This window comes from Aedes albopictus, chromosome 2 (genome assembly GCF_035046485.1).
Source record: "Aedes albopictus strain Foshan chromosome 2, AalbF5, whole genome shotgun sequence".
Classification (NCBI taxonomy): Eukaryota; Metazoa; Arthropoda; class Insecta; order Diptera; family Culicidae; genus Aedes; species Aedes albopictus.
In genome coordinates this window covers 496,736,466-496,861,274 of record NC_085137.1, presented here as the reverse complement: position 1 = coordinate 496,861,274, position 124,809 = coordinate 496,736,466, and the positions used below count along the sequence as shown (strand labels likewise).

Genomic DNA, 124,809 nt, shown 5'->3' with positions numbered 1-124,809 from the left:
TCCTTGTGCGAAGCATACAAACCAACTGGATCTAGTGAAACCTAAAACGGTTCTTTTCAATACATATAGGGTATCGGGATGCTTCGTTGGCATAGCCCCCTCGTTCGGCCTATCTCAACGTTAACCAAAAACTCGAACAAACACACATAACTGGATATCGGAAAAGCTATGTGGCAAACAACTGTAACATTTCGTTTCAATTTTAGCACTATTGAGCATTAAAAATGAATGAAAATGTCACTTTGTTTAGCTTTTGTAGACGCCATGATTTTTCGGCTTAGTGGGTAGTCTATACACATGATCATAAATGGTATGATTCTAAAACATTTCGAATTGACTTTTCAATAACTTAACATTTGATGCGACGGTCAAAGACGCCATTTTGAAATTGTGTATTTGTTTTCAACGAATATAAACTATTTTACAAATTGAATGTGGGCCGAATATTGAGGACATTTTTTTTACTATGTACCCAAATCTTGGCCTATCAGTAAAGTGACATTAAAAACACCGATAAAAAGACGTCAACAACATTTCTTCCGTAAGAACCAGAAAGAACGAACATGAAGAAAGATTTTGTGTACGGTGACTGTAAAAATAAAACACAATAATAGGGTTGCGTTGTTTTTGTTAATAAATTAAGAAAGAACTTAAGTTTAAGTAATTTATTTACAGTTTTTTGAAAATTTGGCTCCAAAAATGTAATGTACAAGTAAGATTGGTGAACAAACAGAGATAATACTTCAGCAGAAATATAGAAAAAATGAGATAATAAGTGGTTCTAGTGCATGGAAAGCAATAGGCCAACGTTGTATCCACTAATAGGCCAATTTATGTACCATAGACCAACGTTGCATACCATCGCATCGAGTCTTTTCAACTTAATAAAGTAAATTCTTGAATATTTACGTTAGTTTACTACCAATTGGGGAAACATGCATTACCTATAGTGTGTAATAGGGTCAACATATTATTTCTAGTGCTATTAATTCATGAGTTATGGTCAAAATTGTCAATGCGGCTTGCAAATTAGGCCAAGGAATGGTACATATACCCTATGTTATGGATCGATTTTTTAGAATTCTTTGTTCTGAACTTAATGTATGCGTATACTACAACACCGTAAACCGGGGTCAAATTGATCAGCGGGGTGAAATTGATCAATCGGGGACTAGATTGTAATTCCATTCTAGTAACTTCTATACGTCGTTATGACCATAAAGTTCTTATTTCATTCAGTTTATGCACGTCTAGAGATGCCTAGAGAAAAAAAATCTGTTCTTACACTACTATAAACAATCGATCGCAACGCGTGGCAACGCACTAGTATTACCTAGAGATGCCATATATACAGATTTATCTGTATCATACAGATTTTTGTGCATCCGTACAGATTTCGTTTATAATACAGAAATATTGGGGTCAGCCCAAGATGAACTAGCCAAGGGCTAAAAATCTCGTTAATACAGATAAAAAAAGAAATATTGATTTTTGAGCTAGAGTGGCTATTTTATTTTTGTATGGGATACAAATTTTTCTCCCAGATTTTGTATGGGATACAGCTTTTTGGAAATAGCGATACAGATTTTTCAAAAAATCATCTGGCATCCCTGATTACTTGTGAAGTTTCTAAGCTAACATTTTCATGGGACCTTCATTGTGATGTAATTTAGCTATTCTTGACAAGACACAGTTTTGTTAAAAGGTAATTTTATGTGGCTAAGCTCCCTTATTTCATAGGAAATTGCCTACCTTTAGGCGTTAAAGTATCAATTTTTAAAGTTAAAATGGCTTTTAACAGCCGAATTCACAAGTCGTGAGAGATTTGACGCGTTATTCGTGTTCAGAAGGTCAAAATTAAGTGGAAAACGCAATTTTGAATTTTAATTGATGTTTAATTTTCACTAAAGTGGTTTTTTTTTTTTTTTAAATTTGAAGTTACACCCGATTTTTAATTTTTTTTTGCACAGGTCAGATATTAACCGATTCTCGTAATAGAACTTATGGTGCCTACATGTACACATATAGGCACCATAAGTACTATCCGTGTACGAAAAATCAAATCAATTGGATTAAAATTGATTGAGTTATAGCAAAAAAAAACAACACGTGCGAAAAAGAATCGGGTGTATGTATTTGACTTTATGTTAAAATTTGTTGAACCAAAATTGTGTCACGTAGTTTTGTAGAGGTACATCCAGTACTGATTTTTCAGAAATTCTTTTGACAATATTTGAATTGGTACTGCTCACGTTATTAGCAAAAGTTGTTTTAAAGTGATCAATATACCCGCTTTACGGTACTGAAAATATAAACTACATAGATGAGTTATCATTTTGTTATCCGCCTTTACTCGGGAGGTTGGCCTCCTTGGTGAAATGGCAGGGCGCGTGGGTTAATTCCGCCAAAGGAAGATGAACCCACAGGTTGATTTCGATGGTAGATAGGGTGTTTCAAGTATTTTGGACAGACCGTTATGGGTATATATTTTTAACATTTACGGCAAAATAAAATGAAAATTGTGGAGCCTCGTAGCCGTGCGGTTAGGGTCACCAAGCTTCTAATCGCACCATGCTATGGGGTGAGGGTTCGATTCCCGCTCCAGGAGAAGAAACTTTTCGTGAGGATAGTTTCTTCTCCGTATCCACTGGTGCATGCTCCGTGTGTCCGTTGTCTAGTGTTAAGTTCTATTCAGTATGTACAGCCTCTGGCTGAAGACGGTGTCTGCGTCTTTCTTCTCTTAAAAAAATGTCCAAAATATATAACACCCTAGTTGGGTTAATATAGGCGCTATGGTCCACTGCACAAATTTATACTGGCCTGCTTACTCTCACTCAAAATTTGACGTTTGAGAGGTGTCGGCCGGGGTCCCCGGGAATGGCCGGGGCCGATGGAGGCCCCACTGCCAGCCACTCCTTCTGGTGCCAACAGAAAGGGCATTAGCCTTCAGCATATCCATTCAGTCAATTCGCGTTGCACGCAAGTATCAGTTCTTGATGCTTGCAGAACAGTTGGCCGCGGGCAAAGGAAGTGGTAAGGACCACTCAGAAAACTGGCTAAGCGCCAGAATGCTACCTTGGCGAAGTCCCCAAAGCGTGTCATCGATATTCGGTGCTGCAGGCTACACAGCTACCATAGAGAATGCGATGTGCACTAGCCCCCCTTCTTGGTGGTTCCGGAGATACGAAGGGTTTAGCGGCCATGGGAATGTTGTTTAGTGGGTCGGGGAAATTGTAGTCCTGGCTTCTACTGTTGTTGTAGAAGACGATCCTAACCCCACACCACCTGGACCTCCCTGTTCAGGTATCTGTTGAGAAGATCACCCCCATTGCTTAGAAGAAGAAAATATGACCCTCCTGGACGTCTATCTGGGTTTTCCTTCAGGAGATTCTCACAGGATTCTTATTCGGGATTTCCATCCAGGAATTTCATCTTTCGATTACTCCAAAAATACTGTAGGCAAACCTGTCTACGTGGACGGGAATTCACCGCCGAGAGGTCAAGGGCCCATATAGCCGAGGCGGTAAACGCTCGGGTATTCAGCATGACCATGCTGAGGGTGACGGGTTCGATTCCCGGTCGGTCCAGGATCTTTTCGTAAAGGAAATTTCCTTGACTTCCTTGGGCATAGAGTATCTTCGTGCCTGCCACACGATATACACATACAAAATGGTCATTGGCAGAGGAAGCTCTCAGTTAATAACTGTGGAAGTGCTCATAGAACACTAAGCTGAGAAGCAGGCTTTGTCCCAGTGAGGACGTTACGCCAAGAAGAGGAGAGGAGGAGGTCAATGGCCACCAGCCGCAGCAGGAACGACAGTTGAGCAGCAGCGACCACGTTTTTACCGGGGGACACGGGGGGAGACACCAATTTCGAAGAAAACTCTACGGTCTTTCTCTTACTCTCGAACAACCCAACTAACATTAACTAACATTTATTGTGAATGTAAACGTCAACAAAGCGTCCTTAATACGGCTTAATGCTGAGTTACTGTGTTGTACATATGGATGGAAGCTTCTATGCAAGCCCTATACCAATGAATCTGGCGAACTTAATCAGCTTGTACATGCTGTGCAATCAGTTTCTATGCCACCTAGTCATAGCTCTTTTCTCGGCTCCTATGTAACCACTAACTGAATAACATCTTGAGAAGGCGCTTTTTCAGCCTTTTCGCAGTTGTTAAATAATAGTTTTACTGCATCCCCAAATAAACGATTAAATATAATTAGGTTATGGATACCGTGACGCAATACATGTGGAACTGGAACTATCACTTTTAAAATTGAATAATTAAAGTACTTGTTGCTACTTGGAATCGAACTCCCGATCTCCGTATCCACTGGTCTCGATGGTGTCCTCGCTGCCACACTGCTATATATAAATAACATAGAAAATAACCCGTTTTGTTTTACTCCAGACAAGGCTTCATAATTGTGCCACAAGAAACCTTACCCAACTTCATCTTGCTGCAAAAGCTTGTGAAACGTCAAACGCAATAATGTAAACATTGAACAAGCTGTGTGGTTGCGCCAACAGATTCTTCTTCGCAGCTTCTGGCTGAAAGAGTGTTCTTTAAACGGCTACGAAGCGCTGCTGTTTTGTGTTTTGGCAACATTACAAAACGTATTGTATAAAAGCAGCTGTTGTAGTTGCTGGGACTCTCTTACTCGATTTGCACATCTTCCGGCAAATCTTCCGGCATTGAATTAAAGTGCAATAAAAGCAACCCAAATAATTTCACAGCACAGAGATGGATAGCTGTAAAGAATTTGTGTAGTAGCTATATATCCCGCTTGAAGTTTGTTTTGACAATAATGTTTACATCCGACAAGCCGTGTTGGTAAACCAACAGTTTCTTTATCACAGCTTCTAGCCGTAACGGCCTTTAAAGCGCTGCTGGTTTGGGGATTTGTCAGTATAACGAATTGTACTGTATAGTAGCAGCTGTTTTGTTAGTGGGGACTCCCTATTCGATGTGTTCAAGTTTTCACATCTTCCGGGAAATCTCCCGGAGTTGGAATAGAGTGGAGTAAAGGCAGCCCCAGTGACAAGCAATGGATTTCTGAAAACCGAGTTTGGTAGCTGTATGGTGCTTGTTTTGCAGTCGTGTATTAGCTTATGATTTATATTTGACTAGCTTTCCTTTTATTCAGCGTTGACTGCTTTTACTCGATGGTTACACAACAGAAAGCAAATGACTGAAGCTTATAGCGCTGAAAATGTTAGTTGGGTATAGCGCTGAAAATGTTAGTTGGGAAACGAAAACGGAATAAATTTGTTTGACCCGACTGTTTTTGACCGGTATCGAAATGAAACTGATTTGAACTGAGCTGAAATCTATCTACTTATCCTATTCTATGAACGCACTAACACGATCGGCACGCTGCCGATCAGATTATAAATTTACTCCCCTATAGGGGAGTTTAATCAATATATATTGATTAAGCCCAAATATGCTATTTTATCCAAACTTTTGATTGCTTGGGGCAACATCTTTCGGGCCCGAAATTGACGCATTTTCGCGGGTGCAGATTGGCAGTCCACATTAAGCATCACGTTCAGTTTATTTCTGTGTGGAATAGACTAAAGGTTTCTGCTCCCTAGTGGGGTGGGGACGCGCGATTGATTTTTTATTTGTTGCTGTAAGAAGCTGAAAGTTTGACTGATCACTATTAAAAGTTGGCTTGACAAAATGTCAAAATTTCAGCTTCAGAATATTGCGTTCCCGAGATATATTTTTGAGAAACATCAGAACCTGACTCCGGATAATCGAGTCCGACCTGTACCATGCATTTTACCCATCATAAAAAGTTCCTCAATCTGATGCTAATTTAAAACAATTTCCATAAAAAGATAGGAAATTTTATGAGAAAAAACATTGCCGAAGACAGCATGGCGTTTTTTTCTATTAGTTTTAGAGTTATTTACTATTTGGTGAAATTTGAATTTTTGAGTAATTTTCTTAAAATGTCACATAAGAACTACCCAAAAACACATACAAAGTGAAAAATCCTGTTAAGGAATTATGATGACATCATTTATTGATTTTTGGGTTTTGTTATTCAACCCCTTCTTACAGAAATTAACTAGCAAAGAATTCTAAAAAAGCTAGCTCTCTCGACATGCTTCGTACTACCTTTTGATTTTTTAAAGATATTCTCCACAAAACGTTGAGCCATATTTCCGCGTTTATCTAACTTTCCTATCGCTTTTCTCAATTATTTCTCCGCAAGAAGACGTATAAGTCCTAGATCAGTGAAACAGCCTAGGAAACAGTGGCAAAGTGAATAAAAGACGAATCCGTTGATCCATCTTAAATTCAAATCGTGGTTACAAACATCTTTCGTAAGAGTAGGCCAATTTTTAGATAATAAGAAGACATTCTAAAACCAGAACATGTTTTTCTTGACATTGAACTATTGCGGATTTTTAGAAAAATTTCCACTCTGCGGTAGCCGCCGAGTTCTACCGCAGCTGTCAAAGTCCTACCGCAGGTTTGAAAATCATCCTATCATTGAAACTGAAGGCCAAATCAAAGCATGCTTGCAAGGTGAATTGAACTGAAAACCAACAACAAACAATGATCATCGACGTCGTATCCAAGGCTATCGAAGGCATCGCTAGGGCTCGCTAAGGTAGATCGATGATACCTCAGTGAAAATCAGTGGTTTGACAGCTGCGGTAGCTTTTCGTTCTACCGTAAAACGAAAAGTTTTCTCTAATATCTTATTAACACCGAAATTGTGATGTTATCCAAGGTTAGACCAATTTGATTACCATAACACATACACGGCATACAATAAGACAAGGTAGGCTGTTATTGGTAAACAACAGTTTTGGATGTAAACATGTGACGTCATTTTTATCGTCCTATATGTTAATATAATTGATAGATCCAGGGCCGGATTTACAAATGTGGGGGCCCGGGGCCACAGTTTTGTGGGGACCCTCTTTTTAGAGGATATTTTTTTTCATTGTAGAAAAATCCAGAAAAAATGGAACATTTTTCCAAAAATTAGAGTTGTTATTGATGTAATTAGGCCGATACAAATATGTATTTCACTTTTTGTCAACCCACTGTTTGGCTGATTGGGGGGGGGGGGATAAAAATAATGAAGTATTTATTGCATCTTGCTTTGCTCTTTAGATTACCGTGCAAATGTTCAATTATTCAAAATATTTGTTCACACGTCAAACACCAAAGGAAGTAGCATGTAAACAAACCGATTATTCCATGCACCACCCAAAAAGTGTAACCGACGCTGACAAATTTTAGCAACGAAATGAACCAATGTATGCTAAAACTGGTGGGAACATATTGTGGTGGGACAAAACATATTTGTGGCCGGGCTGAAAGTCTCTCAAATAAAGATAAATCAATCAATCAAATATTTGTGGCCGGGGCCCGTGGCGTAGTTGGTCACACGTTCGCTTCCTATGCGGATGGTCATGGGTTTGATTCCCAGCCCCGGCACTTGCAATTTTTCGTCAGTTGCTCTTCACCGAGAGCGACCCTCTTCTGAGCCCCATGGCTCAAACGGACCCGGATACCTGGACATCGGCGAACTGCTACTCATAATGGATTCCTAATCGGACTGGAAAGGAACAACGGCCACCTATCATCCTTGTGCTCATCATTCTACCATGTAGAGTAGAAAAGTGAAAGCAGCAGAAAGGCAACCAGTTCGATAAAGTATAATAGAATACATCTAGGCTCTGTACAATACTGTAGGTACAGCTGTCAATTGAAATCGCTCACGTAGTGCCCTAGTGGACAATAGAGCTGTAAATTAGGTTAGGTGATTAAGAATAAAAAAAAACATATTTGCAGGGGGTCAAATACGGTGCAAAACGAGGTGCAAAAGATGCAATAATTTGAACAATATTTAAAACTCATCGGATTAGTTAAAGAATTTTTGACAAGACCCGATATTTTGTTAAATATTTTTCTTACTGCCCCCTCAAAATGCAACACCCTCGGCAACACCTATACTGCCAACAATTTTCGAATGGGGAGGGGGAACAAAAAGTCAAAATGAAATTTGTATATGCCTTAATCTAGCTTAATAAAAAAGGCATCCAGTATAAACTAAGCATAACAGAGATCCAGATACGTAAATCTAGTCTGAAGCGATTGTAAAAAAAATTTTATCAAGTAAATAACGCTTTATCCGAGAGTGTTCATAGTATTAGATTCCATTGATCAAGTCGAAATTCATGAGAAAGTCCTTTAAGAAATCTAAAAATAGATTTTATAGGAGACATTTTCGATAAATTTCAGATAAAATTTATAGCGCTATCTTTGGGGCCGTTATTGCAAAACCTCCAAATAGAATTTCTTGCGGAATCATTGATGAAATCTATAGAGTTGCTGACCGACTACCAGGTTTCTTTTTTAGTGGAACTTAAGCATACACATTCCTAATGCGACTTCGAGAGGAGTTTCTGGTGAACGCGCAGAATAATTGTTAAGAACCCCTTGTGAAACTTGAAGAGGCAAAAAATCAATAGTGGTATTTTTAGCAGAAATTCTACTAAAAGCTGCTGAAGAAATTTCATCGGAAATCCATAATGAGTTCCGGATGAGAAATTTCATCAGGAACTCATTATTTACTTTGAATAGAATTATAAGTAAAATTTCATAATAATCTTTTGCGGACGAATTGTTAGCCAATTTAAACAAAAATTGTTTGGAAAACTATAAATATTTCAGGATCTTTCAAAAATTTCTTCACAAATATCTACTGCAATTATCATAAGGAACCTATGGATTTGTTAAGAGTTCACCTTAAATTACACTTTCAAACCAGGAAGAAAAGTTCGTTATGGATTTAATCATATTGAAGAAATTCGGATCAGATCTCCGCCTAAATCCGACCTAAAATTCCTAAAATATTTCAACAATTCTGGGGCTCGATTTGAATAATTTATAAGTTTGGTAAGTGAAATCAAACTCTACAATTCTAAAAACTTTTCTTTATTCTGATAGAAATACTTGCAAATCTTCAAAGAACTATGTAGGAAATTTTTAAAAATAACGTCAATAATTTTCGACAGAAATAAATACGAACTTTCAGCAGAAACTTTTCGACTCTCTATTCCATGGCGTTTAAGATTTCATCCAGGATTCAGGTGAAGATTTTCTCATGTATCTTCGTTGAAATAACTTGTGCAATTCACAAGAGTGATCAGTTCAAACCTTAAAAATCTTAACAACTTTCTGGAGAAGTTTGAAATTTTATTAAAAGGTAGATATCTGCTTCTTTCTAATTTGAAGCACAATATTTCACACATCTTGAGAGTACTTGTAATAAAAATTAAATCAAGATGTTTCTAGCACTATTTTTTTTGGTTGTTGCGGGATGTCTATCACCTTCTAAATGTTATAGAAAATGTGCTGTGCGTTTGATTACGTATTATGCTCGTATAAAACTTTGTCAGTACATAACTATAGAGCTTGCTTACGTTTATTCACCTCTCTCTTTCAAGCATGCAGGCGGGATAGGATTTGTTTTCATCGGGAAACCTTTCCTGATGACAACAAATCCTATTCCGCCTGCATGTTTGAAAGAGAAAGGTGAATAAACGTCAGCAAGCTCTATTGAAAATGCTATGGCCTACTGAGTTTTCTCAAAATGGTACCTAACGATAAAGTTTCTCGCTAGTAGGTACTTTTCTATATCAAAGAAAATGGATTTGTCAACGGAAGCAAAAATTCAGGAGAAGATGTCATCATAATTCCTAAAGACATTCAAGATGAAAACTTGTTGAGCATAAGTGATTTTTTACTTTGTATGTGTTTTTGGGCAGTTCTTATGTGATATTTTTAGAAAAATACTCAAAAATCCTAATTTCACCAAAAAGTAAATCGCGAATAACTCTAAAATGGATAGAAAAAAACGCCATGCTGTTTTCGGCAAAGTGTTGCCTCATAAAATTTCCTATCTTTTAATGGACTTTGTTTTAAATTAGCATCAGGTTGAGATACTTTTTATGATGAAAATGCATAGTATATCAAAAAAAGACAAACTTTAGTAAATTCAAAAATTCAGTATCAAAAAGTTACCAGCAAAACATGTCGTTAATTATTTTTCCCAAGTAGTTTGGATCTACATCAAGCCGCAAAAAATATAAAAACGGTGGGTATTGTCAATTTTTGTACGGTAAAAAATATGTGTATGAAATTTATTACGAAAAATTGCAATTTTTCAAAAATTTCGTCGGGGCGACCTCTAAACGTCATTTCTGAAAGTTGCCGTCATACAAAAGTTTGTTTCTAATACCCTTAGCTATCATTTGCAGGGTGAGCCCTCAAGCTTTTCGACTATGTGCAATTTTGGGACAGCCTAATGCTCATGCTCATATTATTGCTTCCACCCCTATTAGACTGGGTCAACAAAGTCGATTTTTCGGAACAAAGCTTTTTCGATTCATTTTGGCGTCCAAAGCAACTGTGCAAAATTTGGGAGCGATTGGTTGCTTCCCCGTATTCCGCTTTGTGATTGAAATTTGTATGGAATTTAGTATGGGAAAACGTGCTTTTTTGCATTTTTCTCATAAATTAAATTTTTTTGTCTAAAACTATCTAACCAATGACGTAAAAGTATAGCCTAGGATATGCCGAAAAACTTTGCCGAAGACCGCAAAGTGATCCGACTCTTGTGAAAAAAGTTATAACGTACAGATTGCCCAGTGGTGCTTAACATTTAACATGTAAAGGAATAACATCAATAATAAAATCTCAATTTTTGGCCTAAGTTACCAAGCGAATAACTTTTTTCACAAGCATCGGATCACTTTGCGGTCTTCGGCAAAGTTTTTCGGCATATCCTAGGCTATACTTTAACGTCATTGGTTAGATCGTTTTAGACGAAAAATTTCAAATTATGAGAAAAATGCAAAAAAGCACGTTTTCTCATACTAACATCCATACAAATTTCAATCGCAATGCGGAATACGGGGACGTAACCAATCGCTCCCAAATTTTGCACAGTTGTTTTGGACGCTAACATAGGTTGAAAAAGCTTTGTTCCGGGTTGATACGATCAAATTGAGAGTTTCTCCATACAACGTTGACCCACTCTAACCCCTATTTATTTATTGGCAAATTTACTATCGAGCGTTTTATTGGCTGCCAAGAAATTCTGATAGAACCCGAGAAGAAACAACTGGAGCAAAATCAGAAGGAATTTCTGAAGAAATTAAAAAAAATCTTGGAAGAGTTTCTACAAGATTGTCGGGGATTGACTCACCTTCCCTCGTATCGTTTTAACTCTCAATTGGCCCCAGTTAACACGGTTTAATCAAACATATGGAACAACACTTTATTTACATGATTTACAATGTTTAAACAGCCTGTAGCTGCCGCCCATGGCGGTTCGGTATGAACTGAATTGCCTTATAATAAAACCTTATGAGTTCCTTGTACATACTATCGTACTCAGAATGCTACTCAGAACGTAAAATCTAAGCCAAATTAATAGTGTTAACTGGGGCCAATTGAGAGTTAAAACGATACGTGGGAAGGTGAGTCAATCCCCGACAAAGATGTCTTGGTTAAAATTCTTGATGAATTCCGATGTCTGGTGAAACTTCTAAACAATCCCCGAAGAAACTCAGAAGAAATTCAACATTATGCATTGTGATAAGGCTATAATTACTTCTGTAGATTTGAAGGACTGAATTTCATGACAGTTTGGAGCACCTATAACATGCTGGACAATTGCTTCATATTCATGAAGGTTTTACTTATGAATGCAAACCATATCTCAAATCAGCATTAGCATTAAATTGGATTGGTGTTCAAAATGTTCTAGACTAGACACCTTTATACTCCCAGATTTGACATTGATTTTTTTTCCAAATAAGTTCTTTTACAACTTTGTAGAACATTTTGTAAACATACATAAAACTATTAAAAAGCAGATGTTTGGATCAGCTAAACTAGAGGGACCACCCTAATTTCACAATAATGAGAAAAAAAGGTCGAAAAATAAGATGAAACTTTCCCAAAGACACCATGTATCTAAAACTTAAGGTTTAGGCACAAACATTTTTGTCTTCGTAAATACGGCTCTGGACCCATTGTGCATTGATGATCTTTGAAGACTGTGTTCTAGGATATCAATGAAGTCTTGAACAAATTAGGTAACTCATATTTTTTTCTTACTGGAGGAGTTACTATATGTGCAATAAAATTGCCGAAGACCTAGTTTACTGTAATCGAGTGGGTGACTTCATACAGCAATTTTTCCGGCTTCAACAGGTTAAACGTAGCTAATTGTATCCCAACAGGTAAGTTTGGCCACCACTGCCTGACTAAGCAACAGCAAGCAACCAGCGCACCGCAACATTCAAACGACACCCATCTTGGCTGTCGCTGAGTGTTGGTATTTAGTACTGCCTATTTGCACATTGCTTCGTTGGTTTAAGTTCCCACTGCCGCAAGTTTGTGGTCAGAGCAATTTTAACGGAACGCTGCGTTGCGTTGAGTCTCGCGCTAAGTTATAACTCACTTACCAATACAAGCCTATACCTGTGCTGGGTAAGGGTGGTGAATCAGCAAAGAACCCCCGCAGTAGCAGATCTTTCATCAGTGTGTTGTATGAGTTAAGTAGGTACGTTACTGTCTTTGCAACGTTTAACCGACACGCGTCCCTGGACTCGGGACGCATGGATTTGTTTTGATTTGGCCAAGCTCAGAGTCGTGTGTCACTTCACTTCACTTGACGATTCCACGGGCAGTTAACAGTGTCACGTTTCATGCATAGCCCCGTCCACGTCGGATCTTCATAACCACCCCTTCCCAACCAGGAAGGGAGAATACAATGAGTTCAAATATTTTTACTAAATATTAGAAATCTGAATCAACTTTGAATGGCTGTAGTTGTGTAGCAGGAATATGCTAAGTCTAAATGGTAACACAATTTATGATTGTCTCTTTATTTCGACATACAAAAAAAAAAAATAAAAATTTAACTATTTAGAAAGTTTTTGCCTTTCTCGTACACCAAAGTGTACTGAAAGGCTATATATTCACTCAAAAAACGAATTTTCGATAGAAGGCTCGGAGGGTTAAGTCACATATACCAATCAACTCAGTTCGACGAATTGAGATGATGTCTGTATGTGTGTATGTGTGTATGTGTGTATGTGTGTATGCATGTCTGTGTACAAAAAGTTCACTCACTTTTAAGACACTTCCCATTGGCCGATTTTTCGGATTATAGCTCGAATCAAACCGGAATTTTTTGCTATTAAAAATGGTCCGGATCGGTCAAGGCGTTCCGGAGTTATGGTCATTTGAGTGATCCGGACCAGCACCGGTAGAACTGGCCACATATAAAACTGAACCAAGTCCCCGACCAAGCCCCATCATGCGACACATCAAACTGCGGCGATTTTTGTAACCTTCAGCATGGTTGACAAATTTTGTGTGGATATTAACACAGGAGATCGAAAATTCTACGATGTCGATCCAAAATTCAAGATGGCGGTCCTAAACCCAAAATTGCGGCTATAAATTCAAGATGTTGGCTGTATAATGGAGTTTTAAGCCCTAAACCATGCAATATGGGTATATTTTGTATGGGGAAGATGTTTGGAGTCCAATAATGGTGACCATAATATCCAAAATGGCTGTCTAAAATCCAAGATGGCGCCTCCAATTCAAGATGGCGACTGTTTAATGGAGTTTTAGGCACTATAACCATGTAACATGGGTATATTTTGTATGGGGAAGATGTCTGGAGTCCATAAATGGCGATCTGAGTATCCAAGATGGTGGTCTAAAATTCAAGATGGCGGCTCCAAATTCAATATGGCGGCTGTATATCGGAGTTTTAGGCCCTAAACCGTGCAATAAGGGTACATTTTGTATGGGGTAGATGTCCGATGTCCAAAAAGGCGTCCTGAACATTCAAGATGGCGTTCTAAAATTCAAGATGGCGGCTTCAAATTCAAGATGGAGGCTGTTTAAAGGGGTTTTAGACCCTAAAACCATGCAATATGGGTACATTTGGTATGGCGGTCTAAAATCCAAGATGGCGGCTTCAAGTTCAAGAGTATATTTTGTATGGGCAAGATGTCTGGAGTCCAAAAATGGTGATCTGAATATCCAAGATGGTGGTTGTAAAGTGGAGATTTTGACTCTAAAACCATGCAATATGGTTATAATTTGTATGGAGAAGGTGTCCGGAGACCAAAAATGGCAACCTGAATATCCAAGATAGCGGTCTGAAATACTAAATGGTGGCTCTAAATTCAAGATGGCGGCTGTATAACGGAGTTTTAGGTCCTTAAACCATGCAAGAAGGGTATATTTTGTATGGGGAAAATGTCCGGAATCCAAAAATGGCCACCTGAATATCCAATATAGCGGTCTAAAATTCAAAATGGCGGTTTCAAATCAAGATGGAGGCTGTTTAATGGAGTTTTAGGCCCTAAAACAATGAAAAATGAGTATATTTGGTATAAGGAAGATATCCGGAGTCCAAAAATAGCGACCACAATTTCCAAGAGGGCGATCTAAAATCCAAAATGGCGGCTCCAAATTCAATATGGTGGCTGCTTAATGCAGTTTTAGACCCTAACTGAAAGTAATATGGGTATACCATGGGAAGATGTCTGGAGTCAAAAATGGCGACCGCAATATGCAAAATGGTGGCCCAAACACCAAGATGACGGCTCCAAATTCAAGATGGTAGTTGTTTAATGGCGTTCTAAGCTTTAAATCCATGTCATACGGGTTTATTTGATATAGGGACGAATTGTGGACTCCAAAAAATGGTGACCAGATGGTGGCTGTTCAATGGAGTTCTGGGCTCTAAAACCATACAATTTGGGTATATCCGGTATGGGGAAGAAATGTGGAGTCTAAAAATAAAGACCAGAATAGTCAAGATGGCGGACTTAAATCCAAAATTGCGGCTCAAAGTTCAAGATAGCGGCTTTTTGTTATGGTGAAATAGGAGAGCATCCAGGTGCATTTTTGACTTGCATTTTTGAGAGCACCGATCTCGTCATCCACAAAACGCCCGAAAACGAAAATGCTACTTCACGGGTTCCCAACCGGTGGTCCGCGGCCCCCTGGGGGGCCGTCGAGCCAGTCTAGGGGGGCCGCGATGTTACCAAAAAAATTGTAAAATTTTTATTTTATTGTGTGCAAATTATACCAATTTTTAATTTTAAATACCGCCACCCCCAAAAGCCACAATTTGAGGAACAAATTTTCAGTACAAAACGCCTTCAAAAGAAAAAATTTCCGGCTGCGCCACTATTTTTCAGCTACGACTCAAATTGAATGTTCATGACATAATTTTTACGAAATGTGAGTGTCGAATAAAAAAAAAGTATCATTGTTTGTCGAAAATCCCTTCCACAGTAAATTTTTGGCTACTCAAAAAACTCGGTTTCGTTCATTTAATTCATATTTTTTTCGTAAAAATGTTCATTGGGCCGCAGATGTTTTGACAATTCTTAAAGGGGGTCGCCACCTCAAAAAGGTTGGGAACCCCTGTGCTACTTAATGTTTATCATGAGTGGGCAAGGCTACTCATTGCTTTTTCAGCTCTGTTTGTTGTTTAGATGACGAGATCCGTACTTTCGGCATTTGCAAGGCAGCCATTGTGACGGTCATCTTTGGATTAGCTCATATATGTCCTTAAGACATATAGGCGCAAACATCAAAGCTACATAAACGATATGATTTATGGTGCCATGTAATGGATTTTTGTTTAACCCTCTAATACCCAAATTTTTGATTTTGATCTAAATATCATTTTTCGTCATCTAAAATCGATTTAAACATGTTTTGGAAGATGATTCTTTTTAATTCTCGATTTCGTGAATTTCAGTTTTTGATTTTTCTAATTTTTATTTTTGAACATCTCCACACTTTTATATTTTTCCTGGAAGCCAATTTGGGGAACGGATTTTTTGAGGTGAAAACATTTTGAGATTTTATGATTATTGTTGAAATAATATTATTTTAAAAAAATTTCATAGAAAATTTTATTTTCCGTGTAATTTAAAGGAAAATAATTTTAGAGTGTATTCGATTCGCTTAAACTATTAAACAAGGATAGAATGATTTGGCAAAAATTTAAAATATGTTAATTTTAGCGTTTAAATACAAAATAAACAATGACTTCTAAAAGGTGACTAAAACATCAATTTTTCAATGATTTAAAAAAAATGTAAACACGCTTTAAATTACACCAAAAACCATTTTGAGATATACAGAACAGTCCTAAATATCAGCCAAAAATATAAAAAAAAAAAATGATTTTCCACGAAACAAAAATTACAAAAATGCTCAAACTATACCCCGTCTAAAGGCGGGATTGGGTATTAGAGGGTTAACGTATGAAAGTGCGATATTCATCTAGATGTCACTTGAGTTTTGTTCAAATGTGTTTTCGAAGGCACGAGGAAGGCGCCATCACCGCTAGGTGGATTAATTAGGGTTTTTTTTTTTTAAATTACAAAAGCAAGTGAATATAGTAACTTAATATATGAGACACAGACAACCAGTATATCACAGACAAACAGACGTAACACTTCGAACAATTTTCGATTTACATCGTAGTCATGGCAACGTGTTCGCCCAATGCTAAAAGGGTTGAGTTTGGCCGACCGTCAACTAGATGGCGGTAGTGGGCAAACGTCAAACACGAACAAAAACTATGCAAGCACCTCGGATGGCCAGTTGGCCAACTATAAAATTTTAAATAGACCGTTGAATCGATGTACGATGGGAATCATCAGAGTGTTACGTCTGTTTGTCTGTGAGTATATTATTATTCCATCGTTCAAAGGTTTAACCGCAAAAAAAAATAGACGTAACACTCTAATTATGCCCATCGTACCTACAACGACTTAACGACCAATTTCAAAATTTGATATTTGGCCGACTGCCCACTCTATTCTCAGGGAAATCCAAAGATCCATAACTGGATCGAGCCCTTCAACGTCTTCAGCATGGTCTTGCGATTTTTGCTGAGTTACATATCTCTAGTTATTATCAAGTTATCAACTTTCCCTCGAGTTCTGAGTACTTACCTACCAACCTATATCTGTTTGTTTTCGCCGATATCGCTTTTCATCAGAATTTCGAACCAAGCAGTCAGTCGGATTGCGTTGCGGCATGATGCATCGTTGTTGCTCGTTCGTTAGATTGGTGGCGGAGAGGGTGACTAATCCGCGCCTTCAACAAGCTCTCCTCCGGCGGATCCGAGAAATGTTTCAATCTTTTAACATCAACAAGATGGATGTAGGGTATCCGATTTCGATATGTATCGATCAATTTTGGTTTGAATCAAAACAGATAGGTATACGATTCAATGTGGAGAAATCTGGGCCTGATTTGTTTGATTTAGGAAAAAGTGCATATTTTAATCGGAACGGAGGTCGATTAGTTATAGGTGTTGCACATCTTTACCGATGTATCAATTGAACAATTCGTACGCATGTATATGTTCAGTATGATCATTATTGCTCAGGGTAGAAAAAGTGATATTTAGTAAGTTTCGCAGCGTTGTTAATCTAGTTCGTTTAACTTCACAAGGGTCTAATTTAATACTAATGCGAGAAGAGGCGTATCAATTATCCAAGTATATTTAGTTAATATATACCTACAATGCTGGTTTAAACTTAAGGAGAAAACCCGATTTAATCCACTTATGGTGAACAGAACCCTTCTTACACTTATTAAAATTGTTGTTGTATTATTTGTATTTAACATATTTGTTTTGTGGAATTGACCAAAAGTTCTAGAAAATATTGTGGATTTGACATCTAGTGGATTGGTTTCCAAAATAGCATCATGGACCATGGACAAAACTACCAGAAATGCCAGACACTTCCTAGAGTCTTGTATGGAATGTTTAAAAAATAGCTTACATATTCTGGAATTTTGTATCTTTCATTAACTGCTAAAAGATCTTGAATCGATTAACAAATGGGTAAGAAAATCAGCTAGATACACTTTGTCTAAATCAGTCAATTAAATTAGCTCCGAAGTACTTGGTATTCATGGTTATGGTGTAAAAACGACAAAAATGATATATCTACTAAGTTAATCAGTTTTGGCATTAGCTAGTTATTTTGGCTGTCTGGTTCTTCAAAGCTTTCATTTAACATATTGTTAGTTTCCATAAAATTCCTGTGTATTTGTAATTTGTTATTTATAATTTTGTTGAAAACAATAACCTGCTAGTATACACTTTGTATGAGGTCAGCATCATTTATTGAAAAATAATTTCCCAAAAACAAATGCAATATAACAAGTGAATATAATAAAAAAAACCCGATTTAATCCACCTATGGTGAACAGAACCCTTCTTACACTTATTAAAACTATTGTTGTATTATTTGTGTTTAACATATTTATTTTGTGTGATGTACCAAAAGTTCTAGAAAATATTGTGGATTTGGCATCTAGTGAATTGGTTTCCAAAATAGCATCATGGACCATGGACTAAACTACCAGAAATGCCAGACACCTTCTAGAATCTTGTGTGAAATTTTTAAAAAATAGCTTACATATTCTGGAATATTGTATCTTTTGTTAACTGCCAAAAGATCTTGAATCGATTAACAAATGGATAAGAAAATCAGCGAGATATACTTTGTCTAATCCCGGGTAGAGGCAAACAAAGGACAAAATAATAACTGGTTTTGCCATCATATCTCGTTTTGCCATTTTTCTGTTATTATGAAAAACTTATAATGGCAAATCAATAGCAAAACATACAATCATAGCAAATCTTGTCATTGATATGTTATTCATGAATAATGCTAAATAACACATCAATAACAAAAATTACTATCATGGTAAAACTTGCAATTTAGAACCTTTTATTATGAATTGTATAAAATATCAAAACAATAACATAATTTACATCCCTAGCTAAATTTGCCATTATTTTGATATTGTGAGAAATTATTTATAAACATTAGGCACCATAACATATTTTACTCTTAATATACCATTAATTATTATATTGCATATTTCAAGCATAACTTTTCAATTCGACGTATCTCGCAAAAGTAAACAAATCCGGATTCTCAGCTGTGTGTTTGATTCGCAATGGATTCTATTTCCAGTATTCGGTAAAAGTTATCGTTCATGAAGATCCAAGAATCGTCATATTTATACGTCTGACATGTTCTTTGAGTACACAGATTTAAACCCTCAATATGTGTCTTACTATGAGCGCTGAATCATCGTGCAACTACATCTTCGTCGAACACCAGATTATTATTCAAAACGTATAACATCTTTGGATCGAATCGAGCTATAACTTGTTGTTTCGACCCTAGTGCATGAAACCATTCTTCAGCACGTTCGTTGACTTGACATTGTGGTTGATAGATTGACAGAGCTTGTTCATATAATACTTTCTTTCAATTTGCAATATTGGTTTCATGGTCCCAGTGCGAAAACCTTGGAGCATGCCGTTTCCTGAGGGAAAAAATATTAGTGGTTATGCGAATAGTTATTTAACCTGAGGAGAAGCCAGAGTAGATCGCGGGGCAACGGTGGCTACGTTCATCAAAGTGAATTTGATTTTTAAGTTCGCTTCGTTTTGAGTTTTTAATTTCCACAAAATAAAACTGTTTTTGCATTGATTGATGAACTTCAATTTTATTGAAGAAAAAAAAAAGAAATAGCTCATTTTACCTTTCTTCTGCTACTTTGAAATAATAATTGAATCTACCATTATTTTAAAATTGAATTTGAACAACTAAACCTACCATTATTTTGATCGCCACATAAACAGCTAAATTTGTTCTTATTCTGTTATCAATAACTCAAGAATGACATATTTTGTTATTCACCGATAACAGTTAATTTGGGTCTTATTTTGTTATCAATATCTCAATAATAACTTATTTTGTTCTTCAATTTATTCCGCATGCTTTACAATTACTTTGTTATTACAATGGTAAAATAAGTTATTTTTAAGTTTTTCTGCTACCAAAATTTTGTTATTATTTTTGTTATTTTAACTCTTATTTCAAACAAACAAATAACACATTTTGCCATTCAAACATTCTGTATTAATGGTAAAATTTGCCATTCTTTTGCCATTAAGCTCTACCCGGGATACCTATCTCTTAATCAGTCGATTAAATTAGCTCCGAAGTACTTGGTATTCATGGTTATGGTGCAAAAAGGACAAAAATGATATATCTACTAAGTTAATCAGTTTTGGCATTAGCTAGTTATTTTCGCTGTCCGGTACTTGCATTTTTCCCACAATATATAAATTCAAAGCTTTCATTTAACATATTGTTAGTTTTCATAAAATTCCTGTGTATTTGTAATTTGTTATTCATAATTTTATTGATAACAACAATACACTTTGTCAGCATTATTTATTGAAAAATAATTTCCCATAGCCGTACTTATTGCATATATAAAGCGCATATATTGGCTTGGCATGCATTGCCCTACATTAACAATTGAAGTTGAATTAAAGTGGCAAGTGGCGCCACTATTGCTGACTTACGATTATACTGGTATAATCGTAATTCAACAATAGTGGCGCCACTTCCCACTTTAATTTAACTTTAATAGTTTATATAGAGTAATGCATGTCAATATATGTACATTATATTTGCAATACGTACAGCTCCAACAGCGTGGTTACTTGGGTAATGCAAGATAACAAGTAAGTGAATAGATTAATAAAAAAGGATTCGTAAGATATCTCAGTAATCAAATGTCGAATAGAAAAAAAAATTCAGGGCCTCATACAAGGATATTTTAGCTTTCATTTGGTGCTTAGAGAACCCAAATCGGTTGACAGACAGCTGAGATATTTATTATGGTACCCTTGGTCAAAAATCTCTCAAAAAGTTAACCTTACTCCCAAGTACTCTTTGAAAGACATCTCGGTAACCAAATGTCCAATCCTAATAAAATTGTATAGGGTTCTACTAGAATGTTGCAGCTTTCATTTGGTGCCAGGATAACCGAAATCGGTTGACAGACGGCCAGAATATGTATTATGATACACTTGGTAAAAAATCTCAAAAGGTTTAATTGTATAAATCCTAAGTACTCTTCGAAAGATATCTCTGTAACCAAATGCCCAATCAAAATAAAATTCCTGGGCGATCTACTAGAATGCTGTAGCTTTCATTTGGTGCCAAGAGAACCCAAATCGATCGACAAACGGCCAAAATATTTATTATGATACACTTGGTCAAAAATCTTAAAAAGTTTAGATGTATGACTCATAAGTACTCTTCGAGAGATATCTCGGTAACCAAACGTCCAATCGAAAAAAAAAACAATAGCGTTCTACTAGGATGTAGTAGCTTTCATTTGCTTCCAAGAGAACTCAAATCGGTTGACAGACGACTGAGAAACGTGCGTGACTTTTTTTTTGTAACGCACATACACACACACATACACACATACACACATACACACACACATACAGACATTTGCTCAGTTCGTCGAGCTGAGTTCATTGGTATATGAGACTCGGCCCTCCGGGCCTCGTATCGAAAGTCGGTTTTTCGAGCGATATTTATACCCTTCTTATGGGTGTAAGAAGGGTAAAAAGAATTAATTGAAATACTCTTCGTAAGATATCTCAGTAATCAAATGTCGAATAGAAAAAAAATTTCAGGGCCTCATACAAGGATATTGTAGCTTTCATTTGGTGCTTAGAGAACCCAAATCGGTTGACAGACAGCTGAGATATTTATTATGTTTCCCTTGGTCAAAAATCTCTCAAAAAGTTACCCTGTATTACTGCCAAGTACTCTTTGAAAGATATCTCGGTAACCAAATGTCCAATCTTAATGAAATTGTATAGGGTTCTACTAGAATGTTGTAGCTTTCATTTGGTGCCAGGAGAACCGAAATCGGTTGACAGACGGCTAAGATATTTGTTATGATACACTTGGTCAAAAATCTTAAAAAGTTTAGATTTATTACTCATAAGTACCCTTCGAGAGATATCTCGGTAACCAAACGTCCAATCGAAAAAAAAAAAATTCTGGGCGATCTTCTAGGATGCTGTAGCTTTCATTTGGTGCCAAGAGAACCCAAATCAATTGACATACGGCCGAAATATTTATTATGATACACTTGGTCAAAAATCTTAAAAAGTTAAGATTTTTGACTCATGAGTACTCTTCGAGAGATATCTCGGTAACCAAACGTCCAATCGAAAAAAAATTCAATAGCGTTCTACTAGGATGTAGTAGCTTTCATTTGCTTCCAAGAGAACTCAAATCGGTTGACAGACGGCTGAGAAACGTGCGTGACTTTTTTTTGTAACGCACATACACACACACACATACACACATACACACATACACACACACACACATACAGACATTTGCCCAGTTCGTTGAGCTGAGTTCATTGGTATATGAGACTCGGCCCTCCGGGCCTCGGATCGAAAGTCGGTTTTTCGAGCGATATTTATACCCTTCTTATGGGTGTAAGAAGGGTAAAAAGAATTTATTGAAATACTCTTCGAAAGATATCTCAGTAATCAAATGTCGAATCGAATTAAATTTTCAGGGCCTTATACAAGCATATTGTAGCTTTCATTTGGTGCTTAGAGATCCCAAATCGGTTGACAGACGGCTGAGATATTTATTATGGTACCCTTGGTCAAAAATCTCTCAAAAAGTTAACCTGTATTACTCCCAAGTACTCTTTGAAAGATATCTCGGTAACCAAATGTCCAATCCTAATGAAATTGTTTAGGGTTCTACTAGAATGTTGTAGCTTTTATTTGGTGCCAGGATAACCGAAATCGGTTGACAGACGGCTAAGATATTTATTATGATACTTTTGGTCAAAAATCTCAAAAGGTTTAGTTTTATAAATCCGAAGTACTCTTCGAAAGATATCTCTGTAACTAAATGTCCAATCGAAATAAAATTTCTGGGCGATTTACTAGGATGCTGTAGCTTTCATTTGGTGCCAAGAGAACCCAAATCGATTGACAAACGGTCGACATATTTATTATGATACACTTGGTCAAAAATCTTAAAAAGTTTAGAAGTATGACTCATAAGTACTCTTCGAGAGATATCTCGGTAACCAAACGTCCAATCGAAAAAAAAAATCAATAGCGTTCTACTAGAATGTAGCAGCTTTCATTTGCTTCCAAGAGAACTCAAATCGGTTGACATACGGCTGAGAAACGTGCGTGACTTTTTTTTTGTAACGCATATACACATACACACACATACACACATACACACACACACACACACACACACACACACACACACACACACACACACACACACACACACACACACACACACACATACAGACATTTGCTCAGTTCGTCGAGCTGAGTTCATTGGTATATGAGACTCGGCCCTCCGGGCCTCGGATCGAAAGTCGGTTTTTCGAGCGATATTTATACCCTTCTTATGGGTGTAAGAAGGGTAAAAATATCTAGAACACTTTCAGTTTGATTGTGTCCGTTTTGTCTAACTTTTACTAATAATTATTTAACTAGGTAACATACATATGTTTCTCACAAGTTTGAACCCGAACTAGGTGAAAACCAGTTCCGTTGTTAAGCCGCGGAGTAGTTCAACAACTTCCACTGACAATGGGGTTACATTTTCGTCAACGGCAGTTAAAACTATGTAATGAGTTGTGAACGAAACAAAGCGGAATATCATAATGCTCAATCCAACAATAACGACAACAACCACGGTTGAGGGTACGGCACGGTACCGCCAATAATGGGAACCTAAGTGCAATCCCGCACGCTAAAATAATGGAATACCTAACTGTTGGAGTGAAATCGAAACGTTCTTTATTTGGCGCTGAATGACTGAATGGCACCAATCAACACCTTCTTCACCAAGCGCGGGTGGATGTACCTACCTATTTCGACCCGAAATGGTACAACAACAGTTTGTTTGTTGGTTACCCCCACGGAAATTTTACGATGGTGCGACGCACTATCACGAGTTCCAGCATAGTGCTGCCTGCCTGAAAGCGAATCAGTGAAAGAATGCAATCTTTCAACAATCGTGTAGGGGTGAACAACATATTCAGAACAGAATATTAACACATTTCAGAGGGTCAGACTAGGTTTCATGAGAAATTCCGAAATGGCAGCTTACAGACCCACCATCGGTATTGATTAGCAGTGTTCAATTTGGTTGGGATTGGGGGTTCAACTTGGGCCTGTAAAACGGTGAGTCGAAAAGGAGAGCGTCCAGCACAAGTCCTACAAGTCCTCACAAGTTCCTACCTCATGCTTCCACGAGTCAAGCGATGACAAAGACCTCCAGCTAAGAGTAGTGTGCTGGTAGTGCAGCCTGGGCACTGACTTCAGCTAGATTGAGGAGGTACGATCCGAGCGTCTGTTCACCATGGAGGTGCGGCTCAAACAGCGTCTGTTCTGGCATCCAGCGGCTGAGTATGAAATACTCCTCCACCGGAAGCTATACCTAAGCCCCACCACGGTGGATAGGGGACCTTAGGCCAACAACCTACTGTTTCCGAAACCCAAAAAAAACGTTACAGAAACCGAAAATGAATTGGAACTTGGAATGTATTAACCCTAGCCCAGCAGGGTAAACTGGCACAACTGGCACCCTAGCCGTATGAAGCTTGTGATCCTAGGACTGAGCGAAGTCCGTTGGCCAAACTTTGGAGAACACAGCATGGCGTCGGGTCAAATTCTGCTATACTCTGGCCTATAGTATACGAGGAGAACACGCTCCTCACCACCGTGGAGTTGGTTACCTGTTCAGCGCTCACGCCCACACAGCGCTCATGAAGTGAGGATAATTGTAGCCACGGTGTACAATATTTAGAAGGTGATACCTTCCGGAAATCTGACCGTTTTTTTATGACGTAATTCGAATCGTTCATAGGCGTTTCCACAATGATCTAGTACTCCTCCCCAATTTAATCAACGTAAAACGATAAGAACGACGTCACATGTTTACATCCAAAAATGATGTTTACATACGTTACTAGCCTGCCTTGTGATATTTATGCCGTGATTGTAGCGAGATTCAGAACACGGGTTCGAAACCTTACCATAATCCAATGGTAGGCGCCAAACGATGCTGCCGAATTGCAAGATAAAGTGAACTTTTACAGTCAACTCAATGCTGTCGTGGACAAGACTCCGAAAGGTGATATCAAGATCCTCATGGGCGACTTCAACGCGAAGGTTGGTTCCGACAACTCGGACAATGAGCACGTCATGGGACGTCATGGTCTCGGAGAAATGAGCGAAAACGGAGAGCTGTTTGCAGAGTTTTGTGGCAACAATGACATGGTGTTCCCGAAGATGGCAACAATATGGTAGACAAGTTCCGCAAACTTAAACAATCCTTTATTGGGTACTAGGATACGTTAAATTTTCCCTGTATGTCATAATAATGAATTTAAGTATTTCATTTTACAGTAACTAATACCAAACCAACTGTTAACATTATTACTTACGTTTAGTGCCTGCTCTAATATTCCGTATGTTCCGGAATGCGAACCCCTACGGTACGGGTTTTGCTGCCTGCTTAAAATTTGTTTGTTACTAATAGTTCTTCAGTTCCGTATGATATAAATTACCCACAGAGAACAGACATCCATGCTAGAACAAATTTCATTCGGAAAGTTGTGTAAGGATTCGAATCTTTACTTGAGTAAGGTTGCAAACCAATATACGATGACAACACTAACGCCACCAAACACCATATTGCCACAGTCAGTGGTGAATTGAAACATTTCAAGTGGTGAATTAAATTAGTATGGGAAATTAACCGATTGCAGCGCCACGCTATTGCCACTTGTGTTGCCGATTTCAAATGGCCGTTAAATTCCTTACACAGTTTCGGAATTGGACTTGGATGTCTGTTCTCTGTGAATTACCTTAATCACGATAGCCAGATCCTACAGGTAATCGGGCCTATTTGGTGCACTGCTAGCTCACAGTGATATACGTTGTGTTCTGTGATTAATTTTAGGGAACATATTTTTTTAGAATTGGTCGATTTCAAATGAATTATACCAGAATTTACCTTGGATATGGCAACTTATTTAGGACAGACTTGTTAGAATCCCAAAATGGCCGCAACAATTGTCGACTTTGGGACCTACTCACGATTTCGAGGGCACAAATCTCTTCATAAACAAAACCAGCGCACCTGATCTTCTCATTTTAAGCTTATTACAAGTGAGCAAGAACAGAAAAATGAAATTTATTGTTGTTTGAAGCTTGCTTCTTTAGATTTGTGCGTCTGAAGTTCTGATGCACTGTTGAAGCGGGATTTCAAGACGTTTGTCCTTAATACGGATTAATAAACGATTGTACGACATTTCCCCGAAAACCAGTTCCCCGAATGAAGTTTCCCCGAAAGTTTTTTCCCCGAATGTACCATTTCCCCGAAAAATGTTTCCCCTAATGTACCGTTTCCCCGAATGTACCGTTTCCCCGAAAAGATTATTGCATATGCCATTTAATATTGACCCAATGCTCAACTAGGGGCATCCGGTCTTGAGGACGAAGTACGCTTAGCCAAAGTACGTCAGACCGAAGTACGTTAAGCCGAATGGGTTGCGAAGCTGAAGTTCATAGGGTAGAATGGGTCAGTAGGCCGTCTTCTTAATTGTCTTCATAAACGATGTTAAAATTTGTTTTCGAAGGCCTAGAAGATGTTTGAGTCCCTTGAGTGACATTCCTTGAATCTAGGGAATTCTATGGATACTGGGATATACTTTCATGATTTTACAATAATCTTTTAAGCTCTTCCCTTTTCTCACATAGATTATTTCTTGATGTTGATGTTATACTGTTACTGAAGCACTGATGATCAACCCAAGTAACATGTTGATAGGCAATTAGTCTTGTAGAGGTTTTGAAAACCGCCATAAATCTTTCTATCTATGATTTTGGTTTTATTATGGTTCTAAGAACCTCTTCTAGTGTATTTGACTAAACAATGTTACTTGGGAAATGATCACTCTGCCAACATTCCATCTGAAAATTTCGCCTCTTTTTATAACACGCAGTTGTTTTTAGTTGTAATATTGCATAGCTTATTGACGGTAGTAATTTATCAAACCACTGACTGTCCCATGACAGATTACCCTTCTTTGAGAAGTCGGCTATTCTTTTGAGTATTAGGTTATATATGATCAAACTGGGTTTTTTCTTGGCTTTCACCTCAATCGTAATGATGCTCGTCCGGTGTAATGATACTTTCGGCCTAATGATTGCAGCCTAACGTACTTCGGACTGACATACTTCTGCGTAAGGATCCAGCAGCGTCTTTTTGGCTAGATTGAAAACCTTTCATTTAATAAAATTTTCCTTCTTTCAAACATAGGCTGTTCTTTCAAGTTGAACTGCTCAATCAATCATCAGTAATTTAACTGCTGCTATATTTATTATTATTTTTTTATGACCGACTGTTCTAGTAGGTATCTATAGGCGTTAGAGTAGAAATCTTCATCAAAGATTCTCCCTTCTTTCATCATATACTGTTCTTTCAAAATATTGCCGGCGGTCTAACTACTAGTATGTTCTGTCGAAATGTCAATTCCAAATGCTACTTTGGTCATGATTGATCCATTGATTTACAAAAAAAAACTGAAGAGTGCTTAGCTTCAAATCTGTTTGTCAAACAAATTGAATTACATTGACTTTTGTTTTAAAGCCTGTTAATACACATAAAAATTGTGCTCATAGATTTCCTTCGCTAGCAAGAATACTTTAAGACTTAAAGTTGAAGTCATCTGGATCATGTGTTTTACAATGACAATGAACTTTATCAGATTACTACCACAATCACGATGACTCGTTTTAAAGGTATTATACGTTTAAAGGGCGTTTTCATCGATTGAAAATTCAAAAAAACAAATAGAAAGAACAGCCTATGAATGAAAGAAGGGAAAATTATGATGAGCGTGTTCTTAATGAGTGCCATGTCATTTTCAATCAGTACAATAGAAAAGAACGACCCATATTAAAAAAATCAAACCTCTTTGAATAATCATGAAGAACATTATATCTCGAAGAATTCATGGTAAGAGGAATGTACAATATCAATGAGATGTGAAAGTTTCCATGATCTTGATATCTTTCTAAAGACTACACATCGGCACACTTTGTACTCAGGCTAACTTTCCGCTACTTCGTTTCAATGACTAGTTCAGACAATGGAATTAATCAAGAAAATGATTAGAAACCAGTAAATATTTCGGGGAATCGGCACATTCGGGGATACGGTACATTCGGGGAAACGGTACATTCGGGGAAACGGTTCGTTCGGGGAATCGTTTTTCGGGGAAATAACTTTCGGGGAAACTTCATTCGGGGAGCTGGTTTTCGGGGAAATGTCGTACAATCTTAATAAACTATTCACTGCTAACTGCACCATTAATAATTATACAAATTCAATTTAGTAACTATTAATGCTTATTTGTTTCACCGAAAAAGATCTTTAAAAACTGCCTACTCATCAGTTAGTTCTTAATGAATTTCGTTTTCTCTGTCTTGCTTCCCTATTACGCTCTAGCATCTGACAGCTGTTATCGGCATTTCCCTGTATGAGTGTCGACGAATCTTTTTGGGTAGTCGTTGGTAGCAAAGGCGCGTCCGGTAATTGCGGAACACATGGTGATTGGGGGGTCGCTCTTTCCTCACCGACCAGTGCACAAAGTGACATGGGTTTTCTGTGATGGCGTCACGGAAAATCAAATTGATCACATCTGCATCAGCCGAAAATGAAGACTGAGCCTTCTTGATGTGCCAAGCGGAACAAACGTAGCGCCGACATTGCGTCCGACCATCATCTCCTAATCGGCGAGATCGGACTGCGCATTGTTAGGATCCATCGACAGGAGGAGAAAATCGGGCGCGCCGGTTTAACACACGCCGACTGGAAGACGCTGCGGTGAAAAGGTTCTTCGTCGAGGAGCTAGAGAACCGTGCTGTGGATAGGTGGAAGCGTAGAAGATCAATGGAGCGCCATCAAGAACGCCTTCACCGCCCCCGGCGTCAATAATTTGCGTGGGCTACGCACCCGGAGAAAGCAGTGGATCACAGATGATACCTGGAGGAAGATAGAGGAGCCAAAGTCGTGATAGATCGAGCGAAAACACGAGGAGCCAAAGCCATAGCCCGTCAGCGCTATTCGGCTCTCGAGAAGGAAGTGAGATCACGAAAACATGTGGAAAGCCCTCCGGCGCAAGGGACTCCCTGAGAAAATCATCGACCTCATTGAAGCACAGTACAGGGCATTTTTGTGCAGAGTACTGCACAACGGTGTTTTGTCCGATCGTTGCTGGAGTGAGGAAAGGATGTATACTAGCATCTCAGCTGATATGCAATCGGCCCTCGGGTCTCTCGATTTCATGCTAAGGATGGCTGCTTCTATTTCCTGCATGTTAGAGCTTCGGTGTTGACACGGGTAATGCATCGAACCGTTGGTGGATCAAGCTGAGGTGTTGGAGACATGACTGAGATTTGAAAGAGGTTCCCAAAGTGCTCGAACCAGCGTTTCAACTGGTCAGCCGGCTCGGTGAATAACTGTCCAGACGTGTTCACGGGTATTGTAGCATTCATCTTAGTTCCACTTAGGCGATGTGAGACATCGCAGAAGAGACGGATGTCGCCGGTGTTTGCGGCTTTCTCGCCTTCGTTGGCTAGGGAATCAGCCCACTTTTTTTTGTCCCGTCTGCATGAGCGTTTCACTGCCCATATTCGCATAGTCGATGTAAGCGCCAGTGCACTTTTCAACATACATTTGTAATTTTAACAATGATTAAATTTAAAGTTCAAAGACTTTTTTCACGTTGACATCTTACTAAGGGTTAGATCTTGTGATCTTTTTAATTAAACTGGTCACAAACATGCACACGCGTTAGATATTAGCTTTTGTACGGTGGCATTGCCAATGGTGGTTACATCGACTATGCGAATATGGGCAGTTCACTTCCTTCTCGAGAGCCGAATAGCACTGACGGGCTATGGCTTTGGCTCCTCGTGTTTACTTTTTATTTATCTGTTTTATTGATGTTTCTCGGTGAGCTAATGGAAACTATTGGTTTAACGTTGTGACGTTTCGGCTTACTGTTTTTCTTCAGCCATCCTCAGACACTAAAATTTATTACACGAAAATGCATTATTTTAACAAATAAACATTAATGAACATTTACAACAAATAACATTTTTTCACACCACAACTCACATTTCGATCACCGCAGCAACTTTCACCTCCTTTACTGCTGGGCGATCACGTACCTTCTGATGTGGTACGTCATGGTTGTGTTGTTCGTCGTCGATTCTCGTTCTCTCTTCGTAGTCTCTCGTCGGTCGTCATCTGTCGCAACTTAACCACTAGCGCGTTGTAGTTTGCGTTAAACGTTCCACACTCACGTTGGAGGTTCACCGTGTTGTTTTCACCTACCAGCTTGATGTGGAATGCTTCCGCCGCTATCGTGCTCTCCTGGTCAGCGAACGCCGGGGGCGGTGAAAAAGATCTTAATGGCGTTCTATTGATCTTCCTTCCGAAATATCCGCAGCACGGTTCTATAGCTCCTCGACGAAAGGTTAGGTGGAGCTAATAAGCCTGTGCCTGTACATTTTATATCTGTTGAACTTCGGGGTGCTTATTACTTATAGAGATGGTCTCTATGGCAATGTTTTTTTTTTGCAGGACATGGACCAACAAAATATAAACACAGACTTCCGGATACATGGTTGAGTAAAGCAATTGTTTTTTTTTATAATTTATATAACCCAGACATTGCTTTCAAACTTTATATTTTCGAGGAATCCCGGGAGGATTTCCAGGAGGAATCCCTGAAGGAATTCCTGGAGGTATCCCAAGAAGAGTTCCTGAAGTTATTCAGGGAGGAATTTCTGCAGGAATCCTTCTATGAATTCCTAGTTGAATTGCTGTTGGAGTTCCTAAAACAATCCTGGGAGGAATTCCTGAAAAAATGTGGAGGAAAGTGAATTTTCTAGACAAAGCCGTGGAACAACCTTGAGAGGAATCACTGAAAAAATCCCTGTATTAATCCTTGGAGAAATTATGAATGGAATTATTGGTAGCAATTCTGTAGAACTCCTGCAGCAATTACTGGAACTGGAATCTTGGAAGGCATTCTAAGGGGCTGTCCATAAACCACGTGGTCATTGGTGGGGGGGGGGGGGGCTGGGTTTCGGCCAATGACCATTTTGTATGGACAAATAAAAAAATTTTGTATGGACTAATGACCACGCGGGGGGGAGGGGGGGTTGAAAAGTCCCAAAAAAATGACCACGTGGTTTATGGACAGCCCCTAAGGAAATCTTTAAGAAGTTTCTGAATCCTGAAGTAACTTGTAGATTTCCTCGAGATATCGAGATAACATATGTATTTGAATTCATATCCATATGTATGTTTTGCAGCTACATTTTCGCCAACTTGTGAGTCAATTTTGAATAAATTATCGACCAAATAGGAAGTCTTGGTATTGTTAACAGTAATAAAATATATTGTGACAAGACATATTGTATCAAGACATTCACCTCAAAAGAAGATTCTGTTTTTTTAGGACGTTTGTCGATTGGAGTATCTAGAATGCTGGGCGGATATGTATTTATAAGGGGCATTTTCTGGCTCCAGCTCGGAGTATCATAACTTTAGAAGAACTGGGGCAGATGGGGGGATATATCCTATTTTGCTCCAGAATGGATTTAAAGGGATTTACTCTTCAGGTTGGTGTCGCCAAAATGGCCTTTCGGTAAATCCAAGTAAAATATCTATCGTTCTTTTCGCGAAAAGGTTAAACTGTAATGCTGTTCGGCTTGCGTCTCTTTGATTTTGAAATCAACGTGACTGAACAGGTAGAATACGATAGAGCAGGGGTTTTCACTGCGAACCTTGCCAAGTGCACCGCGAAACTTTAAACAATGCACAGTGGGGAAAAAATATGTATGAAACGCGAATAAATTCAATATCTCTGCTCGGAGTGGATGGATTCGAATGAATTTTTGACACAAACTGCTAAAATCTCTATAGTTTCATATAAGGAAGGTGTCATTCGCCGCACGATGCTGAAAATCTGTGTTTAGCTCGTTTTACACCAATCCCTCTCTCTCTCTCTCTCTCACACCTTTTTGAGAAAATCTTCATGTATTCCCAATACGAGTTAAATAAATGGTTTACTTAACTCGTATTTGTGTAAAAACTTCCATAGTATCGGCAATTTGACATAAGGTTGATCATACCTTTATCGACTGCGTTCCACTCCGGGTAGAAATGCATGTGCAAGTTTGAAGAAATAGGGGATATCGAGGTTGTTTGAAGATATTTCAATTTTTAAGACCGTGCGATGAGCCAAACCAGCTCCTACACAAACACAAATTAAAAAAAAAATATTTCGCACAACAGGATTTTCCCAGAATAGTGAAAAAGAGAGAGAATGGGGTAAAACGGGCCTGATAGCATCGTGCAGCGATTTAAAAAAAAAAATATATAAAACATTGTCAATTGCTTCACATGATTCTCTTCTCATCTCGGACAAGTATCACCTGAAATCTATGTAAAAATCAATTGACAATGTCACGAGGGATTTCCCAGTAATATTTTTTTTAAGCTTTAAATTTATTTATTTTAATTCATTCGCCTTCAAGTGTATTGGCAATTATGCATCAAAAATGCATTATTAATAGAATGGGCGAAAGTAAGTGCCACAAATCCAGTGTGATGATCTTGAGAAAAAATTTATCGCAAATAATACCAGAAATCAACTGTGTGTTCTCGTGATATCACCGCCGCGTGGAGCACTGCCACACGGTGGTGCGAATAAATAGCCAAAATCCAGTATGCGTGTACTTCTTCTCCGCCGCCCGGGGCAATTAAATCAATCACAACGTGGGGCAAGACATCCTGGCCGAAGCAGGCTGACGCACGACTTCTCTGCTTCTAGGGTCTCTTCTAGTTTCCTCCTGAAAATTGCTATTATATTGACAAGAACTTCTCCTAAAATCTTAGGATCCTGCAGATTTTGTCTGAAAAATCGAAGAATGTATCGTAAAGACAATTGTGCTGGTTGAACAACTACAGTATGACCCATAAAAAAAATGCGACATTCCTTTTTTGCGGTATTCCATTTAATTCTCAAAAAGTGTACCGCGAGGCAAAAGGGTCTGAAAACCCCTAATATAGTATAAAAAACGATCAAATCTGACTATACATGTCAATAATGGTTGCTCCTCCGTGATTGATCTGAACTGGTACCAATTGCACTGAGATCCAAATGAATAAGGGCTGGGACACTCCACCTATTTTCAAAGTGCAATTTAAGCAGCTCATACATTTTCGATCAATACGGCACCGGCCACGTCCTTATAGTCCCTGTATACTACACGCTTACCCCCAGCTACCCAGATTGGTGTCAAAGTGACCCAGATTGAGCAAAACTGCAGTTACTCTAATCTGAGTAAAGGCACCTTTACTCAAATCTGGATTACCGATGTTGGTGGCCAAATCTGGGTAAATGATACCCAGCTTCTCCTGGGCCTTGTTTTTGTTAATTTATTTTCTTTTTAAATGTTGATCAAAAAACTCCCAATTTCCATATTTTGCCCACTTACCTGAGGCAGGAAAACAGATCCCCGGAGGAATTTCACTGTTTTCACATCATTTCACAGCATATTTGCCGTGCAAACATTCATAGTTCACGGACTTCTTCTGACCGCTACCAGCCGGAAAGTGACAAAGTGCCGATTACCCAGATCTTTACCCTGATTCAACCAATCTGGGTTTTCGGGTTACCCGGATTTTGACAACTGCTAACAACATGAAAATCCGGGTAGAATCGACCCAATCTATGGGTAGTTTCAGGTTAGCGTGCATGTTTTAAATTTCAAATATTGGATCGAGACTATGTAGACAACACTGAGAAAACCTACCATTTTAACTTATCATTCCTCTTTTAGTCGTTCTATGCATTATTTTACGCAAACAATTTAAATGTTGTAATTTTCTTCCACTCGGGAATGAGCCACGTAGCTAATGCGAAAAATTCACGAAAGGCAGCGCCAATTCCACCCCCACACCAAACTAGTATAGGCTCAAGTAAGGATTCAATAGGGATTTCGAAGCGCTCAGAAAAGCTCGCCTTCTAAAATAAGCTTTCGATGATCTTTGCGATAACGTGCTTAGATTAAGACGCCTATCAGTGAGATATCCGGAAAGTTTGCTCGATTCAGACAAAACTATTAGAATTGCAATCCTTTTCTATCCAAAAGCAATATACAATCAAAACTCTTGCACGGCATAAACTTTTCCGTTATGGTGTCTAGTGGATCCTTATTTTCTTTGTGCACGCTTCAATCACTCTCAGTTTGCGGTAGTACCGTCGAAGTGCACCAGACGAGCTGGAATTATCGTTTCGCCGCATGGCATGCCATTGGATAGGGGAAACGGTATGCTCACTTTACCATCACAAGCTAACGTGCAAAAAGTTTCAACTCAGACCTAGCATTTTACCACCATATTCCCTATTGGTGCTCGCACAAATCCTGGAGTACCGTGCGAGTGAGGATGAGGAGAGGTGTCAGCTTCGAAGTTGAAATCCATGCCCTACTACAGACTGGCCTACAACCACAACAAAAGTTTCCTTTTTTGTTTCCAGCCTAGAAATGGTACCATTGAGGTTTGCACTACAATTCCAGTTCTCTACTGGGGCAGTCGGTTTTTTGACTCCCTCGGGAACGAGTACGAAATTGGGAGAACGTGCACATTTTAATTGGTTAAGTCAGGGAAATCGATCTTTTTGAAAACTGTTAAGTGCGTTCACTCGTGCCCTAGTGAGCTAGGATGGCAGCGTGGGGTTCGTTGAAAGTGGGGGGTCCCTCGTAAGTTTCTTCAAAATGTCTGCATCATAACTCAATTACCCTCTTATATAATCGTTGCGAGTAATTACCAGCACTACGACCACCACCTGCAGCAGTAACACCCGGCTAACGCGAACCCCCAGCAAAGGTGGAGTCGCAGGGTTGTTCAGTGACACGCTAACCGCTGCGCTTGGAAAGCGAAAGAATCGCTTCAAGGAAATCACCGAAGAGCTCAACCAACGGATCAACAAGGAGGAAAAGGACGAACCCTACCAGAAGCCGCTGTTCAACACCGACAAAATCAAACGCATCATGGAGCGGGTCATCGAGAAGCAGTTCGATGTGGACGAGGAGGAGATGCGCTACATTTACGATCCGTCGAAGAACTTGCAAATGTGTCAGAACATAGCCAAGCAGATCAAGGATCGGATTAAGCATATGAACTACAAGCGGTTCGTACTTTGGTTCGGTCTAACTTAGTAATCCTAACAACGAACTATATTTCTTAGGCATCGGATCATCAGCCTGGCTACCATTGTCGAAAAACAACAGCAGGGGGTGCACTACAAAATGAAGTATATCTTGGATCCCAAGATGGATGACTACATTCGGCACTATCACGAGACGCCCCATTTCTATATAATTGCAACTGTGATTTTGGTGCACAAAGATTAAGTCTTTTGGAGAATTAATGCTATAAGTTATACACAATAATTGTATTGCGTCGAAAACTGACCGCTACAAATGATATAAACATTGCATATAAATTGTTCAATGTGTTTCTACACACGTAGTGCAAAACGTGTATTTTGTTGAAAATATGAATAAACTGTTTAAACAGAAAGTACCTGTTCATGCACCTACACTCCCGATCAAAAGTTTGGGGTCACCCTCTCAAAAACTTGTCATTTTTTAGGCCCATATCTCCGCTAATTTGCGTCCGATTCCAAAACCCTAGGTCTCATTCAAAAGATAATAAGTCAAAGAAACTTTGAACATGATTTAAATGAAGCTTTTTCAAAAATGTTAGTATGTAAACTTAACCCAAAGCTGCCAAATTTTCTAAAAAATGAAAATAAACTTACGGCAGTTTCGCTTCGGGTCGGGTCGACCAAATTTTAAGATGAGAATGGTAATATATCCTATTTTCTATTAGCTTTAGACTGCTTTTTGCCGATTTTTGCTAAAATATCTAGGAAAAAAGTTACTAGATAAATTAACACTTGATGTCATTGATCAAAACAGGGTGTCGACTCAATTTTGTAAATCAAATTCCCTGACTTTCCCTGACTTTCCAGTCACTTTCACTGAAAATTCCAGGTCACGTAAATCTAAGCTTAAGGGTGTCTGTTCATGAGATGAAATTCAATTTTCAAAATTTTCCTGTTTTTTTCTAGGAGTGGAAAAATAGAAAGAGAAAAAAACAAGTGAACTGCACTAGATTTTTTCCAATAGATGTAAGGCATATTTACAGTATTTCTTCAGAATTCTTCTACCTGATACGCTGGGCTGGAAATAACTTTTGACAAGTCCACCAAAAATTCCTCAATTTAGGTGAAAGTTATTTAAGAAAACCAACTAACATTTTTTTAAATAACGCCAAAGCTATAACTAGCATATTCGAAAGACATTACTCCTAGAGCATTATTAGGGTGACATTTTCATTTTGTTTTATTAGTTAGAACTACTTCAGATGTTCAGATTTCGTGGCTACCACAAGTACTCTACAAAAATCCTTCACCAAGAAATTCATCCAAAAGATCTGCAATATCATTTCTGATAGTAATGCAAATAAATACATTAATGTTTTGGGAATATCTGAATGCACTTTCACATCTTTTTTAATTGGTCAAAAACACCTTCATGAATCGTGTCACTTTTAATGTAAAATTCTCTTAAGAGGTCTGCCACAATGCCAATAAACTCACTTACAACTCCTATAGTGTTTTATTCACGGAAATGCACCACATTTAGGTTTTTAAAAATTATGATCCAAAAATACTTTTAAAAGCTCCATCAAGCGCTTTCGAAAATTCGTACGGGTTTGCTTGTTTAACTCTCTGATGCCTTTAAGCATTCATTGAAATCGGTTGAATCCTTAAATAAGATTACAGGATGTCCAGCAGATATTTCGATATTCTTCCAAAATATTTAAAAAAAACTAGGAATTGCAACACGAATTCCACTTGAAGGACTTTTAGGAAATTGATAAGGCGCTGTCCATAAACTACGTAGACTTTTTTCGGCTATCTCAGAACCCCAACCCCCCTTAACCCTCGTAGGCTCTTGTTCAAACATTTTTTTTGAAATGTATATGAAGCCCAGACTTTGGCCAGAATTCAGAATTTAACCCACATAGGTATTTTTATCAAACTATTAAACCTGCATATAATACTACTATCTGGTACGCATCTTTGATAATATCGGATGTATTCGTGAATTATCAACACAGATATTTTGCCGTACCAAGAAACACTTCAAAAGTTCACCCAAATTTTGAATTTAGATAAATTTAAATAGTGGTCTGTTCGAGAGCACGGTAGAAAACTATTATGAATCTTGGAAAAAAAAACTCTAAAGAATGCTGTTTCACCCACGCACCAAATGTACCATGTACAAAACGTCAATAAGACCGGGCACGAGACATGGACCATGCTCGAGGAGGACCTGCAAGCACTCGGAGTTTTCGAACGACGCGTGCTAAGGACGATCTTCGGCGGTGTGCAGGAGAACGGTGTGTGGCGGAGAAGAATGAACCACGAGCTCGTTGCACTTTACGGCGAACCCAGCATCCAGAAGGTGGCCAAAGCCGGAAGGATACGGTGGACAGGGCATGTTGCAAGAATGCCGGACAACAATCCTGCAAAGCTGGTGTTTGCAACTGATCCGGTTGGCACAAGAAGGCGTGGACCGCAAAGAGCTCGATGGGCGGACCAGGTCGCGCGTGACCTGGCGACCATTGGGCGCGACCGAGGATGGAGAACGGCTGCCACAAACCGAGTATTGTGGCGTACTATTGTTGATTATGTCTTGTCTTAAATGTGATGTTGAACAAATAAATGTATGTATGTAATGCTGTTTAACGATGTCACCAAATCATTTCACGAGTAATCTGAAAAAAAAAATCATTTGAATCCTGTGAGGACTATGCCAGGAGACCATTAAAGATGGCATTTTGATACAACATAAAACTGAAAATTGTGGAGCGGACCTGGTGTGGTGGTTAGAACACTTGACTATCACGCTGAGGACCTGGGATCGAATCCCACTCCCGACAAACTCACAAATGTGAGTTCTTCCTTCGGAAGGGAAGTAAAGCGTGGGTCCCGAGATGAACTAGCCTAGGGTTAAAAATCTCGTTAATACAGATAAAAAAAAAAAAAAAAAAAAAAAACTGAAAATTTGTGAAAGACATGCGAAAAGTCTGGAAAGGATTTGTCAAGGAAAGTTTGCTAAATAGTTTTAGAAAATTCATTGGAAATTGTATTTGTGTTTTGCAAAAGAAGACTACTTCAAGGATCTGGGTAAAATATTTTAGTTTTTTTTAGGGTTGAGATATCACCATAAGTTAAAAATATATTAAAAAGGTGTGAAGTAACTTGGTTATCCAGTTCTCTAGTGCATAAGGTTTTAATAGCCTTTAGAAGTACCTAAAGAATACTAAGTCGAAGAGGCAGGCCAAGCTCTACTGGGAGCGTAGATCTAGAATGAAACAGACGAAGTACTACGCAATCATCCCGGGAAAATTTTCCTGGAATTATTACTCAAGTTTCAACAAAGATATCTCTCCAGAAAATAATAAAAAATCACTTGTGGTCTGAACAACAAACTTCTGGGCATCGCAAGACTTTACCCACCTATAAATTCATTAGAAACCCATCAAGATGCAGGAGTGAGGCATCTCAAAACAATATCACCAAAGAATGGACCAAAAATTCGCCAAATATCACATTGAGAATAGTGTCATGTACTTTTAATTTTTAGCTTATTATCCAGACTTATAATTTTGTAATGAATAAGGCTTCAGGCTAAAATTCAGAATAGCATTACGTTAAGGCTCAAATAACCCTCATTCAGTCATCAGCAATCATCAATTATTCAAAAACAGTTTTCTTGCTCTAAATCACAAAACCGCCATAGAAAATGATTTCACTGTTATACAGATGGCGAGTAGAATGCAGTGATAAATTTTTATTCACATTGGTTAAGATTCCAGCGAGAAAACTGCTTTTGAGTTTTTGCTAAACAATGATGGTTTGTTTCCTCTTAACTGAATGCTACAAAAATCAGGATGAAGTTAATACATTGATTTGATCGTAAATCAGAATCATTAACATTACAGTTTGAAGAAACAATTTAGCAAGTTTTTCAAATTCCATAACATGTTGAATAACTCGAATACATCGTTTTATGATTATAGTTAAAAAAATTCCCTGACTATCAACAAAATTCCCTGACTTTCCCTGATTTTCCAGGTCCAAAAATAAATTCCCTGACATTCCCTGACTTTCCAGGTTTTTCCAGGTAGTCGACACCCTGCAAAAGTTTGGAGTCACCCCTTAATATGATGTATCAGCCAAAAGTGAGGGGTCACTTTCGTAAAACATAGAAAAGTGATTTGGTGAAATCTTCGTCATCTATAGTTCAATTTTAATTCTTTTTGGCTCATTTTGAAGATAATTGACTAAATTTACGTTTGATGTCTTTAATTTAACGTATTCAACGATTTTTAAATATTAAAATGATATGTAAAGTTAACACATTTCATTACATTTAAAAAAATGAGGCAGTTTTACGTTAAGTTTTAGTATAATTTTAACAAATATGTATGATTCAATGTTTATGCAGTAAGTACTCTTCATTATAATTCAAATAAGCCAATAAGAATTAAAATTGAATGAAAGATGACAAAGATATCAATAAATCACTTTTACATGTTTTACGATAGTGACCCCAAACTTTTGGCCGATGACATCAAGAGGTAATTTATCTAATAACCTTTTTCCTAGATTTTTTAGCTAAGTTTGGTAAAAAGCAATTGAAAGCTAATAAGAAATAGATTACATTACCGCTCTCATCATCTTAAAATTTGGTCGACCCAATTTCCAGCGACACTGCCGTAAGTTTACATTCATTTTTAAGAAAATTTGGCAACTTTGGGTTAAATTCGCATACAAATATGTTTGTTTCACTTAAATCATGTTCAAAGTTAAGGTACACCGGGGCAAGTTGAAACGGGTGAGGCAAGATGAAACACGAAGTTTTGAAATAGATTTCAATAAAACTACTACCTCTCGTGTTGTACTTCCAATGCCAACATCAAATGTACATCTATTAGAAAACATACGCTCCCGAAAACAACGGGATCTCGTGGAAATATTTGGTGAACATTACCTTTTTTACAGGAGGAAATCTTGTTTGATGTTGCAGCTGGAACTTGTGAGTTTTGTTTATGTTCTCGACGGCGGAACGGGGGGCTCCTCCATGGGTATTGTAGAAATCAATATGTAATTGCGTTAGTTTTTAAAAATAGAATTTTAGTTTTAAAACGAACGAAATTTGATATATCATCAGCGGAACCAAGCAGCTGAACGGACTTTGTGAAAATCGTTCCACTCGTGTTTATTCCCACTCTCCTTAGTACACCTTCTGGAGCAATGTTAAACAGCAAACACGAAAGACCATCACCTCTGGGAGATTCGAAGGGACTCGAGAGTGTCCCTGAAACTCGAACAACGCACATCACTCGATCCATCGTCGCTTTGATCAATCGTATCAGTTTAAGGGGGAATTCGTACTCGTGCATAATCTGTCATAGCTGGTCTCGATGGTTTGTATCATACGCTGATTTAAAATCGATGAACAAGTGATGTGTGGGCACGTTGTGTTCGCGGCATTTCTGCAACACCTGGCGGATGGCGAACATCTGGTCCGTTGTAGCTCGCTTGGCAGTTGATCTGCTCCAGCGGCTTCTGAGACTGAGACAGAGAGCCGCAAATACAAAGTTTTTTTTTTAAGAACTTTGAAACGTTTCACCGACTTTCATGAATCATGTAGAAATTTTCAGTACCGTCTCTTACACGTGCACCCTTGGTGATTTTTTGCATATAGACTAATTTCAAGACCTCGATGTATCAAATAAAAATATTAAATTGTGTGTGTCCAGTCCGGTACCCAATAATATTCATTACTGTGTATTTTTTTTCCGTGTAAATTGCCTTTTGTGTCAATTATATTCAGGGTGTTACACCGAACTGACAGTAAAGTACTAAACATAAATTACGTAAATGAGTACCGACGATTTTTCACAGTCTGCGAACTTGACTCACTGTGTCACTGTGACTGAAAGCCGAAAAATGCCCAGTTCTAATGCAAACTAATTGTTTTTATTGATTTTAAAAGTTGGTACATAAAACGGAAGCGGTGCAAAATGGCCAACAGCCGTTAGTTGACTGCCTGTCTTTTAAAAGGATGTTATATGCAAACATAACTTGGCAAAATTCACCTACAGTTATGATCAAATCACATTCAGGAATAGTTTTATCAGTGCATTTTGGGCTGGGTTCCTTACTACGACACTGGAGTTTTTTACCGTAATTTGGAAAGATATACATTTTTTGCCTTTGTCGTACATCAAAGTGTACTGAAAGGCAATATGTTCACTCAAAAAACGAATTTTTGATAGAAGGCTCGGAGGGTAAAGTCACATAATGTGTATTGGTACATTATACCTATCAACTCAGTTCGACGAATTGAGATGATGTATGTTTGTATGTCTGTCTGTGCACAAAAAAAGTTCACTCACTTTTTGGGCACTTACCATTGGCCGATGTTTTGGATTATAATGAATCGAATCGGAATTTCACCGCATTATTTGCTATTAAAAATGGTCTGGATCGGCCAAGGCGTTCCGGAGATATGGCCATTTCAGTGATTCGAACCAGCACCGGTAGAACTGCCCGTATATAAAACTGAACCAAGCCCCATCATGTGACACTGCGGCGATTTTTGTAACCTTTAGCATGGCTGACGAATTTTGTGCGGACATCAACATTAGAGACTAGAAAATCCATAATGTCCGCCCAGAATTGGAGGTGTCAGCCTAATATTCAAGATGGCGGTTCCAAATTCAAGATGGCAGCTTTTTAATACAGTTTTAGCCTCTAAAGCCATGCAATATGTGTATATTTGGAATGAAGAAGAAGCCTGGGCTCCAAAAATGGCGACTGGAATTCAAGATGGAGGCTCCAAATTGAAGATAACGGCTTTTTAATCGAGTTTTAGACCCTAAAACTAAGCAATATAAGTAAATTTGGTATGTAGAAGATGTCCGGACTCCGAAAATGGCGACCAGAATATACAAAATGGCGGCTTTAAATCCAAAATGGCGACTAAGCAATATGATGAGAAAGAAGCCTGGAATCCCAAAATAGCGATCAGAATATCAAAGATGACGGTCTAAAATCCAAGATGGCGGCTGTTTAATGGAGTTCAGGCACAAAAACCATGCAATTTGGGTATATTTGGTATGGGGAAGATGTCCGGAGTCCAAAAATGGCGACCAGAATATCCAAGACGGCGGCTACAAATTCAAGATGGCGATTCTAAATTCAATATGGCGGCTGTTTAATGGAGTTTTAGGCCCTTAAACCTTGCAATATGTGTAATATTTGGTATGAGGAAGATGTCTGGAGTCCAAAAATTGCAAACAGAATACCCAAGATGTCGATCTTAAATCCAAGATGGCGGCTCCAAATTTAAGATGGCGTCTGTTCAATGGCGATTTAGGCTCTAAACCATGCAATATGGGTATTTTTGGCATAGAGAAGATGTCTGAACTCCAAAAATGAAGCTCAGAATATCACCATCACTGCTAGGTGAGTTAATTAGGGTTTTTATAATATCATTCTTTATTATCCTCAAAAATATATGTAATCAAATATCAGAATGCGATGATAATACTTTATTAACTTTCGCACAACTTTTCTGTAAGGATATTTTCAAAAATATCGATAAAATACTTCTGAGATAAAATTCCTAATCTAGGAAAATTGTGTAAACACAAAGGACAAACACAACAAATATGAGCTCACATGTAACAGCTCAATAGCTGACATGGAGCTGAACAAGTGATAAAAGGCAACACTTAACGCCAATTTTGGGACGAAACATACAACATTTCTAACTATTTACAACAAACAATCCGCTCGACCATGCCGTGCAGTGTGGCACGAACATCCACGGCCGTTGGGCGACGAACGGCCTCATGCTGCCAACATTTCCTATACAGGTTCCTATACTCCTGTCGGATATAATTCTGATTGACGGTATGCAACTCGACTGCCTGCACGAATAGGGCATTCAATGAGGCCAGGCTCGGTGCATCGTCTGGCTCATCCTCGTCGAACTCCACGGTTGGATCCACCACGAGGAGGTCGATGCCCTGTTGCTGAAGTTCGTCACGCATGGCGTCCGTGGTGCAATCGATGCTGGGCCGATGATGATCCGATGCATTGGACGAAATTAGGATGCTACTGTGGAAGCTAATGTGCGAATTTCCATTTCCTTTCAGATAGGTTTGAGAAGACTCCATTGAGTTGTCGCTGTTTTTGCGACCACGTGATGCTTGAAGGTGGAGATTGTTTCCAGTAGGAATGGATACCGGTTCCGAGCGGAGTATTTCCGCTGTTGTTACGCTATCCGGACGGATCTTCTTTTTCACCACGTTGTAGGCCACAGCTTCGTTGGATGCAATCGACTCGTAAGGGTCTTTTCCCTCGCTGAGTTGCCACATTGTTACACCAAAAGAATAGACATCGGCTAGTTCAGTTACCCCTTCCAGTCCCCGAAGCAACTCCGGTGCCATATATCGGATCGTGCCACGATTGCTCTTCGATTCATCCACGCTGGGCTTATTTAAAGCCATCGACGATCCAAAATCACACAATTTACAGGTATAATTTCTAATCGCAGTGCATCTATTGTTGGATGAACACCCTGGGATCACCACGCATACAATCACGTTCTGAGGTTTTACATCTAGGTGCACAATATGATGACGATGGCAGAAGCACAGACCGTTGATTATGTCGCAGAGAATCCTGGAATCAGTCGCAAACGTTAGCGTTACATCAGAAATTCTAGCAGAAATTTATTCAGACTTTCAGCCACAACCGATGCTCCAATAGTCTATTTTACGAAACGACAACAGTGTTATCGCCGCGAGTAATCAATAAACAAAAAAACCAGCCATAAGAACCAATTTCCCGACGGTCCATCGAAGCATGGTCGATGTCGACACCAAAATGAGAAAATGAAATAAAAAGTAGAGCGCAAAATAAGGACCTCCGATTACATAACTTTATTGCACCACTTGAAATAGGACTAAGCATGCAAATGCAGATGCACTCGAGCTAGGAAAAACACGCCCACATGTGGCTTAGGAATAGCAGATAGCTTAAGATTTCATCTCTTTTCACCCCGTGTGCTAGATAGGAACTAGATTAAAAATCGTACAAATGTTTCACAACTCTATACTTAAAACCACGCCTTAACTAATAAGCCTCCTCGGTTCTGAAGTTAGAAAACACGAAAACAGATAAAAAAATATCGATAATCCCAGATTCGAGAGGGACATAGCACATAAGAGGAAATAAATAAAATATCAACCTATTCAGCGACAAACAAGTCCAAGCCCATTTTTCTATTAGATTTATGACATATTTTGTAAATCCCAGGTCCTGAAAGGGATATGAAAATTCCGTTTTTGACATCTTGTAAACCTAACTACTAAACATCAATAATGCAACACGTAGAATTAAGATACACACTGTAAGAATTGTAAATAAAGTCGAAGTTCAAAGATCATTCCAAAGTGTTCTCACTAATCCGAAACCGGATAAGGTTATTTTTGAAACAGTTTCTCACCAAGTGAAAACTTCTCTCCCTAACCGGAGAAAAAAGTAGCTTGAAGAAACTTCACAATCAGTAGTGAAAACGGTCTCCCTAACCGGAGAACAAAGTAGCTACTGGCGGCGACATTTTTGGTGGCTCCAGAGAGGACCTCTGGAGGGTGTTCTGCAAACGTCGTACGAAAATCGATCCCCTAACCGGTGATCTAAGTAGTACAAGATAGTTTTCGCCAGAAACATCCAGGATTATTGAACTTCCAGTCAGTCGAAATCTGACTGCAGTGAAAAGTGCGGCCAGTGAAGAGGCCACAGACAATTACACGTGAAGATTGAAGTGGGCTCCGGCCGAAAAACGTCCTAGTGGGCCTAGTGCCAAAAATGAACAGTAACCGGAGACCAAAGTAGCTACTGGCGGCGACAAGTGTTGATATTGATATTAACACTCACGGGCCTGGGCGCAACCTCCTGTCAAATTTTCTTTCATGAAATGAGCGATCAGCTGATCCGAAACGTCTCGTAAAATGGCTCATTTTATTTTATTGGAATCGACATTGGCGTAACTAGGGGGGGCAGAATCCGCCAGCCCCCCCCCCCAGAAATTTTTCATGACTTTATATATGGAAATTAGGAAAAATCTGAAAACCACTGCACAGTGGTCCACGAATCAAATTTACGAGGAAAGATGCATGCAGCGCCTTCAAATGATATTTTAGACAAATATGGTCTTCTACAAAGTTGTTCCTAAAAATAAGGCCATTTTTTCAATATACATGAAAATTAGGGTGGTCCATATTTTCAAAGAAATTGGTAACCAAACTTTTTTATTTGCAAGAATAACTGTATACATTCTTCGGGAAAGTTGTAGATCTATCAATTTTGAGCAAGTTTGCTGAAGACACTTTTTATGTAGCTTTAAAATTGACCGATCTAGAGCTATTTTTCTGAATAAGCTTAGGGTGGTTCAAGAAAAACCGGTTTTCTGGCGTTAACTTTTTCAGTTTCGATTTTTCATCAAAGTCGCCCAACAAACACTTGTAGAGCATTTGAAGACGCGTCGTTTCGTGCGCTGAGATGATCGTTATCTCTTTTGGTTCAAAAGTTATAGGCATTTTTCGTAAAAAATCATAGTTTTTTAAAAAGGTGTTAAGACGGGTTGGGGCAAACATAAAAAATATCTTTTGCCCGCATTCAAAAGAAGAAATGTTGTTATAAAACATATCAAAAAATTAGAGGGGTGTTATTTTTGTAACTCAAGTGAAAAATACTTGAAAAGTGTCTATTTTTTCTAGAAAATCATCAATATCTTTTGAACGGAATGACGTAGCAACATTTTCAGCGCACGAAAATGCGCGTTTTTGGAAGCTCTAAAAGTGGTTCTTAGGCGACTTTAACGAGAAATTTGAAATAAAAAAGATAAAGCAATAAAACGATTTGTTCTAGCGTCACCCTATGAAAACTATGGGAAAATGCTCCAAATTTGGTCAAAACAGCTTAAACCCTTTATCTTTTTTGTTTCAAATTTCTCATCAAAGTTGTCTAAGAACCAGTTTTAGAGCTTTAAAAAACGCACATTTTCGTGCGCTGAAAATGTTGCTACGTCATTCCGTTCAAAAGATATTGATGATTTTCTAGAAAAAATAGGCACTTTTCAAGTATTTTTCACTTGAGTTACAAAAATAACACCCCTCTAATTTTTTGATATGTTTTATAACAACATTTCTTCTTTTGAATGCGGGCAAAAGATATTTTTTATGTTTGCCCCAACCAGTCTTAACACCTTTTTAAAAAACTATGATTTTTTACGAAAAATGCCTATAACTTTTGAACCAAAAGAGATAACGATCATCTCAGCGCACGAAACGACGCGTCTTCAAATGCTCTACAAGTGTTTGTTGGGCGACTTTGATGAAAAATCGAAACTGAAAATGTTAACGCCAGAAAACCGGTTTTTCTTGAACCACCCTAAGCTTATTCAGAAAAATACCTCTAGATCGGTCAATTTTAAAGCTACATAAAAAGTGTCTTCAGCAAACTTGCTCAAAATTGATAGATCTACAACTTTCCCGAAGAATGTATACAGTTATTCTTGCAAATAATAAAGTTTGATTACCAGTTTCTTTGAAAATATGGACCACCCTAATTTTCATGTATATTGAAAAAAGGGCCTTATTTTTAGGAACAACTTTGTAGAAGACCATATTTGTCTAAAAAATCATTTGAAGGCGCTGCATGCATCTTTCCTCATAAATCTGGTTCGTGGACCATTGTGCACTGTCGTGGTGACAAACATAGATCTATAATAGACATTTATTTGGCATAATATACACTCCCGTTCAAAAGTTTGGGGTCACCCCCTCAAAAACATGTCATTTTTTTAGGCCCATATCTCCACCAATTTGCGTCTGATTTCAAAACCCTAGGTTTCATTTAAAAGATAATAAGTCAAAGAAACTTTAAACATGATTTAAAAGAAACTTTTTCAAAAAATTTTGTATGTAAACTTAACCCAAAGTTGCCAAATTTTCTAAAAAATTAATATAAACTTACGGCAGTGTCGCTGGAAGTTGGGTCGACCAAATTTTAAGATGAGAGCGGTAATATGACCCATTTTCTATTAGCTTTCAACTGCTTTTTACAGAACTTAGCTAAAAAATCTAGAAAAAAAGTTATTAAGTAAATTAATCCTTGATGTCATCGACCAAAAATTTGGGGTCACCCCTCAAAATGCTGTATAGGCCAAAAGTTTGGGGTCACTATCGTAAAACATAGAAAAGTGATTTGTTGATATCTTTGTCATCTTTCATTAAATTTTAATTCTTCTTGGCTTATTTGAAACAAAATGAATGATACTTACTGCATAGACATTGAACCACACATATTTGTTGAAATTTACATACTAAAACTTAACGTAAAGTTGCCTCATTTTTTGAAGCGTGGTAAAATGTGCTAACTTTACATAACATTTTTGTATACAAAAATCGTTAAATACGTTAAGTTGAAGACATCAAACGTAAATTTAGTTAATTATCTTTGAAATGAGCCAAAAATAATTAAAATTGAACTGTAGATGACGAAGATATCACCAAATCACTTTTCCATGTTTTACGAAAGTGACCCCAAACTTTTGACCGATACATCATTTAGAGGGGTGACCCCAAACTTTTGGTCGATGACATCAAGGATTAATTTACTTAATAACTTTTTTTCTAGATTTTTTAGCTAAGTTCTGTAAAAAGCAGTTGAAAGCTAATAGAAAATGGGTCATATTACCGCTCTCATCTTAAAATTTGGTCGACCCAACTTCCAGCGACACTGCCGTAAGTTTATATTCATTTTTTAGAAAATTTGGCAACTTTGGGATAAGTTTACATTCAAAATTTTTGTAAAAAGTTTCTTTTAAATCATGTTTAAAGTTTCTTTGACTTATTATCTTTTGAATGAAACCTAGGGTTTCGAAATCGGACGCAAATTGGCGGAGATTTGGGCCTAAAAAAATGACATGTTTTTAGGGGGTGACCCCAAACTTTTGAACGGGAGTGTATGTTTAAATTGACAGTTATTGGAGACTATTCTCAACTTGTCACTCTTTACAAGATCATTGTTTAAAATGGTCTATGTAATTAGTTTCTTTTGTTTGGAAATATGATACAGTGACCCCACAATTTATGAATCGGCAAAAATGACCACAGTTTATGGATCACTCATTTGATCAACACGGTGATTCATAAATAGTGTACAAAATTAAGGTGATTCATCGGTGTGGGGTCACTGTAATCAGAATTATATAAATAGAAATGCTTTGAACATCTTCTTTTTTAAATCGCTGAGAAATTAAATCTAAATGATAATTTCCAGGAATTCCTTGATGGGTATCTTTAAGAATCTTTAAATTATCTAGCAGCACTACTGCAAAATATGGTTAAGTGCTTCTTTGTGGAATTCAAGTATCATGTGGGAAAAAAATATGGTTAAATTTGCAATGGAATTCCAGCAAAAGTTTTTGAATGCCTAGTGAGAATAGATGTCACATAATAAAAAATGATCCATGTAGCTGAAGCGTAAACGTGAGTGTATTCATTAAAACCATGCTGGAGGTGATTTCTAGTCGGTCACTATTAATTTCTTTTATTTCGTGGGCCAGGGGTATTCGTGCGTCTATCAAACAATGCAGAAATCAAAATGGTCATTGAGGAAGTTTTAATATATTTAAAAGCTGGTGCTGCAATGGGATATCTAAAAGGTATTCATGATTGGACTTCTTAAAGATTTCTCGGAGATAATTGTGAAAGAATTCCTGGATGACTTCTTGGAGAATTTCTTGGCTTCTGTTCTGTGTCCCTCTAAAATTATCTAAAAGAACTCCAATACAAATTGCAAAAGAAATTCCTCTAGAAATCCTTCAAAGTATTCAATAAATCTACAAGTAATTCTAAAAACAATCCTGGGGTGAATCCCTGAAAAAGATTATGAACGGATCACTGAAATTTTTAAACTAATCGCTGAATATTTTTTTGAAAAAATCCCGAGAGAAATTTCGGAAGAAAACATTACAGGAATTCTCGGAGCAATACCTGCAGGAATCCCTGGAGAAATTTCTGAAAGTATACTTGGAGGATTCCAAAGAGCAATTATGCGAGGAATTTCAGGAAAAAAAAACCTGAAGAATCCGCATCAGAAATCCCTGGAATTTCTGGACGCATTCCTGGAAGAATCCCTGAAGGAATTATTCAAGAAATTACAGGATGAATTCCTAGATGTATTTCAGGAGGAAATCCTGGAGAACCTTCTGGACAAATTCCATGCGGAATCCCTGGAAAAGTTCGAGGGCTACCTAATGCCTGGAACATTTGGTTTTTTTTTATTATCGTACAAATTGGTACGAAGGTTGATGAAATTTTTTTCATGGATAGGGATCATATATATAGGAACAAAAACTAAATTGAAAAAAATCAGGGTCGCCTAATTTTCCGGAAAACTCCAGTGGAAAACAAACATTTTTCACAGACAATACCTACTTTGAAAAATCATTACTCAAGAATCAAGCATCGTAGACACATTGTTTTTGTGAAATCATAAGCAAATTTTCTCAGCAATTCCTAGATGTATTTCTGGAGGAAATCCTGGAGAATGTTCTGGACAAATTCCTGGTGGAATCCCTGAAGAAGTTAATGGAGAAATTTCTGAGGGAGACATCCCTGGAGTAATGCCTGGAGCATTAGAAAAATTTCTGATGAAATTCCAAGATAAATTTCTAAAAGAATTCCAAGAGGAAATTCTGGAGGAATTCCAGGAGGAATTCTTGGAGGAATTCTTGAAAGAATATCTGGAAGAATTACTGGAGGAATCTCACGGAAGAATCCTTAGAGGAATCCCTGAAGGAATTTCTGGAGGAATCCGTGAAATAACTTCTGGACGGACTTCTAGAGGAATCCCTGGAGTTCAAATTCATGGCTTAATTCCTGGAGGAAACCTGCAAGAACTTCCGGAGGCATCCCTTGGAAAAAAATCCTATAGAATTTCCTGAAGAATCTCCTGAAAGAATACCTGCAGCAATCTCTGAAGGATTTCCTGCAGGAACTCCCGGAGGAATGCTGTAGGACTTTCCAAAGAAATTCCTGGAGGGATTCCTGGATCAATTTCTGAGGAAATTCCTTTAGGAATTTCTGAAGAAATATCTGGGATAAATCTTGGAGAAATTCCTGGAGGAATACCTGTGATAATTTCTGGAATTTCTGAAGGAATCATTGGAGGATTTCCGGGAGGATTCCTGAAGAAATCCTTGAAAGAATTCATAGAGGAATCTCAGGAGGAATTCATGCAGGAACCTCTGGAGGAATTCTTGGAATAATTCCTGTAAAAACTCCGGGAGAAATTTATTTTCCCTTCCGATGGTGTTCATGTGGTCCACACGGACTATTACGGCCATTACCCCTCCTTGATCTTCGGCATTGGATGGACTTGCGCTCTTTTTGCCCCACCTACTGCTGCAAAATTAAAATAAAAATGTGAAAACTCCTGGAGGAATTTCTGGGGGAGTTTCTTAAGGAGCCCCTGGAGAAATTGCGGTAGTAATTTCTGAAGGAATTCTTGGGGTATTTCTGAAAAAACCTCTTAAGGAATCCCTGGAAAAAAATCTTAGAGAAATTCTTGAAAAAGAACCCCGGAGGAATCCTTGGAGGAACCTCAGGAGGAAATCCTGGAGGAACTTCCGGACAAGTTCCAAGCGGAATCCCAGCAGGAATTCCTGGACAAATCTCTATAAGAAATCTTGGGGAAATTCCATGAAACTATTCATGGAAGAATTCCAGGAGGAATCCCTTAATTATTTCTTTGAGGAATCCTTCAATGAATTCCTGGAAGAATCTCTAGAGGAGTTCTGGAAGGAATCCATGGAGAAATTTTTGAAGAAATTCCCAGAGAAATTCCTAGAGGAGGAATACCTGGAATAATTCTTGAAAAAAATCTGGGAGGAATTTCCGAAGGAATTCCTTGAGGAGTTCCTGGAGGAATCTTAAGATTTATTCCTGATGAAAAACAATGTTTGATTTCTGAGGGAATTCCAGGAGGAGTTTCTGAAGAATTCTCAAGGGAAATACTGAAGAAACCGCTGAAATTCCTGAGGAAATCCTTAAATCCTGGATTAATTCCTGGGGGAGTTTCTGAAGGAATCCCAACAAGAGTTCTTGCGGGAATTTTTAAAATAATACCGGAATTCGTTTTAGAAAGAATAACAGAAGAAATTTCCGGTGAATCCCTGAAGGAACTCTCGAAGTAATTTCTGAAGAAACCCGATGAGGAATCCCGGAAGCAATCCCATGAGGAACTCTTTATGGAATCTCAGGAGAGCTTGCTTAGCGAATACCTGGAAGATTTTTTGTAGGAATATTCCTGAATAAAAGAAAATTGAAGAAATCAATGTCTGCAGTAATTGTTGTAAAAATACTAGGACCCCTAAAGGTTTTTTTTCGTACAAATTTTTCAAGCAATTCTTGGAGTATTTTTTAATAATCTCTAAGTAAATTTTTTTGAAATGATTACAGGAATATATTCCTGCAGAAATACTTCGAATCATTCCAAATTATTGGAGCAATCTCTAGTGGAATTCTGGAAGGCATATATGGAGAAATCCCTGTAGAAATCTCTGAATACCTGCAGAAATACCTTAAGGGATCTCTGGTAAAATTGCTGAAGGAAACCTCGAAAAAGCACTAGAACAATTACTGGAGGAACCTCTAAAGATATCCCAGGACAAATCCCCGAAAAAATGTCTAGTGGAATCCCTAGATGAATTCTTGATTGAATTTCTGGAAGAAGCCATGATGGAATCTCTGAAGCAAGCTATGGAAAAAAATCTTGGTGGAATTGTTCGTACTCATATAGTTTACGTAACTATGAACAAATCTAAAACAGTCATTTTGATTACTCAAAACTACAATACCGATTTGCATATTCACATATCGGGCGCCCATCCCGCTTAAAATTCATCTCAAGTCAGGCCCCTCTGGGCCCCCTCCAGGAAAAAATCCTAGTTACGCCAATGGGATTTTTAAATTATTTTAAAAATACCCTAACCGCGCATAAATCCGTTCACGAGAATTAAAACGATAATGGTCCACCGAATATATTGCGAAACTTTAGTAAATAAATTAGAAAAGGTATAATTATTATGCTAATTCACAATTTCAATATTTTTCTTGTCAATATAAAACATCAAAATCAAACAGTAAAGGAAATATGTTCAGAAAAATTGTATCAACTGTTCAATGATCGGAATTATATATATGCTCCTATTTCCAATCAGCCAATATATTCTAGACAATAAAGCAGCCAAACTTAGTAACATCACGTTAGATGAACGGAATCAGGAACCCCAAAAAATGCTTGCAGAGATTCCATCACTGAGATACTCAAATTCATGAACTTTCACTAAAAACGAATCAGAGGAACTATGAAGCTAGACTGCATGAACCAGCATTGAACCTTGTTATCTTCCACAGAAACTTACAACAATCGATGATAAACCGTCACTTCGTAGCCCGCGTTCAGCACACTTTGCAAACAATGCCCATCGAAACGCTCCATAATGACCAATCCGTACCGTGCACCGGAGATGATCTTCAACACCCGCACCACGTTCTCGTGCTTCAGATTGAGCACGTTCGCCTCGTTCCGCAGCGAATCGTACCGACAGCGGTATTTGCGATGTTTTTCCACAATTTTCACCGCCACGTGTTGGCCCTTGTAGGCCGCCTTGATGACCACACCGTAGCTACCTCGACCCAGCACCGTGTAGCTGGAGCAGTTGTGCTGCGGGTACTCGTCCCGAAGAAAGCGCTCCCGGTTCGGGGTGTCGAAGTTGATCTCGATCTTCGGGATGGCGAGTTTGGTGGGGTACCTTTAGAAAATAGTGATTATTGTAGATTTCGGTATGTTAATTTGGTGTGATACTTACATGTTGGCGGCGAAAAACTAATATCGTGTGATTCATTGATATGAGGTTTTTTTTTTAGTTGATGTGTTTATAAAATTATAGTAATACGTGAAGAATATGTAGGAAAATATTTAGAAATTGAGTTATGCGTTTATGGTTTCACGAAACTGTGTTTCATACAAAAGAAAAGCCTTGATACAATGCAATACAATCTATTGAGGGAATGTGTGCGATGGTTGGCTATTTTGCTTTATGGTTGAATAACGATTATACGTACCACATGGGGCTGAATGTGGTATCTACATCTAGGCGATTGTAATTTCTGGTTTCAAAACCTAATCAGCAAAACATCCCAAAACGGACAGCGATTGGAAAAATATATGTATTCAAAACTGTTTCAATAGGACGCAATCATTGAAGTACTAGATTGAAAGTAATGAGCTCGATTTTTGTATGGTGAGATGATCAATTCTTCATTTATGTAATGAAATGGTGCAAACAGCGTGGGTATTAAGATTTCTTGCCTAATTTGATTGATTTGTTTGAGCAAAAGTTTGGGTAACTGTGTTGTTAAAGTTGCAAGATATGAATAATACAACAACATAGCTACCCAAACTTTTGCTCAAACAAATCAATCAAATAAGTCAAGAAATCATGATAACCTTCAAACGGGATTAATTGCAACAGCGGTGTAAGTTTCAACACGATAACATACATTAAACGTACACTATTTTCTTATAATAATGAAAGCTTCACTGCTTCGTTTATCGAGACTATGTATACTAGAGTGGGTCATCACTCATCGTTTATATGGAAAAATAAAAAAAATCAATGGTATTCCATCAGATCAAAGCTTTTTTGATATTATTTCAGGACCCAAATAAGTGTGCAAAATTTGGGCACGATCGGTTGTGTCTACGTTTTGCGCATCGCGTTTGAAGTTTGTATGGGGTTTTACATGGGAAAACACACTTTTTCGCATTTGTCTCATAACAAGCTCAAATTTTTCTAAAACCGTGTAACCGATAAAGTGAAAACATAGCCTAGGGTGTCCTGAAAAACTTTGCCGAAGACCGCGAAGTGATCTGATGCTTATGGAAAAAGTTATAGCGTTGGCATTGCTTGGCGAAACAGCATGATTTTGTTGCTATTATTATTCCTTTACAACATATTAAGACATAAACACATGCATGCGGTTCGTTGGTTATAACTATTTTAACAAACATCGGATCGCTTTGCGGTCTTCAACAAAGTTTTCAGAACATCCTAGGCTATCATTTTACAGTATCGGTTAAAAAATTTCAGACAAACTTTTTCAACTTATGACAAAAATGCAAAAAAGTAAGTTTTCCCATACAAAATCCTATATAAACTTCAATTGCAATGCGCAAAGTGTAGACGCAACCGATCGTGCTCAAGTTTTGCACAGATACTCAGGACCCGAAACGTAACCAAAAAAGCTTTTATCTGAGAAAACGGTTCTGATGACCCACGCTAATGTATATTTACCAAAGATCATTTTACTGGAAAAATCAGTTTAGTTTCTTTGTTGATTGTTTAGCTACACTGTTAAAACAATTTGCTCATTTTAAGCCATAAAAATATGTATGAAAATCGTGCTTTACCTCTCTCCAATGGTAAGTGCGATAAGTCTGATGATCTTGTTTACAGTTAGGGTACATAATAGTAATCTTAGCTAAATGATAAAAGTTTGATAAACTTATCAATTAACCCTCTAATACCCAAATTTTTGATTTTGATCTAAATATCATTTTTCGTCATCTAAAATCGATTTAAACATGTTTTGGAAGATGATTCTTTTTAATTCTCGATTTCGTGAATTTCAATTTTTGATTTTTCTAATTTTTATTTTTGAACATCCCCACACTTTTATATTTTTCCTGGAAGCCTATTTGGGGTACGGATTTTTTTAGATGAAAACATTTTGAGATTTCATGATTATGGTTGAAATATTTTTATTTTTATTTTTTTTCATGGAAAAATTTATTTTCCGTGTAATTTTAAGAAAAATAATTTTAGAGTGTATTCGATTCCCTAAAACTATTAAACTAGGATAGAATGATTTGGGAAAAATTTTAAATATGTTTATTGTAGCGATTCAATACAAAATAAACAATGACTTCTGCAAGCTTATCGACATACAAACATTGAAAGAGCGGCGTGAAATTGCAATGGTACTCAAGCCTTTAATAGATCAAAAAATCAACGCACATTATCTGATCGTTTATAGCTCATCCTGTAGCGCGGTTCAGCATCATCATCAGCCAGAGGATTGTGAGATCGAATCCCAATTTCAGCGGGAACAGCAAAAAACAATTGCAAAAATAAACAACAGCCCCAAAGTCGCAGAGGAGAGTGTGAGTAAAAATAGAAAGGGAAGAATATGAAGCGACTGAAATGCGCAGGGGAAAATATTTTTGTTTATGTTCGATTTTTTGGGGATAGGAAAGATAAGCATTAAATCAGCCGTATATTGGGCCAAAACCTGCATTTAATTAGCACTTATGGCGCATATACGGCATATTAGCATTTAATGACCTGCAGTAAAGGCGCATATAGTGCTAAATAAATGCAATTTTAACTGCTTATTGGTTACCTGGGTAACAAACCACCGTAGAACAAACTACGCCAAATTTGGGCCTCTTAATCGAATGATGGACATTTATAATCAACACTGCGAAACCATTGACTGTACAATGTCTCGGCATAACCTTAGAAAATACTTTTACGGTCTTCGAAGTCCCAACACCTAAAAACATTATAAATACACTACCTATCCTAATTTAATTTTTTAATATTTTTTATGTATTTCTTAGACTAAACTATAGCATTAAGAAACAAAAAATATGTATATGTAAATGTACTAGTCTACGTCGGTTGACGAAATAAATAAATAAATAAATAAATAAAAGGTGACTAAAATATCAATTTTTCAATGGTTTTAAAAAAATGTAAATACGCTTTAAAATACACCAAAAACTATTTTGAGATATACAAAACAGTCTGCAATATCAGCCAAAAATATAAAAATTTTGATTTCCCACGAAACAAAAATTACAAAAATGCTCAAACTATACCCCGTCTAAAGGCGGGGTTGGGTATTAGAGGGTTAAGTAATGTAAAAAATGATTAATTTTTTCGACAATCACTATGTGGTAAATTGCAACAGTTGAATTTGACAAAACTTTCTTTTATTTATTTTCATTTCATGATATTTCTGATAGAAATAATCGAAATGGATCATTTTTAATCACGTTATGTGATTTATTTTCAAATATCGACTCAACTTTTACATTTTTTGGCACGTTTGAAGGTCATTGTTAAGGATTGCCATATTTTTTAATTTTATTGATTTTCACCTTGTTGAGATTCAACTTATGGACGTTTTAAAACAATCCTTAACATCAATTCTGAACCTAGATGGAGTAAAAACACCCTCTTCACACTGAAAATAACCTAAAGATGACTCACTCTAAAAAAATACTTTAAGCATTGTTGACATTTTATAACAAGTATTGAGTCATGAGATCCATATAGGGTATTGGTTCCCTTATTAAGCATGTAGCTCCCATTTTCATCCTGCGAGAAACAAAAGATTGAAGCGCTGTTTGTTTTGTTTCATATTTTTGTATTTGTTGTTAGAAGTAAGCACGCATGAAAACAAAAAGAACGGAATCAATCGGTGCCGTAATCGCTTGTTTTCGAATAGGATGAACATGGGAGCGTGAGATTACTGATGGCACACATACCCTATATTTTATATTTGAGAGACGTGAACGATATACTCTCGCTTGTAATGAATACCAACACTTTCATGAAAAATCATATTCCAGTTAGTTAGTGTACAGTGTATCAAACAATTGTCCGTACAGCAAATTGTTTGTCAAAAGAATTTTTCATTCAACTGTTTATAACTTTTTTATACGTCAATCAAAAACGCTGAAATTTTGTTCAATCATGAATCGTATATTAATGCTCCATTGGTGAAAGTTTTCTGAAAGTTATAGAACTTTAAGTAAAACTTATAAGATTTTTGAACACATTTTTAAAACATTATATCTCAATATGTACCCGATGAAACTTTTTGATTTTTTTTGTGTTACAGCTTAAACCTAAGGCTCTCATATGCAGCTACGTTTGAGGTTTTATATTCACTACAAAAAATATGAAAAATTTGCTTATGTAGTTGACGATATTTAAAAAATTACCACATTTTGCACATATAATCTGCCAAACGTTTTCCACCAATAAAAGTGCATTAACTGAACGAAAAATGCATAGGACCTACTCTTCATATGTAGTTTAGTAGGTCCTGTATAAAAATATTACATTAAGAGAGTTTGAAAACACTAGGCACTTTTATTGATCAAAATATGATACATTTTCAAATAATACTCTGAACATATACAGATTTTTCATATTTTTTGTAGTGAATATAAAACCTCAAACGAAGCTGCATATGAAAGCCTTAGGCATAAGCTGTAACACAAAAAATATTGAAAAAGTTTCATCAAGTACATATTGATATATAATGTTTTAAAAATGTGTTCAAAAATCTTATAAGTTTTACTAAAAGTTCTATAACTTTCAGGGCCCATATAGCCGAGGCGGTAAACGCACGGGTATTCAGCATGACCATGCTGAGGGTGACGGGTTCGATTCCCGGTCGGTCCAGGATCTTTTCGTAAAGGAAATTTCCTTGACTTCCTTGGGCATAGAGTATCTTCGTGCCTGCCACACGATATACACATGCAAAATGGTCATTGGCAGAGGAAGCTCTCAGTTAATAACTGTGGAAGTGCTCATAGAACACTAAGCTGAGAAGCAGGCTTTGTCCCAGTGAGGACGTTACGCCAAGAAGAGAGGAGAACTTTCAGAAAACTTATTCGATCTCGCTCAAAATTTCACCAATGGAGCTTCAAAATATGGTTTATAATTGGTCAAAATTTGAGCGTTTTTGATTGACGTATAAAAAAGTTATAAACATTTGAAAGAAAAATTATTTTGGGCCAAAAATTGCTGTACGGACAATTGTTTGATACACTGTATATCTTTTCAATACATTTTTCATGCGTTACATTAAAAACTCATAATACGACTACGCTAACTTACCTTCATGCCATGTGTTGCACGTTACCCCACAGATGGGGTAACTTGCAACAAGCATGTATTTCGCACCTCCTGATTAGGTGGCAACATATTTTGGTAAATCAAGTACTGCATAGTATTCTACTCATGGTAATTAGTGTACACGATGCTTTACAGTATGTTTCAAATGTTTAGATTTTCGATGATATTGTTTCAAAGTCGAAAAGTGTTGCAAATTACCCTATTTGATGGTACCCACGCTGGTTACACCATTTCATTGCAGACATAGAGAATTGATCATCTCACCATACAAAAATCTAGCTCACTACTTTCAATCTAGTACTTCACCGATTGCTTCCTATATAAACGTCTCAATCGACAGCCAACCCAGGATCTGTACGGTCGACTGTGCTATGCTATGATATATCTTAACTTACTTACTCAGTCCTGATCACCCATGGTGGTGCAGAGGGCCGAGGCGAAAGACCTTCATCCCACGCCAAGTTAAATTCTTCGTTTATTTCTTTGTTGAGGCTGCGCCGCCATGAGCTTCTGGGCCTGTCTCTTCGGCGATGCTGGGTTCCCTAACCTCCATTTACACTACCGAAATTCTGTCGCTATCGACTTTTGATAACATCGAAGATAGTAATTTTAGGTGATTTTCGACCGGAATACTACTAGTGTACAGATGTTGGCTTTCTCGGTCTAGGGTCAATCTAAAATTCTAAACGGTTAGTTTTGGATTACCCGACGTTTCGGCCGGCTTTATTTGGCCTTTATCAAGCCTTTTATAAACGGTTTACTGATTTTTTTCCTTGATAAAGGCCAAATAAAGCCAGCCGAAACGTCAGGTAATCCAAAACTAGTCGTTTAGATTGACCCTAAATCCGCGAAAGTCAACATCTGTAGGGGAAGACGGGGTAAGACGGACCATCAGCAGTTCAGCATGAAAAGGTCGTTATCTATAAACTATCTAGTACTCTGTTCAAGTCTAGAATATTTGTCATTTTGATCCTTTTTGTGCAATGTTCACATTAAGATTTTTGAAACAAACTAACAAAACAAAGATTTTGCTTCATGATGATGTATTTGATCTAATTTTATCGCATATAACCTTAAGGATTTTGATTCGGAAAAACGTTTTCAAACCAAAAAAATAACCGATTCATAACTTATCAGGAATGTTGACAAAACATAAGAGGAGCGGGATTGAGAATGAAATAAAAATTCGTTAGGAACTAGCCTCATATGTAAAATCTGCCCCAGCGGGGTAAAAGCGACCACCTCAAACGGGGTAAGACGGCCACCTCCCAATTCCCAGAACAATATAGCTGCACCCAATTTAACGAAAATTGTTTGTTAAAAATATGCCATTTCACATGATTAAACTCATGTTTACGTTGTTTGCGTTGGACGTAACCAGAAACAACATTTTTTGATAATAATGGGTGTTTGAGTATCCATATTTACAGTACCCAATAAAAATAATAAATGGTATCTCTTGGACAATTATATTAACCAATTTCCCATGTAAAGGATTCAAGGGAGTCATATCTTATTTCAACGTGTGGAATTCAAACATTTCTAATCACTATTATTTAAAAAAATCGTGATGGTCCTTCTTACCCCTCTGGTGGGCCGTCTTACCCCGTCGTTAAAAAACAGCACGAATCGAAAGAAAATTTTCTTGCATGCCTTACACTTTGAGAAAAGATATGCTGTGTTGAAACTAGAGTCACAGAGAAACGAACATAACACTTAGAACAAATTTCATTAAAAAATATCGTCACGAAATCGTAATCGCCCAATGCTAAATGTACTGTGTTTAGCCGGGCCGCCACTAGATGGCAGTAGTGAGCAAACGTTAAACAGGAGCAAAAACGATACGAGCGCCGCTAGTGGTCAATTGACCTACTACTGAATATTTGAATCAACCGTTAAAAAGGTGTGATGATGAGAGTGTCACGTCTGTTTCTCTGTGCTAGAGTAATTGTAGTCAGTAATCATTGCCAGTTTTAAGTTATGATTTTTTTGGCTTAGGGTGACCGTCTTACCCCGTCTTCCCCTACACATCGACGATAGAGCTCCGCATTGGAAATCCAGTTGTGAGGCCACTTTTTCGAATTATATACCGCAGGCATCTGTTGATGAGGACCAGCAGCCGTTGAGTGTTGGCTACTCATACACACCAAGTTTAGATTTTCCACTGCGCGAAATATGTGCTACTGATATTTCGCGCATGAGTTGTAATTCAGATTTTGATAGATTGACTAATTTGACTGTTTTCCCATACATATCTTAAACTCGTAAAAGCAACCATAGCCTTCTTGATCCGTGCTTTCACGACGGATGATGCCATGGGCTGTTATTTTTACTAGAAAGATTTTGGTAGCTGTCAACATTTTCCACTGATTCTTCCCACCTACCGCAATGCTGATAGGGTTTACATCCAACGATCTGGTCGTGTTAACGTTTACGATACGTCCTGCCATGGAAGAATGATCGGCAAGATCATCGCGGTTACTCTGCGCTGTTGCGTTGAGCATAGCGAGCAATCTCATGTACAATTTTGATGACCAATTAGTTTTATAGATGTTTTGAAAACTGTCATAAAACCTAGAACCTTTTATTTTTATTTTATGACGGTTTTGAATATATTTTCTAGCCTATTGGGCTAAAAACTGTTACTTGGGACGTCAATAGCCAGTCATTTAGATGTTTCATGGTTATATGCCACAGCAACTCACGATTTGATCACGGTCTATCGCAACTATCGATTACTATGAAGTTTAATAGTGGTGGTAGTACACATCCTTCCCTAGTTCCAGCGATGACCCGAATTCGGTCGGACAGACACCGTTGTGCAGTACTCTGCACGAAAATGCCTCGTACTGTGCTTCAATGGGGACGATAATTCCCATCGGCTACCTTTATTTCCTTGTTGAGGCTTTGTCGCCACGAAATCTTGAGGCTGCCTCAGCTCCGATGTCCTTGAAGATTTTGTGATCGCCCTATCGTAGTGTAGGGTAAATCGAGGTAATTTGGCCACCCTAAGTAAAAGTCGATTGAAGATGCAGAAAACAACGTCGAATCTCTCGCACATCGTATGGTCAGAATGATTCTGATAATACTGCGGTATCAGGTATCAGTAGGTCGGCTCAAGAGGCACGTTCTCCTCAATTTGGGAAATTTGTGCCATCGCCATGAATACGAGCCTATTCATCATTTACCTGAGGGAGAGCGAAGGGAGGAATAAGGGATGGGATAGGGAAAGGGAAGGTAAGGGAATAGGGTCGACATAATCGCATAAGCGTACCACAACGGGTTCAAACAGCGCCCTGAAAAGGGCACTGTAAAAAACGCATAAAGCGTAAAGTAAGCCTATAGCTACTTGCCACAACGGGTTCAGAACAACAGAACATCCTGAAGATTCAGGCTTCTTAGGTCAGTTTCACTTAATCAAGTGTTTACCGAGTACTCGGAAACGCAGTTGCGTAAAAACTGGGTAGTTACATGTAAAATGATTCAAAGTTCCACAGTCGGATTCTCAGCTAAGATATACAAATGAAGCAGCCTGTTGAGGCTTGTGATGGACAAAATCATAAGTAGGAAAACCAAATGGAGTTATCTCAATTGCGTTTCTGCTACGATATTCCTCAAAAGTCATGGCAAGACTCCCGCATGGGGGCATCCACAAACACTCAATTTCCTAATCGCTGCTTGACGTAATGCCGAGAAGAGATGTTGGTTTTTGAGCATTTGGTAAATCCAATTGGAAATCATTGAAAGATAAATAGGACAATCCATGCGGCTTCCAATATGGAATCGAAAGGTGCGTGTTCAAAGGTATCCTGGAAATCCGAGAAAACACCCAAACAAAATTGTTTTTGGGTGAATGCTTTTCCGATATCGTAAACAACATTGGGTAAACAAATCACAGTGGACTTTCCATTTTGGTAAGCATGTTAGTTCCCATGGAGAGGCATGTTTGCTAGAAACATCACGGGTGTGATGCTCGATAAAGCGTTCTAATCATTTCAGAAGAAAGAGGTCAGATTGATAGGTTTGATCTTCATACGAAGAGATTATCCACTTACGGAATAAACTTGACAGTATAATCCCACCAAGATTTTAAAATAGCAAGGCTGCAAACAAGCAGTTTTATCGAAACATTTTGGGGCTCGAGGCATGACACGCAAGATTGTCATTTCAATTTTACTGAAAGTAGCCAACATCTGGTCAAACGCAAAATGCGGAACCATATAGGTGTTAATTAAAACATTACATCTACATAGAAATCCTCCCTACGAAAGTAAGGTTCTTGGACCAAAGCTGTTCTTTTATGCTGAAGATTGATCTGAGCTGTCATAACCATAGCCACTACCCAAACTAGGCACGATCAAACTCTTACCATCACAACACAAGAAAAAAAAAGCAGCGATAAAAACCAATTCGGTATCGATTGAAGAACGTCAGAGACGAACATACACAGAGGACACTGTGAAGATCGCATAATGCGAAGAGCCATATAGGTTATAATTAAAGCTAATAAACAACATACTAATAATCTCACCCTTATTGAGCCTCGCAGTTGAGGGTTAAGAAGGATAGTAGATTATCTCGGAGAAACACAAGGTCAACTGCACCATTGCTCCGGTTAGCGCAGTAAGGGCAGAATACTGTGGAGGGCGCCCTAGTACTCCACAGGCTCCGTTTGTAGTTAGGTTTTTATTAGACCCCCCTAACCATTCATTCCTTGGCACGGTACCGCTACCGACACTACACAGCTATCTAGGCTGATCGCCCTATCGTAGTGTAGGGTAAATCGAGGTAATTTGGCCACCCTAAGTAAAAGTCGATTGAAGATGCAGAAAACAACGTCGAATCTCTCGCACATCGTATGGTCAGAATGATTCTGATAATACTGCACTAGTTGCATAAAAATATCATAGCCCAATCCACAGTGGTCCACGAACCAGATTTACGAGGAAAGATGCATGCAGCGTCTTCAAATGAATTTTTAGACAAATATGGTCTTCTACAAAGTTGTTGCAAATAATAAGGCCCTCTTTCCAATGTACATGAAAATTAGGGTGGTCCATATTTTCACAGAAATTGGAAACAAAACTTTTTTATTTGCAAGAATAACTATATACATTCTTCGGAAAAGTTGGAGACCGATCAATTTTGAGCAAGTTTGCTGAAGACAGTTTTTTTGTAGCTTTAAAATTGACCGATCTAGAGATATATTTCTGAATTAGCTTAGGGTGATTCAAGAAAAACAGGTTTTCTGGCTTTAACTTTTTCAGTTTCAATTTCTCATCAAAGTCGCTCAAGAGTCACTTGTAGAGCATTTGAAAACGCGTCGTTTCGTGCGCTGAGACAATTGTTATCTCTTTTGGTTCAAAAGTTATGAGAGTTTTTCTTTAAAAATCATAGTTTTTTTAAAATGCGATATTACGAGTTGGGGCAAAGATAAAAAATATCTTTTTCCAGGATTCAAAAGAAGAAACATTGTTATAAAACATATCAAAAAATTAGAGAGGTGTTATTTTTGTAATTCAAGTAAAAAATACTTGAAAAGTGCCTATTTTTTCTAAAAAATCACCAATATCTTTTGAACGGAATGACGTAGCAACATTCTCAGCGCACGAAAATGTGCGTTTTTGGAAGCTCTAAAAGTGGTTCTTTGACGACTTTGATGAGAAAATTAAAATGAAAAAGATAAAGCGAAAAAACTGTTTTGCCCAAATTTTGAGCATTTTCCCATAGTTTTCATAGGGTGACGCTAGAACAAATCGTTTTATCGCTCTAACTTTTTTGTTTCAATTTTCTCATCAAAGTCGTCAAAGAACCACTTTTAGAGCTTCCAAAAACGCACATTTTCGTGCGCTGAGAATGTTGCTACGTCATTCCGTTCAAAAGATATTTGTGATTTTCTAGAAAAGTAGGCACTTTTCAAGTATTTTTTACTTGAGTTACAAAAATAACACCTCTCTAATTTTTTGATATGTTTTATAACAATGTTTCTTCTTTTGAATGCTGGAAAAAGATATTTTTTATCTTTGCCCCAACCCGTAATATCGTCTTTTGAATAAACTATGATTTTTGAAGAAAAACACTCATAACTTTTGAACCAAAAGAGATAACGATCGTCTCAGCGCACGAAACGACGCGTTTTCAAATGCTCTACAAGTGACTCTTGAGCAACTTTGATGAGAAATTGAAACTGAAAAAGTTAAAGCCAGAAAACCTGTTTTTCTTGAATCACCCTAAGCTAATTCTGAAATATATCTCTAGATCGGTCAATTTTGAAGCTACAAAAAAACTGTCTTCAGCAAACTTGCTCAAAATTGATCGGTTTCCAACTTTTCCGAAAAATGTATATAGTTATTCTTGCAAATAAAAAAGTTTTGTTTCCAATTTCTGTGAAAATATGGACCACCATAATTTTCATGTACATTGGAAAGAGGGCCTTATTATTATCAACAACTTTGTAGAAGACCATATTTGTCTAAAAAATCATTTGAAGGCGCTGCATGCATCTTTCCTCGTAAATCTGGTTCGTGGACCATTATGCAATCGTGCTTATATGTATGCCAAAAAAAATTTGAAAAAAAATTGTTGTTTTTGCGTCGATTTTGAACCGTCGGGGTAATATGAGCACCCTATTTTCAATGAAGAAATTAAATCACCTAACGTAATACAAACTTAGTTTGCTTCGCTTGATATTGAATCATATAGTATCAACTTGAAGTACATGGAAAACAATCTAATTTGAAAGTCATCTAAGGCATTATAAGACCCTTATTTTTGGCCCCGGTACCTCTCGGCTCGGTTTCAGAGGGAAACCGGCCTGAAACCCCAGGCTGCTGGTCTAAGCCGGCGGCAGCCTCCGGGGTGTGCACTCACGGCCTCTTTTGGGACCGGGTCTCAGGGCAAACGGATGGAGGGGGAGCTTTCGGAGGCGGGAACCTAACTTTAACACGGTACTTACGGTCAAACAGTTTATTGATTCCTCTGGACGGGTTCCAGGATCTGGACGTGGCGGCGTGGGCGAAGGACAACGGCGGTGGCAGAGAAAAGGCCGGAGGTTTCTGACCCACGGGTTGCGGCGGCTTCGTCCCGAAGAAACAGACCCGGGAGGGCCAGGTGCGACGTGGTGCGACGAGGTGCGAAGAGGTGCGACGACGGCTTCGTCCCGAAGAAACAGACCCGGAAGGGCCGAACGCTTGGCAGCTGGTGGCGTGGATGGTGGACACCGGCGGTGACTGGCGTGGATGGCGCCGACCGCGACCGGGAAAAGGCCGTGGTTTCAGACTCACGTGGTGTGCCGGCTTCGTCTCAAGGAAACGGACCCGGGAGGACCGGGCGCTAGGTAACTGGCTTGAGAAGGCCACAACGGACCGGCAGATGGCTTGGTGAGACACGTGGAAGCACTTCCGGGTAGGTCCGTATCGGGGACCGACAAATGCGGAGATTTCTGACCCGCGCGCGATGAGGGTTACTTCGACCCGAAGAACCCGGCTCTTGAGGACCGGACGCTGGGTTACTCGCGCCGGTCTGCTTCTACAGGGCCACAACGATCCCTGCGAATGGTAACTGGTGAACCGGGTGCTTGAGGGGGCACGTGGAATCCGTGCTTGGGCGGCCAGGCGCTGGCGACTGACAATGGCTACCCGGTGTCGCCCGATAACCAGCACGATTCAGGGAACTGGCCGATCGGGCTGCCGAGTCTGCTGGTTTGGGGAATCTCACTGATGGTCCACTTCTACTCGCGATAGTGATCGGAGCAAAATCTCCCAGTGACACAATCGTAAAAAAACTGGTCAATTTACTTGATCTTTCGTGCTTCGTAGCTGAATCTCAACTAACTCCCAGTTTCATTTCGCACGTTCGGGAATCTCCTCTCGCCGATCTCGTATCTCCATCGTACCTCTATTTCCGCCCACACTCAATAGGAGTTCAGTGGAGGCTGCCACCCACCATTCTTTGGCACCCATTTTTGCCATTCAGGCGCGATGCGCTTCACGGTCAACCCAGGCGTAGAGAACTGATTTGACCGTTAAATATTTACGCTAACTGTATAAATATTTCCCTATTTTCCCGCACTCAAATATGGGTTTCTTCTACAATAATGTTACCCGCCGGTAACAGCATTTAAACAAGAGATGTCTTTGTTCAGCCCTCGGTGGGGTAATTTGGCCAGCAATTTTAAATTTTATTTTTCTAATTCGGAGATTAAATAACTTCATTCTAATCTTTCAATCGCTGCAATATCAGAACAGTATTATAGCTGTAAGGTGAATTTGCAAAATATACTAGATTTCAGGTGATTTCGTAGTAGTGCTCGAAATGCCGCATTGGCCAAATTACCCAGACTACCCCTGGTAGACGAAATACGCGTATCTGTCAAAGGATAAGCAAACGAGGGCGACATTATATGGTAAAATAACTAATTACACTCGTTCGAAGATGGTATTCTGCTTAGAGGGTTCGGAAAGTCGGCACAAGAATTGAGATACTAACAATAACAGGGAATACTCTTGTCATCTCATTGATAAAAAAAAAACCTGCGTTGAATTTTCAATTCAACTATAATTACTTATTAGCAGTAATAGTGATAACATTACAATGATAAATCTAGCTATAAATTGTGTTACTTATCAACATCTAACCTTCAAATGAACTAGTGTACTAAAAGTACCTACCAATAGTTAAAAAGGAACCTTTAAACCAATTTCATCGTTTAAACTTTTCCTTAACAATTAGGGGATTGGTAAGCCTCTTCGACCATTCTTCATTCTAAGTAGATTCCTTGTCTATTCATTAACTTTAACAAGCAGGTCCAATTTAATCGTTGTCAACAGTGCGCCAAACATTCCAAGATGACTAGAAAAACGGCACGGGCGAATCATCATATGTAGCATCTTATCTGTTTCACTTTTGTTTCTATACAACTATTATACTCTTCTACGTAATGGATGGAGCAAATGCATGTTACTAACTTGATGCTTATTCAAAGATGTGAGTTAGAAAGGCTATTCAGGTGTATTAGAGGTATGGCAAACGTTCGTTGACCGACCTTTGGTTTTAGTCAACGCCGCAGAGATGTATGCTCGACCTATGTGTGAATAAAAGTTATGACAAGATTGGAAACAATATCATTTTGGAATTGCGAACTTTCCCGGTTTGGATGGAATAATGACATATAATAAGTAGGGTAAAATTAACTGTGTAAGCGTTGGTTGAATGGTTCATCCTTTTCCCACAGATCACCTTCATCTACTTCATCGAATCGATGGTGCACAGCAATTACGATAACACTTTGGATGGTGCGAATGTCTTTTGCTTCTTATATCAGTCATCGGCCCCTTCCGAGCCCTTCTCCACGTCTCAGCTGCTCTTAATGTAGTCGAAATGTAATCGCTCGGTTTCTTCCTTGAGGACCTAGAATAGACGACAGGGACAAATGTTTATGTTGTTATTCAAAATTGTCAGACAGACAGACAATGGCAGCATACGATTCATTGAAAAGAAATGGCAGATAATGTCAAGTCATGGTTTTCCGGTGAAACTAATTAGGTGATACGCGAAACGCTGGGTAACAGCCATTTGGATCGCAGACGAGGTGTATACCACATTTTTAATTTAGATAGATGCACTTTCAAATTTACACTAGAAAGAACAACCAGGAAGTCGGGCATGCAGGGGAATGGCACTATCATTACACGGTCGCGCATGCTCCTCGACTTTACGGATGATATCGATCTTATCGGCATCGATCGTACACGGAACCGCCAAACTACCCAAAATTGAGTTCTTTTGATGCAACCCCATAGTTCGGCTCAATAAGCCAAATTTGAGTAAATCGATTAAACTCACACTAGGTAAATTGCCTTCACCTCCAGCAAAAACATTTACTTAAGAGTAGGTAAATTCAACCCAAGACCCCCCCTCATTCAACCCAAATTTGAGTAAACCTGCATTTACCCAAAATTGGCTTATTGGGCTCAAGGACCCTCGTTGGGTAGATGCATCTCTGTTTGTTTTTGACAACATCGGTGAGGGAAAGAGGGAAAACAACCTAATTTTGGGTAACTAGTTTATTCGATAAACTCAGCTTTGAGTAAAATCGACCCAAAAATTAGGTAGTTTGATTTCTCCGTGTAGGGTAGTGATGAATAGGCTTTACGATTAACTCGACCAAGACGGCATGGTTGCGGGTAGAGACAAAGGCAGGCCTAGTGGTGTTAATGATGAGGTAGTTGTCGTATTCGAATATTATTATTTTATATTTACAAAAACAGTACTCTAATTAAAATTCAAATTCAACGTCGACCGTTCTTCGCAACACTAGTCATATCACTCTCAAAATTTCTGTCGAGACGTTCGCTTCTTTTTCTTTACTCGCCTTCATTTCAGCATCTGTCATCAATACACACTCAATGTAAACTCCGTAAAAGTGATTCAATTTTACTCATTTACTATTCGCCTCGTATTCACTACATTCGCCTTCTTCTCTACTCTGTGACAATAAAAAGAACCAAAATTGAAAAAAATCATCATCATCATCATCATCATCATCATCATCATCATCATCATCATCATCATCATCATCATCATCATCATCATCATCATCATCATCATCATCATCATCATCATCATCATCATCATCATGTTCCATGTTTGGTGATTCTGCTGGCAGAACTCTCTCTACCAGCAGATCCGGTGGGAAAACTCACTTTCCCATCCGGCGGAAGTCCTCACACTTCCATATTTGAGGATTCTGCTGGCAGAACTCTCTCTACCAGCAGATCCGGTGGGAAAACTCACTTTCCCATCCGGCGGAAGTCCTCACACTTCCATATTTGAGGATTCTGCTGGCAGAACTCTCTCTACCAGCAGATCCGGTTGGAAAACTCACTTTCCCATCCGGCGGAAGTCCTCACACTTCCATATTTGAGGATTCTGCTGGCAGAACTCTCTCTACCAGTAGATCTGGAAGTTTTCACACTTTCACTACCGACTGCACCATGTCGTATTCGAATATTATTATTTTATATTTACAAATTTACAAACAAACAGTACTCTAATTAAAATTCAAATTCAACGTCGACCGTTCTTCGCAACACTAGTCATATCACTGAATCAAAATTTCTGTCGAGACGTTCGCTTCTTTTTCTTTACTCGCCTTCATTTCAGCATCTGTCATCAATACACACTCAATGTAAACTCCGTAAAAGTGATTCAATTTTACTCATTTACTATTCGCCTCGTATTCACTACAGTAGTGATGAATGGGGCTGTGTTTGAAGTTGTTGAAGAACTTGTCCATCAATATTAACCCTATCCCACCCATAACATGTTTTTGTGTTTATTTTTTTTATTTTTGCTTAAAATGGTAGAACAAAATCTTATTTTCTATCCATAAATTATAGTCTGAGGCTACTAGAACTCAAATCTGAGGTGGTGCTCTGGAGTGCCACCAGGCATTTGGAGAACTTTATTTCATCATTTTTCTTGATAAATACGTTCAAAGCATAGGATTTTTTATTTGATAATCCGTAAAAATTACTTTCCGAACCACTTTTCTACAAATCTATTACGATTAGAGACAAGTCGTTCTCAAGAACTATAAGCTTCTACGCCCCCACAATTCTAGATTGGGATGCAAGTAACGATTACATTGGAAAATTACTCGTTTTTTCGCAAGCCATATCCCTTTCGTGACGAACCAGCACAATTATGCTGTTAAGCGGAAACAGTTTTACATATTTCTTTCATCTATTTAGATTTTGTATTATGTGATGTAAACTGTTTCCATAATTCAGCCATTACTTATACTTGTATGTGTGCAAACAAACTTTTGTTTACATTGCCTGTGAGATTTACAACAACAAGGTAAACAAAAAGTGGTAAAGAACCGTAAAACATGAAAAAGTTGTATCTGTTGCATATTTTTTTATTTCCGATTTATCTAGGTAGTCAAAGCTAGAAATCGAAAGATAAGGAGTAGTTCTTTCAAATGTGGAAAAATAATTGTTGTTCTGTAGGAAAATCTAAGAGTTCTGGAGAGCCAAAGTTGAACTATTTGTATGGAGAATTCAGTTTTTTACGCAACGTCCCGAAAGGGATATACCTAGCGGTACATATGTGCACCATTCGTGTTGCATCAAATTAAGGGTTTACTTACATTTTTCCATTCTTTTCAACGATTGACTACGATAATAAATAGTAAATCTGCTAGGAAACTAATTTTAATTCATTCCATGAGAATAATTATGTCATTAATTAAGTGGTCAAAATTTGCTATTATTTTTTTGTCGGAAAAAAATGGTTCCGTGGCAACTTTCAACTGAATATCGCACTTCCATACGTTAAACAAAAATTCATTTCATGGCGCCAGAAATCATATTGCTGGCTTTTGTTGTTTGAGCCCAGGGGGCTGATACACCGCCTCCTATGGTCCAGTGCACGAACTTACGCTGGCCTGCTTACTCTCACAGAAAGTTTGACGTTTGAGAGGTGCCGACACCGCTCAAACGTCAAATTTCGTGTGAGAGTAAGCAGGCCAGAATATATTCGTGCAATGGACCATAGCGTAGCCAGCATTAAAATATGAAAATCATAAAAAGCATAATCAGCATAACTTTTATAAACAAAACTGCCATCGCAGCAAACATAGCTCGCTTGTCACATTTTTTCCATCGATGGCACCATCTGCCTTTGTGGGATGGAATTGATGGAAAAGGCAGAAGTCTTGCCGAGAGTATTATCCAGTTATTTTGGTTCCACTTGAGGACCAGTGATTTGCGTGATTTGCGATGCGGGCGATGCATGGTTACCAAAAATCACCAATTATATAACCAAACAAATTAAAAATATTGACAATTATGACGGCTTGGATCCGTTGCTAACATGGTTGACGACTTGGACCCACCGCTTGAAATCGAGTTATGCTGGCTACGCTCGAATGCATGCTGTTGCTATGGCGCTGCCAGGGCCCTGTTTGAGCCTTAAACTCTGGAAAAAAGCCGCTATCTTGAATTTTGAGTCGAATTTTTGGATTTAAGTCCGCCATCTTGGAAATTTTGGTCGTTATTTTCGGACTCCAGACTTCTACCCCATACCAAATATACTTATATTGCATGGTTTTAAAGACTGAAACTCCATTAAACAGCCGCCATCTTGAATTCCCGATAGCCATTTTGGACAATCTGGTCGCCATTTTCGGACTACAGACATATTTCCCATACTAACTATACACATATTGCATGATTTTGAAGCCCTAACCTCCATTAAATAACCGTCATCCAGGGATAGGGTGCGACTCAAAACTCTTTGCGTGCCGCACACGATGCTACGAGGCAGCACAACAAACCGAGAAGGAGACGAGTACGTGGAGTCAATTGTGTGTTGCCCGCTTACTTTGCCGCGCGCTGGAAGTCTCCTGTCTCTCACGCTCTGTCGTATGCACTCTCTCTGTGCTTGTCTCCGTGCTTTGCACATTGCTTGACACTACGCATGATTGGGAAAATTTTGAATCAAACGACCCATAACTTGTCAATCCTTGGCAAGCTTAACAACTTTGCCGAAAACACTAACTCTCTAATTAATTTATTAAGTGAACTTTCTGTTTGTTGACAATCCCTAGCACCGTGCATTACTCCCTGCGCCGTAGAGCTAGTGCTGCGATTTGTCTGTCACACAATCACGAAAGCTCTCACTCATACGTCTCTGTCTCTCGGCAAAACGGGAGACAAGCACTTGAGATTGTGTGAAGCACACGCTTTTTTCGCACCGCACGGTGCATGCCGCCAATCCCTGCCGCCATCTTGAATTTTGAAATTTAGATTTTAGATAGCCATCTTGGATGATCTGGTCGCCATTTTTGGACTCCGGACATCTTTTCCATACCATTTATGCCCAAATTGAATGGTTTTAAAAACTAAAACTAAACCGCCATCTTGAATTTGTAGCCGCCACCTTGGAATACAGACCACCATCTTGAATATTCCAGTCGATATTTTTGGATTCCGGACAACTTCCCGATACCTAATGTATCAATCTTTCATTGTTACAGAGCCTACAACTCCATCAAACAGCCGCCATCTTGAATTTTGAGTCGCTATCTTGGATTTTGGACCGCCTTATTGAATATTCTGGTTGTCATTTTTGGACTCCAGATATCTTTCCCAAAACAAATATACCCATATTGCATGGTTTTAGAGCCTAAAATTCTGTTAAAAAGCCGCCATATTGGATTTTGGACCATCTTGGATGTTTTAGTCGTCATTTTTGGACTCTGGACATCTTCTCCATACCAAATATACCCACATTGCATGATTTTAGAGCCTAAAACTCTATTGAATAGCCACCATCCAAGCGACCATTTTGGATTTTAGACCACCATCTTGGATATTCTGGTCACCATTTTTGGACTCCGGACATCTTCTTCATACCAAATATACCCATATTGCATGGTTTTAGAGCTTAAAACTCTATTAAATAGCTGGCATCTTGAATATAAATCGTCATCATGAATTTTGAGACGCCATCTTGAATATACTGCCGCCATCTTGAATTTTGGGCCTACATCGTGGAATTTCCAGTCTCCAGTGTAGATTTCCGCACAAAATTCGTCAACCATGCTAAAGGCTACAAAAATCGGCGCAGTTTGATGTGTCGCATGATGGGGCTCGGTTCAGTTCTACCGGTGCTGGTCCGGCTCACTGGGATGACCATAACTCCGGAATGTCTTGACCGATCTGGACCATTTTTAATAGCAAACAATGCGGTAAAATTCGGAAAAATAAACAAACAATGTGGTTCGATTCCTGCTAAAGTCAAATAAATCGGCCAATGGGAAATGCCTTAAAAGTGAGTGACCTTTGTTTTGTACACTACACAGACACACATACACACATACACACACATAACATCTTGTGTTTCTCCCAGACAATCAGCTGCCCTTTTTTAGACTCAAATTTAAGGCTGAATAAGGGCGGGATTATGCGATTTACACAGTGTATTCTGCGTATCCTCTCATTTAGCGTTTTACAATCGATACCGATCTGATTGTATTGCTGTTTTTTGTGTGCTGTGATTGTAAAGAGTTTAATCTTGCCTAGTTGAAGTAGTGCCTACGGTTAGGATAGGTCACATCAATGTACGTACAGCATAAAAGAACAACAACGATTAGTCTTTGCCAGTGAATCAAAATTCAACCATCGCAATAATGACAATGTCGCAACCTGTATTTGTTGCGACAATCCACCCAATGCGACATAAGTTTGTCCCAACTTGAAAATAATAGGATAAACATCGTACACTACGAGTTTAGACATTTTTAAGCCTTGCATTGCGATTTGCGAACGGTAAGTTCGAGTCGGTAAACACTGCAACTCTGTTGAAGATCTATCATCAAACAGTTTCAACTTTGGGTTAGTAATAATTGATTATTCACAAGTTGAAAAGTAAGCAACAAATTCAGCTTCCGTTTTGTCTGCAACAAAAAAATTTCGAGATCATGTCATTATCTGTTACCAGTAGGGATAAAGAGTAATCGTCGCGCCTTTTTTGTTGCTTGTTTTGTGCCTCTTTTGTCTGGCAATTCTCTTCACTGGTCTTTCCAGAAGTATGCAAAATGGTACAGCCCAAGTGGCTTTAATTCAAGAACCTTACTTTCGTAAGGGAGATTTCTATCTATCCCTCAAATTCTATTTCCATCTAGTCCACATCTATTCGGGCGCAACATGAATTTTATTCCCGTTACACCGTCTGAGTGACACTATGGTACATAGGATGGCCAAGGTGTTTCGAATAATGATGTTGTTGGCTTGATAATAATTTGGTCAATTAAAACATAAAAAGCAATTATAGTGCATCGAAGAAATCTTCCTCAGTGATTGTGAAATACGATGTTTCGCATGCAGAAAATCCACGCACACATTTGCCTGCATCTTTCCTGGGACGAAGAAAACTTGTTGTTTACAATTTACCGACGGGAAAAAACAATTTATTCCAATAATTGCTGCATTCTGCAGTGAAACCCACCTCTCAAGTACCATAGAGTTTTTGTGGGATGTGTAGTGAAAGTCAGTTCTATAAGTGAATCTGGCGAAGTGAGAATTGAAGAATGATGAAGAACAATTCGGGTAGTTGCTGCTTTGGTTTGGTTGCTTTCATCATACGCAAAACGAGAAAAATTTAGAAGTATCAAGTGGAGCGAGATTTTTCGTAATTATTCGATTTCCAGTGCTATACTGCCGTGAATCGCATATCTGTCCCATTTGCATAGGAAACCCAGCAAACATGGGACTGATATGCGATTCACGGCAGTATAGGAGCTGGTTATTGATACATATTTTTGCTTCCATCTAATGTATCATTGGCAAAGGTAAGTGGGAATATCTTTAATTATTGGAAATTTTCCATGTGCTATAACGGGAATCAGCGCATCTGACGAAGTAAATTTAACCCTAAGTGAAAAATACCAACTCACCATCATCTCCTCCTGAATCTTGTCAGTGATGATCTTCCGCGCTTCCTCCTCCGAAACGGGGCTCGCCCTCAACCGTTCCATCACAGAGTTCAAATCGATCGGCTTACCGAAGTTGTACGTCAGTTTCTTACCCAACCGGAGGTAATACGGCGGCTCATTCGGAAGCACTGTTTCCATCCCAATGTGCCATATGGGAACGATGATTGGCAAAACGGGTGTTTCGTAGATTATCCGCCCTACGCCCCATTTGAACCTAAAATGGAAAAATACGTGTTGAAAAACTTCAAAATTCTCTATGACAACAACTTTTCCACCTCACCTGAGATCTTCCTTGGTCATGTTGACCTTTCCCTCGGGGAACACGTGCACCCAGTGGCCTAGCTTCAGCTTCTCTATGCACAGATCGATGGCCGGCTGGTACACTCCAGCTCCCCGCACGACCGGAATACACTTACCGTACATGAAGAACAGCGAGTGATACTTGTTGGTGAAGCAAATGTCATGGGCGGCCATCGACCACCGGATCACGTTGTGGTTGCACACGTTGCGCAGTTTGAGCAATCCTAAAACGATCGAAAAACGGACACGTTACTGGTGGAGGTTCGATTCTAGGCAGCTACGAGAAAACATTTACGAAGCCTCAGCAGTCCTGCGACGGCGTGATGCGTGCAGTTATTACACATTTAACATGAAATGGCAACACAATAAAGATGTTACAATTTTTCACACGTAGCAAGTTCCGAAAAGAGATTTTAATTTTAATGGAGGTGGCTAGAAAGTGTGATGTTTGCGTGAGCAGCGGTAGAAAGCTTACCCCACATGCCGGGATCATCGAAGCACGAGTGATGATTGGAGACGGTCAGCAAGGGCGTGCCCTTCGGGCGGTTTTCCAAGAGATTTTCCAGCACTTCGATGTTGTGGACACGCGCCTTGTTGAGCCATACTGTGAAGGGAAAAGGAAAATAACTGTGTTACACTGTTGATGATATTGCTTATTCAAGGTTCCTGCAAAGAACTGCAGGCAAGCATGACTGGAATCGGCAGGTAGGTGAAAGCGGCTTAAAGGCTTATTTGCAACACCAGAGCGCCATAGTTCGCTAGTTCGATAATGAGAACATAGAGAAATTTCATAACAGCAGGTCATTGATCAAGGCCAGGCTTCCACCGTTGGATAATTGCAGCACGCACTACAAAAGGCAACATGATAATCGGCTGGCCCCGATGACATCGGATACCCGATGTTGAAGCGTCTTTCCCTGTTAGGTAAGGAAACCTTTTGTCAAATAATCAATCGTGAATGGACTGCTGGTACCCTCCCGGAAAGCTGGAAATACAGCTTTGTAATACCCATTCCGAAAAACTCTGGTCCTTCAAACGACGTCGCAACCAATCGCCCTCACCATCTTCGGAACCGGGACATACCCGGCTTCTCTAGAACAAATTTTGGATGACGCTGTGAAAAACGGAGACCACGTGTCGAAATAGCGTCTCTGGATCTTATTATAAAGCTTATAATCGAGCATGGATCCCCGGAATATTAAGCAAATTAATATCATGGGGAATCTCCGGTAACCTGCTTGCTCTCGTAAGAAATTTCCTTTTTAAGTTCTCGTGCGAAAACACAAATCAAAAACGACCACTGACGAAACGGGTGTTCCACAAAGGTCGGTAATTGTTGTTACCCTTTTTCTGGTGGCCATTGTTGGTCACAAAGACGAAATCAAACACGCTTTATTTCAAGAAACGAAAGAACAACTTTGTTGTGACCGCGTCGTTTGTAAGTTCACATACCTACGAATGACAAAATGGTTTCTCTTAGTTTGGCTCAACTCCGCAATGCTGTGTAGACCTGTCGGCTCCGTAGAAAGCTTGGAGACCGCAGTTGGCCGAGGAGCGAGCCGATGTACGATGCATATTTTAACAGCCATGAATGGAGTCTTCCTTGTATTTCCCAAGGGAGTCTACATATTGGTTTACGCGAACGATATACTCCTGATCGTTACTGGAAAGCACCCCAAGAGTAATAGGCGCAAATTACAGGCTGCAGTTTCCGCCGTCGCTTAATAGTCACAGGAAGTTGGCTTCGATATCTCGGCTGCAAAGTGTGCCAGACTACACATTTAGACCGATGCAAATTTTGAAATCTTCGCGCCCCTATGCCTAATCGATGCCAAATTAGGTTCTGATTATCCTAACAAAATTTGAGCTCATTCGGATCAAATTTGATTGAGCACACGCCATTTAAAGATTGTATGAAACTTACTATTGGACAGTCAAACTTTCAATTGCACAAGTTGAAACTTTTTCCCATGTTGCGTTTAAAATGAAACCAATGTGGATTCGTATAGCTGACATTGCAATCTTTCACATTGCTGAAGACACCACACACGTGAAACATACAGAAAATTTGCTATTCATAAAAATGTAACTTTAAATCTTTTTAAATGATGTTTCTCTTTGCTTTATGGGAACACTGCTCGCGGAAATTTCTGCCTAGTAGGCCAATAGAAAAAATTGCAGCGCAAATGTCAAAACGAAAATGTGATGGTATGCAGTATCAGCGAGGACAGCAATGCTCATTGTTGGCTAGGTGTTAAATTAGGCCAGGAATAAAAAAAAACAGGAATTATCAAACTATCTATCTGCTATCGTTCGACAACCCGAATCTTTTAAACCCATTGGGGCCATAAACTATGTAGACTCTTAGGGGGGAGGGTGATCTGGCCAAAGTCTATCCAAACAAATATTGTATTAGCAGAAGCCTACGAGGGGGTGTGAGGGGTCTAAGTTGACTAAAAAATAGGTCTTAGTTTATGAACAGCGCCTCGTCAAGAATTGTATTTATGGTCGGTCATCATGTCATGCAGTACAGCCACTTAGACTTTTGCTGAAATTATGAAAAACCTCTCCCGTGCCACCTGTGCTCGAAGTTGAATCCATAGGAAACTTTCACAACAGAATCTGATAGACTATCCGAAGTCCACGCTCCATGCAAATCCTAAAAGCATATGACCAATAGTCTGTGGGGGGAAGCAATTATGATCTATAATGATTTATCTTGAGTAATTACAGTAAAAGAGATGTTCATAGGTAAGAACATATTGAAAACAACATTCATCATTTATAGGTTTCACCGTTTCACTGCTACTGTTGATTGTTGTACATATTCTCGTTCTGTCACTTTGAATTGCAAAATTTTGCTTTGGCCTACTAGGCAAAATTCTCCTCACGCAGTGTTCCCATAAAACAAAAAGAAACATCTTTCCAAAAGATTGAAAGTTTTATTTTGTTGAATAACATTTTTTCTGTAGGTTTTACGTGTTAGGTGTCTTCGGCAATATGAAAGCTGATAATGTAAGCTATTTGAATCCACATCGGTTTCACTTCTAAGGCACAATGGAAAAAAGTTTCAACTTGTGTAAATGAAAGTTTGACTTTTCCATAGTAATTCCCATACAAACTTTAAATTGCGTGTGCTCAGTCAAATTTGATCCGAATGTGCTCAAATTTTGGTAGGATAATCAGAACCCCATATGGCATCGATTAAGCATAGGGGAGCGAAAATTTCAAAATTTGCATCGGTCTACTACACATGTGCCAGTCCAGGCATAAGCCACCACGCAAGCTGCTAACAGTGAACAGCAGTTCCCAACCATACCCACAAGGAAATTTGTTCAAATCCTCGGCGTTGTTGCCATAAACCGACACTTGACATTCCAGAATCAATTCTTCAAGATCAAAAAGGCCTGCAAAAATCGTGTAAATACGATCAGAAGTATCTCGAACAAAAATACCAGAACCAGAAGTGATAGAGCTACTCGCCTGCTCGTAGCTGATGCAGTTATCAGCAGTCGGTCACTTTACGGGGTCAAAATAACCTATCGAGCCTTTGACCACATGGTGGAATACCTCTCTCCGAATTAAAATAATACGATACGATACGTGCGTTGACAGGCCTTCGTCGCTCTACTCCCGCTCTTGCGGCCTGCGTAGAAGCAGGCGTGCTTCAATTCCCATACAAAGCTGCGATGGCGATTTGTTGTCGGGCAGTTGACTATCTAGAACGGATCGAGGGTGATGGGCAAGTTTGCTTTCTTGTTGAGCAAGCCAAATACGCCCTTAATACTGTGGCCGGATCCTCGCTTCCCCCGGTGACTGAACTCCACCGTATTTGTCCTCGAAGCTGAGAAACATCGATTGACCAGTACCATGAAATCCATTTTCCGAAGAAGCTCCAACCACATGCAAGTTCAAGTAAACTTTCGTCAGAGAATCCAGAAAAGATATCAACACACCGAAATCCGCTATACCGATGGCTCGAAGCTATTAGATCGTGTCGTGTGGGCATCGGCGTATATGGTGCCAACATCGAACTATCGCATCGATTACCGAATCAGTGTTCAGTATTTTCTGCTGAAGCGGTAGCAATCTTTATTGCGATTTCAAAGCCCATCGGAAACCCTATGCTGATAATCACCGATTCTGCCAGTGCCATACAAGCCATTAAGAGCAGTACCAACAAGCACCCCTTTTTTATCCAAGCTATTCAGGCCGAATTGGACAACGGAAACACGCCAGCAACTCTAATGTAGGTTCCTGGTCACTGTGGTATACTGGGTAACGAGTGCGCCGATGCTCTAGCAGTCTAGCCAGCATAGGCCGGCAGAATGAGCTTTTTCTAATACAATTCCAGAAGACGATGTAAGATCGTGGATTAAAAATGGTTTATGGAGAGCATGGGCAAGCGAATGGAATCAAGTGTAGTAGGCTTTGGGATACTACTAGGTAATGTCTGTCATAATAAAGAAGTACTTGTTCAGAATCAAACGTGTCTTCCTTCAATTCAGAAGTGGGATGGATTACCCATTTTGCAAAATCGTTCGATCAAAATTTCAAGTTATTGGAAATGAAATGAAGTCAACCCTTTCGGTAAAGGATTGCAGAACCTTTGAAACTCTGAAGAAAGAATTCTACCAAAACATAACGGAAAGCGGGTCGTTGAAGATAAAAGTTGAAGAAGAAAGCTGAAAGCTGGAGGAGACGATACAGTAACAGAAAAGTCTGCGACAGGAGTTGCATGATGAGAGTAACCACCACTGGTGAAGCAGCATTACAACATCGAGGACTTGGTCATCGAGTTGGAGATAAGGAACATATCATTGGAGTCGTTCACTCAGCGAAAAAAACTTGCGAAATTCATGGAAATACCTTATGAAAATTTGCTATAACTAATTCTTATAGATGACATAAGAATACCTTATGAAAAGTGATCGTGCTTGCTATGACAAATTTCATAAGATAGACTTATGAAAAGAACAAAAAAATGTTAAAACTATACAGACTGGATTCGATCCATGAACGTCGGGATCATCGAGCCCGTGTTTTATCCACACGGCTACCGACGCTTGAGAATACCATGTTGTTAAACATGAATAAAAGCCACGCTGTGAGACGATTTTACGTCATAGAGTGACCTTATGAAATTCATCCGAATCATTATGAATTATTTAAAGGCCGTTTCATAAGTTTGGCCTTATGGAAATCTTAAGGTTATTTGGCTGAGTGTTGGAGTGGCCGTCACATCGAGGACGATGTGTATTGTCAAGATGGCCGAACTGTAGTAGGCTTTGGGGTACTACTAGTTGTTGTCTGTCATAATAAAGAAGTACTTGTTCTGAATCAAACGTGTCTTCCTTCACAAGATAGATCTCTCTTCCTTAGAGAAACCAAGCAAGAGATTACACATGGAAAAATCAGCAAAACTGGAAAGAGCAGAAGGTTTTGTCCCATCTTCGAACCGGCTACACGCGTGTATCGCATAATATGGGCGATGGCCAAAATTTTCACATAATTTGTGCAGTATACCAAGAGTATTATACAACATTTTATCAATAACTGCCCAATCTTGAAACACCTCCGGATCTGAGGTGTGCGGACTCAACTATTTTGGTCATTAAATTTGAACACGTATGTTTTCTTCGAATGCTCCCCGTTGTTGCGTTCTAGACGAACATTTGAAAAGGGCCTATCTGCTTTTTGTAAACAAACATGTTTCTGCCTCTGCAGGGCCCATCTGCATCCACCCACGCACGTCAACACCCTTAACAGATAGCTTGAAGAACACTCTTTCTGATAAGCGTGTTGATGTGTGTGGGTGGATGCAGATAGGCCCTACAGAGACAAAAACATGTTTGTTTACGCAAAGCAGATAGGCCTTTTTCAAATGTTCGTCTAGAGTTGCTCATCTCTATGGAAATCAATTTCAAAGTACATACACGCACGAACTACTTCACACAAAGTTTAACCAAGTTGCCTACAGCAAAAGTTACAATAAAACGTATATTATCATTTGATTTGGTCTTAAGCAAGCTTTAAAATATATTTCATAAACTTTGGGCTAGCTTTACATATTAATTTCACACAGAAAAACGTTTTCGTTTAGGATGAAAAAGTTTGTGTGTCATTGAACGTTTTACTTGTTTTAGTATGACTTTACAAACCGAAATTGTATCAGCTTGTATGAGCGCTTCCACACTGACGTCATCATTGTCACCTTCTCTTTCTTTCCTTCGGCGTCGGTCCATAAAGCCGTCCTTGCCCTCAAAACAAAATATAAGAATTCGATGAGGTTATGTTTTTGCTGCAAGCCTCTATCTAGGCATACTCTGATCATTTTGGAGGTGTGTGGTAGCAGCCTGGCTGCTGTCAAATTTCAGTCCGCAATCCTCAGCTCCGGATACAACATGACATAACGTCTACAAATCGTGCCCTCCTAAATGACTCTGTATGCGAAAGAACTCTGCTGAAATTCCTCAAAGAAGCTAGGCTATTCAATGAAATCTAGCAAACAACCCACGCTCGACATACGGACCAAGACACGGATATTTAAGGAGAACAACACCAAAGAATATAATCGACATGGTTTACCACACGGTTAACGATATAGAAAAACTCTTTTGAAGAACACCGCAATTAGAAAGGACATTCCAGTCCTATTCGACTGACAGCCTAGTTTTAAGATTATTAAGATTCGTTTTTATAACTCTGTACCACTGGAAGGTACTCTTCAGGTACTTCCAGTTTATTTGTTAATTCTCTAAGAGATGAACCAGCCTCGAGCTGCAAATCTCTCTAATAAAGAAACCTAACCTATCTAAATATCTTGGATATGGTGTTTAACGACGATAGACCACAACCTGGAGTTGGTTGAGGATCTGAATGGTTCGTGAAGATGTGGCTAACGATGGGCACCTATAGGTAGAACAACTGAAACGCAATCTGGCGGAAGTAGTGTTATTCGGAACAGAAATGGACCCGAAAACTGTAATCGGAACCGGACGCGTAATTAAAAGAACGGACTCAATTTTCACACACGTTTATTCTTGAACTCTGAAAACAAAAGTATAACGTTCGTCACAAGGTGTTTGGAATGGTAGGTATGATGGCTAAGCTTGTGCGACATTTAAATCAATGTTAATTATGAACAGAGGTATAACAACTCTCCCCCGCGTAAATTAAAAGTTATACAAAACAAAATTACAAGTCAAGTCTTTGGGGGGCTTTAATAGTTCTGTTAGAACGCCTTAAGGGCGGCTCCACCTGCGATCGGCCTTCAGCTGCACCACGCGGACAACGCTGTACACTAACACTCGCCGTAGGTACATCCGGAGGCGAATTTGGTTGATACTTGGGACCAAGATCTTGAACTTCCGTTGAAGTCGCCTCGGCATCCCGGCTTGGGTTCATCAATGGCCTTGAAGTCGTGGTAACGGTAACAGGAACGTGGAGGGGGAATGTACTCGGCTCGGCGGTAATCCTCGGAACTTCTCGTGGCATCAAATCTACACAGAAAAAAATATGTAATTAATATTCAGCGAGAAATCATGCACATAAAGGGAATGCTAGAGTTAGTGCACTTTTACATGACATATAATGTAAATTTACACCACAATCGTGTAAATTTCCGCAACTATCTCGTAAACCATTATGGACACCAACCGGTTACGCGACTATTAGCGGAAATTTACACGATCGTAACGTAATTTTACATGATATCTCATGTAAATATGCACTAACTCTAGCATTCTCTTTATGTGCATGATTTCTCGCTGAATTTTACATGAATATTTTTTTCTGTGTACCCCAACTCCGACGATGTGGTCAACATGTCGCTCCCACAGTCTTCCATCGTCCAGCCGTACTTGGTATCGGAGTTTGCCTTCCTTCGCCACGATTCTTCTAAACTGCCATTTGTTGGGTGTTAAGAAGTCTCGGACACGCACCCGGTCTCCATCGTTGAACATTCGCACGACAACTTTAGGTGATTCTCTCGTATCGGTCTCGGGAAGTAGTAGGTCCAGACGGGAACGAATTTGTCGACCGAACATCAACATGGAAGGCGACTGTCCAGTTGAAGGATGAATCGTCTTCCGGTAGACCAATAAGATGTTCGCCAGTTCGACTTTCAGTTTTGACTTCGGGCATTTCAGGGTTTTGAGCTTCTGTTTGAAGGTCTGCACGTACCTTTCCGCTTGTCCATTAGTAGCGGGATGGTACGGAGCCCCCATCTTGTGGACTATCCCGTTCTGCTTCAGGAACCGTTGAAATGAGTCAGCTGTAAACTGGGTGCCATGATCACTCACGAAGACAGCAGGAATCCCGAACGTACTGAAAATTTCTCTGCACATCACTTCCGTGGCTTCGGCCGTAATGGACTTGCAGATTCTTATTTCCGACCACTTCGTGTAAGCGTCCACCAGGATAAAGAAATAGGTGTCCATAAACGGCCCGGCAAAATCAGCGTGCACTCTCTGGAACGGTCTCGTTACTGGTTCCCAGCAGTGTGGCGTTACTTTACTCGGTTCCGAACGAACCGACTGACAGTCGGCACAATTCGCAATCATTTCTTCAATCTGCTGATCCATACCAACCCACCAGCAGTATCCTCTTGCTAAGGATTTCGTCCTGGTAACGCCGAAGTGAGTGGTATGAAGCTCATCCAGGATCCGTCGTCGTAGTACCGGAGGGATGTAAACTCGAATGCCTCGGAGCAAACATCCTCGTTGAAGCGCGAATTCGCTTTGATCTATCCCGAACCGGTCCTTGGCATCAACCGGTTGTCCATGTTTCAGGCCTTGGATCAAACAGTTCACAGACTTGTCATCTGCTGTGGCTTGTGACCCAAGCAACACATATGTTATAATAGAGTTAGGACGGCGCAGGTTTTGGTTGTATAGAAGTTTATTTTACGTAATTCTAACATTGTGTCGAAATAACGTAAAATAAACTTCTATACAACCAAAACTTGCGCTGTCGTAACTTGTATATAACATGTGTGTTGCTTGGGGAGAGTTCATTTGCTGTCAGCGGTAACGTTTCGATTTGGTTCATCTGGACGATGTCGGACTCCTCAATGACGTTCTCCGAAACAGTTTGCTTCAACGGAATCCTAGACATGGCGTCTGCGTTCGCGTGATCTGCTGATCTTCGGAATCGGACCTCGTAATCGAATGATTGCAGAAACGTTGCGTAATGCTGCATCCGTAGAGCAGACATTACCGGAAGGCCTCGATGCTCGCCGAAGATTTTCGTTATGGCTTGATTATCGGTCAGTAGCACAAATTTTCGCCCGTACAGGTATTGAAAAAACTTTTTGACGCCGAAAACAATCGCATAAGCTTCTTTGTCCACTTGCATGTACTTTTGCTGAGTGCTGTTGAGAGTCTGGGAAGCAAACTGGATAGGCCTCTCCGAGCCATCAGGATACAGGTGCCTCAAGACCGCGCCAACCCCGTAAGGCGACGCATCCGTAGCGAGAACCAAGGGTAACTCGGGTGAGTAGTGCACCAAGCAATTCGCAGACTGCATTCTCTTCTTCACCTCCAGGAACGACTCTTCGCAATCACTTGTCCACTTGAACTCTACGTTGATCTTCAGCAGGTTGTTCAAGGGGTACAGCAGGGTGCTTAGGTTCTCAAAGAACCTTCCGTAGTAGTTGATCATGCCGACGAACGAACGGACTTCGTCCTTCGTTTTCGGCCGTCGCATTTCTTGAATTGCTTCCACCTTTTTCGCCACTTTGTGTACGCCATCTCGATCGATGTCGTACCCGCAGTACTCGATTTTATCCGCAAAGAAGACGCACTTTTCTTTGTTGACTCTAATGCCGTAGTAACTCAGTCGACGCAGAACCTCTTCCAATCGACGCAGGTGGACCTCGTCGTTGGGACCGGTAACCTTTATGTCGTCCAGGAATATGGACACCCCTGGAATGTCCTGAAGAATGATCTCTATTTGTCTCTGCCATATCGCTGGAGCCGATGACACCCCGTACATCAGGCGATTTGGGCGGTATAATCCCCGATGTGTGCTGAGAGTCAGTATTTCTCGGTCCTCCGGTGCCACCTCTAGCTGTAAGTAGGCCTGCACCAAGTCAATTTTGGAGAATTTGTCACCCCCGGCGAGCGACGAAAACGGTTCATCCACGGTGGGCAACGGATGCCGATCCACCATCAGCAGCGGGTTGACGGTCTGCTTATAGTCACCGCAGATTCGCACACGATTCTCCGACTTCTTCACTGGAACACTGGGGGTTGCCCATTCACTTTGATCCACCTTCGAAAGCACTCCCTGAGCGACCAGCTTGTCTAGTTCGTCCTCCACAACCTTCTTCATATTGAACGGTATCTTCCGAGCTTTCAAGAAGACAGGTTTCGCATTGGGCTTCAGCCGCAGATTGGCCTGCACCGAAGAAATCCTTCCGATCGAATCGTCAAACACATTGGAGTATTTAGCAAATAATCGTTGCAACATCGCGGAGTGATCGGTACTACCAATTGCATTGACGGAGGTTGGCTGCAACACTTGGTTCCAATCGACAGCCAACGCACTCAGCCACTCCCGGCCGAGCAATGGATGCTTAGTGGAACCCACGACGTACAAAGGCAGCACATTCCGGGCACCCTGAAATTCCACCGCCGCATCGAAGAATCCCCGTACATCAATGTTGGTGTTGCAATAACTGACCAACTTCAACGTACTTTTCCGCAAAGGAATGTCCCGGAAGTACTTCTCGTAGCATTCGGCGTTGATAATGCTGACCGGACAGCCAGTGTCCATCTCCAGACGCATCTGAACACCGTTGACAAGAACTGATGCCCACAGCTTCGCATCATCTGGCCGGCTGGCAACCATGCAGATTTCTTCAACTGTAATGTTGTCAATACTTCCTTTTTCGCACTGCTCCTCGACGTGGTGTGCCCTTGCTGGTCCCGGCTTCACACCGGACGATCCTGGTTCCGGTTTCTTGCCTCCAGCCTTCTTCATGCAGACCCGCTCCAAATGCCCTTTGATTTTGCAAAACGAGCAAACAGTCTTTTGATGCTTACACTGTTTCGCAAGGTGCGATTTATCCCATCACCGAAAGCAGCGCAAATCATCTGCATTCCTGCTGGATGATTGCAAGGACCTTCCCACGTTCTTATTCCTAGCCTTACCTGGCGGCTTGTGCAAAACATTGACGTCCTGCTTCGCTATCGCACCTTCTATCTCAGCACCGCCCTTTAGCGATAGCTCCATACCGACCGCGATGTCTATGGCGTCCTGTAGGGTCAGCTGTCTTCGTTCCAACAGCCGGCCACGAATGTCGTTCCTCTTCAGGCCGAATACCAGTTGGTTGCGCAGGGCAGTTTCCAAATAGTTCCCGAAGTTGCACGTCACTGCGATCCTCCGGAGTGCCACCAAATACTCATCCACGGTTTCGTCTGGGGAAGCGGCATTTTTGTCTCCTTGACGCCGGCATTTGAAGCGGAAGTTCTCACTTATCTCTAGAGGCTGCGGGTTGAAGTGAGCTTCCAACGTGTCCACTATCTGCTGGTAGTTGAGTCCACGAACGTTTTGTGGTGCTACCCTGTCGCACGCAATCTCGTATGTCTCCGGTCCCATCAGGTGCAGTAGAAGATTACGACGCAAATCGGCATTGTTTACGTCATAAATCGCAAACGCAGTTTCCAACCTCTCTACCCACCGACTCCAGCGAATTTTCCTTCGGTCGTATGGGTCAATGTGGAAGTTTGGAGGCAGAGCTCGAGCCCCTGCCGCAAGCGCACCGCCCGCCGCCGGAAGAATATTCCGTGCAGGATCCACCGGATTCGCATTCTGCGCCATCCTCGTCGCCAATTCTGTTATATCGGAACAGAAATGGACCCGAAAACTGTAATCGGAACCGGACGCGTAATTAAAAGAACGGACTCAATTTTCACACACGTTTATTCTTGAACTCTGAAAACAAAAGTATAACGTTCGTCACAAGGTGTTTGGAATAGGGCACTGCACGAAATTCTTTCCTTCTCTTTCACTCTTATAGAAATTTTGTAAACAACAAGGCCAAGAAACGTCAAAGCCCCATACAAAATCAAAACAGTGCAGTGCCCTATGGTAGGTATGATGGCTAAGCTTGTGCGACATTTAAATCAATGTTAGTTATGAACAGAGGTATAACAAGTAGGTAGTACGGTCCCAGATTTGAAAAATGCGAATCGAGGGTTGTGGTTGACAAGGTATGTGGCTTAGATCAATCTAATGTCCATCAACCCAGAGATTCAATCTAATCACGAAATAGGTGAAAAATGGAAACAGGCATCAGTTTTGTAAGAAGCAATGTTTATTATTCAGAAGCGTAGTAAAACTGCGCAGCGCATTACATCTCAAACTGACACTCATTACGAGCAATAAACTCAATGGCTTGGAACTTCCTCCAACCCAACTATAGAACGCGACTAACCCGCAGTATGGTGTGACGTCGCATAGTGGCAAGATCATCTGTATTTATTGAACTCAACTACATATAAACAAAGCAACACGCGACTGACAAAATTGCATTTGCTTTTATTGTCCAACCACCAATCTGCTGCGCATACAAACGCGGCGCACATGGCGTCTGACGTCTTTTCGTGCCTGCTGCAATGCAAGTTCGTTCGTTAGCTTCAGGCGCGGCGCGCGCACGCATCACTTGCACCTAGCGCGACAGGCGGCGACAGCGCAATAAGCGGAACGAAACGGACAGGCGGCGACGACCTTGAAGCGCGTCACTCGCGGTCGGTGATCGCGATCGCGCGCTCTGTGCTGTTGGTATTGTGCTTGTGATGGTCATTTGTTTGGAGGCTTGTTTGCAACAACAGCCAGCGTCGCCACACAGAAGAAGGAACTGTGTTTTGCACATACAAACAAGGATGCGATTTTGACGCGTTTACCTTTGTGTCAATCGTTCCATTGACTTTGGACTTTCTGTTTTGGTATTCAGGTTGGATTTGGATTAATTACGCACCAAGGATGAAGTCTAAATAGCTAAAGTCGACAGATTTTCTGCAAAGTGGCTCAATAACTTATTCTTTTTTATGCGAGATTATAAGACACAAAGGGTTTCACACCTTCCGAAAGAAAAGGATGTTATTGTGAGGTGATTTCCATCGCAGATATGCAGCAAGACTTGATTTGTACCCAGCATCCTCAAAAAGGACAGTATAGCGAGGCGTAAAATTATGCCGTTTTTGGGAGAAAATCAATCAAAACTCATAACCTTCAAGAATTAGCAGTAATATAATACAGCAATTCAACACATCCAAGGAAATATCCGAAAGCTTCATCAATGTCGTTCACGCGGTAGCAATCACTTAACGACTAGGTAAGCTGCTGCTACAGAGTTCTTTGTAGCTAAGTAACTGAAACCCCATCGACACAAAGCGCCGCTTGCCAATGAAGCAAATGGGATTGACCGCCACTCAATGCCACACGATGACCAAGCGCGGGCGAATTGTGCAACTACATACATACCTACGCCACGCTCAAGCTCAGCAGCTCGTGTGGCTCATCTTCTCTCGGTCTCGATCCGCTTTCATCGGCCTAGGATTTCAAAGAGTGCTACAGCGAGCGGAGTCAATTTTCTGCTCCGTTGCTCGACATTTCCTTTGGACTTCTTCAGTATGCAGTAGGAAAGTTTAGTAGACCCTGTCGGAACCTGGCTGGTCTGAATAACTGAGTCTGTAGCTGGAAAACTGGTTTTGTAACATTAACGTTGCATTCCTGTTTTCAACTGCAACAGCTGCAGCGTTGCATTGAGGCCTTACGCGTGCCCATGCTTACCCGAGGAGATGTGAACAACAAATCAGGAACAAATTTCGAACCTTGTGAACATTTTTACCTGTCCAAGTTTCGAACGTTTGTACACCGATGAAGTGTTGCTCAAACATAAAAAAAAACATATTCCATCGGGGATATTTTGATTCAACTTAGTTTTTGACTAAGTTTTCCATAATAAAGTTTAATAAACCAAAATAGGGTGACGAAGGGTATTGTCAGCAACTTTGTTCTCTTCGTCATGAGAGGTTTTTGTTGGCCAAATTGCTTGAAACTTGGTCGTATAATTCAGCTTGTTTGGGAATGATTGAAGGCCAACTTTGAGTTCAATAGTTTTCAAAAAACCCTCCATGACGAAGAGAACAAAACGGCCGAAAATACGTAAGTTCTCCTATTACCGTGCCCTAGCCCTACATAAGCACTTCGAATGCACAGCTGCCTTGGATCAGCATAAGCTGTGCTGCTCAAAAGCTGCTGGCTGTTAATTAGCATTCCAACTGCTGGGAATGTTATCAATTAGGAGAAATCAAAATGCTTTTTCGCCGAGACCCGGGATCGAATCCCACTCCCGACAAACTCACAAAATGTGGGTTCTTCCTTCGGAAGGGAAGTAAAGCGTGGGTCCCGAGATCAACTAGTCTAGGGCTAAAAATCTCGTTAATACAGATAAAAAAAAATGCTTTTTGATGGCGCTACAAGTGCTATACCTGCAAATTCTCAAGCTGCAAAGTGGTATTCCAGGAATTCCTATACTTCTGGCATACTTCTAGGAATTGCTTCTGGATTTTTTCTCCAAACCTTGCTTCTGGTGTCCTACAGAAGTTTCTTATGTAATTCCTTTTAGAGCTCTTCATGAGATTAAGGAATTCTATCCGAGATTCCTCCAGCAGTTCCTTTGGAAGTCCTTCACAGAAGTTCCTTCTTGTATTCTTCCAGAAACTCATTCTGGGGTTCATCAAAAAGTTCCTTTTGGGGGATTTCTTTGAGAATACCTACTTCTATGATTTCTCCAAGAGTCCTTTCTGGGGTTCCTGAAGGAGTTCTTACCAGAACTACTCCTTTTAAAAATTAGTCGCAAAGATCTCCTTTAGGAATTGCTTTGGGAGTTTCAGGATTCCTTCTTCAAAGATTCCTGTAGAAGCTTTATCCTCCAGCAGATCATACAAGCATTTCACCAGTTCTTTCTTCTGAGATCAACCAGTAGTTTCTTCTGTGCTCCCTCCTGGTCGTTGCAGCTAAAAATTAACAAAATACACACTCAAACCTACGCTTATTGACCTCACGTGACACATTAAAACAGAATTCAAAATAACAAGTATTGAACAAACGAGACGAACCACGAATAGGCTCATGAACGCTGTAAGTGGTGCTTGCTGGCGGAAGATTGAGAAACGGATGGATCTCAGCAAGGATCTCAGACTACGTCGACGAGTGTTAATATGCAGCGTTTCAAACAGAGTGGGGAAATCGATGTTACCTTGCCGAAGATCTCCAAAGTCAGCTTGGGCACATTGCGTCTTGCACTGAAAACTCTCTAAGCTGATAGCGGCTCTCGTAGCTTGGCAATACTAGAGGCTTTACTATTATGTACTTTAGAGCTTTTAGTAGAACTTGTTACTTCAGACTCTAGTTTAATTTAAAAACACTTCACTAATACTTCACTTTTGCAAAAGAAAATAAAAAATGAATAACTCTTTTAAAGAAAAACTAGAAAGGACGAGCAAATTCCTTTTAATTCTACTACTGTGCTTATGCTCGTCCTTTCTAGTTTTTCTTTAAAAGAGTTATTCATTTTTTATTTTCTTTTGCAAAAGTGAAGTATTAGTGAAGTGTTTTTAAATTAAACTAGAGTCTGAAATACTAGAGGATTCCTCCACTAAGATGACGTAACGCAAATCGTTGAATGCTTTCGATGCGTTGTCGTAATAAGGGGCTCAGATGACTGCCGAGTACTCCAGGATGGGCCGCACAACTGAGCAATAGAGCGTCTTCAGGCAGTAAGAATGGCAAAGCGAAAGAGTAAACCAAGTTTCGACGATGCTTTCAACATAGGCGACGTGGTCTTTGAATGTCAGTTTCGAGTCAATCAGAACTCCTAGATCCTTGACTATTGATTCACGCTTTAACTTTTTACGGTCGAATGAAATGACAGAACATTTCGGCACATTTAGTGACATTCCATCTAAAGAACTCCATACAGCAAAAGTTTCTAGCTGTCGTTGCAGAAACACTGCGTCTTGAAGTTGCTTGATACAGCTTCAGGTCGTCAACATATGAAAGTTTCCAACATTTGAGAATAGAGTTGATATCATTCATATACAACAGGAATAAAAACGGTCATAGAAGACTGCCTTGCGGAACGCCGATACTGTGAACGGTGAAGAGACATACTGTGACCGGTCAGTTAAGATCGATGCCAGCTGAGGAGGTGGTTGTCCATGACTAGTTTGTCAAATTTGGCCAAAGCGATTTGGTGATTCATTTTATCAAAGGCGGCAGAAAGGTTAGTATAGATGGCGTCAACTTGATGGCCGCTTTGAAAATGGCGTATCGGGTGCGACGTAAAACACGTCAGGTTGGAGGTCGTCGATCATTTTGGAATGAATTCGTGCTGATCCTCACAGATATATAATGTGCGTAACCTTGAACTAACGTGTTAAAAACGATCCATTCCATCAACTTCTATGTGGCGTACAAAGAAGCAATATCTCTGTAGTTTGACACAGTTCTTTTACAGCCTTTTTAAGAAAAAAAAAACGTGTGACTGCTTCCAGCAATTGGGGAAAACACCATTTAACCAGTTGTTTCATCTGGGATCCATCCAGAAGTTCATTCTAGAATTCCTTCACGAGTTCCATCATAAGTTTCCCCAGGACTATTTTTTCTGAGATGGAGTTCGATCCAAAATTCCGCCAGGAGTTTTTTCTGGGATTTCTACAGGAACGTTTCTAAAATTTATTCAAGATTCTCCCAGGAGTTCTTTTTGTGGTTTCTCAAAAAGTTACTTTCTGGATTAATCAAGGAGTTCTTATTGGGATTTTAAAGGAGTTCCTTCTGGAATTTTTGCAGGAATTCTTCCGTTAACTACTTCCTGGATTTCTCTGGGAACTCATTTTAGGATTCTTCCAGGAACTTCTTCACAAATTCCTCCTATATTTACTCTGGAATTATTAAGGACTTTCTTCTGAAATTATACCACTAGTTTCTTCTGACATCCCTTCCAGGAATTACCATCTGAATTTCTTCCGGAATTCCTTCAGCAGTTGTTTCAGTAATTCCTCCAAAATATTATTCATTTTTACTCCAGGAATACCTTCCTAGATTTCTTTAGTAATTTCTCCTGGAACACTTCCGGGATTTCTACGGGAACTTGTTCCATGATTACGACAGGAATTCCTTCCGCGATTTCGACGGGAACTCCTTCTGCGACGCCTACGGATACTCCTTCTAGGATTCCTTCAGGAACTTCTCTCAAAATACCTCCAAAATCTCCTTTCAGGATTTCTCTAGAAAATCTTCCGATGTTCCCTTAGGAGTTCCATCTGGAATACATAAAGATCCTTCAGCAGCATCTATTTATTATGCAACGCTTAAATCGTCATTTTTCAAACACCTTCTCCCCTCCGTGACGCTTTTTTTTGTCCCAATGGAATCCCTCCAGGAGTTTTTTCTAGTTTTACATTTACAGATCTGGTTTACAATTCCTGAAAAAAAAACTACTGTAAACATTTTAAAAAACTGCAACAATCTTTAGAAAATACTCCGATATAAATCCCCGAAGGAACTTCTTAGAAGGAACTCCTGGAGGAATCTCTGATGGGTTTCTTGGAAAAATCTCGGAAAGAAGTCCTGGCGGAATCCCGAGAAGAATATCTGCAAAATGGGAATTTCTCCATGGAATCTCGGCACCAAGAGCTTTTGTGAGCACAATCTGAAAACTGTGGTAGAAGAATTCAGAACGACCTCACCTATTTTGATAAATTGAATCACTGATATTTACCACAGTATCACTACATACAGTATAGCTATTTATTCTGTATGTTCTTATTTCTCTCATTTTGTAGTTTTGTTTTTTAATTCTTCTATTTCACTTCACTGATAAAAGTTGATAAATATTCTATTGTTATTCACCTCTGCTCGGGTATAGTGCGCTACACATCCACCCTCCCCCTTATATAAGTCCCTCGGCAGAAGACAAAAAAGAGATTGACCTTGGCCACTTACCGATCACGATCTTGGAGAAGAATCCCACCAGGCCGATGACTCCGGTGCTAGCGATGTGCCACAGCCGCGACGGTTTCCGCAGCTTGGGGAAGATCCAATCGATGTTGTACTGGATCAACGGTTGGGCACCCGCCGCCGCCGCTGCCACTCCATTCATCGACGGGGGCTTTAAAATTAGATTAAACAGAAACGCACTCATTAGATCCGTGGTTGCGAGGTGGTGGTGGTGGTGTGGAAACTGGGGCGCGAATTTCTCGTCGAATTGGCGGTCAGTCAGCTCGTCGCGAACGCGAAATGTCAACTGGCCGCGCCACCGCTGATCGAGTCGCGCTCGTAGCAATTACCTTCGAGTTCATGTTTCCGCTCGTGTGTGAATATATGTTTATATTGACGTCAAATTTAATTAGGAAAACTATCCGAAGTCGCACAACAGTATGTAACAGTAACGTTGCACTCTAACGGTCCTCCACTCGCTGATTATGTTCGTGATGTGTCGTCGGATGACCGTCTTCGTCGTCGTCGTTGCGCGTTTCCTTGCACCGAAGTCTCGCACGAGATTGTTGTGCTGTTCAGAGCTGGTTGTTGGTGTTCCTGACGATGATAATGCTGTTGATGTAGGATAGGGCAGTGTATGCGTATCGCGTACGTCCGTCTATTCACCGCCTTCCGTTGGAGGTTTCTTTGGTGGAGATCCTGTTTTTTTTTATATTGTGGTGTTGTAGGCCTCACGGTGTCACTGGAAAAAAAGTAAGTTTTTTTAAATTAGTCACTTCTTGTTTGCTAAATATACTGCTGTTTGAAAAGGCATTTTTTAGTTTTGTTTAGTTTTCCAACTGATGCAGTATTTCTTCTGGAGTTCCCAATAGAGTTTTTAGTAGTACCTTGTGAGATTTCGCCAGAAATTGTTATGGAACTCTTTTGAAAGTTTATTGATAGTTTCCATCGAACCATAAATTTGTCTATAGATTTCTCATGCTTTTTTTTCAAGAAGTTATCGTAGCGTTTTATCAACTCACGCTCATAATGAAGTTTAACCCGTAAACACCCGGGACAATCTTCTTTTGGTAGAAATTCAATATATTGCAATATAGAGATATACAGCTGTGTTTACAAAAATAACAGTGAAAGCCGTTTTCCATACACAATAAACAATTTTTACATGCTGTAACTCTGTTCTCTTCATTTGAAAATTAGACAGTAAAATCTGAGAATTTTTAAGGCACGTGGAAAAAAAATTAAACAGTATGTGAAATTGTTCAATAATTGCAGATTTTGCTATAACAATATTCACCATACGTGTAATTCGCTTTAAAATTTTCAGCACAATCGCTCATAGGAGAACGAAGTTACAGCATTTCAAAGTTGGCCATTTTGTATGAAAACGGCTTTTACTGCTATTTTTATGAACACAGCTGTATCTTCTTTCTTTTCAAACATTTTAATCTTTTTCATAGTCAGGGGAATATCTGTGCTGAAAAATGCTTGGTAGGGGGAGGCGGGGCAATATGGACAGCCTAAGGTTTTTGCCAACTTTACCTGGCAAGATGTCAAAAAAGTTTAGTTTTTTGATACATGTATCCTTTTAAAGTCTATTTAGCATCTATTGCATAAGAATGCTCACGAAGAAAAATGATTTATCCACTTTAAAAAGTGTTTTGAAAAATGTTAGTTTTTCATGACCGTCTTCAAGTATACGGGGCAGAATGGATACCCCCATGGGGCAATATGGACACCATGAGACTTTTACGAATTTCGTACATTATTTACACCTATAAAGTCATTTCATTACAAAACAACTATTGTGGATGAATAATACGCCGAAGTAGTTCATTTTTGTTCAGTTAATTTAAATTCAGGCTGTTTTGGATAAAGCTAGAGTTGTCCTGGTGCCTGGTGCCTAGAACAACTATTTTTCACTGCTGCCGTTTTTTGACCAATTTGTTTCACCCTATGTCTACTATAGTGAACATTTAACCGAAAATATACTGAAATCGAAGAATTTGGTTGGTTTGTGATTTAGGTTATATTTTTCTCTTGCCGCTTCTTTCAAAAAGGTGAGTGTCCATTTTGCCCCGGCAGCAGAAGATATTTCCAAACTTGATTTTTGATGTAATAAAGAAGAAAATATGAACATGTTAAGCATATAGATACAGCAAAACTACTTGCAATTGTTCTAGAAATATCAGGATTTAATCGACCTGCAATAAATTATCACTAAATCTTATTTTAGATGGTGTGAAAATTATAATTTCCATGCACAAAAAACGGAGGACGCAACTTTTTCGTGTAAAATCAAGTATAATTTTAATTTCGAATGTTTCTTTACTGAAACTACGTTTTAGACAAATGGACTATATTCTCCATTCATTAAAAGTTCAAAAAAGTTTGCATATTTTAAAATATTGAGGGTGTCCATTCTGCCCCGGCAGGGATGGGAACACTCACTTGCAAAGAGTTACACTCACTTGCTATTTTCTCAGCTCAGAAGCGTGCAATCAAGAAACGATGTATGGATGACTTTTTCCTTGTGGTTTTGTCTAAAACTTTTCCGAATAGAGTAGGGGTCGCACACGAATCCCAAAGTCGTGACAGAGCTGTGAAAGTGACTCTCCACGAGGTGAGTGTAATTCACATTCACCTCGTGGAGAGTTGTCTTCGCAGCTTTCTCACGACTTCAATATACGTGTGCGACCCCTACTCTATTCGGCAAACTTTTAGACAAAATCACCATGCAAAAGTCGTCCATACATCGTTTTTTGATTGCACGCTTCTGAGCTGAGAAAACTGCAAGTGAGTGTAACTCTTTGCAAGTGAGTGTTCCCATCCTTGTGCCCCGGGTGTCCATATTGCCCCGCCTACCCCTACATGTACTTTCAAGTTCATAAACAATACATGAGTAATTAAGTTCAACGAAACCGGAATTGAACCAAACTTGAACTTTTGAGTTCGTTCTTTAAGTGGAATCCGAACTTTTGGTTGCTTGGATTTGGAGAGTCTTGTAGAGCACACGTTCCCACCAGCACACTTCCTGTTCAGCTAGCGTAGTGAAAAGTTGGAAATAAAAAAACGCTACAGGGGCTGTCCATTTATTACGTAAGGGAATTTTTACCGTTTCTCGACACCCTTACCTCCCCTTGTAAGATTGTTTGTATGAAAGCCCAAATATTTTTGTATGACGCGTAAGATTTCTCAAACCCCCCCTCCCCCCATTAACCCTTACGTAATTAATGGACAGCCCCACAAAGTGTGACTGCTGCTGACACGAGCAAATTGAGACTGTCGGTATCCATAAAGAGACACAATTGACAGCTTGATGTATATTATGATGGGAACTCGACCAGACCTGTGCTTCATAGTTGATTTCTATCGAGGTATCAAGACGCAGTGGGACCTGGGCAACAAGCAAAAAGAGTTCGTTACTCGCAAGGAACCAAGCATCATGGACTGCTATACATCAAGAATCGACACAAGGCACCTACGGAAGGCTTCGTCGATGCGGACTATGCTGGAGATAAATCGGATCGAATGTTTGTTTCGGGATATCTCTTGAAAGTGTCCGGCTGTACAGTTATCTGCGGTAGCACCTACGGCGAATAAAGCTGTGGACCTTCTTGCGGCGGGAGAGGATTCCTGATCACAAGAATACACTGTTTCCACCGGCAACAGGACAAATCTTCCACTTCTTCTTTTTGCGGATCGTGCGGAACATTTTTCAGACGTAATTTCGTGCAGGCTCAGTTTCATCCTCTTGAATTTCTTTGAACTAATATTCGTGAATTCTGTAAAATAATGTTCATATATTAGATAGAGCAACAAAAACAAAATAGAAGAATTATGCAAAACTTACTTTTTTCTACCTCCAGTTACTTCAAACCGTTTACCGAAGCGATCGTACGAGTTTTCAGTTTGTTTTCACTCAGGTGGATTTTTTTCTTTTTTTCTATAAAATTGCAAACTGCGGCGTTTGGTTGGTACAGACACCAATGTTTGCAGCTATTTGGCATACTGTTGAATGTAAGTGGCATACAGTAAAATACACATGTATATGTGTGTTGTGCAAATCTAATCACAAACCATTTGAGAAACGGTCTTTCCATTTTGCCACCATGTCTCACAATCCTTCATGGCTATACTGTTTGACATTTTTTGCATAATATGGCATATTGTTACAACTTGTTATGGGTTACGTAAACCGTTCTTTATGATCGATTGCTGGAATTTCATAGTTTTCAACGGAAAAGCACCAGTTTGTGGTACAGTAACAGTAACAGATAAAGGAGACATTCTGTTTGGACCTTAATACAAACTGTATTTATCTATGCGGGTGGCAATCAGCAGCTGCATCAGCTCTGGATGAACGGCATGATGACTGACTGTTCGAATCCAATAATATTTAGCCTTGTTCCAGTATTCGAGGATAACCAAAGAGTTATCGCAATGGCCAAAAAGGAAGAAACCAAAAGAGTAAAACACATCGATGTGAAGTTTCATCCGGGATGCTGTCGCCAACGGACGAATCCAGCTGGTTTACATCCATTCTAAACAACAAGAGGCGTCTTTGAACAAATTGTTAGCTACAACTTTATTCCTGAAATAGAAACGGAAAATTGAACTACACATAATCAACCGAGAGGAGGTGTTGAAATCGCAGTATATAGCACCAAAGATCACAGTAGCAGTTGATTATTTACTTAATTACTGTAATTTGTCATTCCTCAATAAACATTCCTAGAAGCAATTCGCATCTTCAATATCAATATCAACCTGTGGTCGTTTCGTAAAATAGACTATGTTGTGCTTGTCCAATGCCAAACTGCAGCATAATAGTTTAACACTTTAATAATAAAAACACTTGAAACCAGTTATCATTTGATGTTGGATGTGGAATACACTTCGAAGTTCGATCTGAATTTAGCATACCGAAATTTATAAGATTTTCGCCTAATTCAGGTAAAACGGCAAAATTTTACAACGTTGATCGGACGATCTCACTAGTTTCAACTTATTTAGCAATAATATATAAAATTTTGCGAACTTTCACGATTTTATCTTATTTTACAAAAACTTATACATGCAAAAGCATCTTCAAAATGAACCTAGTTACACATCTATATAAAAGATCGAATCCAAATTTATTACAACATTCATGTGTTTGAAGGATCAACAAACTATATTTGGCGACAAACATATCTAAAGGTCCAATCTGCAAAAGAGCCTTTGTTCCGATTCTCTTTAAATTATTACGATGTCGCAGTGGACATTTTGACAATTTGTGATGTGTAGTGTAGATCGGAAATGGATTGTTCAATCTACCTTCCGACACGCAAAAACGGCTACGCTCAAAAATGTGTTCGGCCTGCACATTTTTAGTAAACATCCATGCCGCACATGACTGTGTTGGAAACACACATTTTTTTAAAATTGCTCTTACGCTCACATGAGCATGTGTTTTGCAATAATTTCGACATGGCAACCTCACTGGGTTTATAAACCACCTTCAAATACCGAAAAATATTGATATTTTGCAAAAATGTGAGCGTACGAGCAATTTAAAAAAATGTGTGTTTCCAACACAGTCCCTGTGCCGCATGGGCGCTACTCAAAAATGAGAGTTTTTATTTTAGAGAGGACGCAAGAAGTGAATCAAAATTTATAAATGCAAGTACGTTGTAATCTAAAGAAAGAAGACTTAAAGAGAGCCTCTCATCTGCACTTAGGACCTATAGAAATGTTCGGCCTGATTTTTTTTGGTGTAAAACCATCCTTTTATTATAACTTTTCAAAATAATAATTATTTTCATAATTTTTGGAGTGAAAGACTTCTATTCAAAAAGGTTTCAAACTACCATGACATCCGAAAGAAATAATTTCAATTGAGCTCAAAAACCTTACTCTATTTATTAAAATAGGCCTAGGTACTTTCTAATTTTCTATTCTTGTTTGAGAGAATTTTTGTGGAACTCTGTATTATTGATTGCCTCGAGTTGAGTTCAAAACAAGTCACTCGTAATGATTATTTGAATAGAACCGCCATTCAGAGACACCGTGACTTACCTACAATTTCTCTACTGATGTAAGTGTGATACGCAAGCCAACGTAGTAGTATTACAGCCTCTCGCACAACACTGCCTTGGGTTGTGATTCTCCACTACACTCATTGACGAGTAAAATACCTAGTATGCAGATAAGCACTACTGCACTATTTAATAGCGCTAGAACTCACTAACTGCGGCACATGTACCACTATCACAGTGAAAAATCCATCAATCAATACTCTCAAAGCGTGGACTAAGCTTTTGCTGTTTTCTTCGGAGACTACCTCAATGCAGCACTTTCTACGACGCCACTAAATCACTGCTGAAACACACGCGCCGTGCCCTTCAATAACGCAATTACAGCACATTCAATGGACCCTTTAAATTTTTGACCCTGAGTGGTGAATGGCAGCCTCGGGGGACGAGCGTAGGGAACATTTACACACGGTACCGTTAGTTCCAGACACGACGCGATTACCGAGCTCTGCCAGCTTTTTTTTCTTTCCCAGATGCTGGAGCCAGTCGTCGTCAGAACCTCCAGTTGTTACGAAACCAACGCAAAAATGGTAAACACGCGACCACGCGAGAACGACGACGTCGACGGACGAACGACAGACAACCTGGCCTGAGGAAAGGCCCAGCCGATGCGATTTTTGACAGGTTTGCTACGCGATGGAGGGGAATTTTGGCATTTTGGTTGAAGGTTTCTCTCTTTGTGTTTTTGTCAGTTTGAAAAATGAGAGAGAGAGTAATCACGTTATGAATGAGTCATTCATATGAAGTGAGATGATTGTGAGCAAAATATTAAGTGAGATGTATTAGTGTTATTAATGGGGTTACAAAGCATGGTTCGTAATACATACATTAATATTGTTTATTTTTCACTTCATGAAATTTTAAAAATATGTACCAAAATTCATTGAATGGGATTTGAAATTCACAGTATACAGTAAAACAATCTTTGTTGGTCGTGGGCGATGTTTTTCCAGTTTTCCCGAACGTTTGGGGTTGCCAGAGGCCTTCTTCAACCACGGGACGTGCAGCTAGCGCGTTCACGGCCGCTAGCCGGCATCTACCTGGTTCCCTGCTGAATATTGTTTTCGATATTCATTCTCCCTACACTCACACTACGTATCCAGCCCACTGAAGTCTGCCGTTTTTAACTTGTTTAATCGTTTTTCTGTTTCTTAGAACGAATCACTGTCTCCCTCTTCACAAGAGTTTAAGCTTCCACCCACTGCCCTATTTAATTTCGATGGAAAACCATGTTCTGACAATTGTAGTCTTCACGGATAATTCGGATTAATTGCACTGTTGTACTTATTGTATTTCTTTGATATTTTCCGAGCTTCTTTATTCACCTTTTCACAAGTCCACATATCACCTCTCTCTCCCCGTCTCTCCCTCTCTTCGTCCCCTTCCCCCTCTGTCACCCACATCTCGGCGTGTTGCTCAATCCATCACAATGTCTTGTCGATATCCCGTGCTGCCAGATGCTACAACCCCACCTATTGCTTCTTCGACGTAGTACGGCACGTAGTCGTCATACCTTACGGGTTCACGACGTTTACGTTTGCCTCTGGAATCCTCTGTCTGTGGAAGCGAACCAGCGTTGGTAGTAGAATGCTGGGCGTTTTCCTCCATCAGTTGATGATCATTGTTCTGCACCCTTTCGTCATCCTTGTCATCGCTAGTCTTGTCATTGCTGTCAGGAACTTTTTTCAAGTGAGTGACATTTCGTCGGAATTCTTTCCCAGACAACGACGAACGGACGGTAGTGTCAGATCCTTTTTTATGGATTACCTGGAACTCCTCCGGAGCGAAATCCGTCTGCAGTTTGTGATCCTTTTTCATGCGCTTCACCAAAACCCGATCACCTTCTTGGATGTCGCTGTGCTCCGCATGTCGCTTCTTGTCCGAGTACAACTTTCCTTTCGCTTTTTGAAGATTGTCGAAATCCCTCACCGACTCATCGTCAATGGAAGCTGGAACTCTAGGAAGTCTACCCTTGATACGCCGTCCGAACATGAGTTTTGATGGAGCTTCTCCTGTGGTAGAGTGATTGGTCGAATGGTACACCAACAAAAACTCACGCAGCTCCTTACGCCAGTCCTTCCCAAGCTCTTGGGCAATTCGCAACCGCTTGAGGATGGACCGATTCTGCCGTTCCACTTGACCATTCATTTGTGGCCAGTAAGGTATGGTGTTCACCAGCTGAATACCGTACTCCTGGCAAAACCTTTTGAATTCCTCACTGGAAAATTGAGGTCCATTGTCAGCTTTAATAAGAGATGGAACACCGTAACGACCAAAGATTTCGAGCAAGTGTTGAATGGTTTCCTTAGACTCCGTGTTGGTCATCTCGCATACCTCCAGGTATCGGCTGTAACTGTCCACGACTACGAAAAGGTGCTGTCCCTCGGGCAACGGACCAAGGAAGTCGATCGCAATGTCCTCCCAGGGACCAGTAGGCATTTCCTTTCGCATCATTGGTTCTGGGGCATCCTGGACTGCAACCAATGTACACCCTCTGCACTTCTTGACGTATGCTTCGACATCTGTATCGAGTTTCGGCCACCAAACAGCCGTTCGAAGGTAAGACTTCATCATTGTCATCCCTGGATGACCATCGTGTGCGATGTTCAATGCTCTTTGACGCAGTACAGCTGGAATCACTATACGGTCCCCGCGAAGAAGCACTCCACCAACGTCGCACAGCTCTGAGGAAATGACACGGAAAGCAATAGGAAGTAAATCCAATGTACCCTCTTTCAAACAAACCAGAATAGATTTGATTTCCGCATCGTCTTGTGTTTTTTCAACCAACTCTTTCCAAGCAATAGCTACAACTCCAGCATCTATAGCAGCAATATGTTGCACCATGACTTCCTCAGCAGAGTCAAACGGTACAGTCGTGGTACATGAGAGACGTGAAAGAGCATCGGCTGCGTTTTCATCTCCAGGGATATGAACAACAGAATAGTCGAAGCATTGAAGCCTTAAAACCCACCGTTCAATTCGCGGGCAAGGGCGAGACCTAGGGGTAAACAAATACAACAGAGGTTTGCAATCGGTTACCAGTTGAAACTTTCTTCCCAAGAGGTAGAACTGGAATCTTTCCACGGCCCATACTAATGCCAGGGCTTCTTTCTCCGTCTGACAGTATCGTTTTTCGGTTTCTGTCAAAGACTTCGATGCAAAGCTAATAACTCTCCGATGACCTGCACTATCTGTCTGTATAAGTATTGCCCCGAGTCCCGTAGGGCTTGCATCCGCGATCACCGATGTCGTATTTGTAGCACTGTAAAACCCAAGAATCTGTACTTCTGACATAGCCTGTTTTATCGCTTGAAATGCTTCCTCGCACCGTGAATCCCAGGAAAACTTGACCCCTTTTCTTGTGAGCGCTCTAAGCGGCTCATCCAACGTCGCAAGATTAGGAATAAATTTATTCAAATAGTTCGCAAGCCCCAAAAAACTACGAACTTCACTTTCATTCATAGGTTGACGAAAAGCTTGAACAGCGGATACCTTTGCACTTGACGGTGTTATGCCCGAGTTGGTGATTTTGTGCCCAAGCCACTCTATTTCTACTGCCCTGAACTGGCATTTCTCAAGGTTCAGCTGAACTCCCCTTTCATTCAACCGAGCCATTACTTTTTCCAGCCGTAAGTTATGCTCTTCCATGTCTCTTCCAACCACAAATATATCATCGAGATACCAATGTGTACCTTCACACCCGCAAAGAATTTCATCGACAACTTTTTGGAAAATCTCCGGTGCCGTTACAAGACCAAAAGGTAATCTTTTAAATCTGAACAGCCCCTTATCCGTAATAAAAGTTAGGATATCGCGTGACTCTGCTGCAACCATGACTTGAAGGAAAGAATCTTGTACATCCAACTTACTCCAAACAGTCCCACTCCCGATTCTAGCTAGTATCTGGTCGATAACCGGCCTTGGATGACGTTCTCGCATTACAGCTTGGTTCACTCTTCTGAGGTCCACGCACAAACGGAGTCCACCGTTGGCTTTAGCGACTACGACCAGTGGGGAGACCCACGATGTTGGTCCAGTTTTTGGTTCGATAATGTCCCGAGTCAGCATATCTTCCAGCTTTCGGTTAACCTCCGCTTCTAATGGAATCGGCAGCCTTCGAACGGGTTGAACGATTGGTTTCGCTTGTGGTTGCATGTGGATATGGACCTCCACATCCTTAATACAGGCAAACGGCTCCACTTTCGACACGTGGTTGACATCGACTCCTACTTTTAGCACCTGCAATTGCTTCGCAGTTGAATCTCCCAGCAAACATGTTTGGCCTTTCTCCACAACGTAGAATTCAGCGGAAGTATTTCTGTTTCCAATTCCTATTACAGCCGAAAACGTTCCACGTACCAACAAGGGTTCACTGCTGCCATACGACAAGAACGTACGATTCGCCTCCCTTGCGGAGCCAGACACCACCAGCCCGGCCAGCTTCATTCGTTCCCACGCTTCTACCGTCACCAGGTTCGCATCCGCGCCTGAATCCACCAACATATCCAACGGTACACCCCCTACGTCGAATTTCAAAATGTTCGAAGAGTTGCCAGAGAAGAACGCATAGTAGACCTTATCGCTTGTAGTATCGGTTGCCTCTCTGACTGCCTCCTGCCCTTCGACACGACGAACTTTCCTGCTAGGCGAGGAAGTTGGGAATTTTCCCGACTTCTTGGTGGCAGCCAGAACTTTGCACTTAGATTCAAAGTGCCCAACCCGATTACAGTGCCGGCATTGCTTTCCCCGAGCTGGACAGGTTTCTGCAGATGAAATATGACCCGATTTACCGCAGTTGAAGCAGACAACGTTGGAAAAACGATTATTCTGACGAGCACCGAATGACTTACTGGAGGACGCATAGGGACGAAATTTCTGCAAGGGCTTCTCTCTGACCTTGAATACCTGTTCTGCTGAACCTGAGGACTGCGGCTTTGATAGAACCTGAATCTGTGAGTCAACTCCCTCTATACTAGATGCAATCTCCTCGATTTCATCAAGTGTTCGGTCTTTCAACAACATACGCCGACGAAGCTCGACGGAAGTACAACCCTCCACAATAACGTCCATGATCATCAACTCCGTCAAGGTCTGCTTCGTTCGTTTTGGATATTTGTCGAATCCACACAATGATGCTTGATGTCGCAGACGAACCTATAACATTACATATTATAATACCCTTAATGAAATCTAATTTTCCTAAATTTATTACCATATAATGAGCAAATTTCTCATTTGGCATCTGCTTCATCTGGCGTAAGTGGTACCTCTCCAAAATATCTTGCTTAACTGGTTGGAAGTAATTGTTGAGCGCCACAATAGCCACATCATAATACTTCTTCTCTGTAGCGACAACTGGAAATCTATTCGCATCCGGAAGGTTGGAAAAAACCTTATCTAACTGTGGCCCTCCAAGGTACAACAATTTGGCCCTTTTCTTATACTGGTCCGTTATTTCGTTGGCATCGAAGTATCGTTCTAAGCCACTTTTCCAGTCGTTCCACTCTCGAAACAACTTGGATTTCTCAATTTCCTCACATCGGAACTGTGGTACCGGTCGCGTATCGGTCATCTGTAAATATTTGTTATAGCGGAACAGCAATTCAACGGATGTCCACAAGTAGAATAATCCTAGGGGAGACCCTCATTCCTAAATTTGAAACTAGGTTTAAATGGACGAGTAACGGCAGTTGGTCGGTCCTTACGCTTATATCTGTGACTTAAATCAAACAAACTGATTCCAATTTTAAATAGATTTTTTGTTTTATTGACAACTAGCAATCGACTTTCTTCGTTCACCCCGTTCATCACGCATCGTTCGCATTTGAGTTAACACTGTCCCACACTGTAACTGGTGGACTCTTCAATCCAATTCGTCCCTTACGAATGTGATTTGTCCTTTGTTCTTAGAGCTTCAAATCGCCCCACACGATTACTGATTGACCCTTCCAACCCAATTCGTCCCTTACGAATATGGTTAGCCCATTCCAACCAAAGCTCCCTAATCGCCCCACACGATTACTGATTGACCCTTTCAATCCAATTCGTCCCTTACGAATATGGTTTGCCCATTACGACCAAAGCTTTTAATCGCCCCACACGATTACTGATTGACCCTTTCAATCAAATTCGTCCCTTACGAATATGGTTTACCCATTACGACCAAAGCTTCTAATCGCCCCACACGATTACTGATTGACCCTTTCAATCCAATTCGTCCCTTACGAATATGGTTTACCCATTACGACCAAAGCTTCTAATCGCCCCACACGATTACTGATTGACCCTTTCAATCCAATTCGTCTCTTACGAATATGGTTTGCCCATTAATCTGTTGAAACAAGTTAATCTTCTTTCTCCCATCTTTCATATATTCTGTTTCTGTGAGATCATCACAACCTTTCATCATTTTCTTGAAGCATAACCAATCCCACAAACAAAATCACAATTCATCTTTGAAGCAACTATATTTTATGAATAATCTTGCTTTGAACCTCAATCAATGAGCCATTTTACGAAGTGACAACAATGTTGATAATGATATTGGTTTGACGCAATGTTGATGATGATATTGGTGGACGCTACATCCTGTCAAAATTCATTCATAAAATCGACTCGTAAAATGGACTATTCAAATCGTAGCATAAATACGTCATCACTTGTCCCCCCCGGGTTGAAGACATCACCTTCGCCACCTTGTCGCCACCACTCATACATATTTCTCAGTTGGATAATCTTTCTCTGTGTAAACGCACCATAACAGCAAACAGCTCGAATTTTCATCACTACCCGACGGCCAGCTGCTTGTTTTTTTTTTCTCTCTGTCGACCGGACCGACCAACCCCGAGACGCCATCTTTCAACCATTCTGAAGCCTGAGTTTATTTCACATATTTCACAACTCTACCGCAATTTACATAAGAAATTTACATACCATTTTCTCCCTCGTCGCCAATTTGTAGTCTTCACGGATAATTCGGATTAATTGCACTGTTGTACTTATTGTATTTCTTTGATATTTTCCGAGCTTCTTTATTCACCTTTTCACAAGTCCACATATCACCTCTCTCTCCCCGTCTCTCCCTCTCTTCGTCCCCTTCCCCCTCTGTCACCCACATCTCGGCGTGTTGCTCAATCCATCACAATGTCTTGTCGATATCCCGTGCTGCCAGATGCTACAACAATGTCTGCCAAACTGGTTTCTTTTCGCTGACTCGTACGCTTGTAAAATCAATATCTGCAAGTTGTGCTCCCGAAATTAGTCTAGTAGCATCCGCCCTTACGAAAACTAGCCTGGTATTCGCCAACGAAGAACTACTCAATATATTTTTTCTCAACGAGGCCGGCAAAATTGCCATCGTGCCGCGGTTCTAATGTTGTTATTGTTAATGACCAGATGAACTTATCCATCACCTTCCGCGCTGTTGTTGCAACTTTTTGATGAAACTTGTGATAGTACTGTGCAGCAACCCATTCGGCTGACAAGCGTTAGATATTGAAACGCATGGTTCTGTTGTTTCTTAAATTCGTGACGTTGGATAATCGCTCTCAAATTTTTGCAACGTCAAGATAATGATCCGAGTCATGACGCCCGAAAAATGCAGCCCTTCGACTAGAACTTGGTCTATCTGGGAGCTAGTATCACCACTCGGGTGTTACTTACCTTACCGGGCAGACTAAGGCCAGAGTGACCTTTACTGTACATAGTAGTCGTCTCCATTCTACTCGATCCATGGCTGTGTGTCTCTAGTTCTCCAGGTTCTTCAAGTCCCGTCTTCCATCTGCACTTCGCCGTAGATGGTACGCAACACCTTCCGTTCGAAAACTCCAAGGGCGCGTTGGTCCTCTGCACGTAGGGTCCATGTTTCGTGCCCATAGAGGACTATAGACGGGTATATCCGTCTAATCAGCGTTTTGTAGATACAGGGGGTGGCCAAAATGTTTGGGATAGGTTAACTTTTTTCTTTCACAAAAAAGTTCAACATGGTGTAACTTTTCATAGAGTGCATCGAATATTCTCAAATTTTGACTGTTTATTAGATTCTACCCCATTACCCCGAATAGGCCATTACCCCGAAAGCCATTACCCCGAATGGGTCATTACCCCGAATGCCACTACCCCGAATAGGCCATTACCCCGAACGCCATTACCCCGAAAACATATTTTTAAATGAGTTATTCTGATGATGGTTTATATATATATTTCGTAAAGGATATTGAAAGAGAAGCCATTGTTGAAAGAAGAAATAATTCAATAACATTACTGACAGCTTCAATACCAGAAGATACTGTTTGAAAGAATAACCTCAAAACAACATAAAGGAGTTATGCGTACTCTAGTGTGCGCAACTTTTCTTTGGGCTGAAAGTCTCTACAATAAAGATGAATCAATCAATCATTCAACTTTTCTTTTTTTTCTCACTCACTCTCGTAAACAAACACGAGAAAGAAACAGATAAAAGAGGGGACATTGTGCCTCTTCCATCTCGATCTTTCTTGAGTATATCAAAGAGAATGAGCGAGAAAAAAGAAAAAGGTGCGCACGTAAGTGAATGCGTGTTAGAGCTGATCTTGCATGAGATACAACAGTCAGCAAAGGTCTGTTAAATACTGGCTGTCAATACTGGCTCATTCGGCCGAAAAGACATTTGGAAAAACTATCACTATGCCAAATGATCAAAAGGCTAGATCAAAATAATACCGATCGAAAAATTGGCCTCGAAAGAACAGCCTATACCTAGAAGAAGGGAAAATCTCTTAAGGATGAATAGACAGTTTGGTAATTAAACTCTGTAACAGTGTAGCTTAAAAAAACAACAACACATTCTTAACAAGAGGAAAAATGTGGTTAATAGGTTGGTCGCCAACAAGGTCTGCATGGTTATAACTAGAAAGAATAGCCTATAAATTAAAGAAGGGCAAATCTCCTATGGGTTCATTCATAAACCACGTAGACCAAATTTCGGTCACCTCAGACCTCTTCTCCTCCCTGTCATATAATTTTGTCCATACAAAAATTTAGAAAATTGTATGGTGCGTAGACTATGGATAGACCCCTTCCTCTGAAACTCTACCTAAGAAAAAAGAAAATCGCGTTAAGTACTGTTCCTTTGAATTCCACTAAGAATTTGCATCCTTTGACAGATACGTATTTCGACCTCAACTGTAAGGTCGTATTCAGTGTCTTGTACTTGACTCGAAGCCGAGTCAAGTACCAGACACTTGAGGTCGAAATACGTATCTGTCAAAGGATGCAAATTCTTAGTGGAATGCCAAGGAACAGTACTTAGTGCGATTTTCTTTTTTCTTACAGATATTCCCCTAACAAGCCCAGGTTAATCATCATCAACTCTACCTAGTTTATGCACGGCTTCTATACAGAAACCTGCAAGGGCCAATAAACCACCAGGCTATCGAACAACTCTGTAACAATATAGGTCGAAAGAATAGTCCAATTTTCAAAGAAGGAAAAACACCAGATAGAATTAATAGATTAGTCGTCAATCAACCCGGTAACGATGTAAATAGAAAGAACAGCCTATAAATTGAAGAAGGGCAAATCTCATATACAATAAGCAGTTCAACTGCCAGTAAACTATGTAAGTGCACCTAGAAAAACAGCCTTTGACGAAAATAAAAGCTACAGTTTAATCGCTAGATAAAAAAAATCCATTTGGTCCAACGATGCTGGATTTACTTTGCAAGTACTGCAAGTACTAAAATCTTGAAAATATTTGAAAACAATTTTAAGGCTTGACGTTCCGGAAACTGATCATCAACTGATACAATTAATTAAAATAAGAAACAAAATATCAGATCATGTTTAAATGTACTAAAATTAATTAATATAATGATCTCAGGTTTTCTTTGAAATACATTTTTCGAAAAAATGTGGCATTCTGGAAAATAGTATAGAACCAATTCATCATAGTAGGGCCACAGCCAATGCATACTGATAGACTCAATCAAGATAATGAGTTTATATGTCAACTGAACCGCTTCATTCTAGCATAGCCATGAACATTGAGGCCGAATAAATTATAGATCGACTGAAGAGCAGGCCTCGGAAGAACAGTCTATCCTCAAGAGAAAAAAATTGGACCAATTTGGCCGCCACTTAATTTTTAATAACTTAATTTGAAAGAACAGCCTATTATTCAAAGAAGAACAAATCCACTATGGAGTTAGTGGTTCGTCTGTAAATAAACTATATAACACTCAAACTCTAAAGAACAGTCTCTGCTTAAAAGAAGGAAAATGTCTATAGATAAATTAACAGGCTGCCAAACAACTCTGCAAAAGTACACTGTTGGACTCTGTAAACTCAAAAGAACAGCCTATTTTTTAAAGAAGGCAAACATTTGAATAAGTTCAGTTTTACCACTATAGGGAAGGGTGGAGAAGAGTATTCATACACTTGTTACTGATTAGCGTTTTCTAACTTATAACCATCAACTTCTAATCGGCCATCACTTTTTTGGTGATCTCCTGGATGATTGGGGGTAATGGCCCATTCGGGGTTGTGGCTTTCGGGGTAATGACCCATTCGGGGTAGTGGCTTTCGGGGTAATGGCTTTCGGGGTAGTGGCGTTCGGGGTAATGGCGTTCGGGGTAGTGGGGTGGAGCCGTTTATTAACCTGTTATATGTGTATTAGTGGTACAAATTTGAGCTCGATTGGTTAATCTTTCGCGAAGTTATAACCGATCTGGTAAAACACTATTTTTAAGACTATCAATTTTTGAACTGTCATATCTCGGAGACCGGTAAACCGAATTAAATGAAATTTTGAGCGATTATCAACAATATAATAGTGCTTGAAAATTCATCAGAACATATACAGTACTGGCCAAAATTATAGGCAATGCTCATGATACTATGTTTTGGTTGATAAATCTCCCTTTGAGATATCTTTATTCAAATGCAATTATTTTAGTATTATTGTCTATTAACTACATATTAAAAATACAACGTTTTTTACTCCAAACGATTATCAACATAGAAAAACTAATTAAAATCTTGAAATTGGTCAAAAAGTGTCTGGCCAAAATTATAGGCACTATGTTGGCCTACTAAAGAAAGTATGATGTCCTATCTCAGAAACTTTTTATCATCGAGGTTATAATACTTTCACGAGCCTTAAATATTCTTTTAGCACGGTTTGGAATCGGGATCATAAGTTTATGCCATTGGCGTTTGGTGAATTTCGAACAAATATCCATGAAAGCTACAACGAATACCTGGCGATTTTTAGTTTGATAGTTTTACAACTGCTGATCAATATACTTCAAGTGTTCTGAATACGATTGTTGTCTAGGCTAGTTGACGATCAAGCTAGGACAGAAATTCCATGGCTTTGAAACCAATCAATTGATATTTCACCTTGTGATATGAAGCATTCTCTTCATGGAAATACCAGTTATCATCATTATAACTGAAGTTCTCATCAAAGTGTTTATCCTAGACAACAGATATAGTTTTGATATATTGTTTGGCATTCAGCATACCCCCAGATGATATCAGGGGATCAATATCTTTAAAACAAAATCATCCCCACAGACTGTTACTACCCCAGCCCCTTGCAGTCGTGTTTGGATGCTGAATAGCATATTGCGTTATTCTACTCTCCACCTTACAGACACTCCATATTCCAGTAAATTTCTTCAAAAAGGATAAAATCACTGAATACAGCATGGTACCGTTGTATTTGGCTCCTATGGGCATGTTTTTGGCACCCTTCGAGGCGTTCTTAATTTACTTGTTGTCTTAGACTGAAAACCGCTTTTTTGAGTAGCTGTATAACTAACAACGGAAAGTGGGACTGGATACTAAAAGTGTGTGAGACTTCAATAGAAACTGGACTGCCGGTTTCATAGAAAGATAGATTGAATTCCATTAGGTATATCAGAAACAGAAACATTTCCAATGTCCACGAGAAATATCTCAATAAGAACTTTAGTCGTAATGATGGTTACAGGTATTTTGAACAAGCCAACGCTTCATTTCACAATTCAAAATTAATCAATTTCAATGCCATACAACAAAACTTACCCATTACAATACCAGGGAGTTCATATTCTGGATGGCTTGCCCACTAACCTACACTTAAAACCTTTTGGAAACGTATGGAGGACATTTATTATTAACTGCAAATTTATAAACTAGAAATCACAAGTATCTCGAGATAGCTATCATTGACATTTGATAAAATACACCCAAAATCAAACTTACAAACCAATGATCTCGATTCTAAACAATACTAACACCTCTGCTAAACATAATATTGAAGGATCCTGGTGATGTTATTACTAATGTCTGAGATAGAACATCAAACTTTTTTAGGAAGGTCGATAAAGTGCCTATAATTTTGGCCAGACAATTTTCGACCATATTCAAGATTTGAATTCTTTCTCCTTCGTTAAGTTTTGCTTGATGTTTGAAACAATGCAATTTTATTTCGTGATCAATAAACACTTATATTCGAATAATGGCATTTGAGTTAAGCTAACCTGAAGAAAGGTATATCGAACTATGCATCGTATCATCATCACTGCCTATAATTTTGGCCAGTACTGTATACTTTTCAAACTTAGAAAAAAGTTATGATGGTTTGACATTTTCATCCATTTAGAGGAAAATGAGTCAAATTTACTATACTGTACAAAAATTACTAAATGTATTCTTTCTTTAATCCAAATAGGCTCTAATATATATTTTTATAGATATCTTATGAACAGAAGTAGAAAATCTTTGGATATCAAAAATAAAATTTTATGACATTGATGTAAAAAAATGCATTTTATCGAAAAAGATCCAAAAAGTGTCAATCCATCATCCATCATAACTTTTTTCAACGTTTAAAAAGTACCCATGTTTTAAATGATTTTCAAGCATGGATATATTTTGGATAAAAATTCAAAATTTCATTAAATTCGGTTCACTGGTCTCCGAGATATGACAGCTCATAAACTATTATTGTTATTATTGTTTATTTTAACTTGAAATTTAGAAAGAGGGAAAAACCCCTTTGAGTGATTTCGGCATTTCAAAAACGAAATATTTCTCAAAGAGGCACAAAACCTCTTTTTTTTCAAATAACATTACAAAAATAACTTAAAACTAAAGGCTCACACGGCAATGAACCATAACGGAGCCGCTATCTTGAAAGAGGACAGCATGCCAAATCGTAAAACGAGTCTCCGGAAATCCAGAAATCCTAATGGGTGAGGGGGAGTGGTCAGGGGGTCCTCAGAAACGAATCTTCAAGGCTGAAAATAAAGAATACCAAAAAAAGGGGAACAGTATCAAACAAAATAGGCAATCTCATTTAGAAATTTGAACAAAAGTTTCAATACATGTTCATTTTTTAAGCCCAAAATATCCCGTATAGATACAGGAATTGAAAAACCTGCTGCAATTAGGCTATCAAATAATATCTTCCTCGGCGCAATAAATCGAGAACAATTAATTATAATGTGATCAATGTCTTCATACGATAAGCCACATTCGCATAAGTTTGAATCTACAATGTTGATACGATACAAATGACTACTACAAATATAATGATTGGATATCAATCTCGAAAAAGCACAAATGAAATTTCTACTCCCAGATACATTTTTAAACCAAGGAAAATGATTCACCTTGGGACATATTGAATGACACCATCGCCCTTTATCACTAGAATTCCAATTGATTTGCCAAGCATTTAGAGAATAATTTCTCAGATTGGGAAAATATTCAGAAGGAAATATATCACGATGATAAATTTGTCCACGCATAACCCCAAATTTTGCCAATAAATCCGCCTGTTCATTGCCATAAATATTACAATGAGCAGGAACCCAAACAAGTTTAATAACATATCCTTTATACAGGTCGGACTCGATTATCCGGGGGTTCAATTAACCGGGGGCCCGATTATCCGGGGCTCGATTATCCGGCAAAAATGGCTCGATTATCCGGGGAATAGTTTGTTTATGCTTTATTTACAAGATTTAAGATTATAATATGACAAAAAATGTGTTAAACATCAAATACAACGCCTGAAAATTGGATTTAACCTATTTGAAAATTGTTTTTGTTTTTTTCACATTTTTCAGCTAAAATTTCATTTTCAAAAAAACATGGTTATAGTAATACCTGACGTTAAGTTTAGGCACTACAACGTCATGTATGTTAGCTTCTATGTTTAGCGAACAGTTTTTGATTGAAGAACATCAAAAATAAAAGAAAAGAAGCATGGCTCGATTATCCGGGTGATTCGATTATCCGGGGTGAAATAATTTTGGAGTCACCCGGATAATCGAGTCCGACCTGTAATGCAAATCAAACAATATTTTTTTCAACATCAACAAGATATGATGTGATTTGAAATTGAATTTGATAGCATTCAAAGCACTCAGACAACTGAAACTGTCAGACCATATTATACAAAAATTGGGCGGACAATCTTTGATCATGTTACAAGTAAAATACAAAGCAATGAGTTCTGCTATGAAAACAGAACACGGAGATTGTAATTTATAAAAATGAGCTGAAAATAAGTTATATATTCCAAAACCTGCGGTGCCATCAATTAGAGAGCCATCTGTAAAATACATTTGTGTAGGGTTGAATCCATCAAATTTACGTTTAAATAGTAAATTTGCAAATTTCGAATGTTCAAGCTTTGGTATTTGTCGCAATTCATAAAATAAGGACAAGTCAATTAATGGTTCATATGTATGTATGTTTAATTTGAAATCATAAAACCCATTCGAATGCACATGTAAAAGATCTTGATTTGAACAATGAATAAAGGAATCCAATATTCTATTAGTAGGATTAATTTGGTATAACGACTCCAAAGTGCTTATGATTTGATGATTATTTGCAAAACAATTTATCAAAAATTTGCAATTTAGCTCCTGAAAACGAATTTTCAGTGGGATAATACCAGAAAGAACTTCAACAGATTGAGTATGAGTGGAATTCATAAGTTTTAAACAAATTCTCAAACAACGGTATTGTATTTTTTCAAGTTTGGAAAAATGAGTTTGCGCAGTACTTCCAAAAGTAAAGCAGCCATATTCCATTACTGAACGAATAGTGGTTTTATATAGTGTTATCAAATCAGAAGGATTTGCACCCCACCATGTACCTGTAATTGTACGAAGAAAATTAATTCTTCTTGAACACACTTTTTGTATGTATATAATATGAGTGTTCCAATTTAATTTAGAATCAAACCAAATACCAAGATATTTATACTCATCAATTTGTTCTATTTCAAGTCCATTGAGAAATAAATTGATGCTTATGGGCGAATGTTTTCTAGAAAATAAAATAAATTTTGTTTTTTTTTAACTGAAAATGTAAATCCATTTTCATGAGCCCACATATCCAAATTATCCAAGGCACATTGCATAAAATGTTCAATAACATCTCTACTTTTTCCACGTATGGAAAGAACATTATCATCGGCGAATTGAAGCAAATAACAACCATTAGGAATAATGGATGCCATGTCACTAGTGAATAGATTGTATAAAAATGGACTCAAACATGATCCCTGTGGAAGGCCAAAGTAACTATAACGTATTATTTTGGGAGAATTATTATGGAAAAAATGCATAATTTTGAATGAGAATAAATTATACAAAAAATTTGAAATTATGCTTGGAATTTTCAAATTATTCATTTTACTGAACAACAAATCGATTAGAACAGAATAAGCTCCAGAGACATCCAGAAAAGTAGAAACTACATCTTGTTTTTGGTTAAATGCAAGTTGAACTTGCGTAGCTAAAAGCGAAACACAGTCACGCGTACCACGACCCCGTCTAAATCCAAATTGAGAAGGAGAAAAAATGTTGTTTTCTTCAGCCCAAAATTCAAGGTGATTTAAGATCATTCGCTCCATTAGTTTGCGTAAACACGATAACAAACTGATAGGTCTTCTACTGTCAGCTGATGAAGGATCTCTACCAGGTTTAAGAATACTTATTACTTTGATGAAGCGCCATTCGCGAGGAATAATATTTTGAAGTAAGAAGCTGTTATAAATCGAAAGTAAATGAAGTTTTCCTTCATCAGGCAACATTTTTAAAACAACAAATTTTATGTTATCAATACCTGGAGCTGTATTTTTGGTAATAGATAATGCCAAATTAAACTCAGCCAAAGAGAATGGATTACAAAGCTCAGGGAAATAATTAAATGATTTTGTTTTATAATTTTTAGAAGGAGCAACAAAGTCGGGACATATTTTTGAAGCAAAATTTTCAATCCATTCTTCTGAATATTCTAGAACAGTTGGAACACTAGAATTATAATTTCTTAAATTTCGTGCTACAGACCACAAAGTGGACAATGAAGTATCACTGTCCAGATTTTCTACAAAATTTTTCCAATAATTTCTCTTTTTGAATTTAGTAAGCCTGGTAAACTGAGCTTCAGCTTTACGATACAGTAAGTAACTATCTCTGGAGCCTGATCTACGAAAATGTTTAAAAGCGTTGGATTTATTTTTCAATGCATTGGAACACTCATTATCCCACCAAAAAGAAGGATGCTGTCTTCTAAGAGTACTCGAAACATTTTTTTTAGTTTGAGATTTACGCAAACTATCAATTAATAATTTTGAAAAACTATTATAACTGTCTATTGGTGAATCCGAATCCACACTGTTAATAACATAAATAGATATTAAATCAGAAAACTTTATCCAGTTTACATTTTTGCACAAATCATAAACACATGTTTCGTTAATAAGTTTATTTTGAATGGGAATATGCATTCGAATCAAAATAGGTAAATGATCACTACCATTTGGATCATTGATAGTTGACCAAGAAGATTGCAAAGTCAAATTATTCGAGCAAAGTGATAAATCAATGCACGAATGATTACTAGGAGGCACAGCAACCCTAGTAAATGAACCATCATTGAGAATATTTAAGTTGAATTCATCAATCAAATCCATAATTAATGAACCTCTTCCATCAATTTTGTCACTACCCCAAGCAAAGTTATGGGCATTGAAATCACCTAATATATAAAATGGAGTAGGAATTTGTTGCAATATATCTCTAATTTGATCCAAAGAAAAACTAACACTTGGAGGGATATATAAACAAACAATAGAAAAATTACATTTTCCTTTTTTAATCGAAACAGCAATAAATTCAATCTGTGATTGAACTTGCAATGTTAAATCCAAGTATTTAAATTCAATATCATTCCGAATCCCAATCAAAACCCCTCCAAATGCAATTTCCCTGTCATTACGAATTATATTGTAATTTGGAATACGAAAAAATTTAGAAGGCACTAACCATGTTTCATTTAAACAAAATATGTCTACATCATAATTTGCTAACAATGCTTTTAATCTATCAATTTTTGGAATAACACTACGGCAATTCCATTGTAGAATATGAAGCTCATCTTTGTTACTTTTGGAAGCCATTACGATGAGAAAAAGGAAGAAATAAGGGGTCCAAATGTATTCAGTTTTTCCAAAAGAGAAGCCAAAAAGGGTAAAATCAATTTGATAATTTTTTTCCAAAATTCACTCATTCCCAAAAAATCGACTAACTCCTCCAAAATTCCCAAAATAGAATTATTAGTGTTTTCATTAGAAGAACTGTTCGAAGTTTGATCATTATTGTTTGGAATTTGATCAGATTCAATTTTTCTAAAACCTGGAATATTTTTAGTAGAAACGGAAGCACTAAGAGGAGGAAAATTTACATCAAAAGAAGTAGATGGTTGAGGTTCAGAATAATTATGTTGATTACTAGATGATTTATTCAATGTTTTTTTCCTTTTAATAGGAGGTTTATAAACGAAATTGTTTGAATTAACAGATGATCCAACCTCATCATCTGGTAAAATTTCAAATGAATTGGGAGTAGAAATGTCATTCGATTTTGTTATTTCAGCATACGAAACATGATTTTTGTTCCTAATTTTTTGATTAAATTTTGTTTGTTTTTCAATATAAACAACACATTCTTTTAAAGAATTGTGTTTTTGTTTACAATAAATGCATTTATCCGACTGTTTGTCACAATCAGATGTGGAATGCGCTTCCCCACATTTTGAACATTTTTGTTTGTTTGAACAAAAATTGGAAGTGTGTCCAAAAAGAAGACATCGATCACAGTGCATGAGCTTTGGATAATAAAGTCTCACGCTAAAAATTACTTCATTTATTTTTACATAGTCCGGAAGTACAGATCCAGAAAATGTTATTTTAATACAATCCGAATGTTCATATTTTGAACTATGTCCGTCAAAAGTTAATTTTGACAAACGAACACAATCCAAAACTCCAACTGGAGAGATGGATTGGTTCTTAAAAAAGCCTGAGCCATGATTAATTACATCCTCACAATCCAAAAATTCATCATATATAATTCCATTTATTTCGCATGCATCACATGGCGCGTACACACGATAGGAATTGGCAAAAAGTTTGGACTCTAGAAGAGCATTGGCTTCATCTCGAGATCCAAAAACCACACGTAATTTGTCCAAAGCAATTTTTTTGATTTCCTTGACGGATTTGTATTTTTTATAAACCTCAGAGGAGATCAGTAAAACGTTAATGGGTCTTTCCTTTTTACGGAAGAAAACAACAAAAGGGCCCTTAAAATTGGATGGGTGAACTTTCACACGAAAGGGTTTCACCAACGAAAAGGTTTCGGCTAATATTATGTTTTCTTTTGACCCCCCCCTCACTATCATCAGTTTCCATAATGAAATCTTAACAAGCACTCAATTAAACAGAATTGTTGTGAAATAAAACTATAAGCTACAGTAAAGATTAAAAAACTAAAAAAAATAAAAAGTATACTTATGGTTTTGGGTAACACTCCAAAGTAAACTGACGACTAAATCTTCAACTTGCAACGAAATTCACGGTACAAATCCACCCAAATGCAATCCGCACAAATCTGCCCAAACGCAATCCTCACAAAGTATGCTTGAAAGCTGCTACTCCTCTCCTGTATCTGCACAATAGTCCAAACTTGAAAATTGCTTCAATCGTCTTTGATTTCAATCCTCGAAAACCTGCAATAGGAAAAAAAAATATTTAAAGCGCAGGAAAATCTGTCAAGTAGAAAAAGACCGTCTAGCCTGGTCAAGGCCTACTTACCGAGTATGAGCTCATAAACTAGTAGTCTAAAAAATAGTGTTTTACCAGAACGGTTATAACTTCGCGAAAGATTAACCAATCGAGCTTAAATTTGTACCAATGATGCACATATGTATAATAGGTTGACAAACAGTCAAAATTTGAGAATATTTGATGCACTCCATAAAAAGTTACAGCATGTTGAACTTTTTTGTGAGAGAAAAAAAAGTTGCCTATCCCAAACATTTTGGCCATCCCCTGTAGTTTACTTCGTGTTACGGCGAACTTTATTCGATCGTAGAGTTCTGCGGAGTCCAAAGTAAGCACGATTTCCTGCCACAGTGCGTCTCTGTATTTCTCTGCACCATGGTGTCGTTGTCGGCGGCCAAGTACACGAATTCTTCCCGATCTCCGTATCCACTGATCCCGATGATGTCCTCGCTGCCACACTGCTATATATAAATTGCATAGAAAATAGCCCGTTTTGATTTACTCCAAACAAGGCTTCATAATTGTGTCAGAAACCTTACCCAACTTCATCTTGCTGCAAAAGCTTGTGAAACGTCAAACGCAACAATGTTTGTATTGAACAAGCTGTGTGGTTGCGCCAACAAGTTCTTTGTCACAGCTTCTAGCTGAAAGAGTGTTCTTTAACCCTTTATAAGGCAGTGGCAACTATATTGCCACCTACTGTATTTATTTTTTTCGGTTTTATAACAATTTATTTCGAACTTTTTTTTTGGTTTACGCAAAATTGGGATTACTAACAACGCCTGGTATTTTTTTGGTACTAAACAAAGCTTAACCAACAATTTGGGAGCCATTTGTAGTCTCAAAAATGGCTAAATTTGACCGCGCCAAGAAAGTTAGCTCAAACTTATTGTAAAACTATAGATTTGCAAAATATTTTAAGAAATAATCAAATTATGAGTTTATATGAGCTGAATTACACAGTTTATATGATGGGTTAAGCCATAATCCACTCTAAAATCTCGTTTCCGGCTTTTTGTCGAATTCCAAAGAAGAAAAGTACCGTAAACGGGCAGTGGCAAGAATATTGCCACCAGCGCTGGTGGCCTAAACGGGCAGTGGCAACTATATTGCCACCTCAAAAAATCGTTTTTGGGGTAAACGGGCAGTGGCAACTATATTGCCACCTAGATTTTTGAGAGCTTCTTTCAAACAAAAATCGTTTTGTACATGTTATCATGTATATAATTATTTCCATAATAGTATGCGTTGACAACTCTTCTAGTTTTCTCGGCCTTATAAAGGGTTAAACAGCTACGAAGCGCTGCTGTTTTGTGTATTTGGCAACATTACAAAACATACTGTATAAAAGCAGCTGTTGTATTGGTGGGACTTTTATTCGATTTGCACATCTTCCGGCAAATCTCCGGCATTGAATTAAAGTGCAATAAAAGCAACCCAAATAATTTTAAAGCACAGAGATGGATAGCTGTAAAGTATTTGTGTAGTAGCTATATATCCCGCTTAAAGTTTGTTTTGACAAACATCCGACAAGCCGACAGTTTCTTTATCACAGCTTCTAGCTGTAAGGGAGACTGGGGAGACTTGATCCCTTTTTCTAAATTTACCTGAAACTTGAGGAAAAAACACAAAACTTGATCCGATTTCCGTACAAAATGGCAGGTAAACATCTATTGCAAGTTAATACACAACAAAGCCCTTTGAGTTATTGTCAAAGTTTTCAAAATTGTGTTTTTATGGAGGCATGTCTTATGATGTATTTTTCAAAAATGGGTGACACTCGATCCCCCTTTGAGCACATGATTTATTTAAAGGGAAAATAATTCCAGAGTCTTCCTATTCATTTTTTTTTCGAGTTTTCTTGTATTTTCGATGAATATGGAGTGTTTGAAATTGTAAGATTTCCTTCAATTTTTAAGGATATGCCGTATTTTCAAAAGAGATTGTCTTGTCAGAGAAATGTCTTAAAAATATCTGGAAATTTTTTAGAGAAACCCCTACACAAATTTCAGAAGGAGATCTCTGGTGAAATACGGGAAGGAATCCTAGAATAAGTCCCAAAACAATCGTTTGAGGTAGCACTTGAAGCATTCCATGGGGAGTTTTTATCAGAATCGAAAACTTTTTGGAAGAAACCCTGAAAGACTTTTTAAAGGAGCACACATACGTTTTAGCACATCATTTTTACCTTCAATTTGCTATAACTTAGTCAAATCTTAACCGATTTTAATTCACTAGGCTCGGTTGGATCGGGATTTTTTCCTAGTTTTGATGGTCCAAGGATGGATTGGATTGGCCAAGTGGTTCCGGAGATATTCCGGATTCCGTTGGGGTAATAGATTATCTTGGACCAGAGAACTCTAGAATTTGTCATCAACTTGATGGTTTTCGCATTATTTCTATACTGCTGCTAAAAGTTAAATTGATTCACCTTCACGAGTAGTAAAAGCGAATAAATACAATATTTCATGGTTTTTCTACGATTTATCATCCCGTCAGGAACCGTTCCCGTCCTCCAGCTGGTGTTCCCGTTGAAAGATTCCCGTTTCGATAGCATTAAGCGGACACCATACAGGATCAACCAAACCAGGAAGCCGCAAATAAATATCATGGGAAAGGGCCCTCGAAACGATTGCTACCCGGAAAAGTAAACATGCAGGCAGGAGAGGCAGTGAGAAGCTGGAGTAGTGAGTTAAATTGAACTGCCGTGTGCAGCATAGTTGTCCCATGTTCTATGGGAATCCCTATCAACATGGGACAACTATGCAAGTGATGTATCGGTGAATAGACATTGATGTTGACATGCTACAAATAATAAAAAACATATTTTAGAAATGAAATTATTTTCCGCATTTTTAAAATGTGATCTAAAAATTTGTAAGTTTGCGTTTTTCTGTGAAACAATTTGTTATTTCTTAGTAACTGTTTTTACAGGTAAACGGTTTTCATTGAAATTTGCAATTTATTTCATTGTAAATCGATATGAAAGCTGTTTGTTTGCGAAAGTAGTTACTAAAAATATCAAGTTGATTGAATTTAAATCTAGAATTGTAAAATAATATTTGAACAATATGGTATATGGTTCATTCTTGCATATTGCACAATAAAGAACTGTTCTTTAACTGTTTGCTTATCAGTGATCTGAGCAAAAAATGGATAGTATGTAGACCTTTTGACAAACTGTAAACGAAAATGTTTGTTCGAGAAAATGGGCGATTTTTTATTGTAACATAACTTAACCGCCTATTCCCCATACTGTTTTTTGGTCGATAACCGTCTGCCACACTGTTTAAACCGTTTATGGTACTGTTGGCTTATTGTTGCTTTGGATGTTCTACCACACTATTGAGCTATTGTTGTAAAAAGTTGCGAACAGTATGGTGAACAGTACAAGTATGGTTCGTGATTATGCGGGGTATCCTACGTTAGAATTATGTCTGTGGTGCAGCAGCACAATTTTTGAGCAAAAAAACAGCAGCCACTAAACGCGAAACCAAAATGTTTTTTTTTTATTTTTCTTTTGGCAGCATGACGGCGGCGATGGGATAGTCGGTATGAAAAGAAAAATTACTCACAAATACTGATGTATACCACTATTTGTCAAACTGTTGAATAAGGGTGCAACAGTATGAATCTCATATGTATGAGTGTGCTGCGCAACGAGAAGCTTGAACAGCTTGACAAAAGGTGCTCTTACAGTAAAATAATGTTTCATGGGCTACCATCCTCATATCATTTGACAATGTGCAGACACTATCATATATTGTTACTGATTGACATGGATTACTAATACTGTTTTTGATAGTTTGAAACATCTGGCTTTATATTGTTCAACAAAAAAGCGACAGTATGTGATAAGTTAACTCCAACTGTTAGATGACATTTACTGTTTGGAACTTAAGAAAAACTGTGTTTTTCTATGCGGGTAGGCTATTTATGCTACAAAAACTCGGTAAAATGTTTCGACAATATCCGGAAGCATTCATGAACTCTCTGGGAACCACCTGGCCACGATACAGATTCCTCGCCCCCAGGGAAGTGACCAATTACAGACCTGAATCAAACCCTAACGTGCGACCTATCAAACTTCATGAATTTTCAGTGCCAGCTCGTTGGTGACCATTACAAGGGTGTGGAACAACTTGGCCATGTTCCGGACTAGAGGCCATGCCCCCGGGGAAGTGGCCACTTACCGACATGAAACAAACCCATGCATGCGACCTATCAAAGTTCTTGAATTTTCAGTGCCAACTCTTTGGTGACCATTGCAAAGTTTACCTTTTTTGATGGAACCATTTGGTCATGCTCCCTACTAGAGGCCATGCCCCCAGGGAAGTGGTCACTAACCGACCAGAGCCAAACCAAAGCGTGCGACCTATCAAACTTCATGAATTTTTAGTGCCAGCTCGTTGGTGATCGTTACAAGGATGAGCCTTCTTTGTTGAACCACTTGACCATGTTCCGGAGTATAGGCAATGCCTCCAGGGAAGTGGCCAATTACCGACATGAAACAAACCCTAGCACGCGACCTATCATAGTTCGGCACCAACATTTCAAAAGGGCGTAACTGCATTTTGAAACAAACCACTTTTTCACATCTGTGGGTCATATTTTAAGTTTCCCACGAATTTCACAAACATTACTAGACAGAGAAATTGCTCTTCTTTCCTGTACTGGCGGTGATTTGCATGGCGGCATTGAAATACGATCCACAGATGTGAAAGAGGGATTTGTTTCAAAATGCAGTTACGCCCTTTTGAAATGTTGGTGCCGAGTTCTTGAATTTCCAGTGCCAGATCGTTGGTGACCATTACAAGGATGACCTTTCTATGTGGAACAACTTGGCCATGTTGCAGACTAGGAGCATTCATGCTGAAAAACTCCTACAGGAACAACTTGGAGAAAAAAATCTCAAGATATATTCCTATAAGAATCGAAAAACGAATTTAAGACGGAATTTATGGATAAATCCCTGAACATATCCGTTGATGAACTCATCTTGTACGAGTTATTGGAAAAAAATTGAGAAAGAATTTCTGGATGACTTTTTGGGGAATTTCCTGGCCCCTGTATGCATACCTCTCAAAATATCTTAGAGTTCTAATACAAAACGCTGGTGAAATTCCTCTAAAAATCTCTAGAGGAATTCCTGGAGGAATGCCTGGAGGGATTTCTGGTAGAATGCCTAGGGGATTCCTGAAGAAATGCCTGGAACTTCAGAGCAATCTTTCAAGAGGTCCTACATGAATCCCTGGAGGAAATTCCTGGACGAGTTTCTGTAGAAATATCTGGAAAATGTCCTAGAAGAATTTTTCAATGCATCCATGAAGGATTTCCTGGTAAAATTCCTCGAGGATTTGCTTTGGGAAATTCTGAAGGAATGACTGGAGAAATCCCTGCAAGAATCCTAGGAGAAATCTCTAGAGGAGAAATTTGAGGAGATGATTTTCTGGAGAAATCCCCAGAGGAAGCACTGCAGAGATCGCAGAAGGAATTCTTGAAAAAAAAAACCTGAAGGGATTCCTAGAGAAATTCCTGGAGGAGTCCCTGGAGGTATTCCTGGGTTGAAACCTGAAAGAATCCCTAAAGGAATGCCTGGAGGTATACCTGGAAGAATTCTTTGAGGAATTCCTGAAGGAGTCCCTGGAGGAATTCTTGAAGAAATTGGTATTGGAATGCCTGTAGGAATTCCTGGTGGAATCCCTGAAGCAATTTCTGGATGAATGCTTGAAAGAATCCCTGGAGGAATTCCTGAAGGAATTCCTAAATAAGTTCTGGGAGGAATTCCCGTAAGATTCGCTGGAGAAAGCGGAGGAATCTCTGCCTGGAAGATTTCCTGGAGAAATGCCTGGAGGAATTGTCGGAGGAATACTTGGAGAAATTTCTGGAGACATTCCTGAAGGAGTTTTTGGAGGAATCTCTATAGGAATCCCTGGAGGAATTACTGGAGGGATATCTAGAGGAACTTCTGGAGAAATCTTTACAGCAATTACTGGGGGAATCGCAGAAGGAATTTCTGAAGTAATCCCAGGAGGATTTTCTGAAGAAATGCCAGGAGGAAGTACTGAAGAAATTGCAGGAGTTTTTGGATAAATCCTGACTCATCGTTCGTGGATGAACCACCAACACCGTCGGTGGGCGAACTCCTAGAGGAATCCCTGTAGCAGTTCCTGAAGGAATTCCAAAAGAAACCCCAAGATGAATCCCGCAAGCAATTTCACGACGAATTTCTAAGGGAGTCCCTTAACAATTCCTGTAGGAATTTTGTGCAACATTTTGAAGGAAATTCTGGATTAATTTTTGAATAATATCTGGTAAAATGCAGAAACACTTCTAATAATTCAAAATGCAATTATTGGAACAATCCCTAGCAGAATTCTTTGTAGTAATATATAGAGAAATCCCTGAAAAAATCACACCTACACACGTTCACTTGTCAATCGCTGTCCTTA

The 124,809-nt window shown here is 39.2% G+C and overlaps 3 protein-coding genes across 8 annotated transcripts; 1 reads left to right on the top strand and 2 right to left on the bottom strand.

Annotated features, from left to right (window-relative positions):
• The first annotated feature begins 34,637 nt into the window (after nucleotides 1–34,637).
• Nucleotides 34,638–35,646, top strand: LOC109622431 (uncharacterized). Its single transcript, XM_020076754.3, has 3 exons — nucleotides 34,638–34,875; nucleotides 34,947–35,306; nucleotides 35,364–35,646. Exons 1-3 carry the CDS (start codon nucleotides 34,838–34,840, stop codon nucleotides 35,527–35,529), a joined length of 564 nt encoding a protein of 187 aa, XP_019932313.1. The 5' UTR covers nucleotides 34,638–34,837; the 3' UTR covers nucleotides 35,530–35,646.
• A 7,150-nt stretch (nucleotides 35,647–42,796) lies between these two features.
• Nucleotides 42,797–53,452, bottom strand: LOC109622494 (proto-oncogene serine/threonine-protein kinase mos). The gene is made up of 3 exons (XM_020076837.3): nucleotides 53,218–53,452; nucleotides 52,771–53,160; nucleotides 42,797–43,955 (listed from the first exon to the last, which is right to left on the bottom strand). Coding segments are annotated over exons 1-3 (1,308 nt in total). The 5' UTR covers nucleotides 53,220–53,452; the 3' UTR covers nucleotides 42,797–43,039.
• Nucleotides 53,453–66,883: 13,431 nt separating this feature from the next.
• LOC109622493 (tafazzin) lies at nucleotides 66,884–99,908 on the bottom strand. 6 transcript variants are annotated; one of them, XM_062854331.1, is made up of 8 exons: nucleotides 99,224–99,908; nucleotides 93,514–93,905; nucleotides 93,170–93,335; nucleotides 75,627–75,755; nucleotides 75,447–75,461; nucleotides 75,132–75,375; nucleotides 74,813–75,065; nucleotides 66,884–67,755 (listed from the first exon to the last, which is right to left on the bottom strand). In XM_062854331.1, the coding sequence occupies exons 2-8, from the start codon at nucleotides 93,523–93,525 to the stop codon at nucleotides 67,702–67,704; spliced, it is 873 nt and encodes a 290-aa protein (XP_062710315.1). In that variant the 5' UTR covers nucleotides 93,526–93,905; nucleotides 99,224–99,908; the 3' UTR covers nucleotides 66,884–67,701. The 6 variants fall into 6 exon arrangements, with proteins under 6 accessions (XP_062710315.1, XP_062710316.1, XP_062710313.1 ...); XM_062854332.1 differs by lacking the exon at nucleotides 75,447–75,461 and having other exon boundaries at nucleotides 99,224–99,904; XM_062854329.1 differs by lacking the exons at nucleotides 93,514–93,905; nucleotides 99,224–99,908 and having other exon boundaries at nucleotides 93,170–93,498.
• Nucleotides 99,909–124,809: the final 24,901 nt, after the last annotated feature.

Bases quoted from the DNA above. Each gene is read 5' to 3' on its own strand.
- LOC109622431 (XM_020076754.3), top strand. From the start codon at position 34,838: ATGGCAGCGTGGGGTTCGTTGAAAGTGGGGGGTCCCTC. The intron at 34,876-34,946 runs GTAAGTTTCTTC...AGTAATTACCAG, and splicing joins TTGAAAGTGGGGGGTCCCTC to CACTACGACCACCACCTGCA. The intron at 35,307-35,363 runs GTTCGTACTTTG...TATATTTCTTAG, and splicing joins AAGCATATGAACTACAAGCG to GCATCGGATCATCAGCCTGG.
- LOC109622494 (XM_020076837.3), bottom strand. The intron at 43,956-52,770 runs GTAAGTTTCTGT...GACTGATTCCAG, and splicing joins ACGGTTTATCATCGATTGTT to GATTCTCTGCGACATAATCA.
- LOC109622493 (XM_062854327.1), bottom strand. From the start codon at position 86,977: ATGGCGCAGAATGCGAATCCGGTGGATCCTGCACGGAATATTCTTCCG. The intron at 75,756-86,307 runs GTAAGGCTAGGA...TTCCCTTCACAG, and splicing joins TGTTTTGCACAAGCCGCCAG to TATGGCTCAACAAGGCGCGT. The intron at 67,756-74,812 runs GTGAGTTGGTAT...CGTCTATTCTAG, and splicing joins AGATTCAGGAGGAGATGATG to GTCCTCAAGGAAGAAACCGA.